Here is a 143,376-nt window from a genome sequence, read left to right on the forward strand (position 1 = left end):
ATATAATGTATAGAAACTTTAAGACCACAGCCTGAAGATGGCGAGTGCGATCTCTCTGAAATGTTGCAAAGACAATCTCAATCCTACACGGGAGAAGACCCGAATACAACAAAACCAGCAATATATATATATATATATATATATATATATATATATATATATATATATATATATATATATATATATATATATATATATATATATATATATATATATATATATATATATATATATATATGTGTATGTATGTATGTATGTATGTATGTATGTATGTATGTATGTATGTATGTATGTATTAGTGTTACAACCCCTGGTATGCCTTATTTATTTATCAGTACAAATACAACACATATATATATATATATATATATATATATATATATATATATATATATATATATATATATATATATATATATATATATATATATATATATATATATATATATATATATATATATATATATATATATATATAATGTTGTAATTGTACTGATAAATAAATAAAGGGAGACTAGGATAGATCTATTTCGAGCTAATTAGCTCTCATCAGCTAGCCATACCCTTACTGGGATTAGAACCCGGGCTGAACCACTAAGCCACGGGTTCTCTTCCTTATCAGTTGAGCCAGGGAATATATATATATATATATAATGTGTGTGTGTGTGTGTGTGTGTGTTTGTGTTACAATCCCTGGTATGCCTAAATATGGGAGGAAGGTCACTTCCTGATAGAAGGTCACTATCAAGGAGATATATATATATCTCTCCTTGATAAAAGAGGAGAACAAACCTTTAGAAGAATCAACAAGCACACACTGAAGGATTACACTGCTCACAATTTATGCTTCTACACTGGAACTAGTAAATGCCTACAATACTACAATCACAATCCAAACAAGCCATGACATCTTTAAAGCAAGGCACTAATAAGGTCATTTTCTGCAGCATAGCCTTCCGAAGCAAGGAAAAAGAAGAAAAAAACAATTGAAAAAGAGTAGAGAAAAATATGTCCTGAATTGATGTTGGAACATGATGGGTTGCTTTTTTTTTATGGCACGTTGCAAAGATTAGTGTTACAACATATGGTGTCAGTGGGGCCAATATGTGAATGGTGAACAGTCTCATCACATTCTTCACTAGGGTCAGTGCATCCTAGTGTAACTATATTTTTCATTCTTCCTTCTGTTAAAAAAGAAAATAGATTAGCATATCCACATTATTGGTTGCACCACAAATCCTCTGGAACATATCCAAGAATAGAACAGCTTTGTCCTTCCTAGTATCCCCCAAGATATTGATATCCGTACCCAAAATTGCATGGGAAATCTCGGAATTGAGACAGTCTGTAAAAAGGGAATGCATTTGATAGCTAAACACTAGAAACTACATACCCCTTTTCTATGTTCTTCTCTATCCAGAGCACAGAAAAACAAGGGTGTCGTAAGCTCTCTACTGTATTTTAATTCGAAGCTGTGTGATGTTCGCAGAGAGAATAGTTTTATCTGAATAATATCAGTTTTGAAGTACCGTAGAAGCATACATACCTAAAAAAGTGTTTATAATTTTACACTTTTGACCTGGTCCAGCAATACACGAAGTTTGAGGTGCATTCCTACAGCCAACTCCCACTTTATATCTGTCACATTTAAAGCAGGTAAGACCTTCAGCTGTTGAAAAGAGAAACAGCAAAATCTATCTCATTCATTTCTATAGCTATAGAGTTAAAGAATATTAATTTCCATAATATTTAAACTGGGTAGTATCAGATTACCACAGTACGTAAAGCCATAATCGCTCTTCAAGAGCAAGATCACTTTATGGAACTGAAATATTGAACTGCTATAATGACAAAAAAAAAATTTGTGGTGATTTCAAAAGGGCTTAAGAACTCTGGACTCACAACTGTGATTCTGAAGCTTTTTTGTTTGTTTGTTTTTCATTTCTGGTTGTACTCATCAGAAGTTGAAGTGAAGTATTGATCTCCATCACTTTTTTCTACTCATTTTTAAGCTGTAGAACTGAGTGGAAACTTCCCATCAATTAAGTCACATTACAACTTTCAGACAATGAAAAATATGGGACCCAACACCCACCCACTTCAGAAAACATATGCTCACTTAGAAGCAGTGAGACACTGGGGTTTATGGCTTAGTCATGGACAAAACAAAGGAAGTGAGTACAGTACCCAAAAATACACTCATTGTGTTCATAGCTCTAATTTTGGCTACTCACCCAAGGCAGAGAACAGAAGGATGGTAATCGAGAACCCCAAAACCTTGTTCATGGTTTCTTTCCTTCCAGCCTTTGTTGCTTTGAAATAAGATTGAAGATTTTGGTGGAACGTTGATAGAATTGATGAAGATGATCCTGACCTGTTATCGAAGTCCGTATTACAACTCACGCAGATATGCTTTCTCAGCAACTCACAGATGGATGTAAGTTCTCTGGAGATTGCAGGTGGGGTTTATAAATAGTCCAACATTATAATAAAAATCTTATGACCAAGAATCAGCAATAGCATGGTGCATCATGTTCTGTGCTTCATGGTAGGCTATACCTGAATGCTTGACTAAGACATTATGAAACCTTTCTTAATCGACTGGAAAATACATTGAAATTAGATTCATTCAAAGATACCAATTCATAATGGTAAAATTGTATCTTATGTTTGCACTTATACCATTTCCAAAGTAATTGAAGACTATCTTGGGCCCAACTTATAGCTTGACATTGCCCAGTGAGCAGTGTTTGAATGATCTGAGGTAAAAAGCGGCACATTTCAGGAGAATTCTCTGCCTTCTGAGGGGTCCTTGGTTCTCTGCAACTGAAGGTTGAAATTGGCGTCCTTGGAGTTTGGTTGTTTTCTTGCAGACATTTCATTACTCAAACTGAGTGCATCCATGCAGATGATGTTACTTAGTTTGGATAAGAAAACATCTGCAGGAAAACAACCAAACTCAGCAACCTTCAAGGACTCCCATTTCAATCTTGACTTACAAATATTCTCCTTTATTGCTTTTTTTTCCCTATTCAAAATGTGGGTCCTCTTCAATTTTAAAATTCAAGCATCCATTTATTCTTGCAGAGTTCCAGTCTTTGAAATATACTTTTATTAGAATTGTAAATACAGAATTAAAACTAACAAGAATCCATTGTAATTGTGAGAAAAGCATTTATTCAACTGGAGTTCTCAATCCTAGGCTAATATTATACTGTAAGTTGTGTGTTTGCTCCTGTAGGTCATATCGATCCTGGGACAACCTGTATTTTGCTATTATTATTTTTTTACTTCTTTCCTAAAGCATATGCATCAAATGCCACAACCTGCTGTTCAAGAAACCACATAGGAATTGCATTCCCTGGGAGAATCCTTGCAACCTATTTTAATACACATCAATAAGCCATTTTGACCAGAGTTCTTGAGATGATTTTTGCACATTCTACCAGTGTCAAGAAATTTGGGTCTCTCCAAGGTAGACCTAAAAATTTCTTTTCCAAGGACATTTATGTTTTCAGACATTCTGGGACTCATTTAATCATTTAAAACATGTTGTGAAGGTTTCATTTTTCATTATTTATGCTGTAGTCCCCTTTATCATAAAAGAGGTTTTGCCAGGACTAAGACTGCTTCATGATTTTTAAGGAAGCCTAGATCAGAACATAGATAATATTCATAAAGGTTCCATAGAACCTATTCTTACCCTATTGTCCTAATTTCTGCTGTGGCTGAAAGTCTAGCCTTTTCCACTCAAAAACATAAAAATGTTTACATTAATCTTTCTCAGAACTCCCCCCCCCCCTCAAAAAAAAAGGTCACAAACCATATTGATGTGAATGTTTTAATTCTTTTACAAGGATATAGTGACATACATATTCATCCCTTTCCAAATCCATCCATCTGTGTCCTTCTGCCAAACCTCTACTGGTTTACACCATTCTTTTTCCTCCACTGCATTGTTTTCATGTTGCAGTTCAGATCTTGCCAACTTATCCTACTGATCAAATTTAGATCACATGGAAGAAGCAAACATAGATACCTATTTTACTTTCTGATGGCTTCTCGTACAGTTCCTGAAGTTGAAAATGGGGCTTGATCATTCCTAAATCATGCACACTCTGCACGTACTGTTTTTATAGTCATTCACTTTGTGTTAGGAGAAAAAAACATCTTCTAATTTCCAGAAATGCAAAGGTTTGAAAGCAAGGTTTCATCCTATGGGTTTTTACTTTAGGGATGAAGTCCCCATATCTAATAAGTGAATGACTCGTGAAAAAACAAAACACTGGAAGAAGCCCCTTCTTCAGAGAACCTTTTAGGATTTGGAAAGGGTCTCTCTCAAATGGGTTCAAGGAAGTTACATCTATTTCACCTTCTGCAGGAATTTAAAGCCGCAGCTCCCCCTTAGCAGTAGGCTTCTTTCCTCGGTTGCTTTTTTTTGTCTGCAGGAAAAAGCCAAGGCAGAGTTACATGAGCATTGAGATGCCACTCACGGACATTTAAAACAGGAGCCCTCAACGTACAACCGATCATTCAAGCAACCATTTGAAGTTACAACGGACTCCACTAAAGCTACTTGCAATCCAGTTTCAAAGTTACAAAAGCCGCCAACACACACAAACACACACACAGAGTCACACAGTTGCATTTTGGGTACTTGAGCGCATTATACTGCAACAATGTTTTAATCAAAATCTGTTAACTTAAAGAATGCATCAAAAAATCCGGGAGCCATTACTCCCGGTGATAAAATATATATTATTTTATATATAAGTCATCATTTTAGCCATTGCATGTATATGGACAGAGATAGAAACGTGGAGATGATGGAGAGGGAGGAGGAGAGGGAGGGAGGAGGAGAGGGAGGGAGGGTGGGAGGAGAGAAAGACTGAGAGAGACAGAGAAAGAGACAGACAGACAAAGAGAAAGAGAGAGACAGAGTCAGAGACAGAGAGGTACATGGGTACATAGGTAGATCGAGATATATAAAATCATCCCTATCATTTTAGCCATTGTTTATCCACTGCAAGGCCTCTTATATGGAAAACAGCGGAATCAACTTATAAGCTGCCTATTTGTGCATTAGAATCAAATTGTTTCTTTCTTGCTTTACCAGAGTTGGTTCCTGAACAGGCGGCTCTTGTCCCTTCTTGGCTGAAGCCACATGTTTGCTGGATGGATGTTTCACAGGTTTTACAGGTGAGTCTTCCGTGGAAGAGCTTTCTGAATCACCACTTTGCTGGGACGATGAAGAAGAAGATTCTCTCTCCTGATCCTCCTCTCCATTCCACTGCAAGCCAACTGCAAGCAAAAACTGAGCTATAGATGTTGCTAATTTTATGAAAACTGCCTAGACTGCAGTCACAGACAATTTTCTTTAAAGGACGCATGAAATGGAACATTAGCTATACTCTAAATGTCTATGGAGATTCTCAGTCATCCAGGTCATGGTTATCCCAAAGGTGCTTTTTTTCAAGAGTTTCTTTCAAAACAACCACTTCATAAATGCATGGCACAATGTAGGAGAACAAACCCACCAGGACTAGATTCAGCCATCCATCTGTATTTAAAAGACACGGGCCACTCTTTTGAAGACAACAAAATCCCTATTTTGGACAGAGAGGATCGCTGGTTTGAAAGAAGGGTTAAAGAGGCCATTATAGAATAGAGTTGGAAGTCTTCTAGTCCAACCCCCTGCTTAGGCATTTCTGGAAACTTATTTATATGTGTTTGTGAAACTTATTTATATGTATCACAAACACATTTGAGCAAATCTGAAGATCTATTTAATAGAACCCAAGATCAACTTCAGATTGTCTCAAGGGCTTTGGATTTTACCTGTTACATGTTGACCAGCAAGGTACACAGGTCCAGATCCTGATTTTAGCCTAAATGTGATTGGAGGAGTTAAATCAAGCCCCGCTAGAGTAGCCTACAAAATATAAAAATGCATAGTTTGAGAAGTTATTCAACATTTCAATTAAGCAAAAATACAAAAATCATTAATACTAACTTAGCAGCCCAAAAAGCCAATGCAATCCTAAATTGCATTAACAGAGGGATACAATCAAGATCAAGGGAGGTGCTAACACCACTTTATAAAGCCTTGGTAGGACCACACCTAGAGTACTGCATCCAGTTTTGGTCACCACACTATAAAACAGATGTTGAGACTCCAGAAAAAGTACAGAGAGGAGAAACTAGGATGATTAGGGGACTGGTGGCTAAAACATACGATGAACGGTTGCAGGAACTGGGCATGGCTAGTCTAGTGAAGAGAAGGACCAGGGGAGATATGATAGCAGTCTTCCAATATTTGAGGGGCTGCCACAGAGAGGAGTGGGTCAAGCTATTTTCCAAAGCACCCGAAGGCCAGACAAGGAATAATGGATGGAAACTGAACAAGGAGAGATTCAACCTGGAAATAAGGACAAATTTTCTGACAGTGAGAACAGTCAACCAATGGAACAGCTTACCTTCAGAAGTTTCGGGAGCTTCATTACTGGAAGCTTTCAAGAAGAGACTGGATTGCCATCTGTCAGAAATGGTGTAGGGTCTGCTTGGGTGGGGGTTGGACTAGATGACCTTCCAACTCTGTTAATCTGTATCTGAATGAACAGTGGCTAGCAAAGTCTACAGCTGCATCTAATGGATGAGGTCAAGAGGGACCATAGCTGAACTACATGAGATAAATGTTTTAAAGAGTACAACTATGGTTGCTAGAAAACTTTAGAGTAAAAGCTAGCTTTAGAAGGTGTTTGGAATGATCTACCAAATGAGAAATTATAAAAGGAAACCGTGGCTATGATATCACTCACCATTGGAAGTATAGAAAGTTTCAAGGTGGCAATGCGAACTGGAGTGGAATTGGTGCTACTCTTTGGTGGCAAGATCTCTACAACATGGAATTCATCTTTGGCCTTTTCCCCAAGGCAGATCTACTTGAAAGAAAGGCAGAGTCACCAAGGCTAACAATATCTTAAGGACCCACATTATTTCTGAACAGAGAGTTCTGGAGACATTCTCTGACCAAGAAATACATTCAGTGAAGCCAAGAAACACATTCGGTGAAGCCACGAAATACATTCAGTGAAGCCCTCATAAATCCTAGATGTACAGCTCCTGAGGATGAGTTGACTGATGTTTTGACTTAATATGCGTAATAAGTTATGCATAAACTTGTTTCATTCTAATGTATAAACCGATGTTTAAGGTTTATATAAATTCAAATAGCAACAGCACTTACACTTTTATACTGCTTCATAGTACTTTATAGAGCCCTCATTTCACTGATCTCAGAAGGATGGAAGGCTGAGTCATCCTTAAACCGATCAGGATCGAACTCCTGACTGTGGGCAGTCAGCCTGCAATACTACATTTTAACCTCTGCGCCACCATGGCTTTATAAATAACTTTAGTGCAGTCATTAACCAGCAGAAAAAGATTTATTAAGCAAACCAATCCACTGTATCATTACTGCATAATGTAACATCTTAGCAAGACTTTTTATACAATTGTACACTTCTGAATTTTGTAAATAAGGCAGAAATATTCCTAATCATACGAATGGGGGAACTGGTTATGATGGGTTATGATTAAGAAAAAAATGTTTATTTTCTGCTTATAGTATTTCTACACTATCCATTTTCCTCAATGTGTGTCTACATGCATCCCACATATATTCCATAAAGACTCTGGATCAAAAGAAAATTGCACGCTAAGCCCTATATCTATGCAAGAGTTAGAAACCTGACTAATATCTGTCATTTTTCTCTGGAGATTCACAAACATAGAAAACCCTCATCCAGAGTCTTTTGAAGGAGCAAACCATAACTCAGTATTCAAAATGCCCCAAATTGGTAACTTTTTTAAAATGGAATGCTATGAAACTAAAGGGACATGGTAGCTCACTGGCTAAGATGCTGAGCTTGTCAATCTGAAAGGTTAGCAGTTCAGTGGTTCAAATCCCTAGCACTGCGTAACGGAGTGAGTGCCCATCACTTGTCCCACCTTCTGCCAACTTAGCAGTTCGAAAGCACATAAAAATACAAGTAGGAAAATAGGAACCACCTTTGGTGGGAAGGTAACAGCGTTCCATGCACCTTCGGCATTTAGTCATGCCAGCCACATGACCACGGAGACGTCTTCGGACAACGCTGGCTCTTCAGCTTTGAAACGGAGATGAGCACTGCCCCCTAGAGTCGGGAATGACTAGCACATATGTACGAGGGGAACCTTTACCCTTACCTATGCAACTAAGCTGTTAAAATATAAGCCCCAACATTATTTCAACTCTTTGCATTCAACCGTAGTTTGATATCAACAGAGGCAAAGAAAACCACTGATGTAGGAGGCAGTTGGAAGAAAATAGATGTGAAGCAGAGGGACTAGTGAAGAACATTTTGACCTCCAACCCCTTGGATTTCACCTCCTTTTTTTAAAAAAAAAAAAGACCAGCTATTCACTTACTGTTCTTAGAGCTAACTGCTGCTCACAGGACCATTCTTCTGGAGTATCAAATGTATAGACTGGATTTTCCCTGTTGAGCTGACATCCTGAGCAGAAAAAGGGGGCGTTAGAAAGTTGGTTGGCCAACTCACTTTCTCCTGTGGATGGCTTAGGTTAGATCAGTGGTAGGCAACCCACGGCTCTGGAGCCGCATGTGGCTCTTTCATCCCTCTGCTGCGGCTCCCTGTCACCGATCGGCTCCACAATTGATAGGGCTTTCGGTTAGGACAGGTAGAGGAAAAAAGGATGCCACACTAGGAGGAGACTCTATGGTGGGGGAACCAGACTTCCAGTCGGCTCCAAAGCTGAACGGGGGGCTTCCGGTTAGGACCTTTGTGGCTCTTTGAGTGTTTAAGGTTGCCGACCCCTGGGTTAGATCAAATCCAGAGAAAACATTTCTTACCCCAGATTACACAAACAGGCTTTTCGGAGCAGAAACTCTCATTGGTAGCGGAACTGGCTTCCAAGGCCATTGCTTCAGGAAAGATCCTCTTCAAAAGACAAAGACAAGAGGCTTTGTAAAATCTGGACACTTAGCAGATGGAGCATTCAACATGTATCGCAAAAGCTTCAGAGCTGTGAGAAATACCACCCCAGCTTGCTTCTTCGGGAATTATTGCACTTTGCAGTTTGAGTTGTGCAAAAGCACAATTTTTTTTCCAGAGGTATTTCACGAGAAGAGTACTCCACTCCTCTGCTCACAATAGAATACCTTTTTGTCACTAGGCTCGAAATGTTGGGCTTGGACAACCTAGAACTACGCCAACTAAGGTCTGACCTAAACGTAGTCGACAAAATTGTTTGCTATGACATCCTACCTGTCAATGACTACTTCAGCTTCAATGCAATAATAATACATGGGCAAACAATAGATACAAACTAAACAAAAACCGCTCCAGGCTCAATTGCAGAAAATATGACTTCAGCAACAGAGTGGTCAGTACCTGGAATGCACTACCCGTCTGTTGTTACATTCTCAAACCCTCGTAACTTTAACCTTTAACTGTCTAGCGTGGGCCTCACTCCTTTTGTAAGAGGTCTGTAGAGGATGTGCATAAGCACACCAGCCTGCCCACCGTCCCTGTCCTATTGTCCCCGTTCATTTGTACCAATTTCCTGTGTTCCTGTCCACGTTTATACTTATCTCATACATGTTTTGACAAACTAAATAAATATAAATAAATAAATAAAAGCAGTGTAGATTTATTTTCAGTGGCTAAATGTCTTAGGCTCGCGTCTATGGAGATTCTCAGTCATTCAGGTCGCAATAATCCCAAAGAGGCAACTGAAGAAGCTTCCTGGATGAGAAGCGAAACAATCTTCAAAGAAAAGCAAGAAAGTCCAGTTGCCGCTTGAAAAAAGCACCTTTGGGTCTTAGGCTCATGTGACTCAGCTGCAAATTAATCCAAATACATAAGAGTGCAACTCCAACTGAGTTCAGGAATAAGATAAAACCATTTCCCCTTCAAAGAGGGAACCTTATAATAAAACATTTCTTGAGAAAGACCGTGCTCTCATTTCTTAATACGTTTTAAAAGTGATGATCTCAAATGAATATTTTGAAAACAACTACTATCAAAGTTCAAATATCCATGTTATGAAGCTCTGGGTAAAAGTCTTAGATCCCTGACACAACCTATTGCAATGGTATCCAACTTATCCTGTTACTAAGTGAAGCTGTAAGTTAACCTTTTATCCAAGTTAACTTCCCCCAAAAAGTTTCTCTCTCACACACGATCTCTTTTTCCTTTCCATTTTAATTTTTAAATGGGAACCCCAAGTTCAATTAAATGTTATTTTAGATACTGTTTTCAGCTGAATAAACAAGAAAAAAAACCCCACAAATTAGATGGCAATTTTTTAAAAAGCCAAGCACTAACAAAAGAATGTATGCGGTTTCCCCCATTTTTTTTAGTTCAGATCAGCACAATATGAGATTTTCATGCAAGTAACTCACCAAAGTTTCAGAAAGAACCACCAAACCTACTTTGAACAGGCATCCTTTATAAAAGGGAAGCAGGTATTTAACCTCTCCTTAGGCCAATCAAGTAAGCCTTGCAGCTAGCATAAGATTTCAGTCTTAAAGAAAACCAGCCCACTCCTACTCAAATATCTCCCAAATTAGGAAATGGTATAAACCAACTTTCTTCAAGCCGGTATTCTCCAGTTTTACTACTCTACATGGCCACTACCTTAATCTGTAGGTTCCAGTAACTTTGGTAGATTGGGTGTTGGGAGTTGTAACCCAACATGCTATATCTGAAGAGCATTCTGTAAAAGAGGGGGGAGGAATTTAGCCATGATTTAACTGAATTAATTACAATTGGCAACAAAACAACCAAAGAGTCTAGCCTAAGCCCGGGGTTCAAAAATGTGCCTCACACAAGGTATGTGTAGCCTTTGTGGATCTTCTCTCCATCAACATTTAGAGAAAGCTCAGTGTGGCCTTCAAGCTGGCAGAAGCTTAACATCTATGTAGTAGCATGCTAGTTTGTTGTGCAAACCTAGTTTATTATTTTAAGAGGGCATTCCAGGCAGATACAAGCTGTATTTATTAGTGTATGGCATAATATTGTATTGATGGTTACAGAACTGCAGAGAAAGATGCAAACAAAGAAAACCTTTTTTAAAAAAAAATTATTTTATTTGTACAATTATTTGGATTCCCATCTTAACTTAAGCCATAGCATTTCTTTGACTCAGAATCAGCTTATGGGAACCCAACCCTTCTGCTTGTAAATTATATTTTATAGCTCAGTGTAATGTGAGAGCGCAGCCAGCTAATCAACAAGCCATGATTAAAAGTATGGTGATTTTAAAATGATGTACCAGCACAGCTGTTTGATTTTTCCTATAACTGCATGAGAAGCAACTGTGGGAGGATTACAAAAGCACAATTTGAGGCCTTATCTGTGTGTTTTGTTTCCCTGTGACTTAATATGAGGTTTGTCTTTCAATTATGACTTGATATTGTCTACAAGCATAGACCCTTAATCTGTTGAACAAGCCCGAACTTTTATAATCTTCAGGTGTTCTTCAGGCAGCATGTTTCATTGATTGGGTTTTTTGAGAGGAGTAGTTTAAAAATGCAATCACGCCAGTGCCCATCAGACTTTTCTTCCAAGGAAGTCAAATTCAGATGAAATATTTCCAAATAAGTGCAACAATTTGAAGTTGTGGTTTGCCTATGGAGTTTACACTAATATACAAGTCAAGCTAGGTCCTTCAGGATTGCTTATTTGCACGTAGTCCTTTCAAAGACCACAACTGAGCCTGGAATTTATGTTGCTAAGTGAGATATTTGTTAAGTGGGTTTTATGACTTCCTTTACCACACTTGTTAAGTGAAGGACTTCAGTTCCGAAGTGGGTTGCTACCGGTTTGCACGTTTCCAACCAATTCTTTTGCCAATTGGGCCTGCAACACTGGCTGATGTCAAGGTGATGTTTAGGATTCTTTCGTGGCCGTTTTTAATCAAGTGGGATCCATTCTATAACTGCCTTGGTTCTCCTGCCATTGGGGGTTCTTGCTATATGACCAGCCCTTTTCCATTTCAATTCTTTTACACTCTTGGTGATATTGTATACTTTCATTTGTTCTCTAATCCACGTGTGGGTCTTTCTATCTTGTCATGTGATGCTGAGCATGTTATCTTTCCATGTTTCTTTGCACCACTCTTAGCTTTTGTATCAATAGTGAGGTTAGTGTCCATGTTTCATAAAATCAAATTTCTGTAATATGATAGAGTGTTCTTGTAAAAAGATCTATGTGATCAATTTAATGAGGATGCAGTTGCAATCTGTTTCAGGAAGAACACCCAGCCAGTATCCTTAGGTTCTCCCCTGAAAATCCCATTATTTTATTAAACTGTAAGGAAGTAGTTTTTCATTTGACTGAGCTTGTCAATTGAAAGCATACTGTATTTGATTTAGAAAAAGGCAGACTATCAGCAGGTGATAAAAAAAAATGTTGGAGTATTCATTGGTCCCATCTCGTGATCATCCAGCTTTTTGCAAGCCAAACATCTGCAAAATGCAAGAGGAGAAGACCACAGGAAACAAACCGTCCATGCAAATATCTCGATGCTGGGCTTCTCTTGCTCGAAACCCATTTGATTTCACTTTCTGATTTAAGGATTGCAATAATCTGTGAAGCAGCAAATAACCTCATGCCAAATCTTACGACTGTAGGTTCTGTAACTATGACATTCTTGCATGCAGCCAGCTTCAGAACTGATCAAAGTTTTTGCTGAAAAGAGAAGTGGGGAGAAGGTCATAATTCAAAGTACCTGATCCCTCTCTATGATATTAGCTGGAAATCTTTTTTATTACCCCCAGAATCTGAAATCAAAATGACCCAATTATGTTGGGCATAAATAGCAAATCTCTGTGTCAGTGTTCCAAATATCATGCAGAATTAAATCAGAGTCCAAGGCAGAGCTATCCTTAAAAGTCCAATTTAATTGGCACATCTGTGGAAATCCCAAATCTAAACCTTCCTGGGATTCCACCCACTTGAAAGTTCATGATCTTATCCCCACACCCATAAATCCATCACATGGTCCAATCTCCTTCAGCCACGCTGGCATTTCCACCCATCTAGTTCGTGTCAGATGCAGAGGTGCGGAGACAAAAGATGACCTTGGGCTTCTAGAAAGGAATGACAACACATTCCAAAATTCTACTCCTTTCTATTCCCCCTCCCAATTACTACACTGAAACAGCATAATGAAATAATAGAGTGTGGCAGGCCAAAGATCCTAAAAAGGAATATAATTGCAGGCCTGACACTCTGGTTCCATGTTTCTTTCCTTTTTTTAAAAAAATGATTTTTTAAGGATTTTTCAATATAATAGATGTATGTAAAGAATGAACAGAAGAATAAGAAAACAAAGTATAGAAAATAAGGAAATGAAATTAAAAAAGAAAACATAGAATTGTGACTTCCACTGTTCTTTCTGCTCAGTAGTAAATATCTCCTTACTGTTTCCCCTTTCTCTTTGATCTTTTTCATCCCCAAATGCATGTATCTTCAATTCAGTCTGTTCTTCTTTTAATAAAAAGTCCAAGGGAAGTTTCTAATCTTTTTTAAAAATTCTTTATTAATTTTTGTCTTGACCCAGAGACACTTTGGATAGTGAGATGGGTAGCACATAAATTTAATAAATAAATATTAAATGTGTTATATATATATATATGTTTGTGTGTGTGTGTGTGTGTGTGTGTATTTATATATTTATATGTATGTATGTATGTATGTATGTATGTATGTATGTATGTATGTATATATATCTGTGTGTGTGTGTGTGTGTGTTGTATTATTGTTGTAATACATATATATATGTATTTGTGTTACAACCCCTGGTATGACTAAATATGGGAGGAAGGTCACTACTCCCTCTTTCTGTCCTTCGGCTTATCACAGAAGACCATGCAGGCAGAAAACCATATTTTTATTTTTAATGTTGCCTTTTTATATTTGTGTTATATTTGTACTGATAAATAAATAAAGGGAGACTAGTATAGATCTATTTCGAGCTAATTAGCTCTCATCAGCTAGCAAATCCCAGTAAGGGTATGGCTAGCTGATGAGAGCTAATTAGCTCGAAATAGATCTATACTAGTCTCCCTTTATTTATTTATCAGTACAAATATAACACACACACACACACACACACACACACACACACACACACACACACACACACACACACACACACACACACACACACACACACACACACACACACATATATATATATATATATATATATATATATATATATATATATATATATATATATATATATATATTTCCTTTAATGACCCCATAATCCCTTGCGGGGGGGATTTAGGCAATTGAATGGAGCTAGCAGAGTGTTTTAATGGCCGGATGCCCTTCTGTTTTGTCCAGCAGATATCTTCTCAATGTGCCCAGAGAAAGAAATATCTGCCTCTACCTAGGATTGAACTCACAGCCTTCTGATTGTGAGGTAAGAGCTCCACCTCTAGGCCACCGCAACACTCTTAATAAATAAATACCTTTAGTGGTAAATAATAAATCATGCTAATTTTATGCTAATTCAGAACACTGAACTCACCATCATCTCTCTGAATAATAAGACCTTCGTAACAATAATCCAGTCTCCTAAATCATGTTGTCTTGCCCCAAAGTAAATTTCTCAGCAAAATGATGCAGAAAATCTCGACTTTGAGTGAGAATGAAGAAAAATCTAACTCACAGATTTAATCTCGCACACTTACAAAGGTGGAGTTTCAGTGTGTAGCAACCTGCTTCGTCTCCTGCCCAGCAGAATTCATTTTGCGGAGAGCAATTCCCCTTTGGAAGTGGCCTGAGACAGTGGAAGCACCAGATAGCATTTGCTGCAGAAGAAACAAAAGGGTACAAAGATAGAGAGGATCGTGAAAAGTATTCCAAGAAATTACAATTACAGATGAAGCTTCACAAAGTTTGAGAATGAGAGTGGATACTTTCTGTGTTTAGATATGTGATGTGAGTCTGGTTGGTAGGTGCTGGGAGTTATAGTCTAAACATGTTGGATAAGGCGCTGAGTTTTGGTAGTGCGTAATCTGGTGGAATAAAGTTCTCACTTGATCTCAGAAGTAGCATCTGAGCATAATTTTATTTAACCCACTGTTCTTAGAGATAACTGCTGCTCCAAACTTATTTAACATCTTCTTTTTCTCTGTGTGGAGTGGGTTCCTTCTCTCATGCAGAAATATTAAAATACGAAATCTTTCCCCCAGCCTAAATTCAGATAGCACATCATCTGCTATCTGTGGAGATTCTCAATTATCCAGAACTGAATATTTTTCGATGAGAAGTGAAACATTTTCAAAAAAGGGAAAAAAAAACACACAAGAAATTCCATTTGCCTTTAGGAAAATAACAACTTTGGGATATCTCCTGCTGTAACATCTGACTTAGAGACATAAATCCCAAGGTACAACATTACAAAAATAAATACCCTTGTGCCATTAAACCTTCAATAGGATATTTGTGCAATCATCCAGAAGTCATTATTGGAGTAATAAAAGCAAAGTGTTGCTTTTGTTACTCTAATGTTAGACTTTTATTAGATAGTTAAATCCTACCTGACTTCTTAGATGAATCAGAGTGGTTACAGTTTTGAGTGGGATGGTTGACATATAAGACGATAAGAGTTGGTTTTGAGACTAAAAATTATATTTCAGGTTTTCCTGGTTTTCCTTACAGACATACCTGAGAATAGATGAAAGACCATCCATGGCCCATAGGTTAGAAATTTATTCATCATCTGTGGTTGCTCTTTCAAAAAACCAGTCGTCCTAGATGGGTCATTTAAAGAACTCTGTAATTGTGTGAGGTGAATAAGAGAAGAGACAAGATCACAAGAAAAGTTTAGCTAATCTTTCTGACTATACTTCCTGAGGCAATCAACTCAAAACTTGGTGAAAGATTGATCTTTGACACTCTCAGTGACAATATAACGCACATTATGAAAGGAAAAAGATTGACACATTGCACATTTCACCTGCATCATCTTACCTTTCTACCTTTCTACAGTATTCAGCTCCTTTCCTCCTGAATCGCTAGTCAAGTTCTAATACTGCAAAAGAAGATTCCAGAAAGTTCCTAATGACTTGATTTGAAAGAAAAACTGAGTGCAAGGGACCACATTCTCCCGTTCCTGGAACATAGTGATAGGCATATGGTGCGGTCTCATCCAAGCAGATCAAGCAAACCACCTACACAAGAATTGATTAGGCTTTTGATAGCATAATTGGTGGGAGAAAGAATGTGAGGGATTGTGGTTCACCCATCGAAACTATTTATCTAGCCATCTTTTTGAAAAATTATACCAGCATCCTTTATCAGTGGCGTGGTGGTTGAGACGCTGGGCCTCTCATTTTGAAAGCAGGCAGGCCAGGTTCAAGACCTGAGAGCCATGTGATGGGGTGAGCTCCCGTTCTTGCCCCAGCTCCTGCCACCTTTGCAGTTCAAAAGCATGCAAACGCAAGCAGATAAAGAGGTACCATGTTGGTGGGCAGGTATCAGCGCTCCGCAACTCATGCTGGTCCCATTACCATGGAAACATCTGACTCAATGGCCTTGAAATGGACCTGAGTGCCACCCCATATAGTTGGCAATGTCTACCAGAGTAAAATCCTCAGGGACTCCTTTACCTTTAACTTATTAAGTAATTCTGATACACAATAGGGTAATCACCATCTACTAAATTCTCTACAATTTGAACCCTCTATGTTGCAATGCAAGAGCTGTGGTGGCACAGTGGTTAGAATGCAGTATTGCAGGCTAACTCTGCTCACTGCCAGCAGTTCAATCCTGACCAGCTCAAGGTTGACTCAGCTTTCCATCCTTCTGAGGTTGGTAAAATGAGCGTACAGAATGTTGGGGGCAATATGCTGATTCTGTAAACCACTTAGAGAGGGCTGTATAGCACTGTGAAGCAGTATATAAGTCTAAGTGCTATTGCTATTGTTATACATATCAATGTGTAGTAATATCTGTGCGGTATCTGCCTTCTTAAAGATGTACTTCCTACTCACAAAAGGAACCCAAATTCACATAGGACGTTTAATCACAATGTGTTGAATAAGCCATAGTAGCTGGAATCATACATGGCTCTCTCATGAAGCATGATATATAGACCATAATGACACGATTTGTTATGCTGACAATAGCAAGCAGCTTGTTCGGACCCAACTCCCCAAACACGACAAAACCTCTGAAGTTAAATCAAAGATTCTTTTATTAGGTGCACCAGCAGCCCCGGTAAAAAGTTTCTCTCTCAATGCAGGCTAACAAGTCTGTCCAGCAGGGAGATGAATAGGTGTCTGCCACATCTATTCATCTCTGCCCCCTGCCTTTTATCCCCAGAGTTAGGATAGGGCTTCCCTAACAGTGGTGGCTCTTCCGTCACGAGGATTGACCATGGATTTCCACTGCTCTCCTCTTCTCTGCCATCTGTGCATCAGGCACTGGACCCAACTGTTCCTCCTCTTCCTTATCAGCCACCTCCAGACTGTTGACTCTCCATCTGAGGGCTGATGGATGGCCCGGGCTCTGCCCCCTCCCTCTCCCCCCCTGTCCCTCTCTCTCTCTGCCAGCTCCACTCCCTCTATTAATCTCTGCCCCCTGCCTTTTATCCCCAGAGTTAGGATGGGGCTTTGCTAGCAGTGGTAGCTCGTCCATCCCAAGGATCAGCCCATAGATTTCCATTGCTCTCCTCTCCTCTGCCTTCTATGCATCAGGCACTGAACCCAGCTGTTCCTCCTCTTCCTCATCAGCCACCTCGAGACCCGGGGGCTGTTGACTCTCTATTGGAGGACTGACAGACAGCCCAGACTCTGCCTCTGTCTCTCTCTCTGCCAGCTCCATTCGCTCTTCCCCCTCAGAGTTCTCAGGTTGCCTTGATGCTGACCCTGACTCCCACATCTCCTCCTCCTCCTCTGATTCGGCTGTTGGAGGGGCCGGAGGCCGATAGGCCACAAGACAGATGCTGTGGTATGAAAACCCATTTTAAGCATGACCACCTATTGTGCTGCATCAAATCAAGGAAATGTTTGAGGACAAACATGAGAATTAGGAGGACAATGAGAACTCTCCTTAATTAAACCAAGTTTGTTGTATACATGGTGTACAATGACAATAAAGGCTATACTATACTAATTTTTGTATATATGATGGGAAATATGTATGCTAGAGGCTGCCAACTTTTCTTAAGTATAGTAGCAGAAATTTTGGCAGTCTAGGTAAAACATGACTTAAGTTGTTTATTGGCAAAAAAACCAGCTTGGAATGGTCTGCATGCATATAGTCAGAGAGGACCTATCCTCCAACATTTTCCATTATTTCATAACAACCAGCAAGTGAAGGAGTTATTCAATCAATTGTGGTTTAAAAGACAGAAGAAGAAGAAGAAGGGGGAAAGTATTTGTTTGAATTTGCTTCTCAGTTAGGATTATTTATTTATCTAATCTTCTTCCTCCGCAGCTCTTCTTTTTCCTCCAGTTGTTCCACACAAAGATGAAACAAAGTGGAATCTAGATCTTGAAAACACCATAAGAAAATTGGTTTGATGTATTGGTTAAGTTTCTCATCTAGAAACCAGGAGTTTTAGATAAATTTACCTACTTAACATACAAATCATGGTTGTAGGGAAAATAGGAGGCAAGTGTAGGAGATGAGCGAGCAGAGCGGGAAGAGTTAAACATGTCATCGGTTTTGGAATCATTGCATAGCTACAAGAGACCTAACTCCAGCCCTTGTGACTTCCATTGACCAACGTCTACCCAATGTAGCTTTGATTGTTAGTTGACCAGATTCTTGTATCCAGGCAATAATTTTAAAAAAAAACCTCTTCAGTGGTTTGAACTCAGTATTATTTTCACCTGACAACAAGGTATTAAATATTTCTGCAACTTTCAACTGATTTTGTGTGTGTGTGTGTATTTGTGTGCATGTATAAATAAAATCAGCTCAAGGTTGCACATACATGTATACACACAGAGATAAATACACAAATATACCACTTGAGTTGAGTGTGTTTGTCTGTTTGTATCAGTCATGTTTGATACTGATGTTTGATACCTGATATTATGATACCTTTCCGGAAAAATATTTGTGCAATCTTTTCTTAAAAAACATAAGTGATGGAGCACCCACAACTTCTGAAGGCAAAGAGTTCCATTGGTTTATTGTTCTCACTGTCAGGAAATGAGCTACTTGGACCTCTTTTCCTTAAGCTTCCCCCATTATGTCTTGTCCTTCAGAAAATTAGTTGGCTCCCTCTTCTCTGTGACAGGTGTTATGTTACCCTTAGTTTTTCTCTTTGTTGGACTAGACATACAGTACTTAATTACTATTATCAAAACACGTACGAGAGAAGAAGAAATTGTTTATTATTCAAAGTACCACTGGCAGATTTTGCTGTTCTGAATATCTTAAAACTACAGCTTCTGTTGTCCAAGGCTGCTTAGCTCTTTCTTCTCTCAGGATTCCAGCCATAAACCTAACTGTTGCAATAATCCAAATGACAGCAAATAACTTCCTCCCAAATATGAACTTTGAATTCATTCGAAGGTTTGCATTGTTGACTGCAACCAGCTTCAGACATGAGAAAAGTTGCTGCTGGAAAAAAAAGAAAAAAAAAGATCAAGAAACTGTTGATCTCGGTTTAGTTAGCACTGGGTTTCATACCTCAAAAGTACTCCCATGCTTTGAATAGCATGATAGTTGCATATAATTGTAAGAAAGATGGAGCAGCTCTATGCAGTCAATAAAAACAAGACCAGGAGCTGACTGTGGCTCCGATCATGAGCTTCTCGTTGCAAAATTTAGGCTTAAATTAAAGAAAGTAGAGGAAAACACTAGGCCACTCAGGTATGAACTAAATCATATCCCTGATGAATATACAGTAGAGGTGACAAATAGATTTAAGGAATTAGACTTGATAGACCAGGGGTGTCCAAACTTGGGAACTTTAAGACTTGTGGACTTCAACTCCCAGAATTCCCCAGCCAGGCTATGGCTTCCATTGACCAACGTCTACCCAATGTAGCTTTGATTGTTAGTTGACCAGATTCTTGTATCCAGGCAATAATTTAAAAAAAAAACCTCTTCAGTGGTTTGAACTCAGTATTATTTTCACCTGACAACAAGGTATTAAATATTTCTGCAACTTTCAACTGATTTTGTGTGTGTGTATGTATTTGTGTGCATGTATAAATAAAATCAGCTCAAGGTTGCACATACATGTATACACACAGAGATAAATACACAAATATACCACTTGAGTTGAGTGTGTTTGTCTGTTTGTATCAGTCATGTTTGATACTGATGTTTGATACCTGATATTATGATACCTTTCCGGAAAAATATTTGTGCAATCTTTTCTTAAAAAACATAAGTGATGGAGCACCCACAACTTCTGAAGGCAAAGAGTTCCATTGGTTTATTGTTCTCACTGTCAGGAAATGAGCTACTTGGACATCTTTTCCTTAAGCTTCCCCCATTATGTCTTGTCCTTCAGAAAATTAGTTGGCTCCCTCTTCTCTGTGACAGGTGTTATGTTACCCTTAGTTTTTCTCTTTGTTGGACTAGACATACAGTACTTAATTACTATTATCAAAACACGTACGAGAGAAGAAGAAATTGTTTATTATTCAAAGTGCCACTGGCAGATTTTGCTGTTCTGAATATCTTAAAACTACAGCTTCTGTTGTCCAAGGCTGCTTAGCTCTTTCTTCTCTCAGGATTCCAGCCATAAACCTAAATGTTGCAATAATCCAAATGACAGCAAAAAACTTTACTCCAATAAGTATCTTTGAATTCATTTGTAGTTACGCATTGTTGACTGCAACCAGATTCAGACACGAGAAAAGTTGCTGCTGGAAAAAAAAAGAAAAAAAATTCAAGAAACTGTTGATCTCGGTTTAGTTAGCACTGGGTTTCATACCTCAAAAGTACTCCCATGCTTTGAATAGCATGATAGTTGCATATAATTGTAAGAAAGATGGAGCAGCTCTATGCAGTCAATAAAAACAAGACCAGGAGCTGACTGTGGCTCCGATCATGAGCTTCTCGTTGCAAAATTTAGGCTTTAATTAAAGAAAGTAGAGGAAAACACTAGGCCACTCAGGTATGAACTAAATCATATCCCTGATGAATATACAGTAGAGGTGACAAATAGATTTAAGGAATTAGACTTGATAGACCAGGGGTGTCCAAACTTGGGAACTTTAAGACTTGTGGACTTCAACTCCCAGAATTCCCCAGGCAGGCTGGCTGGAGAATTCTGGGAGTTGAAGTCCACAAGTCTTAAAGTTCCCAAGTTTGGACACCCCTGTGATAGACAGAGTGCCTGAAGAACTATGGGCAGATGTTCATAACATTTTACAAGAGGTAGCAACAAAAACCATCCCAAAGAAAAAGAAATGCAAGAAATCAAAATGGCTGTCTAAGGAAGCTTTGCAAATAGCTGAGGAAAGAAGGGAAGCGAAAGGCAAAGGCGAAAGAGAAAGATATGATTGGTTCAAAATTGAGAAAGGAGTCTGGCAAGGCTGTATATTGTCATCCTGCCTAATTAACTTATATGCCGAGCACATTGTGAGGATGGCGAGACTAGATGAATCAAAAGTTGGAATTAAGATTGTAGGGAGAAATATCAACAATCTCAATATGCAGATGATACCTCTCTAATGACAGAAAGTGAAGAGGAACTAAAGAGCCTCTTGACGCGGGTGAAGGAGGAGAGTGCAAAAGTTGGCTTGAAACTCAACATTAAGAAAACAAAGAACATGGCATCCAGCCATCTCAATTTGTGGCAAATAGATGGGGAAGAAATGGAGGTAGTGACGGATTTTATTTTCTTGGGCTCCAAGATCACTGCAGATGGGGACTGCAGCCAAGAACTTAAAAGACGTTTACTCCTAGGGAGGAAAGCCATGGCAAATCTAGACAGCACACTAAAAAGCAGAGACATCACCCTGCCAAGAAAAGTGCCTATAGTCAAGCCTATGGTTTTCCCAGTTGCAATGTATGGCTCTGAAAGTTGGACCATAAGAAAGGCTGAGCGGCAAAGAATTGAGGCTTTTGAACTATGGTGCTGGAGAAGACTTCTGCGAGTCCCTTGGACTCTACATCGGAGGCAGTGAGGGAGCTAGACAGCTAGACAGCAGTGAGGCAGAGGAACAGCTGGAGCCTGTTCCCAGTGTGTGCATGCGTAGAGCTGCCGGAAAACAAGAGCAACTAAGAAAACAGGGTTGACTTAGGAGTAAAGCCACACCTTGGAGGTGATTGGCCCCTCCCAGAGGAAACAAAAGAGGAACGAATGGGGAGTGGGCTTTTTCGGGAAACAATTCGTTCATTCGGTGATGTCAAGAATGAAAAGTTCTGGGGGTGATTATAAGAGATTCTATACACTTCTAATTAAAAATATGTACAGTATATCATTGAAAAGATGAAGATGGGCTCAACCTGAAAAGTGTTCTGCAATTAACACAAAATTGTATTCTTACCAAAATAGAGGGTTAGGATATAACATGCTCCTTTTTCACCAGCCCAACAGAAATCATATGGACTAGCACATTTCCCAGTATGCTGTGGTCTGGTGCATTGGAAACACCACAAGGCATTTGCTGCAAAAAGAGATGGGGAGGGGGGGGAAATCATAGGAATTGGGGGTGTAAGAACGTTAAAAGCCGTGAAATCAAAGGACGCGTAAAGGATTATTAACTACAGGTAGGCCTCGACTTGCAACAGTTCATTTAGTGACCGTTTGAAGTTACGACAGCACCGTAAAAAGTGACTTACAACCACTTTTCACACTTATGACTGTTGCAGCATCTCCATGGCCACATCATCAAAATGCAGGTTGCAACCTTTTGCAACCTTCTGACAAGCAAAGTCAATGGGGAAGCCAGATTGACTTAACAACCAGGTTACTAATTTATCAACTGCGGTGATTCACTTAACAGCTGAAGCAAGAAAGGTCATAAAATGGGGCAAAATTCACTTAACAACAGAACAACAGTCTCACTTAGCAACAGAAATTTTGAGCTCGGTTGTGGTCATAAGTCCTATACCTACCTATCCTGATTTGTAAACTGCTCTGATTATATTTCAAGACCTGAAATATTTTCTCCACCTTTTCTACAGGGGTTGAGGTATAAAGACTTACCAGTGGATATGATGAAAAGCATGCAGAGCACATAATTCAGTAGTCTGTTCCTCATCCCTTGGCGTTGCTTGCATTCAAGAGGAATCACAACTGTGACTTCAATGAATTGAAAATAATAATAGCAATAACGTCAGACCACAATGTAATGGGATGGGGGGGGGAGGGAAAGACGCTATCATGATTTGGGGGATCTTCAACTCACCCGAGAAATGATTTGTAGTTGGTGCAAGTAATGACAAGTCATCATAAGTTCTGCAACGGAAAATGCATTCCAACCTCATCTGATTTTTCCCACTTAGCAACTTCCGGATTGTAAAGTGCTAGTACAGCAACTAAGATCTCAGAGAGGTCATAACGATTTGATTGGAACTAGATGAGCCAAAGGTTGCGTATTTACTTCTTTGATGCTCCCACTTTCGGTATGTTGTGGTAGGCACACAGTGTGGTATCTCTAAGTAGGCAGGGCTGACTAAAAATACGTAGGTCTGGGGAGGCATGATAGCATCAACACCCAGATGCAAAAGGTTTGATATTTTTAGTAACCAGAATCACTTTTATTGAAAAACAGCAAGGGTCACCTTTGTGGAAAAATGGGAGGCAAGCAAATTTAATAATAAACAAACAAAACTCAACAGTAATTCATGTAGGGGGACATAATGTGATTTGGGAAGGTGAAGTCGGCAAAAGATGATGACAGCATTTTCCATATGTCTATGGAGATTCTCGGTCATCCAGATCATGGTTGTCCCAAAGATACTTTTTCAAGAAGCAACTGGACAAAGAAAGTCATGTTGCCTCTTGAAGAAGCACCTTTGAGACAGCATTTTCCATAGTTAGCTACTTTTGCTTGTATTGGGTGAGCTACTTGGGATTGGGGGGAGCTTCTTAAATCTGCTTCATTCAAATTAACAATTGAAAACTGCAATAAATGTCCCCTAGGGGCTAAAGCAGATCTGGTTATTTTACAAACCCTGAGCAACATCTGGCCCTTTGGCTGGCCTCGGTGACCTACATGAGGTCAGTTGGAAATAGCATTTATATACTGCTTCATGGTGCTTTTTAGCCATCTCTAAGCAGTTCCAGTGTCAGCATATTGCCTCAACAATCTTGGTCTCATTTTACTGATGATGGAAGGCTGAGTCAACTATGAGCCAATCAGGATCAAACTCCTGGCAGTCGGTGGAGTTAGCCTGCAATACCGCATTCTACCTCCTGGGCCACCATGGCTCTTAGAAGTCACATGTAATTATGTAATTAGAAATCATGTGTAAATAAGATATAACATGTATTCTTACGAGGGTAGTAGCAGCTAATCTAAACCATATAATTTACTGCTTTTTTTATAAAGCAAAAAATAATAATATTGAGCAGTATAAAGTTCAGCCTATTGGTTTAACCCTCCACAACTGTCCCAGTTTCTCATGTGGCTCTTTGTGAAAATCAAGAGTGAAATTCAGCAGGTTCTGACCAGTTCTGGAGAACCAGTAGCGGAAATTTTGAGTAGTTTAGAGGACTGGCAAATGGCACCTCTGGCTGGCCCCAGAGTAGGGTGGGAATGGAGATTTTGTAGTATCCTTGCCCTCCCATGCCCACCAAGCCACGCCCACAGAACTGGTAGTAAAAAAAAATTGAATTTCACCACAGGTGAAAATTAATTGTCCCACCCTAAGGCTAAGAGAACCATATTTAGTTCCCATTCTATGACACTATCAGCCATCCAAAAACCAGGTATACCATTTTCAGTAGGGGAAGCATTAAATGAGTGTGCAAAATGTGTAACCTGTCAGTATCCTTATGTAAAACCCAGAACCCTTCTTAGACAGTGGAACAAAAGCCCTTTGACCCTCCATCATTCTCTGTCTCCCTGTCTCCCTGTCTCTCTCTGTCTCTGTCTCTATTTTGGGGACAAATAAGGCACCCATTGTGTTTTAGAAAACCTTCCAAACGTTTCCTTATTTGGCAAGGAAACAAGATGGTCCTTTTGGGGAAAGGGGAGGGTGGAAGAAATCAGAGAAACAATAAAAGCAGTCTGAATTCCTTAATGAGAAGGCAAAGCAAGATATATTTTTATTATTCATTTTTTATTTTATTCACATTCATTTCCTTCAAAATCCAAGCCATGCTTGCATGTGGGAAGGAGAGAGAATACAAGCTCAAGTTTAGTAGGATGTATTTACGTTGTTTCTCAAGAATGAGAGAATAAGAGCCCAGTTTCCTGGCTTTATTGCTAAGCAGCCTAGAATCTCTGCTGCTATGTATATTTATTTTGCACAATTGTATTGATTTTTATTGTTTTAAAATGTTTTTAGTATTTTTATTGTATTTTTTTTTTTTAAATTGTAAGCCGCCAAGAGTCGTGGATTGAGATGGTGGCTATAGAAATTGGGGGGGGGGGGAATCATCTTATTTCTCAACTTTGCGAGTCTGTAAAGCAGAGGAAAACTGAAGTCAAATTGTAAGCACAGTTACAGTTTCATTTAGCAACCACTTTATTTAACAACCAATTAGCCCATCCCAATTGTGGTCATTAAACAAGGGCTATCTGTAGACCTAAAGCACAAAAGCTTACTGGAGAGATGTACTGTAAAGCTGCACCCTAATGGGTTATTTAGCCCATATAAAGAAATAGGAAGTTTCCCTCTACCCCCAAGTCACATTATCCCATATTTATATATGTGTTTGTATATGTGTTTGGAAGATACATATCAATTGTTGGGAGCGGAATTCTGTCAAGACTGAAGTTAAAGAAACTGCCAAACATTATATTTGTTACAGTAATCTGTCTTGCAGCAAAAGGTATATCTTATATAGGCATTGCTGAACTGAATGGTATCTAGACAGTAAGAGGTGCAACCTTGACTTATTCTCTTAATGTATCCTCCTGTAAATGAAAAGACAGGTGAAGCGTTAGGACTGTCTATATATATTGATTGTCATTACCTAGACTCACATTTTATTCCTAGAATAAGATAGCTTGTTTACTTGACATTTCCTAAGGAGCAACTCCTCCCATTCTTTCTTTGTGAATTTCAAAGTCAGTGTTAGAAGCACAGAGTTATGTTTTAGAGCATGGGTCGGTGTTGTGGCCCAGCAGGATCCGGTTGAGCTGCTGATGGATGGACTCGGATAGCGAGGGATCATTTGAGTCTGCCCTGGACGATGTGGAGGACCCTGTGCAGGGTTCAGATTCAGAGCAGGGACCAGAGGGGCTGGTTGGCCACCAGGAGGCGCCTGAGGCATGGAGCAGTGGGGAGGATCAAAGGCAGTTTGCTAGAGTGAGAAAGGCTGAGAAAAGAAAGCAGCAATTACGTAGGAAGGCTCATAGAAGGTAATTCAGCACAGGTGGTTGTGGATTGGCCCCTCCCAAGAGAGCTTATAGGTGAGGTGTTGGGAGGGGACATTTGCAGGAAACAACCGTTTGAAATTAGCAGTGAAGAAAGTCTATGTATTCTAGCCGTGTCATTGGGACTATCTTGGTGTTTTTCTTGTACGTGAGTTATCTGGGCCCTCAGCCAAAGGCTTTGTTATCTTGCAATTAAACAGTGGCACACAGCCAAGCTTGTGTTCTAGCTTGTTCACAGGCATGGGGGGGGGGGGTCAGAACCTTAAACACTCGAAGAGCCATTTGGACCTGATTCCCACAGAAAATAAAACACTGGAAGCCACAAAGCCCTTCCCGTGCCTGACTGTTTCCTAGGGGGTCACAAAACTAGCATATGTAGTTGAATTAAACATTCTGTTTTCTTCTGAAACGTTTCTTTTCTTGGATTTATCCATGGTTGGCGTACTGGGGGTCGAAAAGCTCAAAGGTTTGTGTGCTGGTGGATGTCATACATTGGTGGTTGTGACACATATTTTGACCAACAGGGAGCCTCAGCAGAGGGATGAAAGAGTCACATACAACTCCAGAGCCGCACGTTGCTGACCAGTTATAGAGAATCCTATTCTAGGCATCTCACCCAAACAGAATGGAACAGGGATCGTATTAAGGAAAGAAGTATTTGTGAGATCCTTGGTGCTGAGCTTTTTTAGTTTTCTTGCAGACGTTTTCATTACCAAACTAAGTAACATCATCAATGCTCCGATGATGTTACCTAGTTTAGTGATGAAATATCTGCAAGAAAACCATCAAGCTGAGAGAGCACCAAGGACCCCACAATTCAATCATGAGCTACAAATATCCTTTTCCATTGGTAAAATTTATTTGTTTAGAAGAATGGTTCTGTCCGGTGTCGATTAATTTAACTTGTTGCTCACCTTTGGAGTTTCTTTGAATGAAGCAAAATTGTTTTGTAGATGCATTGCAGGTGGATGGTTTGCGACATTTATTGTCCTTCTTAATTGAGTAACACTGATGGCATATTAGCCCTTCAGCTATATAATTCAAACAGAAGAAGGAATGAGGTTTAAAAAAATCAATTCTACATACACAGTCTAAGTAAAATAAGGTCTCTTCGGGTTGAGGGCAATTCTTGATGATGTAATGGAAACATTTATGATGGTCTGATAGCTTTGAACCAACGTAGAATTTTTTTTTAATTACAGCCAAAATCATTTGTCAACTTCCTAGTCTAATTTACATCTTTCTTATGGTTTCTATCAAAGTATTAGTCAACTTCAACCCTGCTTAACCATTTCAACTATAGATGATGTTTTGCATTGTCATCTATCTATCTATCCATCCATCCATCCATCCATCCATCTATCTATCTCTATTTATTCTTTATAAGCATACCTGTTAAAAAGGACAGCAATACCAAGAAGACAAGAATCAAGATCTGAGTCAACGGAAGTTTCATTCTGAAAAAGTCATTCACACATCTATTAAACATGTGAAAAATGTTCAAAAACTTACGCATATTTCGTTGTTTGGTTGCTTTTTTTTCATGCAGATACTGAGATAATATATACCGATAGGGTTCAAGGTTGACTTAGCCTTTCATCATTCTGGGATTAGTAAAATGAGGACCTAGATTATTTAGGACAATATGTAAATAATGCTTACATGGTAAATTGACCACAGTACTACAAACCAGAATAGAATAGGAATAGGAATAGAATTGGAATTAGAATAATTATAGTGAATAGAGAACAGAGCAGAGCAGAGTAGAACAGAACAACAGAACAGCTTTATTTGGCCAAGTGTGATTACACACACAAGGAATTTGTCTCCACTGCAAATGCTCTCAATGTACACACAAAGCAATAGAGTAATAATATAATATGGTACCAATAAGTATATACTACATTATGGGGCAGTATATTAGCTTAAATGCTATTGCTATGCTATGCTATTCCTATTCTTCTAAAAAGGCCATTGGGCCTTAGAATTATCAGGTCTTTTTCTTGATTCTCAACTTACCTACTACAAAGGAGAATACAAATAAAGCGGTGACAATCAACCCCTTATGCGTGTGAATTTGTATCCAGAAAAGAAAACCAGAAGGGGCAGAACAGATTGGGATGGCTTGTGAGGAGCAACAAACTCCTTCCCCAAATTATAGAGTAGTATAGCCCAAGAATAAACCATCATTTTTTCAGAAAGTATAGAAGACTTCATTCTTGTAGGTAAGGTGATCTTTCAATGAATTGCAGAATATTTCAGGTACGTTTCACAGCCAGAATGCAAAAAATAGGAATTAAGTATCTCTCAGTAATAGAGGCACTTGAGAAGTGTCTCACATCATGTGCTACATCACATCAGACACCAGTTACCTTTGGAGTTTCATGAAGACCAGGAAGAAATGTTCTGAAATAAACACACTAAAATGTTGCTTAAGTTAGTTCAATGAGCAATGATTAACTCAAATTTGGAAGGAGGTCACTGCGTGGACAAGGTAGGTATTTTCTTGGACCATGGATCATTGTGTAATCAATTGCAATGCAACTAACTATATCCATCTTAACTCCAGAGAGGTTGAAATCTGATGTAACTACACCTATATCTGGCAGCAACAAACAAGCAACTAATGCCAATACTAACTTGCATTTCAGCTTAATCATTGGTCAAGATGGTCCAGAAATTAAGTGTTGGATATTGATCTATAAAATAGTTGATTCCTATCTGAACAGTCTATATTTAGACATGACCGTTTCACCGCCTTTTGTAACAATTGGAATAGAGCCTGTGCAAATGTGAAATAAGAAATTCAGAAGTCTACATCGGATCGATCTGAATTCACAAGATCAATTTTCTGAAAGTTGGCAGTTCAAATTGGAAGATGCTTTGTATGGGATAGATTTTTATAAAGCTACCGTACATCCAAATTGATTTATGTTGTTTATGAGAGCTCAAGATGACACCTCTGATTCTTTTCTCTTCTTCGATATACAAAAATAGTTGTATCACTACCTCTCTTTTTATGACCCTGTAATCGCTTAATTTGCGGTCGAGTAAGGGTGACCGGATGGAACTGAACGTTTACTGGCTGGATGCCCTTCCTGACACCATGTGGAATTTGGAGCAGATGTTTTTCTTTACATCTTAGAGGGGAAATATCAGCCACTACTTAGGACTGAACTCCCAACTTTCCCAATGGCAGGTGTCTTCACCACTAGGCCACCGAGCATATTGAAATTGGACCTATTTATACATTTCCAACCATTGTGTAATTGGAGTACACAGAGGTATCTAGAAAGCCAAGACCAATCTAGTGATGAAGGACATATACAAGTGGCAGTGAAGTCCAAATTCAAAATTATTCTCAACCGCTAGAAACTTATTGGGTTACGTTGGCCAGTAACTCTCTCCCCACCCAGAAAATCTCAAAAGGTGATTCTTTTTGGAGAAAAAATGGCAGTGCTACCTATCTTGAGTTTCAAAGATGTGACATAAATCTAGTGACCCAGTTTCCAAAAATATAGAAGCTACATGAGTTACAAAACATGTGTGCAGCCATAAACTGTTTGTACATGTATTTCTACCAAATTTGCTGAGCCACATGATCTTATCAATGCATCACACATAGTTGTTCAGAAAATCTTCAGTACTATTGAAAAATATTTGACAAGGGATGCGGTGGCTCAGTGGCTAAGACGCTGAGCTTGTCAATCAGAAAAGTCAGCAGTTCAGCAGTTCGAATCCCTAGCGCTGCGTAACGGAGTGAGCTCCCATTACTTGTCCCAGATTTTGCCAACCTAGCAGTTCGAATGCATGTAAAAATGCAAGTAGAAAAACAGGCACCACCTTTGGTGGGAAGGTAACGGTGTTCCATGCACCTTCGGCGTTTAGTCATGCCAGCCACATGACCACGGAGGCATCTTCGGACAGCGCTGGCTCTTCGGCTTTGAAACGGAGATGAGCACCACCCCCTAGAGTCAGGAACAACTAGCACATATGTGCGAGGGGAACATTTGACAAGATCACAAAAGGGAAGCACAAGTCATTTTTGAGGTCCGCTATCTTTTGTGCCAATAAAATTGACAAATATTTTCATTCTATGCTTTATTTTCTTTTTTAAAAAAATCACATTGCTGGAACATGGGTAAGTAAAACTGGTCAGCACTATGGTGAGAACAAAAGTTTGTGTCCTTTGTCTCCATTCTTCTCTGTGTCCCCAATGGTCCAATGAAGCAGCATTCAGACATGCGGTAATAAGAGGCTGAAACGCCTGGAACAAACTAAGAGTAATAGGATGCAGGAAAAACTGCTAATCTTATCCCATTCCTCCAATTTCCACATTTTTAGTGATCAACAGCACAGATGTTTTTTATGGGAAGGGGCATTTGGACATAGAAGAATATTTTAACAAATCACATTTGTAATGTTTTCTTTTCTTTCTTTTGAAAGTGAAAAATTCAAAAATGAAGGACAGTAAATGTGTCACTTTTTTTTTTCCAGCAACACTTGACCCAAAAATAATTTCAAGCTAAACCAAGTATTCTGATATGGAGTTTGTGCTGCATTTTGAAATTTCAACAGCACAGCTCCCAAGTATACAAAGCAAGTTGTTGCTTGGTGCTGGTTTTCATTTAATTTCCTTCTGCTTTTTGCAAAACTTCAGTTTGTATTCACTTTGGAAAAAAAAATCCCATTTAGAAAATGTGGCATGCTAAAACATTTGAATTATCTGTATAAAGTAGAATGCAAGCTAAAAGCCCACGAAATCTAAGACACTGGAAATTTTCATGAGTTACCCTACAAAAAATACATAATTATGTCCGAATTGGTTACTGATCATGTCAGAGCCAAGAAGAATGGACGCTGTGGGTGTGGGAAGTGAGCGCATGCCTTAGCATGAATTGTCCTATGGCTGAAGACACTGCAGCCAAATTCACTTGTTTTTCAACCAGAAGGCGATCATGTCACTGGAAGCCATAACTTCTGTGGGCTGACAAGATCATTTAGTTTCTCTTTGATCTTCAGGAAATGCCTTTTGAATTCCAAACCATCACCCTGTGTGGAAAATGAGGAGAAGAAAAAGCTTAGTTTCAAAAGTATTGTTACAGTACAAAATACTGGATTCTGACGTATTTAGCATCCTGTAAGCAAATAAGAAAAATGTTACCTAAAAAACTTTTTTAGAGATTAGAAATGAAAGCATGATCAGCTCAAATCCTTACTATGCAGGATGGTATAAATGTGCAGCTTTAATCATTTTAATAATTGTGGATTTGTAAGTCACGTTTGATATGTAATACCACAAGGTGTTCAGAGTCCTGGAACTGAAGTAGAATAAAGGTGGTCCTTAAAATATGACCACAATTGAGGCCAGAATTTCTCTGTTGTTGAGCGAGATGATTTTTTAGTGAGTTCTGCCCAATTTTATGACCTTTCTTGCCATCGTTGTTAAGCAAACACTTGTTAAGTGAATCATGCAATCATTAAGTGAATTCAGCTTTTCCTCATTGTCTTTGCTTGTCAAAAGCCATCTGGTAAAGTCGCAATTTGCAATTGTGTAATCCCAGGAAGTTGCAACCATTGTAAATACATGCTGATTGGCCAAGCACCCAAATTTTGATCACATGATCGTGGGAACGCTGCGGTGATTGCAAGTGTGAAGACTGGATGTAAGTTCAGTACTCTTGTAACTTTGAAGGGCCACTAAACAAACGGTTATTAACTTAAGGACTACCTGTAGAAGCATTGCTATGATTATTCTTCCTTGTTTTTTAAAAAAATATCTATTCCGAGGGCAAACGTTCCTTCCTTCAACCTAGGCTTAGACATACTGCTAAAATAAGAGACTTACCTTTGACAATCGGAAATCCACAAGAATTTTCTCATCCATTTCCACCAGGTTTGCTTTGAAAATCAGTTTGTTGTTTCTTCTGTCCATGGTGGATATGGTGACCTTCCAAGAGAAAGAATTATGGATCAGAAGGAAAGAAGTAAAATTAGTCTTCCGGTGGAATTGCTTTCATGCTGTGGTGGGAAAGTCTCACAATGCATAATAATTAATATACTCATGGGTACTCTTTACTGAAGCATACACGGCAAGGATTATCAATGGATTTTCCACCAAACAATATTTTGAGTAAGTAAGGAACTTCCCTGGCTACTAAGTAATCACAAATAAACATCCTAAGAGAAATAAAAAGACACAAAGACATCCAACTGGCTTTTATGCCTAAGGCAGGACTAGAACTTTCAGTCTCCTAGTTTCTATGCCAGAACCTTAGCCACTACAGCCAACTGGCTCTCTAGTTTGTAATTATAATATGTAATAATATAATAATCTTAGCAATAGCTAAGAATTTCAAAAAATAGCATCCACGAGCAGTTCTACCTCAATTACTTATTCCTTCGCTTATCCAATCAACATATCCAAACATCGAGGTGTTAATTTTATACCTGGTTTGTGCAACCTTTCTTCCAGATGTAGCCCATCTTTTCACAAACCTCCTTCAAGATTTGGTAAGACTGGTCAGCATCCAATTTCAAAAAAAAACGGGTCATCCTCTTTACAAGACGTTGCCAGGGGTTCTAAGAGAGACAAGACCGAAAATGTCAGAAGCTAAACTGAGCAATGCAGCTGATTTCTCCGGCACCAATATGATTTCCCAAAGTCAGGTGTTAAGGTTTTCATCAAAACCATGAATTTATCCTTTGGTTTTGTTATGAAAAAAAATTATGATTAATTCCAATTATTATTATTAAATTCCAAAGCAAAGGATGGGGTTTAAAGAGGAAAGGAAAACCCAATGTAGAGGTAGTCCTCGGCTTACAAGGGGTCAGAATTTCCATTGCTAAGCAAGGCAGTTAAGGAATTCGTGCCTGATTTTACTGCCTTTTTTCCCAAATAGGGTCAGAATTTCCGTTGCTAAGCTAGGCAGTAAAGGAAGTCGTGCCTGATGTTTCTCCCCAGAGTTGTGAAATTACAAATGTTAAGTGAACCATGCAGCCATTAAACAAACTGGGCTTCTTCCCATACTGACGTTGCTTGTCAGAAACTGGCTGGGAAGGGTGAAATTTAGCAATCACACGTCCCTGGGATGCCGCAACCACTGTAAATACATGCCAGTTGCCAAGGGCCTGAATTGTGACCATGGAGATGCTGCAGTGGTTATTAAGTGCAAGGACTGGCCGTAAGTCACTGTCATCCAGTGCCTTTGTAAGTTCGAACAGTCTCTAAATGAATGATTGTAAGTTGAGGACTACCTGTAGGGATTTAAGAACAAAAAGAAGCCGAGCGTTCCACCGGGTAGAGTTACCTGCGACGAACTTGGAGTGCCTAACATTTGGCTGTTCAGCAGCATGTGCTCAGGGCGGGCTGGTTGAGAGAAACTAATCCCTTGCACCAATTTCTCGATATTGCCTGGACTGCTGTCCCACAAGGAGAGCCCAGTTCTTGGTTCCGGCTGGGAATTGGAACAGATCTTTTTTTCCTCGCTGCCACAACAACAAAGACAGTTGTCATCACGATGTTAGAGTGAATCCGTTTTTCTAATTATCATACTTTCAGAAAGCACATCGTTGTCTGAGCTGGATGGTATGAGCCATTATTTGGCACATGACTATTAAAGCTAATCCATACATAAGACCTACCGTATTTTTCGGAGTATAAGACACACTTCTGCACACACACACACACCCGCCTAAAAGAGGGTGAAAATTTGGGTGCGCCTTATACAACGAATGCAGCCACACCCACCTTCCCACCGGCCCCCACACTTTGGCCTTTGCCTCCCAGCAATTTATCTCCTTGTAGCAAACGGGGAAAATGGGGATTGAGGCGGCAACAGGCTATGGCAATTCGTGCAGCCTGAAACAGTTGGTCATCGGGACGCCCCTGCTGAATCTGAAATTGGAAGTGAAACAGGCTGTTTGCTAGCAAGGAGGCAAATTGCTGGGAGGCAGAGGCAGATTTTTTCGCCCCTTGTTTTCCTCTCCAAAAGTTAGGTGCGTCTTATACTTTGGAGTGTCTTACACACTGCTTCTAGTGAAGTTAGATTACTACACACTACACATACAGAAGAGTGTCTTCACCTGTGTGCATTTTTTACTGGAGAGAAATCCATATCTGATCTAATGTGTTTAGAAAAACCTCCTGGCGAATCAGAAGCTCCCCCTGAAGACCCTCGGGACCGCTTTATGCCTACAAAGAAAGAAATGTGATGATTAAGACCTAAACAAAACAATCTAAGTAACATTAAGTGTTTCGAAGCCAGGCTAGAGCCTGTAGCTCTCTAGGGCTGTTGACCAGCATATATTCAATCAACCCATCTTTATTATGGTCACAGGCCAGCATGTATTATATTCTTCTCTTGAAGGGTCAGAAAAAAATAAACTAAATGTAAAACTCCCTGAATGAAAATGAAAACAAGTTTCCTGTTGTCTGCATTTTTCTTTTGCCAATTCTCCCTTTCTGCTGCTAAAGGGCAGATTTTTCCTTCATGCCATCACTCTGCTAAACACTTAATCCCTGCAGTTCTGTCTAATGTGTACCCAGTTTCCCTGAAAATAAGACCTCCCCGGATAGGAAGCCAAACCGGGCTTTTGAGCACATGTGCTAAAATAAGCCCTCCCCCCCAAAAAATAAGCCCTCCCTGAAAATAGTGCAACACAGCAGCAGCCACGAGGTGACCATGGTTACCGCCTCCTGCACCTCAAAAATAATAAGACCTCCCCCCAAATAAGGCCAAGTTCTTATTTTAAATAAGACCCTGCCTTATTTTCGGGGAAACACAGTACAGTGTGGCTGTAGCATTCTAATTTATCCTTTTTATTATCTTCTTTACTTCTGCCTTCTATTGGTATTACTACTATTATTATTCTCTCTGTTGCTTTGCAAGTACACTAAGTGCTTCTGCACTGGAGGCAAATTTCTTGGGTACCTAAATCACCCTTGGCTAAATAAAATATTCAATTTCATTTAAAAGAGTAAGACAAAGAGTAAACTGATCAAGACCTACTTTTCATATCTTACTGCCATTCAGATGGTACAAATCAATCATGGGGGAGGGGGAAAGGGATTACAAGTGTTCACCAAGCATCAATGTTAGACCTTCCAGATCAGGGGTCCCCAAACTTGGCAACTTTAAGACTGGTGGACTTCAACTCCCAGAATTCTCCAGCCAGCTGGCTGGAGAATTCTGGGAGTTGAAGTCCACCAGTCTTAAAGTTGCCAAGTTGCCAAATTTGAAGACCTCTGTTCCAGATGGTGCTGAACTACATACATCCAGCAGCCTTAGCTGAGGGAAGAGGGATGCTGGGAAGTGTAGTTTTAAATGAAAGTTTCACATTTCTACTTTATGCCTGTGATCATTCCAAACAAGCCAAAAATGGGTACATACTAAGAATCTAAACCAAGTCGTCTCAGTTACCATCCTGAGAATAAAGTGACAGAGAAAACAGTGAAAGAGAAATCTCATCGATAACTATTACTCCCAATTACTATCCATTGGTGGTTGATTGAACATCAAAAACAAAACCTTTTGAAGCATAACTTGCTCCTTCTGTGGGATCCGTAATATTAAACCCCGAAAACTCCACAAGACTCAAGGTTTAAAAATGGATGTCACTCTGAGAGGCATGTCAAATGCCCTCACAAAGGTGCTTTTTTCAAAAAGCAACCGGACTTCGTTTTTCCTTCCAGATGTTTCGCTTGTCGTTCAAGAAGCTTCCTCAGTTCAGAACCGAAGGAAAAATCAGTCTTCAAGGGAAAACCAAGTCCAGTTGTGCCTTTTGAAAGAGCACCTTGGGGACAACCATGACCTGAATGACTGAGAATCTCCGTAGACAAAAAATACACTCACCTTTCCTTAAAGGTCTTGTATACCATCTGTCTTTTTTAATGTCCGTAAGAGTAAGCCTGGATGAGGGGTTTTCGTTTAAGAGTTTGAGAAGCAAGGCTGCAAGAATTAAAGGATACAAAAGCAACTTCGGTTAAAATACTATACCATTGAGAAATATCTCCAAACAAACAAACAAAAAATTAAATTGGATTTGCAATGTTCTTTGGATGACAAATTTGAATCCGTAAAAAATAAACCCATATTCTTCCCGTGTTTCTTCCAAAGAACATTACAGATCAAGAGAGGAAGAAGTCGTAGATAATCTCCCAGTTTAGAGACAGGATTACTCAATCTGCTGAAATACCGAGGGGCAATGAATCAATCTTCTTCCATGGGGAAAGGTATGTCTTCCTTTCTTTCCAATCACAATATTCTTGACAAGTATCGGCAGGCTGGTCCCACGGCAATTCTGCAGGAAAGGAAACCACATTTTAGAGCTAAATTTAACCAAAACACAAGAGGGATCAACAACACGGAAGGTTCCTAATTAATCCGTATTCCCAATACATAGGCGTCTGCCCTCCATTTGATAAGAATTCCTATTAGGAAAAAAGGGAATTCGACGGTAGGTAGCTCTTACCTCCTGCTAACATCGCAGTCAGCACTATCCCACATGACCAAACATCAACAGGCTCAGCGTGAAATTCTTTCTTTTTCAGGACTTCGGGGGCCAGGTAGGGAAGCGTGCCACATATCCTGTTCAGCAGTCGCTCAGAGCCGTTATATTTAAATACAGTAGCGAGCCCAAAGTCTGAGATCTTGAGGTTGTCTGAGGAAAGCACAAAGGACACCGCATCATCCTTGACATTCGATTAATTCAATGAAATCACCGGAAAAGCACTCAAGTTAACCCAGAAAGCCTGAGCCTACAGATACACCACCAAGTCACCTCAAGGACTCTCTAAACCAGTGTTTCTCAACCTTGGCAACTTTAAGTCCTGTAGACTTCAACTCCCAGAATCCCACAGCCAGCTTCCCTGAAGGCTCCAGAGTGCAAAAACCAGCCCTACGAGCAAACCAGAAGTGACTTACGGTTTGTCCGTAGGTCTGTTTTTCACCCTCCGGAGCCTTCATGGAAGCCTCCTGAAGGCTCCAGAGGTCGAAAATCGGTGCTACGGACAAACCAGACGTCACCATTCCCGAACTTCTGGGTTCCCCATAGATCCATTTTTCACCCTACGGAGCCTTCAGGGAAGCTCCTGAGTCCTCCGGAGGGTGTCCCAGGGGGGCGGGGGAGGCTGTTTTCGCCCTCCCCAGGCTCCTAGAAAGCCTCTGGAGCCTGAAGAGGGCGAAAAAAACACACCAAAAGTGGTGTGTGTGTGTTTGTTGCTGATTGCACGCGGGGGGCGCACGCACGCATAGCATTATGGGTATGGCACACCCACCCATGACCCCCCTGCGCTCCCCACACTTTTGGCACGGGAGCCAAAAACGGTTCACCATCACTGCCCTAGAGTAAGAAGCTTTGGAGTAGGCAGCCTCTGCAATCCACATCCATCTGTGATGAGAGTTGGCAACCTGCCTACTGCCCCATCCTCATTGCAAAAGGAGTTTTGCAGAAACTTAGCCCATCCCTCTGTTTTTCTATACAATCAACTTTTTCTTTGATTCAGACATAAATTGATTGAGTGAGAGATTTGATTTTTTTTTTTAGTGTGATTGACAAAATACAGAGTGCCTCTCTTAATAATCGTGGAATTCCCAAGACTATTCGATGAGTAATAGCTGAAAAACAGAAATTTGGAGTATCTGAAGATTGAAATGAATCCTCTGTTTTCCGGAGACAAGCTTTCCCCCCTCCCCCCGATCCCCTGTAACCCTAAGGTTTTAGGGTACAAAAGAAAAATTACTTACCTCTTGCATCAAGTAGCAGATTCTCTGGCTTAATATCCCGATGTGTCACTCCTATGCTATGGAGGTAGACCTTGTTTAAAAAAAATGTAATTCGATTAATTCTTTTTGCCCACTTCAAAACAGAACGTGGGAGCAATTGGCGAAAAGTCAGCATAAAGAGACTCACCACGCCAGCAATTAGCTGGTGGAAAAATCTCTGTGCTTCTGATTCCGGCATGCCGATATCAGGCTCTGGAAAAAAAACACCATATTATTGTTATGCTAAAATAATCTACATCATCAATAACTTCTTTTCCCCACTAGAATTCTGCATTTTAAGGCAGGATGGCTGGAGAGGCTAATGCCAACAAAGGGATTAAGTTTTAGAAAGGGATATTTCATTCTGCAACTTGATTCATTTTTATTCATTAACTTGCCACTCATATAGTTTCAAAGCAACTCTGGGCAGCTTACAGCACATAGACATTAAAATTAACAACAAATATGCCTAACTCAATAAAATAACAATACCATCAATGTAAAATCATGACCAGAAGACGGAGGAGAAGGGAGGATTAACTCTTTAATTAACAATCTAATTTGGAATCTTTTTAACTGATATTGGTTTATTTTAAGGCTGGCTTGTTATAGATGCATTTAAATAACCCTGAAAGAATAAGACAACCAAACAGAGTTGCATTTAAACCATGTCCTAATTGGAGAGGCAGTTTTATATCGCAAGTCTTTTACATTCTTCTATATTTCCATGTTTAGAAGGTATGCGGTGGCTCAGTGGCTTGTCGATCAGAAAGGTCGGTGGTTCGGATCCCTAGCGCCGCATAACGGGATGAGCTCCCATTACATGTCCCAGCTTCTGCCAACCTAGCAGTTCGATAGCACATAAAAATGCAAGTGGAAAAATAGGAACCACATTTGGTGGGAAGGTATCAGCGTTCCATGCGCCTTCAGCATTTAGTCATGCCGGCCACATGAACATGGAGACATCTTTGGACAGCACTGGCTCTTCAGCTCTGAAACAGAGGTGAGCACCGCCCCCTAGAGTTGGGAACGACTAGCACATATGTGCGAGGGGAACCTTTGCCTTTATATTTCCATTTTAAATTGAACCAAAGCATAAATTGTATTAAAAAAGCAAATTAAAAAAGAGACCATTTAACTCCTCGGCTAGTGGTGATGCCTTTTCTTTAACCGACCTGCCGGCAAAAATGGCTTGATTTCATAATGCTGGCTTGTAGTAGATTCCTATACTGTGCTCAGCTACAATGAAAATTGCTTGGTTTAGTTTTGGTACATTATTGAATTCAAGCAACCATGGTTTATACAGCAAACAAACCACGATGGAGCATATAAACTGGGTCTTATAAATTGTCCTATGGAGACAACTAGACAATTTAGCATGGAGAGCACTTGCCTATAAAAGTCTCCAAGAGTCGGACACGACTGGATGGATAAACCAATAAATTATCCACTGTGAAAAATGGGAAATATTCCAACTGAACTAAAATAATCCAATTAGTTTGAGTTGCCTTTCTTATAGCTACACAGGAATTCCCGCAAGGTTCCTTCTCAGTGAAATAACACTGTTGCCCCCAGATTGTACCGAAGTCATTGTGTGACACCCTACAAATTCTCCCTTACCTATTCGGTCAAAAAGCTCGCCCCCCCTGCAGTATTCAAGGAAGAGGTACTGAATAGTGCCTTCTCGACGATGCCCGAAGAATTTCACAATGTTCTCGTGATTCAACATTTTGTTGATACAGATCTCTTTCCTGATCTGATCTGGACATTCAGCAGCACATTTTATGTCCACCATTTTCACTGCAACTGCTTCCTCGGTGCGCCTATTCACAGCTAGTTGAACTCTGAAGAGGAGATCAAAAACAGGGTTGCAAATAGCAATAGCACTTATATACCGCTTTACAGTGCTTTACAGCCCTCTCTAAGCAGTTTGCAGAGTCAGCCTATTGCCCACAACAATCTGGGTCCTCATTTTACCCACCTCGGAAGGATGGAAGGCTGAGTCAACAGTGAGCCTGGTGAGATTTGATCTGCCAAACTGCAGGCAGCCGGCAGGCAGCAGAAGTAGCCTGCAGTACTGCATTCTAACCACTGCGCCACTGAGGCTCACTCAAATAAGTTTTCTATCCTGGAAATTAAGATCAATATAGCCTTGCCCACCCACTTTTCTTCTACAGAAAACAGGATCCCTCCCCCTTAACTTAAAAGAGCATGACTTTCCCCATTCCGTGATTCTTCAGTATCATGGATTACAATTTGAAGCTCATCCTTTTTTCTACACTTTATTTGAACTCAAGTGTTTTTATGCATTCACGTAAGCAACTTACTCTCCATAAGCCCCTTCACCAAGAGTCTGCACTAAGTCCCAGTCTTCCACAAACGGCACTGCCATTTTCACAACCTGCACATCTGCTACAAGTATTTGAAAAGAAAAAGAAATTTATTTATTCAGCAGACATATATAGCTGCCCATCTCACAAACACAGGACTATGGGCAGCATACAACATAACAACAGTTAAAAACTCCATATAAATAAAATAAACATCTAATGCCAAGAATTACGAAATAGGGCTCCCAGGTACTCATTAAATCATATACATATATTTGGGCATATCAGGGGTTGTAACACACACACACATACATACATACATACATACATACATACATACATACATACATACATATATATATATGTGTTGTATTTGTGCTGATAAAACAAACATATATATATATATATATATATATATATATATATATATATATATATATAGATATATAGATATATAGATATATAGATATATAGATATATAGATATATAGATATATAGATATAGATAGATATAGATAGATATAGATATAGATATAGATATAGATATAGATATAGATATAGATATAGATATAGATATAGATATAGATAGATAGATATATATATAGTGTGTGTGCATATGTATGTATTTCTTTTGTTTCTTCATTTAGATAGATGGATGGATGGATGGATGGATGGATGGATAGATATAGATGATAGATAGATAGATAGATAGATAGATAGATAGATAGATAGATAGATAGATAGATAGATAGATAGATAGAGACAGACAGACAGACAGACAGAATTTTTCGTTTCATTTACTTATTCATTTCATTTACTAATAAACAGGAATTTGGCATAAATCTGATAATCTAAAATCCTCTTTCCTATAACCCCCCCCCCACACACACACACATAGAAACATAGAAATTACACTCCAGAACAGTTGTTCTCAAGCTTAGCAACTCATGTTGTGTCGACTTCAACTCCCAGAATTCTCCAGGCAACACGGCTGGGGAACTCAGGGAGTTGAAAATCCACATCTATCCAAGTTACTTTTAGTAACTGTAAAGTTACTAAACTGTATCAAACTTGTTTGGTAACAAGGACCCAGATGGCCAACCTTGGCTGTATATCCAAAGAGCACCCTCCGGGCACAAAAGTGCAATTAACAGCAGACGTGGGGCGCCCTAAGGATCACTCTTGGGGTGGGGACGTGCTCCCCTAAAGCAGAGGTCTTCAAACTTGGCAACTTTTAAGACTTGTGGACTTCAACTCCCAGAATTCTCCAGCCAGCTCTCCCAGAATTCTCCAGCTCTGCTGGCTGGAGAATTCTGGGAGTTGAAGTCCACAAGTCTTAAAGTTGCCAAGTTTGGGCACCCCCTGCCCTAAAGGGAGACCAACCCAGCGCGTAAATAATGCTAAGCGGGGGGGGGGGGGAGAAGCAGCTGAAAACGGGAGGAGATGGGCGGAGGTGAACCTACAATAACGGAGCTACATTTCCCAAGCGGGCGCCCCCCGCCCCCTTTTTTACTTTGCAATTCCCAACTCAGCTGGGGGGGACGGGGACGCAGCGGCGAGTCCAGACAGGGCGGCGGCAGGAGGGGGGGCAAGTCCGGCCTGTCCGTCCAGAGCCCGGAGCCCCTCCCGGGACAAAGCCCACCCCTCTACCCCCCACCCCACCCCAGCCTCTCCCTCCCGCTGCTGGGCTGTAGGGGCAGCCCGAATCCCGACGGCTCCCGCCTTGGTTGCGCCCGGGCGCGCTCACCCGCCGCCGCCGCCGCCGCCTCCTCCTCCTCCTCCGGCGAGTCCTCTTGCCCCGGGGCTCTTCCGAAAACGCCGCTTCCCGCCAAAGCGCGTCGCAAGCCGGGCGTCCAACAAGAGGCGAGGAGAGGCGGAGGATCCCGGCAACGGCTCCGCCCCTTGCCCTGACTCAAAGCCTCCTAATGCAGCCTTGCCTTCGCCTGCGCCCCGGGGACAATTCGCCACGGACGACTGTGTGGTTTTGTTTTTTTAACTTTTTCCTCTTCATTATGTTCATTTGTTTTGTTTTATTTGTTTGATCGGTGAATCGTTTACAAAAAATAATAAATAATAACAGAGGTCTTCAAACTTGGCAGCTTTGAGACTTGTGGACTTCAACTCCCAGAATTCTCCAGCCAGCACGTAAAAACCTTAAAATTAACAACAAATATGCCGAGCCGAATAAAATGACAATACCGTCCGTGTAAAATCACGATCAGAAGAACGGGGAGGAAGGGAGGGTTAAGTCTTTAATTAACCATCGAATTGGTTAATTAGATTTAATTAAGATGGCTGGAGAATTCTGGGAGTTGAAGTCCACAAGTCTTAAAAGTTGCCAAGTTGGGATCCCGGAGGTGTAAGAATAAACGAGTATGAATGAAATGCGGACGACTAAATGAGGACAGGGACGGTAGTCATGCTGGTGTACTTATGCACGCCCCCTTTACGGACCTCTTAGGAATGGGGTGAGGTCCACGGTAGAGAGTTGAAGGTTGAAGCTCTGGGGGTTTGAGCAGTGGTGAAATTCATTTTTTTTACTACTGGTTCTGTGGGCATGATGTGGATTGATGGGCATGGCAGGGGAAGGATACTGATGGGCATGACAGGGGAAGGATACTGCAAAATGACTTGATGGGCATGGCTTGATGGGCTTGATGGGCAAAATGGCTTGATGGGCATGGCTTGATGGGCTTGATGGGCAAAATGGCTTGATGGGCATGGCAGGGGAAGGATACTGATGGGCATGACAGGGGAAGGATACTGCAAAATGGCTTGATGGGCATGGCTTGATGGGCTTGATGGGCAAGGCTTGATGGGCTTGATGGGCAAAATGGCTTGATGGGCATGGCTTGATGGGCTTGATGGGCAAAATGGCTTGATGGGCATGGCAGGGGAAGGATACTGATGGGCATGACAGGGGAAGGATACTGCAAAATGACTTGATGGGCATGGCTTGATGGGCTTGATGGGCAAAATGGCTTGATGGGCAAAATGGCTTGATGGGCATGGCTTGATGGGCTTGATGGGCAAAATGGCTTGATGGGCATGGCAGGGGAAGGATACTGCAAAATCTTCATTACCTTCCCACTCCGGGGTAAGGATACTGCAAGGATAGTGCACCATCCCAGTCTCCAAATCTCAGGATTGCTCCTTGTTAGGTGGTTGAGGGCATCCTGTTTGGTTTTAAGGTACCTGGGGGAAAATGTTCTGCTTTTGTTTCTAGGTTAATTTCTTTAAAAAGTTGGGGGCAAGGGAATTTCTTCCAGGCTTTCATCATATTTCCCATTATATGGATTGGAAACTCCTGAACAGGACTGGTGGTAAAACAAGTAAAGCAGGCAGAGGTGATCATTCCAAAAGATGTGTTTCGCTTGCCCCACAGATACAAAGTCTGGTACAAATTGTCCTGAAGTGCAAGGAATATTTTATGTGCAAAGCCATGATGTGTGTTGCTTGGGCTTGTCAATACAAGTGCTTAAGAAATTATTTTCACAAGCAATCAGGAAACATTTCGGAAGGCTTATATAACTTGTTCAGACCTCTATAACATGTTCAGACCTCTATTATTAGTGTTTTGTTTAAAAGCAGCCTACAGCTGGGGCAGGAAAGTGGCAGAGTTCATAAAATAATACAAAAGGCCACTCCATGCCAATAACTTGCATTTCCTTTATTGCAGCAGCCTCCTGGGCAATATCAAATGCAATCTCAACCAGGGATTTGAATTCCTGCAGCTATAAGCCCTTATTTCATTTTAATGATCTAAGATTTATCCAATTCAATATGTACTGTAGCCACACTCTTCCAGATTTTCCCCCAATTTTATTTTTAACAAAAATAAAACAGGAGCATCCTTCAATCACACAGCTCCTTCTTTAAAACACACCTGAAATTTCTGAAAAACTAGTTTTCATAATTTATCCAGAAATTCAATTGCTGGCACCCTCTTGAGATACAAATTGTATTGATTTATTCGTTATTTATTTATTTAATTATTTATAAAATGTATAAGCTGACCATCTTAAGGTCACTCTGGGCAGCTATAAATTTTGTTCATTTAAATCAGCTCTCAAATTTGGATCATCTAAATCAGGTCCCCAACCTCAACCCCAGGTCCCTGGAGCGGCACTGGTCCACGGCATGGCATCAACCGGTCTGCGCAAACAAGCGAAGTCCCATCCGCGGGATGCAGGCAACACACAAAACCACGCCCCCTCGGGTCCGCAGAAAAACCTTTTCCATGGAACTGGTCCCCGGTGCCCAAAAGATTGGGGGGCCGCTGATCTAGATCTATTGAACTGGATCTAGCTGCAGTTTAGGGAGCAACTAAATAAGAAAAACTGATTTCAACTACCACTGTGAAAGCTCAAGAGACGAGGTAGAAAGAAATGAACAGGAATCCACATTTTCCACACCCTTTTAATATCCTTTCACAAAGCTACTCCTTCTGATTTGGTAGCGGGCTTGTATTTATAAAAATCATAATACAGGTTCATTACATGAAGATGGGATTCCTTGGGCAATTAAGTCCCAATTCCATGCTGACAAAGAGTATAAAAACCATCTGTTTCACAAAGGCTCGATCAGTGCGTATTATGGTACATCTGAAGGCCAGTTACGTTCTTGACAATCCACGATTATCCAAGTCCTTTACCTGTTAAAACAAAATTTAATTTTTAGGGGGGCTTTTTTGTTTGTTTCTTTCAGTTTTATAAGTCGAAGGGTAATAAAAACCGAATAAAAACAATGAAGCTATTTGCAACCTTCCTCGCCAGCTTCCCACAAGCAAAGTCAACGGGGGAAGGTTTAGTTTCATTACGATTTATTTAACTGCTTGAATTTGCTTAACAACTATAGCAAAAAAAAAAAAAAGTTGTAGAATCAGGCGTGACTCACTTAACGAATTCTGGTCTTAATTGCGGTCAGTAGTTGAGGACTCATCAAGTTGTACACATCAACTCCCAGTTATGATCAATTCCCCCCCAAAGTATATGGTTGAATACGGTCGGCTTACTTTATATATTCGAACTAGCCAATGTTCTGTGGTGTAAGCTTCTTCCAAAACATCAAGCTCAAAATCTTTGTTGCCAATTTCAGCGTTTCTCACTCGGTCATAACCTGGTGGGCGTTCTAAACACAAAGGAAAGCAAACCGTGGCTGAAAAAACATCCTTGTTGACCAACCTTTCCTCAACCTATGAATTCCAGTTATCCCACCTTAAGAAAACCCATTTAAGCTCTTTTAAAAGTGGTATTTAATCAATTACGCCTGTGTCTTGCTCCATGTCAAGCTCAAAAAGAGAACAGGAGCAGAGGATTGAACAATATGGCCACCTCATGATATAAATTCCAAGTTCCCATAAAGCAAATAATATGAAAGACTATTGGCAGAAATCATAGGTGCAGCGGAAGTAAAAATGGAATACAAATCCATGGTCCAAGTTCAAAATACTTCCCAAATATTCAAAACAGCACTTTTAGTGTTCAAGAGGAAGGCAGTGGAATTCACTGGGAGAAAGCAATTATGTTTGGAAGAGTTAATGGTAAAATGAAACCAGGCTGCCAAAGAGCAGAAGTGACTGGACACCATCAAGGTAGACACCAGCCAGAGCATAGAACAACTCAAAAGAAGTAGCATAGGATCGGAAGATGTAGAGACACCTGGCTCGTAGAATTGGACATGACTGAGTGGATAACATCATCATCATTGGTCAAGGTAAAATGAGATAAAATATGTTATATGCTCCGAGATTACTATTATGTACCCCATGCTGGAGAATTTTTAAAAAAACTAATTTTCTAGAGAACAAAATAGAACAAAGCCCCTAAGACATGGAAAGTGCAGAGAACAGCATATAGAAAAAGGAAATGTCCCAAAAATCAACTCCCCACAATACTGCAAAATATAGATAACATCACTTACTTGCTTCTGTGTAGACCTGTCCAAAACGGTAGTAGCACATCTTATACATAAGGCAGTTAAGCAGCACCGGGGAGCCCTCTCGGTCTACCCGGAACTCTCCAGTGGGTGTGTAGTAATCATGTTCCTTTATGTGCTTGCCGGTGTCTGTGCTCCCTCCAATTCTCACCATCCACAAGAATTTGTTGATGTCTATGGAACAAAAAGTAAGGCAATTGGTGAACCTGTTCCAATTCATCTGGGATGCAGGAGGCTTTACCCTCCTCCTAGTATCAGAGATCTCAAAAACCACTCTCTGTTTCTAAATTAACCACATTACACCAGCAAAGGGGGGGGGGGGATCTCTCTCTGGATCAATGTTTCTCAATCTCAGCATGTTTAAGAAGTGTGGACTCCCAGAATTCCCCAACCATGGGATGGTTGAGAAGTTGAAAAATATTGCTCTGGATTAACAAGGCCATCTGGTTTGGATTTTTTTAAACACAGAAAACGTGAAGAATGTAAGAGGCAATTGATCAATTGTACTGAGGTGGATTATGTAGGGCTGTGCAAAATCCAATGCCTCAAGAACCCTGAAAGATCCTTTCAAGGGAAATAATAAAAACATAGCATTACCATCTGAGGAATATCCAGTGAGGCCTCCAAATATCACTAGCACGTAACTGACATCCAGTTCCCTCATGATCTCATAAGCCCGCTCTTCAGTGGATGCCATGGCCTGGAAACACAGATCAGCTCATAAATTCAACCTTCATCAATTTGCTGAGGTATAAAAATATGCTGTTACTATTTTATGCAATCTATCCTCCACCACTGCTGTCATAATGTGTGCTAGCAATTTACTGGTAAACTAGGAATAAGGATCTAACACCTGTGTTCAGAATTCCTGGAAGGTATGAAGGTAATCATTTAAAAAAAAAACCTATGCCTTCACTATTCAGAATACAATGAAAATTATGGAAATAATTCATAAGGAATCAGCACCTACCTGTCCAACTCGGGAAATATGTGTATTATTCCAAGTATTATTATCCACAAGAATGGTTCGATTTGCCATAGCTGTGATCTGATAACCATAATCCCACCAGGACATAACTTTTGCATCCTGAGCTCAAACAAAAAGACAATCTGTAACATTTCATTGAACATGCAAGTAACAGAATGAACGTTTATGAGGTATAGGGTGAAAAAAAGTCTGGTTACAAAACAAGTATTTTATATACTGGTTTATAGCCCAAGTTTTTCAATTGGATGAGAATGCTAGCTCTCTAATTGTTCATTAAGATGATTCGATGGTTTTGTCCACAGGCAGTGAAAAGATAAAAGCAAAATAATGAGGGTATTATACTTGCAGAGAATGTATTTGTCCTGTAGCTGTCTCAGAAATCTTTGTGATACGTAAATGCTTTAAATATTAGCTGACATACAGACTTTAGACAAAATTTTGGTGGCTAACAAAACAGACCTTTATTTTTTAGCATTAAGAGAATCTAAAGTCTGTTCTAGTTTTCTTATCAATGTGCTTGCACAGAGACAAATTGTGCAGGTATTATTACCTCCGGTGTATTGTGACGAAGCCAATAATATGCTTCTCTGAAGTCATCGAAAATAATCCTGCTCCCATCACCACCACGAGCCGACAGAACTATTGAGGGAGAAGAGTAGGCTTCACTGGTTACCCAAGTTGAATGAAAGGTGTAAGTGATCAAGAAGAAAGCCATGACAAGGATCATTCCACTGGCAACCTAAGGAGCAACCAGAATCATTAAAACATGCCTAAGCTATTTGGAAAAAGAAAACCCACACCATTTTATTAAAGAAACCTTTTAATAAGCATTCAGAAGCATCTATTCTCTGGCAGATAATCTAGAGACAGTTCCAATGATACCTCTTTCCACCACTAGTAAAATAAAACATTCTATGCCCAATGTTGTAAGTTGCATTTTTAATATGGGGCGGAAAACCTTGATATGCTTGCTTACACCACCACTCACTTCATTTTTGATGGGGTAAGTAGAATCCTGTTGCTTTTTAGTTTTCTTATCGGGTCGGCTGATGTCTAGATTTTTCATGTAGGTCGACAGCACTTGAGAAACTCCAATACCAGACAGAATACACATAACTGGGGCCAGGACCAGCATGAGACGAACCTATTAAAACGCCAAAACACTAAGTACATTCAGCCATATGTATATACATCACTTTTGGGGAGGTGAAATTGCAAAGGGGATCAGATATGATGCCTGTCGTCTACTCCCCTCCGGACAAAAAAAACCTCAGTCTCTAACTTGCCCAGTGTATCTTGTGTGCCTATTAGCAGTAAAATAAAACAATCTCTTTTATTCATACTAATACATTCTCCCCCCCCCCCCAAAAAAAAAAAAAACAACAAATACAATGGTAAGCCAACATTCAGGACTCACCATCACAGCAGAGAAATACATGCTTGTGACACCATACATGATGATGAAAATTCGGGCATCAGACAGATGGCTGAAACAGTAATACAGGCCAACTGTAAGCGAGAAAGAAAACAGGTCAACTCTCAAGGAAACGCAGAATATGATATGGAAAAACTTTATCAAACAAAGCTTAAAGGTCTAATTTATTCAAATTATTCAAATTTATTAATGAATTAGAAATTTGAGTAGAAAGTTTGAAGGCACCAAATAAGATATTCCGATCACCTTTCCCCCCCAATATTTGTGTGAGCCACTTCCCCAAGATGTTCCTTTAATTCTCTATTTTTCCAAATAAGAATCTGGTCCTTTTTTAAATAAAAAAAGCCAAATTTCAGAGGAACATTGTTTGCATGAAAGCATTTAACATTTTACTAGTCAGTCAAGTCAAGCTTTATTAGGGTAAAAGATCAGCATAGAATGAAGCAATTAGCAAATTAGTCTGGAAGTAACAGAAGAGGACCAAACGTATGACACAAGCTAAAAGAATAATACACAATATTATTGTCACACATTTCTATACTATACAGTAGAATTATACCTGGAAACATGAAAACAAGAAGCTGAAGATCAAAATAGTAGGATGACCATGTGGTGGGCTGATGCTCAGAAACTGAAGCAATGATTGGAATATTATTCTTTGCATAAGAAGGATCAAGCAAAGAATAGAAACGTCCAGTCCATGGAGAAATTTTTCCTGACAAAATTGAGAAATAAAAAAATATTTATGCAGTAGTGTTATAATATCTTCAAGCAATAGTATGCCTGCATAATGCCTGAATTACACCCACACCCACACATTCTATAACAAATTTAGAAATTTGGTGTCGCTAAGATAGAATCAAAATATTTTCTCAATCATTCTCAGAAAATTTAATCAGGATTATTGCTGCTGCTTCTTCTTCTTCTTCTTCTTCTTCTTCTTCTTCTTCTTCTTATTATTATTATTATTATTATTATTATTATTATTATTATTATTATTATTATTATTCTTTCTCCTCCTTCTTCTTCTGTCTTACGAACCATTTTGACTAAATATAAAACTCTACTCCTGCAAACTCGATTGTACTTATTTATCCAGAACTCTTCAAAGCTTCAATCACATAACTAATTAAGCCGGACTATTCATTTGGTTTTAAATAGCATCCAAAAGCTGCAGAGTTTTAATCTACAACATAAATTGCTTTCAAATAAGTAAACATAAACATTCTTCTTAATGTCCCAAGAAGCATGCTGACACAGTGAAATTATCTCATGTGTTGAAAGATTATGAAGCCTCAAAAGAGAGAGAGAGAGAGAGAGAGAGAGAGAGAGAGAGAGAGAGAGAGAGAGAGAGAGAGAGAACATCCAATCAAAAGCTGAGACACTCTCCACTAAAATAGTATTTTTCTGGATCCACTGAATTAATGTCCCAATGAAACTGTACAGAAATATATCAGTATACATTGTTAAGACCTGCAACTTCTCCTTACCTGTTAACATCAACACGGCTCCTATGGACAGAAGGACAAACCCGACCAAGGAGATGACGCTTCTGAAGAGAATCTCAAATTGCTGAGGATTCAGCTTGCTGCGTAGATAATCCACGAAGGCATGAATCTGGCAGAGACCAAATACCCCCAGGGCAGCCATGTGTTCAGATGAAAGAACGGGCTACAGGAAGGAAAGAATAAGCTCGATTAAGCTTACTTTTTATGGCAACTAAGCACTTTTCTTCGGCCAGCAGGCTACCCCAATTAGCTATTTGGCTCAACTACTGTCACTGTCAGACAGCCAAATCAATAGACAATTAGTTCAAGAGCAGAAAAAGCTTTACACCATCCCCTTTCCTCAATCTTTTAGATTTCTTTACCTGGAAACCGACAAAAGAGATCTGCATTGAGAGGATAGTTCCTAAGCAGTAGACCGTACAATAAGCCACGTAGATCCGGTGGGAGAAGCGCCCAGTCAACATCAGCACCAGGACATGAAGTGGAATTAAGTTGATCAAAAACACGTAGCCACCCCAAGAAGAAACCTGAGGGGGGGAAAAAACAAATGGAACACAGAAATTATACATTTCTAAAATGCCACAAGTGTACGATGGCTTAGGACGCTGTTTATAGCATGCGTGACACAAAAGCTTTTCTTCCATCAAAAATCTCATTGTTCTTAACAAATAAGATTGAGAGTTCCTTAACATGCACATCTTCGTAACACAAGCAAGAGCAGCTCTTGGTCTAAGAGGGCTAATATAATGGTTTACGTCATGCTAGGAATAGGGAGGCATTCTCCCCTTTTTGCCTTCATGAGGGTGAGTGACTGACTCCAGACCAGAGACGAATTCTCAGCTTAACTATCTAACATAATTTTTGTGAAAATAAACATTGGGGAAAGAAAGAGACGCATTCTCTGCCTTGGGCCCCAAGAGATAAGGTGTGATTTAAAATTAACAAATGACTAAACTGCAAAAGAAAGGGAACAGTCTGGTCTTTATTTAGCAATTTATACAAATATAAAAATAGCTTGGCTTTGACAAGTAACACAGATGGAGGCTAAGAGGGTTGCTGTGGTCTGAAGTAAGGGAACAGTGGTACTAATTTCCCCTTTCCTTCTCCAAGGAGAGAGGCACTTCCTTCAAAAAGGATGCAACATAGTCTTACTAATAAAAAAGCCCGTGGCTTCAGAAATTTATAACGCTACAACGATGCTTACAAATGTACAAAATATAAAGAAGTTGGGAAATGATTCCGGGCAGAATTTTGTCTGTTTGGATGGGATGACTCAAGGTATCTAGTGAAAATTTATCACTCACCATGTAGAAATAGGCAAGCGCGCAAATGGCGGCCCAGTAGATCGAACCTGTCTTCACAGCTTTGATCCACATATAGTAAGTCAGAAGCATACAGAATATAGCAATACCTGGAAATAAATCAGATCTAAGTCAAACTTCGGCCTTTCCATCCAAAGGTGAAGGAGGATAGACCTGCGCTACCGCATCACAGAGTAAAAGATACTACAAAGCGGTGTTTTCCAATTCTGGCAAATTTAAGATGTGTGAACTCCCAGTATTCTCCAGCTACCATATTTAAGTCCACAAAATTTACAGTTACCATTTGCCATAGTTGGTATAAACACTGTTGTATAAACTGTTGAGTTGTCAAAAAGAAAAGAGGACTAGTTATCATATATTTTCTTCACACAATTCACTTATCCGTGTTTCCAATTTATACTCAACCCAAAGGGCATGCAATACATTCATTAACATTAATTCTATCCTTTTAAAAACATCATGAAATAAGGACACTATTGGTATCAACAGAGAACTAATCTTATAATGCATTTTAAAGGGTTCTTACCCTTTTGCACTATTTCTTTATAATAGATTTTTAATAAAGCTCAGAAGCAACTTTTATGTGAAAAAACATTTAGCAGTAAAACTAGAAATAGGACTTGAACTAAAAAGCCATTTTACTGCCAATAAAATTATTAAAGCCAAAGCTTCCTTATTTCACACCAGGAACAAATGTTTTTATATCTGACTTAGCGTCGGATGGTTCCAATTTTAATTTTTAGAGTCTGATTTGAGAGATGAATGAGGATCATTAAATCAATAACATAAGTCTGGAGAATATTATCAACAAAGAGACCAAGACTGAACGAACTGGTTTCTTCAATTGGCATTTTTCCCCATAGTGCCATACAACACAATATTCTATATTTGTTTCTATTTGTAAAGTATATTTAGTTTGCCTATATATTGCTTGTGTGACTGAAGAGCATCTTCCTTTTTCCTTCCTTCCCTAAATGTATTCCATGCTGAAATTATGAAAGACATTTTAAAAAACTGACCTCACCTTCATTATCATAAGAGCCCGCAACAGAACGGGAGATGTAACCAGGCACCACAGCAATCATTGCAGCTGCCAAAAGACCAGCTCCTGCATCCTAGGCAGAAAAAAGAAGAAGAAAGTCACGATTGTGGACATTATTTCTAAAATGTTAAAAAGTGCAGGGAGGGAGCTCCATGCATTTCATAGACAGGGCCATTTTTCTTGCATTTATTATTGTCTTGTCAAAAGGATACAAATAAAGAAGTGATGAATAATCTTTTCTGTTAACCGAAATCGAAGTAAATTTCTAATTTGTAACCAGCAAAAAAAATTCCCGTTTAAGCATCTCAAATATATTTTATTTCAGTATTCAACATGTGACCTTCCATCTTAAATCAACATTCATGAACGTTAAAACAACACAAATTAATGCATCTAAAAGCTTAGAGTCTTTCAGTGCAACATACCTAAGAATATTGTGCTTATGACATGTTTATCCCACTTTTCAATGCAGAGAACATAAATACTCCTCCCTCCTCCTATTTTTGCACAACCATCCTGTGAGGTGGGATGGGCTGAGAGATGACTGGCGCAAAGTCATGCAGCTGGCTTTCGTGCCTAAGACAGGATTAGATCTCACCGTGTCCTGTTTCTAGCCAGCACTTTAACCACTACTATACAATAGTATTACACTTTTCTTTACTGCTTCCAAATATGCTAACATTACACCAACACAGATTTCCACTACCTCCTGTTTCCCCAAATATAATGATTGGATTAACTTTGGAACAACATGAAATCTTGCTTAAGTTGGCCAATCAATAGCTGAAATGAGGAGAAACTTTCAAAATAAACTTGCCAGTCGCAACTCTTCTACAGCGATGCACAGAACGTACAGCTACCATTCCCAGAAACTGGCTCTATCTTTGTGATTACCTTCAGTTCTTTGGTGAGGTGATATGTTACGATGGTGGTGAAGGAAGAAAACAGGGGGGCCAGAAAGACGCACACATTTCGGATGTCGATTGTGATGTGGAAGAAGTGCAGAACGTGGTAGATGGCAGCCGATGTGATCATTAAACCTGAAATAAAGTGAAGCAGGAATGTCATTTGCAAAGAATTATTGGCCTGCTGGAGGGTTATGTTTTGGCAGACTTAAAGCAAAATCTGGACTGCAGAGAGAACTAGCTCTCAAAATCACTGGCTGACTATAGGCTCTCTTACAGATCAGTTAGCATGCTTTTCCCTATCAAAAGAAGCCAATAGCACACTGGATTAATTACGTTTGGCTGCATTACTGCTGAAAGATGAATGACACTTGCTTATCCATTTTGGGGGGAACCAATTTCATCTCTGATCCACAGAACATCAGAAAAGAACTATTCTAAAATGTGATGCCATTACAATACATTGTGCACTGGTCTTTGAGAAATGCCTGGCTCTTACCTGGATAGATGGTTCCACCTATGATCCTTCCCAGAGGATACCATGCTCTATCATCAAACCAGTTGTGAAATTTATAAAAACCCTCTTCTGCCAAGAAGCGAGTGGTGCGGTAGTTAAAATACCTGTGGGAGTAACAGAAATCTCAGTCCTTTGCAAGTAAGATTTTATTGTTTGCTGTTCCTCATTTTGCGGGCTTGGCCTTCTGCTATAGTTCTTATGTAGAAAAACTCCCCATTCTTAAATTAACACCAACTTGACTAAAGCAGTTTTTCACTTGGAATCAAGATTCGTATAGACTCCAAACAGAAATATCCCGAATGGATAAAGGATTAATCTCCCTTGCAGGCAACCAAGAAAACGTAGCCTTGCCTTACGTTTCCAAACATTGTTATGTGCTCTTTAGCTTACTGTAAAAATGCAAATATTCCCCTTATATAAACTGCTTTTCATTATACTAGACAGTAAGCATCTAATACAATCCATAACTATTCAACTGCAGTCCATTATTCTGAGTCAATCTCACAGTTGTAAACATTCCTTTAGAACAGTGTTTCTAAATTCTGGCAACATGGCAAGAGTTGTGGACTTCAATTCCCATGGCCAGTTGAGTAATTCTGGGATTGAACATCTTAAACTTGCTAAGGCTGGGAAAGAGTTTTAGAAGAAACAATTCTATTGTATTTCATAGTCAAGATTCATAGTAAATCGAGGCAGAACTGGCTAGAATATTAATTTCATTGCAAAATTATCTGAATCTAATCCTAGTTCTTTGTCTTTCAGAAAAACACTCTCCCCGATATATTCTGAAGCCCTATTGCGGAAGCAGAACATTATTATTTGTCATTATTTGGAAGCCTAATATTCTAAACTACAGCAACAAAACCTGCACATGAATACACCCAGGCAAAGGATCTCTCCAATCAGATCAGAGTCAAGAGGGATACTTACGGATCAAATTCATGAATGACACTCTCAAATCGTAACACAGAGAAAAGTCTAGTAGAAAAAGCTGCAACACAAAGAAAGAAATATGCAGAGACGATTGCTTGCTTGCTTACTATTTATTTATTTATCATTCATTCATTCATTCATTCATTCATTCATTCATTTATTATGGTTATCATGATGTTTCAATTATATTAATGTTAGTTTTTTGCCAATTGGAAATATAGAGGCTAGAAATGTTGAAACATACCAAGTCAAAGTCGGTTGGTTATATGACTGGGGGGACAACATTCCATTCAAAATGGAATTCACATTAAAAAACAACAGGTAACGGTTGCAGCCATACATTTACCCATGCCAGCTAGAGTTTTTAAAGCTCAAACTTACAAAGAATAGCTGCCATTGACAGAATCAGGAGCTTGAGAAGGGTGTCCTGTTTTTCATATGACAAGCGGAGGAAACCTAACTTGGTCATTCTGGCAAAGGTAATCAAAGGCAACACTTAAAAACCTGAAAGGAAAATAAAAAAAATTAAGTACAAATACATTCTTCAAGTCATCCTTATTAACACACCATAAGCAAACACCCTACATGGGGTGAGACAGCGACACAAATTTCATTTTATTAGGATCAAACAAGTTTTCCTCAAAACATATTCCATCCATCCATCCATGAGAGTGTAATTCCATGTATACTTCCCAGAGTTCAACAGGAAACACACACAAAATGTTCACTGCTGTTTAATCACAACCAGGGTAGTGGCTTAAGGACCTAAACAATCAATGCCAACTAAAACAAAGAACAGCTACCTGAAGGCTTTCTTTCTACATTTTCATGAAATCACAATGGATTCCACTGTTTAACCATTTTTAAAACTTCAAAAAGCAAAAGTTATGAAACACTACCCAATAGGTTGCCAAAAACATTCAAAGCAAACATTTCAGTATTATTTAAATTACCCCTTTTCCACCTAGTAGCCTATGAGGGCACCCAATTAGCATAAACTTTATCTTCTGGATGTGGGTTTCACACAAAAGTTCAGGTTTACAGAAGTTTGAAAAGGTTACGCTGACATGAGTTTTATCTCATGCAACCTTTAAACACTGCTCAAAGTAAATATTTGTTTGCTGGCCAAGTGGGAGGGAGGGGGGATCTACAGGAACGTGTACTTTGTGAAAATGAAACCAAGACGAAAATTAATTAAATGTTTAAAAAGCCAGTTGCAAGTTCATTTTGCTAATAGCTGCTCTAGAAGAAAAAAAGAAACATAATTTCTGCTTCAATTTCCTATCTGAAATCCACTTCTTCAAATCAAGTTTCATTTGGGATTCAATAACAATCACAATTTCCTTTTACCTTAAACTACTTAGCAATGAATGAGAATGAAGTTTCCAATAAAAATCCAATAAAACCAGAATTATAAAGGCTACTATTCAAGTGCTGCAAATGCAATTACCCAATAAAAATTATCCCCAATAAAAATCAGAAACAGGGCTAGGAATGATCAGTTAAGAGCAACAGAAGGAGCAAATTATTAACATCCCAGGTCAAGACCATCAGGTATAGGAGGTACTTTTCAAGCAGCTGTCCTATTATTAAGCACACAATTAAATTTTGAGGTTAGAATACAGCAGCATTCAAGACCACAAATACCCGCAGCAAAGTTATTCTAAATATATACTCCACTGTGCATATTAAAATCCAACTGTGGTCTATATAGGATCACTCCTATATAGTACAGTACTCAGATTTAAATTCAGTGGAAAGTTGTCAAACTGATACGAGCCCACTTAAGCAACTATCAACCACTGACTTGAACAGGTTTCCTTTCCAATTCTCTAATTCAGTGCTGGAGAGTTGAGGGATTTGGCTCTTATTAACTTGACAACAAGTATAGGTGAAACCTCAGACTTACAGAAATACGGATTTGCACTAAACATTAAGAGTGCAATACAGTGAAACAAAGGCTGGATCAACTTCTGCCAATATGCTTCAGGACTACATAATCTCCCAGATTCCTTCCACATTTTAATTTTTAATAATTATAGATCTAGGGACATGCTTTCATGAATTTAAAGGCTATTTGTGCATGCAAATGTTACATGAAGCAAGGACCTGGATGCATGCTCAGCTGTCTTGAAAAGTGGGAAATATCCAATAGGATGCATAAAGAACTACTGAATAGAACCAAAGCAACAAAAAAAAAAATCAAACTTGATTTTACAGTTAGCAAGATCAGTTACGTGCAATATCCGAAAGGGCTAGTCTGAGTATTCTTAGCATCTAGACAAGAGATTTTTAAGCACTACTAACAGTAACTTTTTGATCGAAAACCCATCGTCCTGGGCCCTTCTGGATGCCAACCATACACAACTGCGATCCTCCCAAACAAAAAGGCTGTCAAACACAGAGGAGGATGAGATCTACCTCACAGGCAGAAATACCGAAGTGAAAAATGTTCCTAGGGGCCCCGAGGCAAAAAGAAAACGGGATGACAGAATTGCAGTTTTTAACGGGTGGAGAAATCACACCTTCCAGCTCTACAAAGCTTTAAAAGAGGCAGAAATCCGATTCAAGGCTGCGCCCTTTCCTAGAAGCCCTTCTGACTTCCCACTCGCAAAGGGGAGTTTCGCACGTTGCCCAAGACCACCCCGAGCTCGCCTTCTTGCTTAAAGGGTCGTGGGGCTAATGGGGCGGTAAAGTCAGTATACCTGGGTTAAACAGACCCTGGTTTAATGCTAACGTGTGAAGCCATCCTGCCTGCGTGTCCCGATTTCATTCATTCTCCTGGCGGAAGGGGCGGAAGGAAGGAGAGCTGTCGGGGAAAGCCCACCTCACAACCCCCCTCCCCGTTGCCTGGGAACGATGGGCACCGATTCCCCCAGGAGCTACTTTTCTAGCTGCAAGGCTTTCGGGGATGGGAGATGCGGCGGCAGAATGAAGCCGCGCAGCACGATCGGCGGCCTGAGGGGACCAGCCACCCGCTTCTTTCCAGAGGCCGCCTTGGGCCGATCGCGCGTGGGGCGGTCGGGGGAGACTCCACGGCTCCCCCCTCAGCCGTGATCCCACCGCTCAGCCGCCGCCGCCGCCGCCGCCGCCGCCGCCTCCCTCCTCTGCTCCCTCAGGCTGCAGCAGCCAGGCCGCCTTCCCGGCCTGATGAGACGCCCTCCGGGCTCCGGTTCCTCACCGGGGACTCAGAATTCGCTCTCCGCCCGGCTCTCTCAGCCATCCGCTCCACGCGCGCCCACTCCCAGCTCCGCAGCACGCCCGCCTTCCCCCGAGCCGGACGGCGGACGACGACAGGCCGAGGGGCGCGTCGATCACGATGACAGGCCCGCCCCACGGGAAAGATGACCGGACCGAAGCCACGTCCGTCAACAAAGCGGAAGTTCGAGGGACGGAGCGCCGCGAGTTCCGTCCCCGATTTAGAGGAGACTCGTGCCCGACGCGGTTGGTTGTCTTGGAGGAGGAGGGAAGCTTGGTTGAGGCGCGAGTAGTGACGTGTCGCTCTGGGCAACGGGGATGAGGCTGGCGGGGGGCGTGGCCAGAGACTTCCACGTGGCAGGAAGCGCAGGGCGAGTTCGCGATCGGGACAACCTCCCCCCTCCCCCCCCAAGCGGCTGGAGTTCTTGCAGCTTTTTCCCAGTCTGTTGGCCTTCAAGTGGGACGCAGCTGAAGTTAAGACATGGGTCCGTCTAGTTTAACGAAACGAAGGACTAGGGTGACATGATAGCAGTCTTCTCAGGGGTTGCCACAAAGAAGAGGAAGTCAAGATATTCTCCAAAGCACCAGAAGGCCGGACGAGGAACAATGGATGGAAACTAACCAAAGGAGAGCACCAACCTGGAATTAAGGAGAAATTACTTAAAAGGGAGAACAATTGACCAGAAGTTGTGGGTGCTCCATCAATGGAGGTTTTTAAGAAGAGACTGGCACAGCCACCTGTCTGTAGCGGTATAGGGTCCCCCTGCCTGAGTAGGGGGGGTTGGACTAGAAGACCTCCAAGGCCCCTTCCTATTCTGTTATTCAGATCTACGGTGCCAGCCACCATCAAAGCAGACACCATCCAGAGCACAGAACTAAAAAAAATAGTAGTGCAAGATCGGAAGACGTGGAGAAACCTAATCCACAGAATCATCAACTGTGCCAGCCCTTCTGGAAGGCATCAGGCTGACAAGGGCTTAAGATTCTTGAAAGGCCGTTTTGCAGGGGATTGATCACTCATCACTTATTGTATTATTAGAGGAAATCGATATGCCACTGATTTCAATTGATATATTCCCCCCGACAAGCATACCTTGTTGATAGCTTGGGGTATCGTTTGCCCAACGCTAAGACCAGCTCCTCCGTCCAAAGACTTTTTCTTTCCATTTCCTTTTCAAAAACGAGACAGAGTAGCCATCGGGTACAAGTGACGAGTCTGCATTTTAAAGATCAAAGTCTTGAAGATAAGATGGTAATAAGCAAGGTCCCAAGGGGGAAGCTGTGGTTGCACTACGCACTAGGTAGGCTGATAGGCTGTTGAAAGTTGATAATTCTACATGTTATAAGACCACCACCACCCCCAATGCATGGGATTTGTTTGGATAATAAATAATATGTGCAAATACATTAATTGTATTTACCCCGTTTAGTTTACCACCCAGCCCCAACGGTTATCAAACGTTATCAAAATTAAAATTTGGCCTTTCCCCCATCCAGTTCTCACCCTGCTTTTACCAGGCTTGAAGGGCAGCCTCGGACATCTCTTTCAAAGGTATTTTTTACAGTATAATATGCATAATTTCCAAATGCTCTACATCAACCCAGAGCACTCCGACTTTCTCTTGCTCCTTCTACCTCAGTTCTTCCCTTAATGGCAGCTGTTAGTTTTTTGAAAGCAAGTTATAAACAACTGTAATAAATAACATGATTTTAGGCACTATATCAACAGCAGTAGCATTCCCTTCCTCACTTGTTTCTGCCTCCCCCCCCCCTCTTTTTTTTGGAAAATGATTTTCTTGCATTGCTCTGGTGATGTCTATTGGGCAGCATCTGAAAATGCTGCAGTTAAAGGCAAAGCTGATAATTCTATGCCATTTTTTTTAAAAAAAATCTTTATACACAGTTATTTTTCAGCATTTATACAATTCTCCCTCATTCCCTGGAAACCATCATTTTAACCCACTCTGCTCCTATCTTCTGCTTTTGGCCACAAATACCATTTTGGGTCATTTCCCAAGTCGAAAAGTTTGAATCAGGAACAGAAATACTTTGAAGCAGTTTGCAGAAAGTTTTAAGTTTTTATTCTGCCCGTCTCCTATCCCCCCATCAAAATGAGTTTCATGATTCAGTCACACAATTACTCTCTTTTTTTTTTTTTTTGAATTATCCCGTTTTCCTTTAATGGTTCAGTGTGAAAATACAAGAGAAAACATTTATCTGTAGACTGACTGCAGTTCTACAAAAACCCGAGGGCTTGTTTCTTTATTTTAAAAAAATCTCATAATGTTTAGCCATACACAAACTGACATGCATAAGGAATACTGCCTGACCACATTATAGTTCTTTGTGCATACACAATTACATATGTACACACACAGACAGATGAATACATATGAAGTTCACATATCCTGAGCTGATGAGTCCTTAATTTCAATTGCAGCTACAATCACACAGGAGCACTTTGGTGTGCATCATTCTCCCTCATCTGGGACAATAATTCCAGGTCAGGCTTCCTATCAGTATTTGAGTTGGAGGCCTTTGGAACTGACATTAGCAAATTCTCTCTTCTGCATATTGGGCTTAGCACCAGTGGCCCCTGTGTAGACTTGTGCAAGAGCCCTGTTGAAACCATTACTACCATCACCTGTTTCTCCATAGATAGGTTTCGGAATCTCCCTTGTGTACAAGTCCTCCCCTCTCCCCCCCCCCCCCGCCACCCCAGTAAGCCATCCCCAGGATCCATAAATATGTTCCTTAGAAGCATTGTTTCTTGCAAGATTTTAACAGTATATCGTCAACCTTACAACCCCAGACACAAGAATTAACAAGTTTTCATTTCAGTGCCTGACTTTACCCGTACACTTTTCAAATTTCCCTTTCAATGTTCAGAAGGTGCTTTTCAAAAGCTCCAAGGATATAAGTAAAAAACAAAACAATACATTCTGTCCTTAAGATTAGGAATTTGTTGCATCCATCAACAGCAGATTCCTTCAAAATAAAAAACCAACTAAAGTTAAGATGCCTCTTCCTGCCATCAGATGCCACGAAGAGGCAGAGCCCTCTCACCCCTCACCCCCCCCCCCCGAAATCGTAACCTTGCCCAAATGTTACATGATCCACTTTTCATTTCAGCACACAACGGGGATTACAAAATCCTGACCTGAGGTAACCATATAAAGAACTGCGACCGTTGAGAAAAATCCAACACTTGTGGTAAAGACCCCATCAGCATCAGAAAGCTACGACAATATGCGTTACAAAAACCATTCATCCTGGGAAATGGGGGGGGGGAGGTAAGGAAATGTACAAAAAAGTGCACAGAAACAGGCCCATTACACACTATAAAAACCAGCAAAGAACCTGGCTTCCAAAATAAACTCACACAAGTGTTAAAAACCCAGGTTCCTCCCACCCACCCACTCGCCCGCCCGCCCACCCAAAGTATTCCAATCTACCACTCAGTGAGATGCAAACCAATGTCCAATTGGGGCTTAAAGGAGAGAGATCACAAGGGAAAATGCACAAGGCCCTCACCCCCACCCCCGGCAGACTGTTTCCTGCCCTCCTCAGAATCACGGAAACAACGATTCTCATCCTCCCTCCCTGCTCTGGGGTTTTCAGTGTGCCAGTCGAGCAGGTGAGGAGCGTGGCGAGGGCAGTCGATCGGTGGACGAAGAGCTGCTCTGGCTGGACTGAAAATAAACCGTCTTATGAAATAGCTTGTTGCTCAGGAAGACGACCAAGGAAAAGAGGCGTAGCTGGAAGTGGCTGGAAGAGAAGACAACCTCTATTAGTTTCTTAAACTCTAGTAAGAGCCCTTTCATTCGTGGACGTAAGAGGAGTCCTCGACTTACGACCAGATGTTTAGTGACCATTCGAGAAGCTATAACAGCACAGGAAAAAAAAATGACTTTTGGCAGTTTTTCACATGGCCATTGTGGTCATGTGATCAAAAGCCAGACATTTGGCAACTGGAATGTATTTCTGACAATGGCAGTGTCCCGTGATTATCTTTTGTGACCTTCTGTATTGCTTTACAACTGTGTTACTAACTTAACAACTGCCGTGACTCACTTAACAACTGTGGCAAGAAAGATCATAAAATCAGGCAAAATGTACACAACAACTATCTTGCGTAGCAAGGGAAATATGGGGCACAATTGTGGTCCTAAGTCGAAAACTCCCTGTATTCTGCATTAGGACTTTTCAACATATCAGATTCTCTTCTTAACTCACAAAAATATCTGTTGAAAAAGGTAATGGGGTACTTACTATGCTCTTCCTGGTGTCCTGGATTCATTGGCGCTGATAATAAATAGAGGGAAAAGAATGGAGAACAAGCAGCCGCTGTGGGGAAAGGAGGCGGGGAGAGAAAATAGAAGATGTGATACAAATCTCTCTGCAGACTTTTTTAAAAAGGGGAGAATGGATAAACTACAGAATATGATGTGGATGAAAAAATCTTAATGCAGAGCACAGAGGTGAACATAAACTTTCCTTTCTATTTTGGTGCAGGGTTGTTGTTGTTTTTTACATCCTTAAACTGAATCAAGTGGAGCATGTCATTATGAGCATTTATGCTACCAAGAAATCGCACTATGGTTTTTAAATTATGGCAATCAGCTTGGGGCTATACTTGAAACAAATGTTGTTGTTTTGATAAACTCTAAGTAGAATAAACCATTATCTTAACAAGATCTGAGAATCCAACCACACATACAGGCACACGCACATACTGTATGTGTATGGGAAAATGAAGATGACAGTATAGTAAATGAATCTGTTTTTCCAAATGTTGTGCCTTAAATGTACGAGATTTCAGACCGTATTTATTAACCTGCATGCTTCTTCAATCACTGAAAAAAATTGCTCATGCGTTATGAAGTTTTGAAAGCAACCTTGGTCTTAGTTTTTAGGTACCTCTTCTTAATTTTTAGGTACACCCTTCTTAATTTTAATTGTTTTCATATTTATCTTTTACTGTTTTATAAGCTGCCCAAAGTCGCCTTATTGATGAGATGGGCAACATATAAATTTAATAATGGGCAACGTATAAATTGAATAAATACAAAATAACAAAGAACAATCCAAATATCCAGCATCCAAATGCTGTATCCACATCTTTTGTCATGCAGCTTGCCACTTAATATAACATAGCTTCCCCTACATCAGGGGTGTCAAAACTTGCATCGTCACGTTATCATCACGTGACATATCATGGTTTCCCCCTCCCCACTTCGCTAAACCGGGGGTGGGCATGGCCAGGGCATGACACATCCAACCTACGGGCTGCAAGTTTGACACTCTTGTCCTATATCATAATAATTTATTCAATGTATGTACCACCTAAGTTTTTATATAGTAGCCTCCCTCTTGTCCCCTATAGCTGACACATGGAATGGCTCAACAAATCAGAAGCAGAAAAGCCAGCATCCACGTTCTGCCCAGATTAATATTCTGGCATAACTGGAAATGGAAAATAGTACTGTACTTATAAGAAAATGTCTTGGTTTTCCTGCACTTTATCATGAAATATGCGTTCATTCACTCATGATTTAGAGCTTGTCCGACTACCCTGTTTCCCTGAAAATAAGATCTCCCCGGATAATAAGCCCAATCCGGCTTTTGAGTGCATGCGCTGAAATAAGCCCTCCCCGAAAATATTGCAACATAGAGGTGACACGTTTGCTGCCTCCTGCACCTCAAAAATAATAAGACCTCCCCGAAAATAAGGCCAAGCGCTTATTTCGGGGGGATCAAAAGAAAATAAGACCCTGTCAAATTTTCGGGAAAACACAGTATGGATGACTGTGGTTGCTTACACTTTTAAAAGGTGGACCCAATAAAATAGAACGACATTTCATGGATGTCCGGAAGAAGAAAAAGCCATACATTTCAATTAAATCTTCAGGGGCTCACAACAATACTCCAAGACCAGCTTTTCAAAAGCTTTGCTTCTAGCACTGCTCTGAGGGATTTCTTGTTCTCCTACCCCATTATCATTTACACCAGGTCTCTTTCCAGTAATTCCCTACCTACGTTTCCTCCTATCCTTCTCACAGATAAGAAAAAGGATGGCATGTCTCCAGTTTCTCAGTAGGTCACCTGATAATGTAAGAAGACTGCATTGCGGTGAGAAAGGCCAATGGTAAACCAAATCCAAAGTAATAAGGCCAGTTCCTTTCAATGTTGGATAAGCGTTGATGCATTTCAATTCCTGGCAAGAGAAAAGCCAAAAACACATGGTTCAAAGAATTAATGCTGTGATATAATACTGGATTTCATATTTCAGGAATTACGATCCCAATATTTCCTACTTCACATTCTAGGAAGTATTATGTGAATACACCTCCAACCCATGTATCAGTATTTTACTGATCACTATTGATAACGGAGACCTCCAGCCGCCGCCACCACCAGCAGGCAGAGAATAAAAAGTACTCTGTAATTTTTCAGTTCTGCTTCTGCCACTAGAGAATCTCCCAATATTCTACTGGAAAAGGGTTTGATGGGATTTGTATACATTTGCACAAAATAACCCCAATGCTTAAGAACAAAATGAGAAGATTTTTAAAAAATTAATTACCCAGTGGAAAACCAACAGGACTCACCTTTATTAAACCAACGGTATTCAAAGCAATACAGTGAGTAAAGCAGCGACATATGAAGGAGACTAATTAACTGCCCAACGATATCAATAGGAAAAAGGCTCACAATCATCCCCTGGGAAAAGCAAGAAATCAACTTTAAAAACTGTTCCCTTCCACAGAAAACTCAAGTCTGCACTTTGTTAAAAAGCGCAATTCTTTAGTCATTATGAGAAGCCCGAGACAGTAGAGGTAGTCCTCGACTTACAACCGATCGCTTAACAACCATTTGCAGTTACAATGGGCTCAAATTACTCACAACCCATCCCCCAAGTTATGACTGCCACACGACTCCCAATTGTATTTCTGCCCTTTGGCAACTGGCTCACATGTGCGACCAGTGGCAGCATCGTATGACTGCTCTTCGTGACATTTTTTGCAGTTTTCTGGCAAGAGCGATCCATTGGATAAAATGGCTCTGCGCCTACGACCACACGATTTGCTTAGTGACCGCACTTGCTTAACCACCTCTGCAAAAACAATCATATTATTGAGTCTGGTTACATGGGGCCTCAATTTACGACTGAAATTCCGGTCCAATTGTGGTCATAAATCAAGGGTTAACTCTATACTCGATTCTCTTCTCCCTTGGTACCCTCTGCTCCACTCCCAATATTAGAGCATTGGATCCCAGGTCCAAGGTCCAACACAGTCCATGACCATCATTCTTGGCTAGAAGTCCAGCTATGCACATTTGAGCAACAAACCTGGCCTGAAGCTCTCTCTTGCATGGCAGGACATGATTCCAAGAACTCTCCATTATAAACAGCTTTGAAGAAGTAGCCGTGTTAACCACTGTGACTGGGAGAGAACTACCACGTAAGTCAAACTGGCTAGCAACCTATTTATAAAAATATGGCATAATTCATTCCTTTTTTCTTTCCCAGCCCTTTCTGCTTTTCTCTACCTTGTGGTTTATTTCTTGTAAGGTCTGCCAAATGTATGGTTCTGCATTTGGATTTCCTTCAAATACCAAACGTCTGCTACTCTTAATGTCTGGGTAATCTGGATTGAGTGTTTTATGCCCATTCTTACCTGGATGAGAAAGAGAGCTTGCAGTAAGAGGTTAAACAACATGTCGGCAATGATTTTACTGACACTGGGGAAAGGCTGCGGCTTCCTTCCTGACACTTCAAATGCCAGATCAGCAATGTCCTGAAACAGAATAATCACTTACTTCGGAACAAAATGGAAGAAAATCGTTGTCCTGAATATCACTCAAAAAAACCACAGTACAATACAGGTAGTCCTTGACTTATGACCACAATTAGGAGCAGAATTTCCATTGGTAAGCATATTGATTGTTACATGAGTCACGCCAATTTTAAGAGCTTTTCGGCCATAGATGTTAAGCGAATCACTGCAATTTGTTAAGCGAACTATGCAGTCATTAAGTGAAGGTGGCTTTCCCCCTTTGACTTTACTTGTTGGAAGCTGGCTGGGAAGGTTGCAAACGGCAGGCACCTAACCCCAGGACATGGCAACCATCATAAATATTTGGGCACATGTTATCATCATATGTGGTGGACGTGTCTCAAAGCAAGAAAAAAAATGGACAAAGATACACAGTTGGTTAGAAAAGATGATAGGGAAACATAGATTATAAAACTGAATTGTGTTTATTAGGTATAATATCAGAAAAACTTGATAAGAAAAGTATGTATTTAATATTATATGTCTTAACAGCAGCAAGGATTATTTTCGCACAATACTGGGAAAATGAAGATATACCACGAGATGAAGAAATACTCAAGAAGAGACTAGATTGTGTAGAAATGGATACATTGGAACTACAAATTTAAGCAGAAAGAGGACGTAGAATATTATCAAACATGGAATTTATTTTACCAATGGCTGGAAAAATGGCCATGGATGTTAAGCAAATCACTGCAACTGTTAAGTGAACTATGCAGTCATTAAGTGAATCTGGCTCCCCCCCCCCCCTTTTGATTTTACTTGTCGGAAGCTGGCTGGGAATGTTGCAAATGGCAGGCACCTAACTCCAAGACATGGCAACCATCATAAATATATGCCGGTTGCCAATCACCCAAATTTTGATCACATGACTGTGGGAATGCTGTGACAGTCCTAAGGGAGAGGAACAATTGTAAGTCACTTTTTTCAGTGCTTCGAATGGTCACTACAAATGGTTGTAAGACAAGGACGATCTGTATGTCAAGGACTGGTTTATGTAGATAACCAAGAAGAGCTAGGCTAAGTTATCAATTTCCTCAAAAAAAAAACTACTTACCTGAAACCAAATGGCATTGACCACTTTACTGAGCACAAAGAGGGGGAGGACCCAAAGGGCACTGAAGATGGAGGTGAGAATAAATTCCAGCCAAGACCAGACATCGCCGTGTAGTGATGGGTCACCTTTCAAAACAGAAACAGCGTTTTCAACGGTAGTAAGAAAAAAGATTCATTACAATTTAGGGGCTTCACGTGAACTGCTATACCAGAAAAAGAAAATATATCTTCCTTCTATAAATCTCATCTACTGGTCACAAGTAGAAAACAGATCGGTAAATGTAGACAGGACCATAATTTTATCTTCCTTTAATTCAAGAGCGTTATTTCATCTCTACAAAGATAGTACTTTGTTCCAAGTTTGAAAATTTGAGGGCAAGGGAAGAGAAGAGTAGGATATATTCGATACAGCCAATTGTACCCTTGTCTATTATAATTGGCTAGGCACGGCACAAAGAATTATTTACTTGGCAAATGCCTTAAACAGTAATATACTTACCAATTACATGTGCTGTTGCTGACTGAAGCAGAGGGATGAATACCCGGTAGAACAAGAGGAGGCTAAGCTAAAAAATAAATAAATAAATGAATAAATAATTCAATTTTAACCACTATTTTTTAAATGTGCATGCTGCTATGGGGACAGAATGTCTTCCAAGACCCAGAAGATGCAATTCTGTGTTCTACAACTGATCTTCAATCCTGGATACCTTAGCACATACTTCATGGTTTTCCCCAAGTACATACACAAGTAAATATATGAATAACTTATCTTTACAAATATGACAACTCCAGCGCACACATACGTAGTTCTAGGGGAAATCATAACAGGGGAAAACACAGCAAAAAGAAACACTAAAATGCTATAAATACAAAGCTACAAACTTTCCCTAAACTTAAATTAAGGATATAATGTTCTTTGGATCCAAAATCAAAAAAGGTGCTTTAGAAAAATGTAAGACTACATCCCATATCCATAAGCACCCCCTTAAACAAGCTGTAGCTTTTCTAGGATTTGCACAGTGCTACGGTTCCACAATCCCAGTAAAAGATGTATCTAAGATAACAAAAATTGATGAGGGGCTGCCAACATTTCTTAACTCAAACATGTATTTCCTGGGATTGCGTGGCTATTTTCATTTGTATTAAAAACTGATTGGGTAACACTGCCTCTACCAAGGCTAAATAAAAGTTAACTATGCCTCATCTGGGAAATAGTAACGATTTCAATCACTATTCAATTTGCTTTTCAGGTTACAGCATTATCCAATTAGAAAGTTCAAGCAAGTAAGCATATTTGCAAAAAGAAGAAAGCAATTGATTCAATTATGTTGCTGTTGTTAAAAAAAGAAGTGAAAATATTCCTACCCAAAATACACCTCCATTCCATGCACAACATTGAAGTATTCGGCTTACTATCCGGGGTTCACTAAAGAAAAATAAAAGGAAGTGCAAAAATCAAATCTACATGTATTTTCAAAAAAGACATCTGTTTAAACACAGAAACAGATGGGAATGCTTGATACGGAAGCAGACTCTTTCAGCTTGGTAGTTTCAATCTATTTGCAACCATAAAAATGCAAAAGTATATATTTCCATTATTCTCATTAAATTTCAAATTGTTGGGAGCTCCATTTGTTAAAAAATATTTGGTAAAAGTTTCCAGTTTTCCTTGTTTTTCTCGGTTGTTAGGTAACCCTATCTAGACATTCATCATTTCAACTATTCAATATCATACAGATATATGTAGACATACACATACATCATACAGATATATGTAGAACTGTATGTTCCTTAGCACCCAAGAATAATTTGCAGCCTTATTAATTTTCTTTTTCATAAAATCAACTTTTTAAAAAACATGAATTACAACTATAGAAGCCACTGGGCTGGAGACTAAAATTAGTATCTTAAAATTTTCATTCCAAGTCTCTTCTTACAAAGAATCCAGTGGCTTCCGTGATGAAATTAAACAGCTATATAGAACATAGTCAGTCCCTCAAATGACACTGGCCGAGAGCTCCACATAATAGAATATTTCAAAAACCTCATTTAATTTGGTCAATATAAAATAAAGATCCCTACCAAAGTTTGCAGGATCCAGTTTGTACACAGACTACGCTACCAGAAGTGATTTCTAGGGATTCAGTGTCATCTTGGTGGTGGTACAGTGGTTAGAATGCAGTATTTGCAGGCTACTTCTGCTGACTGCCAGCTGCCAGCAGTTCGATTCTCACCGACTCAAGGTTGACTCAGCCTTCCATCTTTCCAAGGTGGATAAAATGAGGACCCAGATTGTTGGGGGCAAAATGCTGACTATGTAAAAGCTCTTAGAGGGGACTGTAAAAAGCACTGTGAAGCCGTATATAAGTGCTAAGTGTAACTGATGATAAAACACTGATAGATGATTACTGATGGCACGACACAATTCCCAAGTTTGGAACTTACTTCTCTTGCTTCCTCTCTTCGCTTTGTGCTCTTCGCTGGGCAAGCACACTAGTTGCTCTTCTTTTCCGCTGCTCTTCCCTTTTCTGCTGGATCCGAGCATCCAGCTTGGAGATTGTGCAGATCCCCCATATGGAATCTTTAATTCCCTAGAGAACATAAACATCTAAATTCAGCATACAGTATACAATTCAACAGAGTGTATGCAGGTAGTTCTTCACCAACAGCTGTTTGTTTAGTGACCATTCAAAATTCCAACAGCACTAAAAAAAGCGATTTACAGCCAGTCCTTCTACTTATGACTGTTGTAGCAACTCCACAGTCACATGATCAGAATTTGGTAATCAGCAGCTATTTACTATAGCTGCAGAGTCTCAGAATCATGGATTTACCATTTGTAACCTTGCCAGCTGGCTTCTGACAAGCAAAACTCAAATTCTGCAAATAGTTCCAAATCCCTAACATGTATGAAAAATCCAGATTTTGAAAATGTATTTCAAAATTATTAAATGCAAATGATAAACAGTTAGATGCTTCAGTATTGGGACTACAGATCGTGCTGGCTTGCCAACCACTCATTCAGTGGCTGACGTTATGGCAGCACTGAAAAAGATTTACAGCTGTTCCTTGAAGTTGCAGTTGTCACAATCCCTCCCTTCCCCCCGCAGACACACGATCACCATTTGCAACTTTTTCAGCAGGCTTCCAACAGTCAAATGGGGAAGCCATCAGGAAGTCACCAGTCACAGTCACCTTACATTAAACTTAACGGCCTACAGTGATCTACTTATTGGCCACAGTCAGAACTGATGTTGCAAGTTGGCACAGCCATGTAATGTTTCACTTAATATCCGCACTACTTAATGACAGACCCACCAGTCCCATTGTGGTTGGTAAGTGAGGACTATCTGTATGTCAGAGCAGCAAGATCTGAAAGCCTTCAGAAAGCCCGTTCGTGACTAGTGCGCTAATAAAAGCTTGTAATAGTAATCATATTTCATTAATTTAATCAGTAAGTGAAAACCAGAAACTAAATGAAGTATATGTTTACCCTGGCATTTGACTCAAAAACAAAATGTGGTCCCTAATTCAAGACAGATTGTGCACCCCTGCTGCAAATCCAAATTTAAACATCTGTTGACTGCATATTTTCTTCTGAATGTCGAAATGCACTCCAGTTAGATACTTCAAATGTCTGAGATAAGTTGGTTACTTGCTCTAGATTTTCTTGTTTCTGCTGACCAGTTGTCATGACTCAACTTTCAAACAATTCTACCTGGGTGACTGAGAATCTTCATTGACATCTTGTTTCTCCTGATTTTTTTCTAAATCAGATATCTAAGCAACTGCCCAGTGATTTTCTAGTTAAATCTAATCCTTTAAAACAAGACTGGACAACCACTTGTCCGAAATGGCATAGGGTATCCTCCTTGAACAAGGGGTTGGACTAGAAGACATACAAGGTCCCTTCCAATTCTGTTATTCTGTTCTGTTATTCTAATATTCATTATTTGATCACGAATATAATGGCATCACAGTTCAGAAACTCTCCAATTACTAAGAATCACAGAGTTAGACACAAGGATATTACACTTGAGCTTAACCTAAATGCTGAGAAACTACCACAGTTAGAGTTGGTCCTGATATGGATTTATTTGATAATTACACATGGTTTGTGAATGAAGTCCTGGAGGTTCCTAAAACTTCCCTTCTTCATACTGCCAAAGACAGATTTATGGGAACTAAATAAATGTTAGTGTCTGAAACAATCTAAAATCCAATCTTATCTTACATACACTGTCATGTATAACAACAAGAATAAAAGGACGTACTTACCCTGATAAGATCATTAAGGAAGATCTTGACGCTATCTGCCATATCTACGCCAGCATTGTCTCGACATCTAAAGCTATCAACTACAAGGTGTAGGGAAGAAATGATCCCAGGCCTGTCTCATTGTGAAAACATGAGAAATTGGTAATCTGACAAAAGAACAAAAAAGATAGCTGTAAGTGAAGCAATGAAATTGATGTTATGATTATAAATGGTGTGTATTTGTCCTTAATCATTCTTTAATTCATATGGATCATGAAAAAGGTTTACTTTCCAAGACCATATTAAATCATTTTAAACATGCTTCTTCCAGACCACAATAAACATCAGTGCTTAAGATATTCCAAGAAGAAGCAACAACAAATAATACAATGCTCCAAATATTCAAGTTTCATGTTTGGGGTGTGGATGATATATAAAATCATGGCAAAAAATGTTTAAGATGTCACAGCAGCTTAGCAGAGATGGTTTCCATTAAACACAAGTGAGACCAACATCCACCCACAAACATGCCAAGCCCATTCTCAGCCCCAATGAGATGTCAGCCCAAACTATTCTGGTTCTCTACTTGCTGTCATTTTCTGACCTATTTTATATTATTCATTTCTGTTTCTATAAATTAATAAATATGCATGTGTATCTTATTTATCATTCAAACATTTTTAGTTTAAAAAAAATCACAAAATACAAAGTATTCACAACTAGAATTTTATCTTTCAAACATCTGTCTTTTCTTATATTTTTCAAAGTTCTTTCAACTCGAACAATGCTTCAGAGTGACCAAAATACCACTGACCAAAGTAAACCAAAGAAAAAATTAATTTAGAATGCAAGCGATGGCAAAACAAATGGTGATATACTGTGAGAAAAATTCTCCAAAGAAATCAGGCTGGATGCCAATGAAATAAGAATAGTGATCTTTTATTAACAAACAATTAACTGGACAATTTCTCATTTTTATCTGTGAAGTTAAAATACAACTCTAACAAAACTGCTTCTAGAAACTAAAATAATTATAACCTGAAGCAAGATGGAAGGGTTAGTGAAGGGGTTGATACCAGGATAAAAATTAATTTAATTACTAAATTCAATTAAAGGTAGTATGATTACTCATAATATTCTCTCAAAGGATATGGATGCCAAGGGAAAGTAATATAGGTCTCTAGAACATCAGACTGTGACCTCTCCTATAAATACCAAGATCACTTGGCATAAAATTTAACAATATTTATTATTTATTTATTTATTTATTTTATTGAACTTATTAGTCGCCCCCTCTCCCCACAGGGACTCGGGGCGACGTACAGAGCAATAATCAAGATAGCACCATAAAATCGTGCAGAGGAGGTAAAAATAAGTCCATAAATAAGCATACTTACAAAGTTTAAAACCCCAAAAATATTAAAAACAAAATGAAGAAACCTATTTTGTCATAAATCAATTCAGATCTCCACAATAATTATATATACATTACAGAAAATATAAATCAATACATGTACTGAATTTGAATCTAAACCTCTTCCAAATTAACTCTCAAATGGTTCGTATTTCAAACCAAAATTATTTTATCTGCAGCTGCAGTAGTAAGACTTAGATGAAAAGGATGAAGTACAAACTTTCAAAGGTCTGAGGTTATTTGTAAGGAAAACTTTCAGTCTCGAAGAACTGATCAACTCCAGCATTACAATATGTAGAAACCACACTAAATCATGTCATTTGAGAACTATTACTATTCCCTATTACTATTACTGCATGCTGTACAGTACTCATTCATCCTCTTGCCAAGACAGAATTGCTCCGAGTACTGTGTTTAAAATAATGTTTGAAATGCAACTGAAATCATGTTTCAGTTTAGAGGTACTATGCCACTTTCTAAAACGTGTTTATTTTAACTTTATTGAAGCCCTGTCATAAATGCCTGTGTTATTGCCCCAATTCCCAGAATAGAAATATCTGGCTCTGAGAAAAATCATATATTAACTAAATTTACTGAACAACCTTGTAGGTGCAGCTAAGCCTGAAAAAATAACTACATGACTGATAAGTTTCTAGTAGGCTTCGAAACATTGCACCAGACTCCTTTTGATAAGATTAACTCGGATTATTCTTTGATGTGCTGCAACAGACCATCTGAACTACTTGCTAACAGTGTCTATTTGCTTGCTGAACGAGAAGGAAACTTCTTCAAATGGAGTGCCTTACAATGTTATAAACAAACATTTCCCTACAGGAGAAAGCTTCAAAGTAATGAACGAAACAGAAAAAAGAGAAGGGAAAAGCTTCAACTCCAAAAAGATTGCAAAGCAGTCCAGTTCAAATTTAAGGATTTGGGTGTAATATGAAGAAGGGAGGAAAAGGGCATGGGTAGAAGAAACAGAGACTCCAATGCAGGTAATCCTTGACTTACGACCCACAATGGAGCCAAAGTGAGACATTTGTTAAGTAAGTTTTGCCCCAACCTTTCTTCCCACACTTCTTAAGTGAATCACTGCAGTTGTTAAGTTTGGGTCACAGCTGTTAAGTGAATCTGGCTTCCCCATTGACTTTGCTTGTTAGAAAGCTGCAAAGGGAGATCACAGGACCCCATGACACCGCAACGGTCATAAATATGAATCAGTTGCCAGGCGTCAGAATTTTGATCTGCAATGGTTGTGAGAAAAATGGTCATAACCCATTTTTTTTTTCAGTGCCATTCTAACTGCCACTAAGCAAACTGTTGCAAGTCGAGGACTACCTGCAGCAGAGAGAGTCTCAATAACTAAGGGCTGAAACTGCAGGCAATGTGGTTGTTGCCTAGTTGAGCAATGAAATACCTTCAAGTAAACAACCAAGCTGAGAGCTTGAGAGGGCACCAAGGAAATAGAAAGACTGCGGGTGATGTTGTTATTATTAATCAGAACCTGGAAGTCCGTGAGGCCGCTGCTTTCTTTTAGCCCAACCTACCTCACAGGGTTGTTGTTGTGGGGAAAACAGGAAGCAGGAGCGCTAAATAACACTGCCTTGAATTGCACAAAATAAAAAAAAACCGAGATATTGTCGTTATTGTTCCCTCCAAACACAGCCTTAGACCTAAGTGTTTAGGGCGGGGTGGAGGGTCCCCGTCCAGGTGTCTCGAAAGGACTACAATCCCCATCATCCCCATGCACTACACCTTGCTGGCCAAGGATCGAGAAAGATGCGGCCCGGTTTCCCCGGGCAAGAACCCGCCTCAGACACGGCAATGGCAGAAAGGGAAAGATAAACTCGGCCGGAGGGGCCACGGCAGCAACGGGGAACGACTGGAAAGGCGGGCGAGCAGTGGGCGATGGGCTTTGTAGTCAGGCCCGCCGGGGACGACGCGAAGTGACCAAGAAAAAAAAAGGGGGGGCAGCGAAGCGGGAAAATCCGCAATCCGGGGAAGCCCGAGACAGATCCCAGAGGAGAAAAGCGGGAAGCCGCCTCCCTCCTCCAGCCAGCCAGCCCAGACGGCCGTCGATACTTGCCAGTCCAGGCCTCCCGGGGTCCGCGACGGACAGGCCGCCGCGGCCGTCAGCCTTTCACTCCTCAGGCAGCACCGGGCTGGACGCCACTGCGCACGCGCGACTCGCCTCACATCATTCTTCCCCCACCCCTCTCCTTCCTCCTCAAGCCTCGCCAGGGAGCATCCCAGGCTTCGACGGCGGCGATGCGCATGCGCTCCCCCGCCAGGAAAGACATGCGCAGTTCAGAAGCCTCGAGGGGGCCGCGTGGGCCGAGCGCTTATTCTCCTCACCGCAGTCATTTGCGCGTGAGGGAGTTTCGTGTATTTATTTATTTATTTTCATCTATCCCAGTTCCCGTTTACGGACAGTCCTCAACTTACCACCGCGCTTGAGCCTAAAATGTATGTTGCTAAGTGAGTTTGCCCCGTTTTACGACTTTTCTTGGCCACGTTTGTTAAGTGAATCACGGCGTTTGTTAAATTAATACCACGGTTATTAAGCGAATCTGGCTTCCCCGTTGACTTTGCTTGTCAGAAGGTTGTGTTGGAAGTTATCACCCAGTCCTCTCCCAGAAAAATGAAATATCCTAGGAAATATTGATAAGGCAGAATATTATATTTTCCTGGATGTGAAAAAGGGAGAAACACATTTTAAACACAAAGTAAATTCCTGCAGCTTCCGGCCCATCCCCACTTTGTCAATGGGCCATTAAGAAGGCCAAACTAGTCCACTTTACATAATAAAGAGTTCTCCTCTTCAACTCCAGAGTGATGGGATTAAGGCAGGATAATAAGCCTTTACTCAACTGACCACATGGCATCTGAACTCAATCAAACCTGGATTCAAACTCAGCCTAGAGGGTTGCCCTTGCACGGGCCCATGGGAGTCTGGCAACCAATCAGAATACATTTCTTACACAGGAACAGGAAACAGAGAGGTGGGGCAGAACAGATTATAAAAAGCCCTGCAAGGCTCTTCTCTTCCCTTCTCTTCTTCTCCACCAACATTGAAGCATGTGATCACCTTTTCTGTTCAGGACTCAAGCCATGCGGTCCTGTCCACCATTAAAACCATCTTTCCAAGCAGCCTCCATGTCTCCAGTGTCTTTTTCCCCACTTGGAGCCGAACCCAGAAGGACATTTCTTCCAACAGTTGTAAAATGTAACCGTGTGGCCCAAGGGCACTGGAACAGTCGTAAACGTGAGTCAGTGGTCAAGCATCCAAATGTAAATCACAGTGACCATGAGGCTGCTGCATTGGGCGTAAGTCTGAAAAATGGTCCTAAATCACTTTTTTCAGTGCCCTTGTAATTTTGGTTACTAAGTGAACTGTTGTAAGTCGAGGGCTACTTGTACATTGCTCTGCATCGGTTCCTCTTTGCAGATGTACAAAAAAACAGTGGCTGTAGGTTTTAGGAAGAATATATTCATAGGAAAGCTTATACCCGAAATTGCATGAAATCAAAGCGGAGATTGCGCACAAATGACATGAAAAAGCCACTGGACACGAAAGAGAGAAGTCAACCCGACCTGAAACCACCCAGCCAACAGGGACCCACAGTAACACAGCGGGCCCTGAAACCAGCCCCAAATTGTCCAAATTGAGGGATCTCTCTGAGACATGGATGTGGACACAGGGTCATATAAAACCATGGTGTCTTGTCCGACTATTAAGAAGGCCGTTCCAGGGCTACAAAGGAGCAGCTGAAACCACAGAAGCTTCTCCTAAAAAACTATCAGCATTACAACTCAAGTTTAAAAAATTTGTCGCACCCAGGATCCCCCCTATTGCCCCTATTATTCATCTTAACATTAGAGGTACTACTATTGGAAATTAGACAGAAACAACAAAATAGAAGGTCTAAAAATTAAAAAAGAATATAAAGTCCAAGCATTTGAGTATTAGCAGAGTGTCCTGCCTCTTCACTCGACCCACATCTAATATTATTCCTTGTTGATGTATAAAAAAAGAACAGTTGTACGTTTTAGGAAGAACATTCATAGGAACCCTTATAAAAGAAAATGCAACAAAAATTCTACTCAGATTTAGTTTAACCTTTTAAAACTTTGTCAAAATGGCCATTTCCCCAAAATTTGAATAATGCTGACATCCCACAATGGTTGCCCCACAAGGACTGACCAAAATGCTGCAGAAAAGGGACTTTTATTTTTTTTTGTTTCGGATGATCCAGTCCAAAAACTGATTTCCTAAAGTAAATCCCATATATTAGGGATCCCTCCAATATCAACTCTTGTTAATGTGATCGTATCTTGGAAGAGAAAGGAGCATTTTCAAACAGATTGCACAAAGGTATGAAGGGAAAAGAAATGTTTTATTTACCTACCTAGAGAACAGGCATCCTGAAAGCAGAAAATGAGCAGTCCAAAAGTCAGGAGCATGCAGTTCGAATGTATCATAGTGGTGAAAGCAAATATCTGATGCAGAGTAGAGCCATTTTATAAATTATCCAACAGTGAAGTACACCTAGTCATATGATTGGAACACCAAGGTGCACTTCCCCAAAATCTAAATTGTTCAGATACGAAAATGGTTACTCCAAGGACTGACTGGGAATACTACAGAACAGTGATTTTATTGGGAGTCGATAAATGTCTTTAGAATGAGGGATCGAATTTTTAGAAGTTTATTGACTGTTCATGTAGCTGGAAAAAAGAGGTCATACGTAGCGATCCTGAGTACAGTTCCACCTGTCATCCATAAACAGGTCTACATAGAGCATGGCAAATAAGTAAGCAATTGTACCCTAATTAAATGAAAACATGAGGAATGGGATGCAAAGGAAAGAGATATCTTTCTGTCCTTGCAAACCGCTTTTGTTTTTATCAACTCTATATTTGCTGAATCTCCCATTTACCATTACATAACTCTTTCCCCAAATTCTAAGGGGAAACAGGCTGTAGGCTGCAAACATAAAATTTTATTATTTTTTTCAATGTATTTGCTTAATATCTATAGCGATCCATCTCTAATTGATTCTGGATTGCGAATTCTTCTAAAATGTATGTGCGTTGTTGCTCTTCCCACCCCCACCCCACTCCCATAAATTCTCTAGATAACTAGTCCTTCCCATTATAATAGTGTCAGGTGGGAAGGAAGGAATGGTTTATCCATAGATTTGGTTTAGACTTTTTCTTTCAGAAACACCAGCTCATCCCAAAAATATGCCTGTCCTCATGTACCTTTTATGAAAATGGAACAGGCCTCCAAGCATTGTTCATATGGTTATCCCAAAATTAAGGGGTGACAGGGAATAATGAAGTCAATCTAAAATGGGGAGAGCTTTCCACCACCCATTTAAAGTCATTGTTTAGTGTGGAGGTAGGCCATCTTGTATGTGGATATACAAAATTCTGCCTTTGGTTGAACCTAAAAACCTAAATTTGGGTTAGAGGCAACCTAAAACTAAAAAGTGAACCAGTCTGAATAATCACGAAGTGAAATACAAATGTTCAAACAAATATCTGGTGCTCTCTCAAGCCACTTTTTGTATGCACAATATGAAATGCAACTGAACTTTCATGCAGTTGGAATCATGAGTTGATATGTAAGGATCTGAAGTACAATTCTGCTCTAACTTCCTACCTCCAAACTGGTTAAGTGCTAAACAAATTGTGGTGTCCTGTTTGCAATGTTGTTGATGATCTGACGGAGTAAAGGGAGCAATGGAAACAGTACTTTAGAGGCAGAATGTTAGGGTTCAAATCATTTGTATGTTTATTTAACAGAATGCTTAGAATTCCATGCATGCAAAGTGTTTCAGTGGGATAGTCCATGGAAGTTTGGATTCCTTCTCCAGCTGCTGAATCCACCCCATCTATCAACCCAATCAGGAATTGGAGTCAGCCTTGCCCTGGAAAGGAAATAATGAAAAGAAGCTATCAACAGTAGATTTTTCAGTTGTGTGTGTAATTGCTATGTGATCCTCTTTGACAATTGAGTGTGGCAACGCTCACATAACCATTTTCAAGGAAAATTGTAAAAACAAAAAGCTACTTTTAGGGCACTTCTTTATGAAAGTTCTTTTCATGTTTTTAACTTTCTAAATGTTTACTGATTGATCCCAATAATGAGCTCCAGTTTCGCCTATTACTAGTACAGAACCTAGATTGCAAAACTTCCCTACCTTGCTTTTACAATCTTTTAGGCATTCTTCTTCAGTTAAATAGTTGTTTTCATTCCCTCCACATCTACTAAAAACAAAATTCATGCATGTCCCAGTTTGATTGATTGATTGATCCCAATAATGAGCTCCAATTTCTCCTATTGCTAGTACAGAACCTAGATTGCAAAGTACTTACCAGTAATTTTACATTCTTTTATGCATTCTTCTTCGGATAAGAAGTTGTTTTCATTCCCACCACATCCACTATAAACAAACATCGTACAGTCCCCAGTTACTGTGTCGAAAAAAAAGTGAAGAGTAGGAGTTTTGCATGGTCCTATTATTGGTCGAAGTGTACATTTCTCAGGAAATGGAACTGAAATTGAAGAGAGGAAAATAAGACCTCCATTGATGAATCACCCACTACATCTGAAAGCAAGCTGTTCCATTGGTTAATTGTCCTCACTGTTAAGATGTTTTTCCTTAATTCCAAGTAGTTTCTCTCCTTCATTAGTTTCCAACCATTATTTTTTGCCCTGCCCGCTGGTGCTTTGGAGAATAATTTGATTCCATCTTCTTTGTGGCAGCCGCTCAAATATTAAAATACTGCTACCATGTAACCGTTAATTATTCTTTTCTTTAGTCTAGCCCGACAGTTCTTCATATGTTTTAATCTCCAGGCATTTAATCATCTTACTTGCTTGTCTCTGAACTTTTTCCAAAGTCTCAACATCTTTTTTGTAGTATGGTGACCAAAATAGGTTGCAGTATTCAAGGTGTGGTCTTACTAGGGTTTGTAAAGCAACAATAATACTTTACACGATCTTGATTCTATGCCTCTCTTTATACAACTCAGGGTTATATTAGCTTTTCTGGCTGCTGCTGCACATTGCTGGCTCATATTCAAATGGTCATCCACTAGGACCCCAAGGTCTCTCTGTTTTTGAGTCACATCTCACTTAATCTATACTTACACCTTTGATTTTTCCTGCCTAAATGTAAAGCTTTGCTTTTCTCCACATTAAAATTGATTTTGCTGCATGGGGGCCCTTGTTCCAGTGTGTCAATATCTTTTTGAAACCTGAGTTTATTTTCTGGGGTGTTGGCTATGCCCACCAGTTTAGTATCATCTGAAAATTTGATGAGTTCCCCTTCTATTCCCTCATCTTGGTCATTTATAAAGATATTGAAGAGTTTTCAGATCAATGATTGTAGACAAGAGTAATATGTTATTTGTTTTAATGGTTATGACAAGGCAAAGATTTCTACCTTACCAGAATTTTGACATGTAGCTCTGCATTGAGACCAATATGCAAAGTTGTTTTTATTTCCTCCACATCCACCAAAAATGAATTCCTCACAGTTCCCAGTTGCTGTATTAAAATAAAAACGATGAAACGAAGCTTTGCACCGTCCTACTTTTGCAGGAAGATTACACATCTCTGGAGTTCCACCTGAAAATGTAAAGAGGAAAATAAGACGGACTCTCCCCCTTAAGAAAACCCAGAAGATCATTGCATGAATATATATTGTGTTCTGACTTTTGCTCTCCCCAGCCTCCAGAGGCTTTCCTGAAGCCTGGGGAGGGTGAAAAACGAACCCATCCGGAAGTTGGGAAACGAAGTTCGGGAGCCTTGGGAGGTCATGTGGGTATGTGCGGGGGGAGTCACGTGTGCATGCACGGGGGGGGGTGTCACGCATGCATGCACAGGTGGGCAGGGAGGATGAAGTGGGCACACGTCATGCTGTCGCACTTGCACACAATTTTGGCACACCATAAGAAAAAGGTTTGACGTGACTGGTATAGGGCAGCGATGGTGAACCTTTTTTGGCTCGTGTGCCATAAGTGGGGGGGATCGCAGGGGGGTAGTGTGTGGGCGTGCGGCACCCATAATGCAATGTGCAACCACTACCCCAGTGTGCATGCGCGCACTACAGGCGTTTCCCCCCCCCCATTTTTTGCATGCTTCTTTTGCCCTCCCCAGGCTCCAGAGGCTTTATAGGAGCCTGGGGAGGGCGAAAAGAGCCTCCCCCCCCCAGATGCCCTCTAGAGGCTTCATGAGCTTCCCTGAAGCCTCCGGAGTGCAAAAAAACGGCCCTACGGGCAAACCGGAAATTTGGAAACGGACTACGGGTTTGCTCAGAGGGTCGTTTTGAGCGCTCCGAAGGCATGAGGGACCTTCAGGATGCTTCCCTGAAGCCTCCAAAGCAGTCAAAACGAACCTCCGAGCAAACCGGAAGTCCGTTCCCGAACTCCCAGTATGCCCCTTGGGGCCTTTTTTTTTGTGCTCCGGAGGCTTCAGGGAAGCTCATGAAGCCTCTGGAGGACCTCCGGGGGGGGCGAGGCTCTTTTCGCCCTCCCCAGGTTCCTATAAAGGCTCTGGAGCTTGGGTGAAGGTGAAGGTGAAAAATGGCTTTAAAAAAGGGTGGACTCAGCTGGCCAGTACTCACATGCGCGCTGGCCAGCTGACAGGGCAGCGCCTCACGTGCCCTGACAAATGGCTCCGCGTGCCACCTGTGCCATCACTGGTATAGGGTATCCTGCTTCAGGAAGGGGCTGGACTAGAAGACCTCCTAGGTCCCTTACAGGTCTATTCTGATTCTGATTCATCTGTTGCTTATTGTACAAAAAACAGTAGCTGAAGGTTTTAGGAAGACTGTATTATTAATAGGAAAGCTTTTTTTTTTTTTTTTTGTTATATTAGCGCACCATTGGAAAGACTTCACTTTCTTCCTTACCATGACGTTGACATTCTCTTATGCATTTGTTCAAAGTTTCGAAGTTATTGTCATTGCCTCCACATCCACTATAAAGGAACATCATACATGTCTTAGTTGCTGTGTTGAAAAAGTAGCGAGATATATGCCCTTCACATAGTCCTATTGTAGGGGTATGTGTACATTTCGTGGGATATACAACTGAAAGTGAAAACAAGAAAATAAAACAGACTGTCCCTTTTAAGGAAATCCAGAATATCACCTCATGAAAATATACTGTATTCTGACTCCAGAGTCCAGGGCAACGTGAATATTTGAGCATCTACTGGAAAAGTAAATCCTGAGCAATCCGCTCCAAACATCAGAATGAGTGAAAACACGTTGTCTGCCCTAACATAGTGAGAATACTCAGTCATTCCCAATTGCCATTAGAAGCCCTGCAAGGAACTGAAGTTCAGCCTGGCAGACGCAAGCTCATCTACCCATAAGCAGAGTCACTACTACCCCACCATTCCTGAGACTTCTGGGAAGGATTGAGAAAGTCATTAGAAAAAGCTTTCATCCCATTTGCTTGAAGGTTATGACTTGTATTCCGGCAGATAGAGGAGAAGCCCTTTCTGGATTTAAGTATTTATGGTGCCTGCTTAAGAGTAGAAAAAAATAATATGTTGTTTATCTACCAGCTCCCAAATACATTGTTGCTTGTTGATGTATAAAAAAAACAGTAGTTGTAGGTTTTAGGAAGAATGTATTATTCATAGGAAAGCTAATGAAAGGAAATAGAACAAAAAATTATTTTAACCTTTTAAAACTTTGTCAGAATGTTCATTTCCCCCAAATGTGAATAATGGTGACATCCCACAATAGTTACCCCTCAATTAAGGACCAACTGAAATACTGCAGAAAAGGAACTTTTATTCTGTTTGTTTCAGATGATCCAGTCCAGAAACTGGCTTCGTAAAATAAATACCATTTGTTAAGAGTCCTTCCAACATCCAACTCTGTTGTTAATGTTGGGAGAGAACGGGACATTTTCAAGCAGATTGTATGTAGGGAAAAGAAACATCTTATTTACCTACCTTCAGAACAGGCATCCTGAAAGCAGAAAATGAGCAGTCCAAAAGTCAGGAACATGCAGTTCGAATGAACCATGGTGATGAAAGCAAGTGTTTGATGCGAAGTTGAGCCATTTTATTAATTATGCAACAGTGAAGTACACCTGGGCATTCATGTGGTTGGAACACCAAGGTCCATTCCCCAAAATCTGAATAATATTTTACAGTCCAACGACCGACTCGGAATACTACAGAACAGTAAGTTTTATTAGGAGTCGATAAGCTTCTTTAGAACGAGGGATCGACTTTTTAGAAGTTTATTGACTGTAATAAACTGGAACAAAGAGGTCATAAGTAGCGATCCTGATTACAGGTCCACCTGTCATCCATAAACAGGTTCTACATAGACCATGGCAAATAAGCAAGCAATTGTACCCTAATTAAATGAAGGCATGAGGAAAGGGATGCAAAGGAAGGAGATACAACTACCAGCACCACCTCCTCCCAGTCGTTTTATCTTTCTGTCCTTGCAAACCACATTTGTTTTTATCAGCTCTCTACTCTTCTGTACATTTGCACAATGAAAGTTCTCATCTTTTTCTTTCCAGGGTTTTGTCTAATCCAGTGGTTCTCAACCTTCCCAATGCCGCGACCTTTTAATACAGGTCCTCGTTGTGGTGACCCCCAACCATAGAGGAGCAGTGTCTCGGTTCCTAAGACCATTGAAAATATGTGTATTCCGATGGTCTTAGGCGATCCCTCTGAAAGGGCCATTCAACCCCCAAAGGGGTCCCGACCCACATGACTCTTAACTCTATGCCTTTCTCGTGAACCATTTGCTTTTTTATCCTTTACTTCTTTTGCAATTTATTTCCTCTACTTCACTGAATCACCTTAATTTACTTCTTTATTCATTCCACAATATAAACTCTTGACCTTATCCCTTGTTGTTCTATCACACAGTTTACGCACGCCTTTCCCATCTGTTTATCTTCCTGGGGTGTCCCAGCCAGGTGTCCCAACTTTCAGTTCCATAGAGCAAAGTTGGCAAAATCCTACTCTTATTACACTCACTTTCTCTTTTTTCATGACATATCAGGGAGCCCAAACTTCTTTTCTAACTTTCTACCAGCATTTGAATAGGTTAAAATGTGTCATCCCGTCTTTCGTACATTTTACCAGGTGCCATGGCCAGCTCGGCCTTTGATAGGGAGACCAAGAATGAGCATTCCAGAAAACCTGGGTGAACTGCTCCCTGAGTTGCTGAAGAATGAGGATGTTGTGATGCCCAGAAAACAAGAGATCCAGTTGGTCCTGGTGCTGGTTCTGCTCTCTGAAGATAAGGAGTCTGAGCAAGGACTCAACACTGGTAGAGCAGAGCAAGAACATTCTGCAAGGCTCTTCGCAAGAAAGGAGCCTCATTCTTCCAAATAAGCACCACTGGGGCTGCTTCTGCTTAAGAAGAACAGAGGTCACGCCTCTTTATTGGCAACAACTGATTGTTCACCCAGACCAGAGGTGGGTTGTTCCTTTCGAGACCAGTTTGGGAGAACAGGTAGTGGTAATTGGGCATGGGTTGCGCTGGCTGGCCACGCCCCTGAACCAGCCCACTCCAATGCTCACCCTCCCTCACCTTCACTACGTGCATCCACAAAACTGCCTCCTCCTGCCTACACACAGGTAAGCATTCATGCTAGCCTAGCACACACACACACCCCAGCCAGCATCCCCCGAAGCCTCCGGCATTTCAGGCGCCCCCCTCCCCTTGCAGCTCCAAGCCGCGGGGAGGGCAGTGGGGGTGAGATCTCAGCACTTTTTCCACTGGCAGGAAAAATGCTGAGGGGGATTCTCGCTCACCTTTCGCCAGCTATCTGGAGCTCCAAGTGGGGGAGGGGGCGGTGAGTTCCAAGGGCGGGTTTGCAAACAAGGTGCAAAGCAGCTCTCAAAGAGAATGAAGTGGGCGTGGCACACCCTGAGCTGCCGCTTCTTCGCAACAGCCGAAGATGGAAGTAGTGGCTCTGGGTGCACCACACCCGCTTCGTTCTCTGGCCCCTCTCCTTCCCTTGCTTGGCTGCTACTACTGGGTTGCCACCAGTGTGTGTGTAGGGGGGACATGTACTGTTCAGCACTCAGGTAGAAGCAGGGGTCCTACTGCAGGTGGGGGGGGGTCATTTCTAAGGATAAGCGCCCGGGGATTCTCTGCTTGGCACATACTGGACTGACCGACCACATCACCTTCTCACCCCGGGAACCTTTGGTGCTTCTTGGAGCCGGCAGAGGCACCCACCCAAGTAAGGGGGAGAGAGAGCTCTCCTGTCACTCAGTGGGCTCCTCGTAACTCAACGGACTGATGTCACAGGAGGGCAGGAAAGAAGCCGGTCTTGGGAGAGACCTTCCCTCCCTCTCCAGGGAGGATGGGCAGGGAGAGATGAGGCGAACTGGTTTGAACACAGATGGGCAGATTGTGGCTGCCGCCTCCTTCACTTGTTGGGGCGGGCACAGCAAGATGCATGTTGTAGCAGGCCTGTGCTGCGTGTCTGGATGAAGACAGTGTGCAGGAGGGCAAGTTCCTTCTCTCTCTCTCTCTTCGCCCACCCGCCTCCTGCTACTTTTCCTCCCGCTCCTCCCCTGCGTTGCCTGGTCACAAGGGCTGAAGAAACGATGGCAGCAAGTTAAGCAGAGACAAGAGGATGCTCGGAGGAGCACTCCCATTCGCCCTTAGTGGCGGGGGCTGCTTTATCGTGTGTACCTCCTTTCCCCTGCCCCTCTCCTTCCCCCTTGCTTGCCCTGGGGGCACCCCGGCAGTAGCAGCCGAGCGAGGGAAGGAGGTGTGTGCAAGAAAAAGAGAGAGAGGTTGCACGTGTGTGTTATTATCAAGCCTTGAGCACTTTGCTCCTTGGAACGATAAGCCTTCAACCAACCAAGACTGTCAGTCTGAGTGGAGGGTTTAGAAATTTTGGGATGGATAATTAGATTTTATATCGTTACTGCTGCAGCCATCGAAGGACCAGGCAGATTAATTTTTTCCCCTCACCCTCCTTCTCATTAATATTCATTAGAGGCTCAGGGAGACGTGAGGGCGGAGCAGGAATGAAATGGGGCAGACGGCAAGAGGGAAACAGCCCAGGACCTTACTCGGATCCTCCTCTTCCTCCCCTCTGGCTCAGCGCCCACTTGCACCTGTAGAAGGGCTTGCCCTGCAGGCAGGAGAGCCTCATCTACGATGGGTGGAGCTACACATGAACCCCGGGGAAGCAGCCCCGCTCTCCGCCCCAGTGTGGATGGAAACTAATCCAGGAGAGAAGCAATCCAGAACTGAGGAGAAATTTTCTGACAGTGAGAACAATTAATCAGTGGAACAACTTGCCTTCAGAAGTTGTGAATGCTCCAACACCGGAGGTTTTAAAGAAAATGTTGGATAATCATTTGTCTGAAGTGGTGTAGGGTTTCCTGCCTAAACAGGAGGGTGGACTAGAAGACCTCCAAGGTCCCTTCCAACTCTGTTATTCTATTCTATCTAAGTCGTCATTGTTCGATGTGGAGGGAAGTCATCTTGTACGTGGATATACAAAACTACAAAACCTTACACCAATCGTTCTCCTATCCTTCAACCATAGGATAGAGTTCCTGAGTGACATATATCAAAAGGGCTGACTGAGAGGGGAAGGCCAACCTAATATTCCTACCGGATCAGACGGTCAACATTCTCTGTTACTGCAAAATGTATTTTAATATTCCCGGTATCTGATAAGTTCACTGAATATTCTGTTTTTGGGTGTCCTGATTGCAATGTTGTCAATGGCCTAAAAGAATGAAAGGAACCATGGAAACAGTACTTTAGAGACAGACTATTGTGGGGGTCAAAGCATTTGTATGTTTAGCAGAATGCTTAGAATTCCATGCATGCAAAGTGTTTCAGTGGGGAGAGTCCATGGAAGTTTGGATTCCTTCTCCAGCTGCTGAATCCACCCCATCTATCAACCCAATCAGGAATTGGAGTCAGCCTTGCCCTGGAAAGGAAATAATGAAAAGAAGTTATCAACAGTAGATTTTTCAGTCGTGTGTGTAATCGCTATGTGATCCTCTTTGACAATTGAGTGTGGCAATGCTCACATAACCATTTTCAGGGACAACCGTAAAAACCAAAAGCTATTCTAGGGCACTTCTCTATGAAAGTTCTTTTCATGTTTTTAACTTTCTAAATGTTTACTGATTGATCCCAATAATGAGCTCCAGTTTCGCCTATTACTAGTACAGAACCTAGATTGCAAAACTTCCCTACCTTGCTTTTACAATCTTTTAGGCATTCTTCTTCAGTTAAATAGTTGTTTTCATTCCCTCCACATCTACTAAAAACAAAATTCATGCATGTCCCAGTTTGATTGATTGATTGATCCCAATAATGAGCTCCAATTTCTCCTATTGCTAGTACAGAACCTAGATTGCAAAGTACTTACCAGTAATTTTACATTCTTTTATGCATTCTTCTTCGGATAAGAAGTTGTTTTCATTCCCTCCACATCCACTATAAACAAACATCGAACAGTCCCCAGTTACTGTGTCGAAAAAAAAGCGAACAGTAGGCTTCCTGCATGGTCCTATTGTTGGGCGAAATGTACATTTCTCGGGAAATAGTACTGAAATTGAAGAGAGGTAAATAAGACAGACTGTCCTCCTTAAGGAAGCCTAGAAGATCATCGCATAAAAATATATTTGTGTTCAGACTCCAGAGTACAGGGTAACGTGTCTATCTGACCATCTGCAGAGGTGTCAAATGGGCGGCCCACGGGCCAGATACATCACATGAATCACAGCTCTGCAAAGGGAAGACGTCACAATACAACACGTAATGGCAATGTGATGCAGCGAGTTTGACACCCGTGATCTACTGGGAAACTAGATCCTGAGAAATCTGCTCCAAATGTCAGAAAAAGCGAAAACAATTTGCCTGCCTTAACATAGTGAGACCACCCAGATTTGTGTCAATGGCCATTAGAAGCCATGGCCATTAGAAGCCATGTAATGCCAATGGCCATTAGGAGCCATGTAATGCCAATGGCCATTAGAAGCCATGTAAGTGCAGCCATGCAGATAGCCCTCAAATAACTGAAGACCACCTTGGCAGACACAAGCTGCTGTACCCCTAAGATGAGGCAGCAGGCCCCCCCATTCCTGAGATCAGCCTGCTGGGACGGACTGAGAATATCATCAGGGAGAGGTTTCCTCCCATTGGTTTGAAGGTTAGTGCTTGTATTCCAACAGACAGAAGGAGAAACCCCTTCTGGAGCTGGGCATTCAACACTTGGAGGGGGGCACCTGGAAGGGGGGGAGTGTCCATTCCCTTTCCCCCCTCTTCCAACCACTTCACATGGATCTTCTCTTCGCCCAGATTTAAGTATTTGTAGAGTCCACGTCATACTTTTTTGTAGTATGGTGACCAAAATTGGTTGTAGTATTCAAGGTGAGGCCTTACTAGGATTTGTAAAGCAACACTAATAGTTTACATGATCTTGATTCTATGCCTCTGTTTATATAACTCAGGATTATATTAGGTTTTTTGGCGGCGGCGGCGGCAGCTGCACATAGCTGGCTCATATTCAAATGGTCATCCACTAGGATTCCAAGGTGTCTCTGTTTTAGAGTCACGTCTCACTTAATCTATATACTTATAACTCTGATTTTTCCTGCCTAAATGTAAAGCTTTGCTTTTCTTCACATTAAAATTCATTTTGTTGCATGAGGCCCATTGTTCCAGTCTGTTAATATCTTTTTGGAACCTGATTTTATCTTCTGGGGTGTTGGCTATTCCCACCAGTTTAGTGTCATCTGAAAATTTGATGAGTTCCCCTTCTTTTTTCCTCATCATTTATAAAGATATTGAAGAGTTTTCAGATCAATGATTGTAGACAAGAGTAATATGTTATTTGTTTTAATGGTTATGACAAGGCAAAGATTAACGTTTCTACCTTACCAGAATTTTGACATGTAGCTCTGCATTGAGACAAATATACAAAGTTGTTTTCATTTCCTCTACATCCGCCATAAGTGAATGCCTCACAGTTCCCAGTTGCTGTATTAAAATAAAAACGAGGAAATGAAGCTCTGCACCGTCCTACTTCTGCGGGAAGATTACATATCTCTGCAGATTTACCTGAAAATGCAAAACGGAAAATAAGATGGACTGTCCCCCTTAAGAAAACCCGGAAGATCATTGCATGAATATATATTGTATTCTGACTCCAGACTACAGGGCAAAATGAATATTTGAGCATATACTGGAAAGGTACGGTAGATCCTGAGCAATCAGCTCCAAAGGTCAGAAAAAGTGAAACAAAAGATAGTGAGAATACTCAAATTTGAGTCATTGCCAATTGCCATTGGAATCCCTCAAATACCTGAAGACCAGCTTGTACTGAAGCTGCTGTACCCCTAAGGAGGAACCAGGTCCCAAATCCTGAAATTCTAGACTTCTAGGATGGACTGAGGAGGTCATCAGAGAGAGGTTTCCTCCCATTTGCTTGAAGATTAGGGCTTGTATTCCAACAGACAGAAGGACAAACCCCTTCCGGAACTGGCATTCAACACTTGAAGGAGGGGCATCTGGAATTGGTGGGGTAGGTGTCCATTCCCTTTCCTCATCTTGCAAAGATATCACATGGACATTCTCTTCAACTAGGTTTATGTATTTGTGGCGTCTGCTTAGTGTTGGAAAATTTATATATTGTCTACTTTTCAGTTCCCAAATACATTGCTCTGCATGTTGGTATGGCGCAAAAACCATGGGGCTTACCTTGAGATGCACTCGAAGACTACAGTTGGTCCAGAATGCGGCCGCGCGGGTGATTATGGGGAGTACTAGATACTCCCATATAAAACCTCTCCTGCGCGAGCTGCATTGGCTTCCTGTGGCCTATCGGGTGCGTTTCAAGGTTTTGATTACCATCTTCAAAGCGCTCCATGGCACAGGACCTAGCTACCTGCGGGATCGCATCCTGCCCCATACATCCCTACGACCAATCCGCTCTCACAGAGAGGGACTTCTCCGGGTGCCGTCCACTAAACAATGCCAGAGGGCGACACCCAGGAGTAGGGCCTTTTCTGTGATGGGCCCAGCCCTTTGGAATGACCTCGCCCTCGACATTAGGATTACCACCGACCTCCGCTCCTTCCGTTCAAAACTCAAGACCCACCTTTTTCAACTATCTGGCCTGGCTCAACCATAATTCCATCTTATTCCTCCTGACAGTCGTTTTAAATCAGTAATTTTAAACTGGGGAATTTTAATTCCTAATCTCATTATTATTATTTTATGTATTGTAATGGTTGTTACCTCCTCCGTGTAATATATATATGTGCTTTTATTTATTGTACGCCGCCCCGAGTCCCTTGTGGAGAGGGAGCGGCTAACAAATCAAATCAAATCAAATCAAATCAAATAAATAAATAAATAAATAAATAAATAAATAAATAAATAAATAAATAAATAAATAAATAAATAAATAAATAAATAAATAAATAAATAAATAGGGACTCAATCATAGTGAGAGAAATCTTTGGTCACCACATTACAAAAAAGATACTGAGACTTTGGAAAAGATACAAAGAAAGGTTGCAAGATTTGGGTTTGGATAGTCTAGAGAAAAGAAGGAATAAGGGTGGCAGTATTTCAGTATTTCAGAGGCTGCCAAAAAGAGGAGTGGGGCAATTCATTTTCCAAAGCACCAGAGGGCAGGACAAGAAACAATGGAAACCACTCAAGGAGAGAAGCAACCTGGAGTTAAGGAGAAACTTCCTAGCAGTGATGTCAATTAACCAGTGGAACAACTTGACTTCAGAAGTCCTGGGTGCTTCATCAGGTTGTTAAGAAGAGACTGGACAGTCACTTGTTTGAAATGGTATAGGGCAGGGGTGTCCAAACTTGGGAACTTTAAGACTTGTGGACTTCAACTCCCAGAATTCCCCAGCTGGCTGGGGAATTCTGGGAGTTGAAGTCCACAAGTCTTAAAGTTCCCAAGTTTGGACACCCCTGGTATAGGGTATCCTGCTTGAGCAAGGGGCTGGACTAGAAGACCTCCTAGGTCCCTTACAGGTCTATTCTGATTCTGATTCATCTGTTGTTTATTGATGTATAAAAAAGAGTAGCTGAAGGTTTTAGGAAGACTGTATTATTAATAGCAAAGCTTATAATTTTTTATATTAGTGCACCATTGAAAAGATTTCACTTTCTTCCTTACCACGACTTTGACATTCTCTTATGCATTTGTTCAAAGATTCGAAGTTATTGTCATTGCCTCCACATCCACTATAAATGAACATCATACACCTCTTAGTTGCTGTGTTGTAAAAGTAGCGAGATAAATGGTGTTCACATAATCCTATTGTAGGGGTATGTGTACATTTCGTGGGATATACATCTGAAAGTGAAAACAAGAAAATAAAACAGACTGTCCCTTTTAAGGAAATCCAGAATATCACCTCATGAAAATATACTGTATTCTGACTCCAGAGTCCAGGGCAACGTGAATATTTGAGCATCTACTGAAAAAGTAAATCCTGAGCAATCCGCTCCAAACATCAGAAAGAGTGAAAACACTTTGTCTGCCCTAACATAGTGAGAATACTCAAAGATGAGTCATTCCCAATTGCCATTAGCAGCCCTGCAAGGAACTGAAGTTCAGCCTGGCAGACGCAAGCTCATCTACCCATAAGCCGATCACCAGACATCACCACCCTGCCATTCCTGAGACCCCAGGCGAAGGATCGAGAAAGTCATTAAGGAGCGCTTTCATCCCATTTGCTTGAAGGTTATGGCTTGTATTCCGGCAGATAGAGGAGAAGCCCTTTCTGGATTTAAGTATTTATGGTGCCTGCTTAGAGTTGAAAAAATAACTGTTGTTTATATACCACCTCCCAAATACATTGTTGCTTGTTGATGTATAAAAAAACAGTAGTTGTAGGTTTTAGGAAGAATGTATTATTCATAGGAAAGCTAATGAAAGGAAATAGAACAAAAAAAATATTTTAACCTTTTAAAACTTTGTCAGAATGTTCATTTCCCCCAAATTTGAATAATGGTGACATTCCACAATAGTTACCCCTCAATTAAGGACCAACTGAAATACTGCAGAAAAGGAACTTTTATTCTGTTTGTTTCAGATGATCCAGTCCAGAAACTGGCTTCCTTGAACACACATCAATCATTCCCACTATCCTTCAACAATAGCTATCTCAAAAGAGTTGAATGTGAGGGAGGAAGGTCAAGCAAATATTCCTGTCATGTTTGGAGAGAACAGACAGGTCTTATCTACCTACCTTCAGAAGAGACATCCTGAAAGTAGAAAATGAGCAATCCAAAAGTGAGGAGCATGCTTTTCGAATTCTTGTCCTGAAAGGAAAAATCCAATTTTGAGTTGAGCCATTTTATAGTGTTCAGTAGGGAAGTAGACCTGGGCATTCATGTAGTTGGAACAAGGAGGTCATACCTAGGGACCCTGAGTACAGTTTCCCCAATCATCCATATAGAGTGTAGCAAATGAGTAACAAATCGTACCCGAATTAAATTGAAGGAATGAGGAAAGATATGAAAGGAGAGAGCTAGACTGATTTTGCACCACCTGCCGCTCTTATACGACCATTTTTTCTTACTCCGTGCCATACAGTCAAGGACAAACTACCACCCATCTTTCTACCAGCATTTCAATATGGTTAATTTTTAAACATGCATCATCCCATATTTAATACGTGTTTTACCAAGTCTCATAGCCAGCCCAACCTCTTATGAGGAGAACTAACAATGTGCCCCGTTCCAGAGTAGCTGGATGAACAGCTACATGAGCTGCTGCAGGAAGAGTAGGTTGTGCTGCGCAACAACCAGGAGACTCGGCTGGTGCTAGCGCTGATCTCTGAGGATGAGGAGTGGGAGCAAGGGCTCATCAGTGGCAGAGCAGGGCAGGGCGGAGCAGAGCAAGATCATTTGGCAAGGCTCCTTGCAAAAAAAAGGAACCTCATTCTTCCAAATAAGCAAAACTAGGGCTGCTTCTATTTAAGAAGAGCAGAGAGCTCAAGCCTTTCTTGGCAACAACTGATAGTTTCCCCAGATTCTATGTGGCTTGCCTCCTGCCTTGAAATCTTGTGACTTTGATTCTGGGCTGATACCCCCAAGTAAATCAGATAAGAGAGCTTATTCTACTTTTTTTTTTCTAAAGCTACATTAAGAGAATCTTGCGAATCTAAAAGTACAAATCTTCCACCATCTCATTTTAACCAACTGATAATTTATGGCAAAATCTCTTGTAAGTTTCTTGTCTGTTATTCAGCTACGGGCTTCCCCTTGCTTTTATTTGATCCTAAGCTAGGAAACTCTTCTGATTTCCCAATGTCATTTCCCATATACTGCTATATCAGCTTCATCCGCCCCTCCCAAATTCCCAGGAATAACAGGTTGTAGGCTTTGAGAATAAAGCTTTGCTTCGCTTTTATAGCAGTACATCTCAACCACATGACTCTGGGCTGTGGACACTTCTAAAATGTAGATCTGTAGATGCCCTCTTCCCCTGGTAGCTCCTCAAGATCACAAGTCGCATCCATAAATCACCTTCTCCAATGTATGTGACAGCTGCCCATCCCTTGGGAATCTGTTGATATCTTGTATGCCTGGTGTGGAAGGAGCAGATTCGTTTCCCAATTGGCAACTCGAGAGCAGTTCAGGATTCTCCTTACACAATGGTTTGAGGCTCCTGGTCTTATTAGGGCATTGGTTGGAACCCTGACACCATTACTCAGTCTCTTGTTCTTCCCGAGGCTCCCTCCATCCCAGAGATGAAGTCTTCTTGCTCATCTTTATTAATGCCTAACTCCTGCAAGGCCAGTAGTAGCCAAGGACAGGTGTGTCCATATATCGGTCATGGGAACCTTATGCCAATTATAATAATAAATAATAATAATAATATATTTATTTCTTAGCCGCACCCTCTCCCGAAGGACTCGGGGCGGCGTACAACAAAACATACGAAATAAATATGTAAACAAAACAAACATATAGCAAAGACATACACTGAAACATACACAAGGAGGAGGTCGATTGATGAAAACAATTAAAATACAGAATATAAAACCCCTAGAAATTAAATATAATTAAAATACCCAGTTAAAAAACCCGTCAGGAGCGATATGGTTAGATCAAAGTTGAGCCAGGCCAGCTGCTTGGAATAGGTGGGTCTTAAGCTTAATACGGAAGGAGCGGAGGTCAGAGGTATTCCTAATATCCGGAGGGAGGTCATTCCACAGGGCTGGGCCCGCCACAGAGAAGGCTCTACTCCTAGGCGCCGCCCCACGACACTGTCTAGCGGACGGCACCTGGAGGAGGCCCTCTCTGTGCGAGCGAATTGGTCGCAGGGATGTATGGGGCAGAATACGATCCCGCAAGTAACTAGGTCCTAAGCCATGGAGCGCTTTAAAGATAGTTATCAAAACCTTGAAACGCACCCGATAGACCACAGGAAGCCAGTGCAGCTCGCGCAGGAGCGGTGTCACATGGGAGTACCTAGTACTCCCCATAATTACCCACGCGGCTGCATTCTGGACCAACTGCAGCCTCCGGGTGCATTTCAAGGGAAGCCCCATGTAGAGAGCGTTACAGTAGTCCAAGCGAGACGTCACCAGCGCATGAGTGACTGTGCGCAAGGCATCCCGGTCCAGTAGGGGGCGCAATTGGCGCACCAGGCGAACCTTTTTGGAGTGTTCACATCTATTCCCGCTTCCCAGAGCATCACATGTCCCAAATTTGTTGAAAAGATCTGCAAGGACCTTCCCAAAGGTGTTTTCTGTATGTTCTTGTGTCTTTTATGCACTTATCCCACCTTCTACCATTATCTTGTTGGCATGTAATTTTAGTCCTTTGAAAATTTCAGTGTTTACATTGTTCTTAAATGTATAGTTTTTGAATTTTAGAACATCTTTACATACTTATATATATATAGATCAGTTCCAAATAATAAACAACACAATCAATAAAGCAGGATCTGAAGGTTCAGTGTTACTATTCCCGCCTTCCATTATAATAATGACAAGTGGGAAGGGAGGGAGGGAGAAAGAGAGGGGTTGTCCATGGATTTGGTTTAGCATGTTTCTATCAGAATCACCAGATCCCCCAAATTTGAATCATGCCCTCATCCCCAAAAGGAGTCCTCCTTCATCTACCTAAATGCCTTTCATGAAAATGGAGCAGTCCCCCAATCATTGCTGATACTGTCCTGAATGCTAACCCTAGACCTAAGAGGTGACTCAGAATAATTCTTTTTTGTATTATTCTGAGTGTTATTTTATGTATCTCTGGTCAAGACATTTCAATATTCCATGTGTCTGATATATTCACTGAATGCTCTGGTGTGGGGTGTCCGGTTTGCAATGTGGTCAGTGGCCTGACAGAATAAATGGAGAATTGCAAATAAGAGTTAGGAGACAGAATATTCCAAGTACTTGTAGGTTTATTTATGAGTATGCTTAGAATCGGATGCATGCAAGGTGTTTCTGTGGGAGGATCTATGAAAGTTCCGATTCCTTCCTCAGCTGCTTAATCCATGCCATCTCTCAAAGGATGTTATCAATGAGAGCAGAGTTAGAATCAGTTTTATCCTGGAAAGGAGACAGAATGAAAATCTTGTCAACAATAGAAAAGGACACTATTTCTTTGATTCCTTAGAGGGGTCAAATGAATCATCAGTCTCGAATCCCTTTGTGCTCACAAGAGATTCAGGCCACCTTGAATTCTGTTGACTTTTATCTATCAACAGTTTGCTTTGACTGTTAGTGGTTCAGGTTGTTGTAGAGATAATCTATACATTCATTTGAACTGCATGGACTCTTGATTTTCTGTGCTTGACACCAATTCTATTATATATAGAGAGAGGCAGACAGGTCCTCAAAGGTTCATAACTGAACAAGAAGTCATGTGTAAGGCCAGGTCCACAGAGGTGGAAGTCTCACTCCAAATACTGCAAGAAAATTCATTGGCATCTTGCAAGAAAACCTTTTCATGGTAATATAATGCTAAAATGTTTATCATACATTTTTAAATGAAGCACTGCAGGGCAATTTGGACAAAGATATTGCTTGCATGCTCCATGCTTGCAATACAATAAGAATAGCACTTAGATTTATATACTGCTTTATAGTGGTTTACAGCACTCTCTGAGCAGTTTGCAATGTCAGCATATTGCCCCCAATAATCTGGGTCCTCATTTAACTGACCTAGGAATGATGGAAGGTTGAGTCAACCTTGAGACCCCTAGGATGAAACTCCAAACTGTGGGCAGAGTTAGTCTGCAATATTGCATTCTAACTGCTGTGCTATCAGGGCTTCTGACTGACTGATGTGACTTTTTCTGTGGGGAATATATAATTTCCTTTGATTTTTCAGCATTTTGTTTAATCTGAAGGTGTTCCCCTTTATCAATTGAGTGCAGAAATGTTCCCATAACCAATTGCAACGAAAACAAGAAAAACAAGAAATCTTTATGGCACTTATTTATGAAATTTCTTAAGCCCCAGTTTCTCCTCTCACTAGTCCAGGGCTTGGATTACAAAACTGAGATAAAGGTAACTTCAAGTCACTAAAGAGTTTGCAGATCAATGGTGGAGGTCATTTGTTACAATTCTGTGCAAAGGCAAAGATTTCAGTTTCTTCCTTACCAGAATTTTGACATTTCCTATTGCATTCAGCCAAAGTTAAGAATTTTTTTTTAATTCCCTTTACATCCACCATAAATGAAATATTCACACCTCCCAGCTTTTACACTGAAATACACACGAAGATTAAAAGTTTTGCACGGTCCTTTTTTATGCCAACGTTTACATATAGCTGCATGTGGATTTGAAGGTGTCGGAGAAGAGAAGGAGACAGACTGTTTGTCAGGCCTGCAGTTTTCTTTTGGATCTTTGGCCTGCCACACTTTCTATTATTCTACTATACCTTTTTCTATTTTGGGAAAATGGGAGGGGGGATTGCATGGAGTTATCTACTGTGTAGCCAAAGCAAAATTCTTTCTAGAAAGCCAAGGTCATCCTTTGTCTTTGCACCTCTGCACCCGACTGGAACTGGATGGGTGGAACTGCCAGCATAGCAATGGGAGATTGGACCATGTGATGGGATTGTGGGTGTGGGGGCAAGATCTTGAACTTTCATGTAAGTGAGGAAAACCTGGAAGCTTTCAGATTCTGGTTTTCCCAGATGTGCCAACATGGCTCTGTTAATAAATTGGAACTTTGAGCAATATTTTGCTTTGGATTCTGATTTCCTTTTGAATGCTATATGGAACCCTGACACTGTTATTCTTAAGACAACCAAGAAGAAGAAGCATTAAAATATAGTGTCTTCTGGCTCCAAACTGCAAAGCAAGAGGAATATTTGAGCATTTATTGAAAAAAGTAGATCCTGAGAAATCCTCCCCCAGTATCAGAGAAAATGAAAACACTTTCCCTGCTCTGCCATGATGAGAGTGCTCCACTGGAAGCCCTCCAAGGAACAAGTTCAGTCTGGCCAATGCAAGCTGTTCCACTAATAACAAGACCCCAGGTCTACCAGACCCCCCTCCCCATTCCTGAGATCCCAGACGTCGGGGGTTCTGGATGAGAAAGTCATCAGGGAGAGCTTTCCTCCCATTTGCTTGAGGGTTAGGGATTGTATTCCATAGACTGAAGGAGAAACCCCTTCTGGAGCTGGGCATTCAAAACTGGCAGGAGGGACGCCTGGTAGTGTCCCTTTCTTATTCCCTTCCTTTCTCTTCCAAAGACTTTACACATACCTTTTCTTCATCCATGTTTAAATATTTGTGGCATCTGTTTGGTTGGGAAATTCGTATGTTATTTATATCCCAGTTCCGAAATGCATTGCTTTGCCTCTGTTGTCCTTATTGATTGAAAAAAGCTGTACGGAAGAATATCTACTTTGTAAGAAAATTTACAGAACATAATGCAAGAAAACTTCTACTGAGATTTAGTTTAACCTTTCTATAGTATGATAGGATCTCTAGTTCCCCAATATTTGAAAAATTCTCGCATCCCAAAATGGTTTCCTCAGAACTAAGGACTGGGAATACTGGGGGTAGGTGGGTAGGTTATTAATCTGTGTGTCTTGGATGATCCATTCCAGAAGGAACTTCCTAAAATCAACATCATATTCTGGGGGCTCTTCTGCCATCAAGCATGTTGTTAATGTGATCATATCTTGGAATGGGAGGGAACATTTGCAAGCGGATTGCATGTAGGGCTGGAGGGAAAAGAAAGGTCTTATCTACCTGCATCTGGAAAGCAGAAAATGAGCAATCCAAAAGTGAGTAGCATGTAGCTTGAATACATCATGGTTGTGAAAATATCCGTTGCTGAGTTGAGCTATTTTATAGATTGCTCAATAGGGAAGTAGACCTGGGCATTCATGTAGTTGGAAACAAGGAGGTCATGTCTAGGGACCCTGAGTACAGCTCCACTAATCATCCATAAACAGTGCTATATAGCGTGTAGCAAATGAGTAACGAATTGTACCCAAATTAAATTGAAGGAATGAGGAAAGTGATAAAAAGGAAAAAGCTACAATGACTTTGCACCTCTCTCTCTCTTTCTATCATTGCAAACCACTTTTTGTTTTTACCACCTCCATACTTTGCTGTTTATTTCCACAAGAAAGTTCTCATCTCTTTCTTTCCAGGCTTGCATCAAATCCAGCCATGGTACTCTCAATCTTTGCTTTCCTCATGAACCATTCACTTTTTCTTTGTTTACTTGTTTTGCAATTCTATTCCCATTAATTTTCTTGACTGAATCATTTTCATTCACTATTGTATTTATTACAGTCAACAAACTCTTGACCCCGTTGCTTCTTGCTCTACCACACAAATAGTTTATCCATCTCTTTCCCATGCAATAGCGGTGATTATCTGTAGCTCGAGGATGCAGTACAAGGGTGAAGGGTTCATCCTCTGAGCTTCTGCATTGGTTTCAGAATGTTTCTTTACCGGGCTAGGTAACATCTTCAACGGAATTTAGGGTCAATTTTCGTCTATGTCATCATACTTGGGTGTGGAAAGAGAGAGACAAGGTTGTATGTGGATACACACCGCTTGAGGGTTGGTTGGGGAAAGGTCCCTAAATTTGGGCAAGAAGCATCCTGAAACCAGAAAGTGAAGAAGTCTGAATGAGCATGTAGTGAAATATATCCTAGTGTCAAGGCACTTTTATATTGCACTATAGCAGTGATGGCTAACCTTTTTCCCATTGCGTGCCAAAAGCGAGGGGAACGCAGGGGGGCGTGGTGTGCAATGGAAAGCCAGAGGCTTTCTAGGACCCTGGGAGGGCAAAAATGGCCTCTCTACACCTCCCCCCCTGAGGCTCTCCGGAGGCTTCAGGAGGCTGCCCTGAAAGCTCTGGAGGGCGAAAAACAACCCAATGTGCAAACCGAAAGTTCAGACTTCCGGTTTGCATGTCGGGCCGTTTTTCTCCCTCCAGAGGCTTCAGGGAAGCTTCCTAAAGGTTCCAGAAGGTGAAAAACGGCCGTACTGGCAACCCAGAAGTCTGTTCCCGAACTTCCGGTTTGTGCGTTCCCCTCCAGGGAAGCCTCTGGAGGGAGAAAAACAGCCAAAAATGAAAGTCGAAGTCAGGCGCTGTAGCTGACAAACAAATGGCTCCATGTGCCACCTGTGACACGCATGCCATAGGTTTGCCATCACGGCACTTTAGGGAAATATAGCTGAAATATAACTGAAAATATAGCTGGACATTCATGTACTTGGAAGCATGAGTTCATAAATAGGGTCCTTGAGCAGAGTTGTGCTATAACTACAAACTGTTCACACCAGAGGTGGGTTGCTCCCCGTTTGCCCGGATCGGCTGAACCGGTAGTAGTGGCGGCGGAAGGCTCCACCCATCTACGAGGACACTTTTGCACATGCACAGAAGCGCTGCATGGGAGCTCACACGGGAGCGTGTCCAAACTGGTAGTAAAAAAATGGGCAACCCACTGCTAGTTCACACTGGTTAAATACTGCTACATAGAACATAGCAAAGAGTAAGAAATAGTGTAATTGATATATGGAACGCACGTGGAAAAAGTTGGAAAAGAACCTATATTACAAGTTTTACAATCTTTTGCCTACACTTATGATTTTCATTATCCTTGAACCCTGAGTGCACTTCCTGACTGATATATCTCAAATTGATTGTCTGGTGGGGAGGAAGGCCAAGCCAATATTCCTGGCAGATCAGATGCTTCGTATTCTCTACTACAATTAAGCACTTTTGAATATTTCTTGAATCTGATACATTCATGGAATACTGTGGATTGGGGTGTCCTATTTGCAGTGTGGTTGATAGCATGACGGAATAAAAAGAGCAGTACAAATTCTACTTCAGAAACCGGATATTAGCGTGTCAAAGCAGTAATATGTTTATTTAAGGGCATGCTTAGAATCGGACGCATGCAAGGTGTTTTAGTGGCAAGCACTGTAGAAGTTTGGATTTCTTCCTCAGCTGCTGAATCCACTCCGTCCCTCAAAGGATCGCATCAGTGAGATCAGGAATTGGAGTCAACATTATCCTGGAAAGGAAACAGAATCAAAATCAAATTGCCAGCAATAGGAGAGGCAAGTATGTCATTGGTTCCTTAGTCTGCTCTCGCTTGTAGGGCAGCCCCCTCCTCAGCAGGAAAAATGAACGTAGTCAGAATGAGATACGGACCTTAGTGTGTTTTCTCTCTAAATATAGATCCCTCCACTGTTTCTCTTATTTCCTCTTTTAACAATTGAGTGTAGAAGTCCTCACAGATCTCTTTGCAGAAAAACAAGCTTGCTTTATGGCAATTCTTTATTAAATGGTTTTTTTTTTTTTTTGAATTTTTACCATTTTAAAAGATTTCCTGATTTTGCGGAATGCGCCCATTGATAAACTCCTCACTAGTCCAGGGCAGAACCGAGATTAAATTAACTTTAAGACTAAAGAGTTTTCAGATCACTGATTGAAGGAAAGACTAAAATGCCAATAATTTAATGGTGTGCCAAGGCAAAGATTAACATTTTTCCTTACCAGAAAATTTACATTTAGCTTTGCATTGTTTCATAGTTGCGAAGTTGTTGCTATTCCCTCCATATCCACCATAAGTGAATTCCTCACATCTCCCAGTTGCTGCATTGAAATAAAAACGAGGATTCAAACCTTCGCCCCATCCTTCCTCTCTGGGAAATTGACATATCACTGGAGATACATGTGGAAGTAAAAACAACAAATTAAATGCAAGGACCTTGGAGTACTCATATCAAACAATTTAAACACTAGAGCTCACTGTCACAGCATTGCCAAAAAGGCATGAAGAGTTGTTAACCTAATCTTACAAAGCTTCTCCTCTGGTAATATTGTATTGCTAACTAGGGCATACAAAACCTTTCCTTTCCAATTGTGGCAGCCCATCTGTCTGGAATCTGCACTGTTTATTGGACATTAATACAATTGAGTGAGACCAGAGGTATTTCACGAGAAGAGTACTACACGTCTCTACTCGCAACAGAATACACCACCAGGCTTGAAATTTTGGGCTTGAACAACCTAGAACTATGCCGCCTAAAGTTGGACTTAAGCGTAGTACAAAAAATTATCCGCTACAACGTCCTACCAGTCAATGACTACTTCAGCTTCAACTGCAATAATACAAGAGCACACAACAGATACAAATTCAATATAAACTGCTCCAAACTTGATTGCAGAAAATGCGACTTCGGCAACAGAGGAGTTAATGCCTGGAATGCACTATCTGACTCTGTTGTTACATTTTTAAATCCCCATAACTTTAACCTTAAACTATCTACTATTGACCTCACCCCATTTCTGAGAGGTCATGCCTACCATTCTTGTCCCACTGTCCCCATATATTTGTACCTATTTCATTCATACTCATGTTTATTCTTATGTCTATTATTTTGTAAACGATTGACAAAATAAATAAATAAAGTGTTTTCAAATCATTCATTGACGGACAAGACTAAAATGCCATTTGTTATAATAATGTGCCAAAGCAAAGATTTAAATTTCTTCCTTACCAGAACTTTTACATGTAGTTTTGCATTGATTCTTAGTTGCAAAATTGTTGTCATTCCCTGAACATCCACCATAAATGAATTTCTCACATCGTCCACGTATTGCATTGAAAAAATACCGATGAAACAAAGCTTTGCAATATCCTTTTTTTGCAGGAAGTTGGCATATATCTGGAGATACATGTGAAAGTGAAAAGAAGAAATTAAAACAGACTGTCCCTCTTAAGGAACCCCAGAAGATCATCACATGAGAATATACTGGATTCTGACTCCAGAGTGCAGGGCACAAGGAACAAAGGAGCATTTATTGGAAAATTAGATCCTGAGAAAACCTCCCTAAACCTCAGAGAAAGTGAAACGCTTTGCCTGCCTTCCCACGATGAGATGCTCCACTTTGTGTCATTGCCATTTGAAGCCCTCCAAGCAACTGAAGTGCCATCTGGACAACACAAGCTCCTCCATCCCTAAGAAGAGGCACAGGGCTTCCGGACCTCCATTGGTGGGATCCCAGTCTTATGGGATGGATCAGGGAGAGCTGTCCTTCCATTTGCTTGAAGGTTGGGGCTTGTATTCCATCAGATTGAAGGAGAAACTCAATCAACATTGGTGAGAGGGACACCTGGAAGTGGGGTGTGTGGGTGGGCTGTTCCTTTTCCTCTCCTTTGAAGACATCATAGAATCACAGAATAAGAGGGTTGGAAGGGACCAGTGGTGGGATTCAATTTTTTTACTTCCAGTTCTGTGGGCATGGCTTGGTGGGCATGATGTGGCTTTGGGGGTGTGGCAGGGGAAGGATACTGCAAAATCCCCATTCCCTACCCATCCCACTAGCCTGCTTTCCACCTTTTGTCCAATGGCGTGAAAGGCAGCTATCAGATGATGATTGGAGTATCTTCACAGCAGTGGGCAGCCGGACCATAGAGTTGCAGCATGAAATGTTTGGGCAGTGGGCTTCCGAGAGCCAGGACGGGCAGTGGTTGGAGAGACATTGCGACGGGACTCACTGGACATCCCAGATAACTGGCCCAGAAGTTGTATGGTGCACAAGGGACCCCAAGAGTAGGAGACCAACAGCCCAGACTAGGGATATCCCAGGCTACCTGGGACCCATTCAGGAAGCGAGCAGAGGGGGAAAGCTATGGACCCAACACCCTCCTCATGCAGAGGGGAGTCTCCAGCTGGTTATGGACCTGAAGTGACAGGATGCTAGGATCCAATGGCAGTGCGGGTGACATTTGATGGGAGCCTGGGAAGAGTGACCCTCTTCTTAGGCCAGGTGTTAAATCACATGGACCGTTAGGGCCATCTGTACACGTCACAGTGGGACATGGTGATTGCCGTGACAGCAGTGATGGATGGAGAGGCTGCAGATTGGGTGACTGACCTGTACGGGAATCATGCTGTGGAACTCAGGGATATTGGCATGTGCCTGGTTGCACTACATGAGAGGTTCAAAGATACCACCAGGACCCAGCAGGCAGAAGGGGATTGTTGACTGTAAGACAATGAAGGAGGCCAGTAGCTGGATACATTAGAGAGTTCCTGCATCTGGCTGGCAAAGTGCAGGATTGGCCTGAAAGGTTAGTGGTTCACCACTTCAAGGCCGGTCTTGACTGAATGGATAAGCCAGAAAGGGAGTGGGGCACACGAGGACAAAGACTGCCACAGATGCATCTTACTAGCTTTGCCCCAAAACCCTCACCACCCACAGCAACCTCCATGGTGAAACCTCCTTCCCCAACCCCAGTTGGACAGACAACATCCGTCCAGGCCCCCATGATGTGTTTCTGATGCGGGAGTTGGGACATCAAGTGGCAAAGTGCCCTGATACCAGCCCCAGAGCATCCATCCGTATGCCAAGCATGAAAAAGGGGATGGACAGAAGAGTGTGAAGGTCAGCCAGGAGAAATCAAGTAAGGCGAGCCAACCAAATCCTACATCTGTTGGCTCCAGCCCACCAGGGGATACTGAACAACAGTGGCAGTGACAGAGAGGAAGATTCCGACCTGATGGTAAGTAAGCCGATCAAACCTTTCATGATTCTGGTAGTTGTAGAGGCAGCCAAGCAGTGACAATGTACAGCCCTGATCAATTCAGGATGCACTCACTGCTTAATGAACGCAACCATGACTGTAAGCCTAGGGGTAGGACTCAGGAGGTTGCCCAAGACGATCCATTTTGAACAGATGGGTGGGTTGTTATTGGTTGTCCAACCAGCCACACATGTGACTGATCAGGTGGTATTGCAGATAGGCTGCCATCGGGAGGTCCTGCATTTTGTAGTGGTTCCAAAAATCACAGAAGAAATTGTGCTAGGTCTGTTGTGGTTGGACAAGTGGGGTGTTGGACATGTTATGGTGGGGTGGTGGTAGTAGGCATCCCAGGATAGGGCTCGGGCCTGCCCCCCCTCCTCATGAAGTGCAAACCCTGGCCCGAAGGCCAGTAGGACTGCGGGCTACTGTGCAATCAGCACAGGTAGCTGGGGAGGAGCAGCTCCCTCAGATATATGTGGACTTAAAAGATGTATTTAGTGAACGGGAGTGTGATACCTTGCCCCCTCACCGTCCCGTGGATTGAGCTGTGGAACTTCTCCCTGGGGCTAAACTGCCAAAGCCCCGAATGTATTCCATGATCCCACAAGAGCTAGAAGAGATGAGGGCATACATAGAAAAGAACTGGAAGAGGGGCTTTATTCAGCCAGTTAGATCAAGGGTAGCCACCCCCTTTCTTTTCCAAGATAAAAAGGATGGAGGTTTACGCTTGTGTCGACTTCCGGGGGATCAATGCTATTTGTGTGGAACACCTATACCCTCTCCGTTTAATGAAAGGCCCGGTTAGCAGAAGGACGCATATTCATAAAATTACATCTCAGGGAGGGATACTATAGGGTACACATTCAGGCTGGTGATGAATGGAAGAAGGCCTTCAACTGTTCCCTAGGCAGTTACCAGTTCTAGGTTATGTCCTTTGTGCAGCAAGGAGCTCGTCAATGAGGTGCTGCATCAGCATTTGTACCAAGGGGTACTTGTCTATTTAGACGATATCCTTATACCAAAACCATGGAGGAGCATGTAACTCTGGTGTATCAGGTTCTTAAAAAGCTGCCAGCAGCGCATTTATACGTTAAGTATAATTTATACATTAATTTTTTCTCTTCATTTCCCAATTTCATTCACATTTGCTTTATGGCACTTCTTTATGAAATTTCTTTTTGCATTTTTACCATTTAAAAAGATTTCCTGATTTCGCAGATTGCGCCCATTGATAAACTCCTCACTAGTCCAGGACATGGATTGCAGAAATGAGATTAAATTAACTTTAGGACTAAAGAGTTTTCCGATCATTGATTGTCGGTGAAGACTAAAATGCCATTTGTAACCTGCCGAGGCAAAGATTAAAATTTCTTCCTTACCAGAAGGTTTACATGTGCCACTGCATTGAGCGATAGTTGCAAAGTTGTTTACATTCCCTCCACATCCACTATAAGAGAATAGTTCACATGTCCCAGTTTCTGGGTTGAAATAATAACTATTCAACTTAACGTTGCATGATCCTTCATCTTTGGGAAGTTGACATATCTCTTCAGATTCACGTGCAGGGAAAAAGGCCATGTCAGATATAACTGAAGCTAAAAAGAAGAAATTAAAGCAGACTGTCCCTCTTAGGGAACTCCAGATCATCACATGAGAATATACCACATTCTGACTCCAAGGTGCAGGGCACAAACAGGGCACAAATGAACTCTGGAGCATTTATTAGAAAATTAGATCCTGAAAAAACCTCCCTAAACCTCAGAGAAAGTGAAACGCTTTGCCAGCCCTCCCACGATGGGACGCTCCACTTTGTGTCATTGCCATTTGAAGCCCTCCAAGGAACTGAAGTGTCATCTGGACAATGCAAGCTCCTCCATCCCTAAGAAGAGGCACAGGGCTTGTAGACCTCCATTGGTGGGATCCCAGACTTATGGGATGGACTGGGAAAATGGTCAGGGAGAGCTGTCCTTCAATTTGCTTGAAGGTTAGGGCTTGTATTCCAGCAGATTGAAGCAGAAACTGAATCAACAGTGGGGGGGGGACACCTAGAAGTGGGGTGTGTGGGTGGGCTGTTCTTTTTCCTCTCCTTTGAAGACATCATAGAATCACAGAATAAGAGGGTTGGAAAGGACCTTGGAGGTCTTCTAGTCTCACCGCCTGCTCAGGCAGGAATCCCTGTACCATTACAGAAAATGTCTTCTGAAACACTTTCAGTTTTGAAGCATTTCTGGAGAAAAATTATTCCACTGATTAATTGCTGTAACTGACAGGAAGTTTGAGGTTGCTTCTCTCCTTGATTAGTCTCCATCCGTTGTTTCTTGTCTTGCCTTCAGGTGCTTTGGAAAATAGCTTGACCCCCTTTTCTTTGTGGCAACCTCTTACATATTGGATCACTGCTATCATATCACCCCTAGTCCTTCTTTTCATTAAACCAGACATACCCATCTACTTATCTACGTATCTTGAGAAGAGGCATTCTGAAAGCCAAATATGAGCAGTCCAAAAGTGAGGAGCATGTAGTTGAGATGCATCATGGTGATGACAATGAGTACCCAATGCTGAGTTGAGCCATTTTATACCTTATCCAACTGGGAAATAGACCTGGGCATCCAAGTACTTGGAACACCAAGGTCCCGTTCCTCAAAATTTGAATAATGCTCACATCGCCAAATGGTTACTCCAGAGACCATCTGGGAATAGTGAGAAATGTGAATGTTATTAAAAACCAGTAAAAGTCCATTTATTGACTTGTAAAGTCAATTGCTCATTCATGTGGTTGGAACAAAGAGGTCAAACATAGGGATCCTGGATACAACTCCTCCTGTCATCCATGGGTAGGGCTGTATAGAGCGTGACAAATGAATAACAAAATGTACCCTAATTAAATTGAAGCCACGAGGAAAGAGATAAAAAGGAAAAAACTAGAATGACCATCTCCCCTCACTCTGTTTCTTTCTATCCTTGCAAACCATCTTTGTTTTTGCAATCTCTGTACTCGGCTGTGTATTTACACAATAAAAGTGTCTAATCTTTTTCAAGACTTTCCCTAATCCAGCCATGACTCTAAATCTTTGCCTTCCTCATTAACTATTTGGTTTTTCTCCTTTTACATTCTTTGATAATGTGACAAAATTAGTGGACCAGAGGAATGCCGTTGATATAGTTTACTTGGACTTCAGTAAGGCTTTTGATAAGGTAGACCATAACCTACTACTAGATAAAGTAGAAGAATGTGGGTTAGACAGCATCACCACCAGATGGATTCGTAACTGGCTGACCAACTGCACTCAACGTGTAGTTCTCAATGGAACTGCATCTACATGGAGGGAAGTATGCAGTGGAGTACCCCAAGGCTCTGTTTTAGGCCCAGTACTCTTCAAGATCTTCATCAATGATTTGGATGAGGGAATAAATGGGGAACTCATCAAATTTGCAGATGATACCAAGCTGGCAGGAATAGCCAACACTCCAGAAGATAGGCTTAAGATACAGAAGGATCTTGACAAACTTGAACATTGGGCACTATCTAATAAAATGAAATTCAATGGTGAAAAGAGTAAGGTTCTACATTTAGGCAACAAAAACGAAATGCACAGGTACAGTATAGGTGGTACCTTGCTAAACAGTAATAACTGTGAAAGGGATCTTGGAGTCCTAGTGGACAACCATTTAAATACGAGCCAGCAGTGTGCAGCAGCTGCCAAAAAAGCCAACACAGTTCTAGGCTGCATCAATAGAGGGATAGAATCAAGATCACGTGAAGTGTTAATACCACTTTATAATGCCTTGGTAAGGCCACACTTGGAATACTGCATTCAGTTTTGGTCGCCACGATGTAGAAAATATGTGGAGACTCTAGAAAGAGTGCAGAGAAGAGCAACAAAGATGATTAGGGGACTGGAGACTAAAACATATGAAGAACGGTTGCAGGAACTGGGTATGTCTAGCTTAAGAGAAAGAAGGACTAGGGGAGACATGATAGCATTGTTCCAATATCTCAGAGGTTGCCACAAAGAAGAGGGAGTCAAACTATTCTCCAAAGCATCTGAGGGTAGAACAAGAAGCAATGGGTGGAAACTAATCAAGGAGAGAAGCAACTTAGAACTGAGGAGAAATTTCCTGACAGTGAGAACAATGAATCAGTGGAACAGAAGTTGCCTCCAGAAGTTGTGAATGCCCCAACACTGGAAGTCTTTAAGAAGATGTTGGATAGCTATTTCTCTGAAACGGTATAGGGTTTCCTGCCTAGGCAGGGGGTTGGACTAGAAGACCTCCAAGGTCCCTTCCAACTCTAATATTGTATTGTATTGTATTACTTGTTTTGCAATTTGATTCACATTTATTTACTCTTCTTCACTGAATCACTTTCATTCACTTTTGTATTTATTTCACCCCACAAATGCTTGATCGTTCCATCTTGCTCTACAAAAAAAAAATAGTTTACACACCTCTTTTCCATGTGTTTTTCTTCCTGGAGTCTTTCTGCTGAGCTTCCTGACTTTCAGTTCCATATAACAAAGTAGGCAAAAGCTTACTCTTCTTACAGTCATTTTCCCTTCCTTCGTCGAGCCCAAACCACCGTCCATCTTTCTTCCAGCATTTCAACATGCTAACATGTCAATGTGCATCATTCCATCTTTACTCCACATTTTACTAAGTATCATTGCCAGCTCAGCCTCTGATGTGGAGACTGAGCTGCTGCAGGATGAGGAATTTATGATGTCCAGCAACTAGGAGATCCTCATCCTTCCAAATAAGCAACCGGAAGGCTGCTTCTATTAAAGGAAAGCAGTGAGCTCAGCCTCAGGCCTCTCCATTGGCAACAATCGATGGTTTCCCCAGACTCCGTTTGCCTTGCCTCCTGACATAAAGCCTTGCGACTTTGACTCTGGCCTGATGTAAGTCCCCAAGGCAAACCAAACAGGAAAAACAGTGAGTTTTCAGACTCATGGGATTCTATTATTGCAGCCTCACAAATAGACAGAATGACGGTCTATTTGGGAGGCTGCATTAACAGAATCGTGTGAATCTGAAAGTACAAAACTCCCACTATCTCATTTTAACTGCCTGATAAGTTAGGGTGAATCCTTGCTAAGTTTCTTTTGTTGTCTGTTATTCAGTTATGGACAACAACTTGCGTTTATCTGATCCTTAGCTAGGGAGCACTTCTTCTCCTCATTTCCCAATTTTTTTCACATTCGTTTTATGGCACTTCTTTATGAAATGTCTTTTTTCATTTTTACCATTTTAAAAGATTTCCTGATTTTGTGGATTGGGCTCCTTGATAAACTCCTCAGTCCTCCTCAGTTGCAGAACTGAGATTAAATTAACTTTGGGACTAAAGAGTTTTCAGATCATTGATTGATGGACAAGCCTAAATTGCCGTATGTTTTAATAATGTGCCTGTGCAAAGATTTAAATTTCTTCCTTACCAGAACTTTCACATGTAGCTTTGCATTGATGAATAGTTGGGAAGTTGTTCATATTCCCTTTACATCCACCATAATAGAATTCTTCACATCTCTCAGTTGTTGTGTTGAAATAATAGTTACGAAACCTAGCTTTGCACACTCCTTTATCTTTGGGAAGTCGACATATTATGTGAGATAAAGCTGAAAGTAAAAACAACAAATCAAAACAGACAGTCCCTCTTAAGAAACCCCAGAAGATCATCCCATGAGAATATATTGGATTCTGACTCCAGAGTGCAGAGCAGAATGAACAATGGAGCATTTATTGGAAAGTTAAATCCTGAGATATCCTGCTTTAACCTCAGAGTAAGGGGAACACTTTGCCTGCCCTCCCACAATTAGACACTCCAATTTAAGGTATTGCCATTTGAAGCCCTCCAAGGAACTGAAGTGTAGTCAGGACCAGAGGTGGCTTGCTACCGGTTCGGACCAGTTCGGCTGAACTGATAGTTACTTGGCAGCCTGGGCAGCTGAAACTGACAGCGACCCAAGCCTGCCACAGCCCCCAAACCAGTTTTCTCAGTGGCACTTTACGTGCCACCATCTTGTTTTCACCTTCTGCAGATGTGCAGAGTAACTTTTTTGCACTGTGTGAGCAGGCACATGACACATCCCTGAGCAAACCAGCAGTAGTGGCAGCCGGAACCCACCCCTGGCTCAATCCCACTTAGGAGCCTCAGTTTACTCGTGAGCACCATTGGCCTTTCTCCCTACCTCTCCCGGCCAATGGTGCTCATGAGTAAACTGCAGCTAGGATCTCCCACATTTTGTATGCCTGAAAATGGCATGGAGGCGCAGGCGAAGGCTGGGAGGGAGGTGCAACATGCTGGACAGGACCAGACCAACCCTGCGGCATGGCTCAGTGTGCCAGCAGGAGCAAGAGCAAAAGAAGTGAAAGAACAAAGAAAGTTAAGAGCAACTAGATCAACTAAACCTACAAACAGGTAAGAAGAAATAAAATGGAATGGAAGAAGAAATAAAAATGGTTTCAGTAAACATAAATGGACTAAATTCTAGCATAAAAGGGGGAAGGACATTTAACAAATGAGAGAAATTGAAATTAGATATAATATGCCTGCAAGAAGTGTATATAAAAAAACAACACAAAAAAATTTTGGACTATCCAAAATTGGAGAACTTATACATGACACTTGCTGATCAAAGTAAAATAGGAGTAGCACTATATATCAAAAAGACAATACAATCAAAGCAAATATTTGAAGATGAGGGGAGAATATTGATAGTGGAAATAATGATGAATTGTAAAAAAAAACATTGATGGTGGCAATATATGCACCAAATGAGAACCAAGAAGAATTTTACAGGAAATTACATAAAAAAGATAATAGAGTATGAGCAATGTATATTAGGAGACTTTAATGAGATGGTAAATAACGAGTTGGATTATAAAAGTACAAAGCTGAATAAAAAGCTAAGGAGAACTCTTCCTAAAACATTTTTTACAATGATGGGTGAATTAAGTTTACAAGATGTGTGGAGAAGAAGGCATTTGAAAGAAAAACAATGTGCATTTTATTCAAATAGACATATGTCGTGGTCAAGAATACACATGATTTAGATGACAATAGGCCTAATTGCCAAAACATATAAGATTGATATAGAAATGAATACATGGGCAGATCACAATCCAGTAACAATAATGTGGAAAAGTCAGAGAAAGAGAATGAGATGGACATTAAATCAAAATTTACTAAATGAAAAGAAATTCCAGCAATATATGGAGAAATAACTAAACCTTTTCTTTAAAGAAAACAGAAGGAACACACTGGAGAATGTGTGGGATACCAGCAAAGCATATATTAGAGGACTGGTAATGACATGTTCAGGAAAAAGGAACAAACAGAATAGACAAACACGAAAGAAGATAAAGGAGATTATGATTGGAGATAGAATTAAGAAAAATCCACAAAACACAAAAGTTAAAAATCTGATGAACCTACAAAAACATAAACTGAATTTAATGGAAAATGAAGAAGTGGCAAATAAAATAAGAACAACAAGACAAATCTTTTTTGAAAATGCAAATAAACTAGGACGATGGTATAAGATGAAAAAGGGGAAAGAAAGAAAAATTATGAATCAACTAACAGATCAAGAAGGAAATACTTGTTACCAAAATGAAGAAAAGAAAAAAATAGTAGAAAATTATTAAAAGAAACTATCAGTGGGAGACAGTGGCAGAAGAAAAGGTAAAACAATACTTAGAAAAAGTGATCCCAGAAAATTTTTTAAAGGCACTGGAAGAGAGAATAACAATGATGAAAGGAATAAATAGACAACAAAAAGGGAAAACACCAGGCCCAGACGGATTGCCCGTGGAATGTTATAAAACACTGCAAGATGTGCTAAGCAACATAATGCTGGAAGTATTTAATGAGTGGAAGCAAAAATACCGGACTCTTGGTCAGAGGCATATGTAATGCTTATCCCAAAAGAAGAATCAGATTTGCAGCAAATATAGACCAATTTCTTTACTAAATATGGATTACAAAATGTTTGTATCAATAATGGCGGAAAGACTCAAAAGACTGTTAAATGAATTTATACATCCAGATCAAAATGGTTTTCTACCCAAGAGACAGATCAGAGATAATATGAAGATTATATTGAACACGTCAGAATATTATGAAGCACATTCGGAGAAGTAAATGGCATCATTGTCTTTGGATGCGCAGAAAGCCTTCAATAATGTAAATTGGCAATTTATGATAATGCAATTGCAAATGATGGTGTCAGCTCTGGCCATCTCAGAGGCCTGGAGCTGCCATTCAGGGGAGAAGATTGGGCCAGCTGCCAAGACTCACCGTTCCACCTACACAAACTGAAGAAACTCCTGCTAACAATCCATGATTAATTGCCAGGTGGTTTTGCTCTGGGTCATAAGGTGATGGGTGTGTGCACACATAGGGTGTGGCTTATCTTAATTACCAATGTAGCTATAAAAAGTGGTGGGAAGCACAGGGTTGCAGCTCTAACCATTTATTCATTGCCTTAGTGCTTTGTTGGTCAGTTTGTGCCGAAGGAAGAATACAAACTGCATTTACAACAAGCAAAAGTGATGGCAAATGGTACATCAACATATAGCGCTCAGACAAGAGGTATTTTTATTGGGTATTCTACCAGAGAAATATAGCAAAGAAAATAAACATTTGATTGTACACATAACAACAGCAGCTAGAATTGTATTTGCACAAAATTGGAAAACAGATAAAAACCCATCAGAAGAAGAGATAACAAAAAATATATTGGATTGTGCAGAAATGAATAGGTTGACATTGAAAATAAAGGACAAAGAGGAATCAGTGTACCACAGGACATGGGGGTGATTTTACAATTGATTAGAAAAGAGATACAAATGAGAAAGAGAAAGGAAAAGAGCATAGAATAAAGAACTCAGGTGACATATTACCAAATTGGGGAATTTGAGGGAAAAATAGAAAAGCATTAAAATACAAGTATACAAGCCAAAAACAGTACAAGTGGATTTATTATTGGGAAGTAAAATGTTGTAGAGAAAATTATTTTTATGTAAATAGAAAGTTGGGGTCGCTGGAATGCCACCCTAAGAATCCATCCGAGAAAGGAAATAAGCGAGGGCAACAACGGAAAGGAGGGAGGATGAGGAAGGAAAGGTAGAAAGGGTAAAGGAGAGGAAGTAAGGGCGGGGAACAGTAGGAGAGAAGGGAAGGAGGAGGAGAAGAGAGGAGGAGTGGGGGAAAGAGAGGGGAAGGAGAAAAAGGAAGGAGAGGAGGAAAGAAGAAGGCAGAGAAGGGAGATTGAGAAGACGGAAGGAGTAGGGTTGTTGCAAAAAGGAGATGGAGATACAGGGCAAGAAATTGCCCCCAGCTGTTTTTTTATATTTGTAAGAAGATAGTGATAAATGTTGATAAATAATAGATAAATGTTAATAGTATCTGTAAGAATGTATCTTTGTGGATGTATTTGAAAGGAAAAAATAAAAAACTTTTATGAGGAAAGAAAACCAAGGAGTGAGGTGCTGCGGCTGCAACTTCAGGGCAGGCCTATCACAGGCGAGAAGGAGCGCTGCTCCCATGGCTGTCACAGCTGCCGCCCTGGCAAGCCGCTCCCCACCTTCCTAAACCAGGCCACCAGCTCGCGCCAGACCGTGGACGCAGTCACCGCCTGCTCCCTTTGCCCACCCAGCTGGCAAGAGCCGCAGCGGCACCGGTCACAGCTGAGAGCTTTCTTTGCCAGCCGGCTGCAAAGTTCTGCCTTTTAAAAGCCTCCAGTGATGGAGCATTAGGATCCAACCCGCACTTTAACCAACCAACCAACCAACCAACCAACCAGGGCTTAGTTTGGAAACAGAAAAAGAAAGAGCCAGCGAGTGTCTGAGCCCAGCCGGTGGGGTCACAATGGGAAGGAGGATGGGATAGGTGGGTAAGGGGGTCACTGAGCAAGCTGGCAGGTGGGCAATCTCGCTTTCCGGCAGATGGTGAGCGACTGCGCCCAGGCGGGGGGATATTGGGGGGGCTGGGTGTGTAGGAAGTCTCTGAGTGAGCGTTGGGCAAACAGGTGTTGGACGACTTCGCTTTCCAGTCGCCGGTGACTAGCTGCATCCAGGGGGCGGCTGAGCGAGCGCTGGGCAAGCAGGCAGGTGGGCGACCTCGGAGGCTTGTTGTCACCCCAGCTTTGCGCCCAGTCGGCTCCGGTTGCATACCATCAGTTGGCTTAAGGGTCGGGTGCAGGGGGGGGCGCTGCCGGGCAGAAGCGGTTTGGCTCAGTTGTTCCCTGGGCAGCAAAGTGGACTGACTCAAAAAGGATGAATGGGATCTTAGGTAGAGCTGATCGAAGGAGCAATCCCTGGCTTATTCAGTCTAACCGTGGTTGATGGGCTTTGCAGAAACTCAGTCAACATTGGGGGAAGAGACACCTGGAATTGGGATGTATTTGTGGGCTGTTCCTTTTCCTCTCCTGTGAAGACATCACAGAATCACAGAATATGAAGGTTGGAAGGGATCTTTTCCCAACTTCCCAATTTCATTCACTTAATGGCACTTCTTTACGGAGTATCTTTTTGCATTTTTACCATTTTAAAAGATTTCCGGATTTTGCAGATTGCGCCCATTGATAAACTCCTCACTAGTCCAGGGATTAAATTAACTTTAGGGCTAAAGAGTTTTCAGGTAATTGATTGTCGGACAAGCCTAAAATGTCATTTGTTTTAATAATGTGCTGAGACAAAGATGAAAATTTCTTCCTTACCTAAACGTCGACATGTAGCTTTGCATTGATTCATAGTTACGAAGTTGTTTGAATTCCCTTCACATCCACCATAAATGAACATCTCACATCTCCCACTTACTGCATTGAAAAAAAACCGAGGATATGAAGCTTTGCATTTTCCTACTTCTGGGGGAAGTTGACATATCTCTGGAGACACATGTGAAAGTGAAAAGAAGAAATTAAAACAGACTGTCCCTCTTAAGGAACCCCAGAAGATCATCACATGAGAATATACTGGATTCTGACTCCAGAGTGCAGGGCACAAGGAACAAAGGAGCATTTATTGGAAAATTAGATCCTGAGAAAACCTCCCTAAACCTCAGAGAAAGTGAAACGCTTTGCCTGCCCTCCCACGATGAGATGCTCCACTTTGTGTCATTGCCATTTGAAGCCCTACAAGCAACTGAAGTGCCATCTGGACAACACAAGCTCCTCCATCCCTAAGAAGAGGCACAGGGCTTCCGGACCTCCATTGGTGGGATCCCAGACTTATGGGATAGATCAGGGAGAGCTGTCCTTCCATTTGCTTGAAGGTTGGGGCTTGTATTCCAGCAGATTGAAGGAGAAACTCAATCAACATTGGGGGAAGGAACAATGGAAGTGGGGTCTGTTTGTGGGCTATTCCTTTTCCTCTCCTCTGAAGACATCACAGAATCACAGAATAAGAGAGTTGGAAGGGACCTTGGAGGTCTTCTAGTCCCACCGCCTGCTCAGGCAGGAAACACTATATCATTTCAGACAATGTCTTCTGAAAAACATTCAGTGTTGAGTCAATCAAAATTCTGGAGAAAAACTGTTCTACTGATTAATTGCTGTGACTGATAGGAAATTTCTCCTTAATTCTAGGTTGCTTCTTTCCTTGTTTACTTTCCATCCATTGTTTCTCGTACTGTCTTCAGGTGCTTAGGAGAATAGTTTGACCCCCTCTTCTTTGTGACAGCCACTTAGATATTGAAACATGGCTATCAAATCTCCCCTTATCCTTCTTTTCCTTAAACCAGACATACCCAATTCCAGCAACCATTCTTTATATGTTTCAGCCTCCAGTCCCTAATCATCTCTGATACTTTTCTCTGCACTCTTTCTAGTCCCAACATCGTTTTTATACCCTGGCGACCAAAACTGGATGCCATATTCAAAGTGCGGGATTACTAAGACATTTATTTACTTTTCACCCAGGTTTAAATCTTTGCAGTGTCCATTTAGTGTGGGAAGATTCATATTTTGTTTAAATCCCCATGCACAAATACATTGCACTGCATTTGTTGCTCTTTGTTGATGTACAAAAAACAATAGCAGAAGGTTTTAGGAAAAATATATTGTTGATAGGAAGGTTTATAGAAGGAAATGCAATAAAAATACTACTCAGATTTCATTTAGCCTTTTTATACTGTGTCAGGATCTCCGCTTCCCCAAAATTTGAATAATGCTCCTATCCCAAAATAATTGCCCCAGAACTATGGACCGACAGAGAATATTGCAGAAAAGGGACTTTTATTCCCTTTAGAGCTTCCTAAAACCAATATAATATTCTGGGGGCTCCTCCATCATCAACTATGTTCTTACTTTGATCATGTCTTGGAAGAGAAAGGGGTGGTTGCAACCAGATTGCGTGTAGTTGTGCAGAGAAAGGAAGGTCTCCTATCTACCTACCTTGAGAAGAGGCATCCTGAAAGCCAAATATGAGCAGTCCAAAAATGAGGAGCATGTAGTTGAGATGCATCATGGTGATGACAATGAGTACCCAATGCTGAGTTGAGCCATTTTATATTTTGTCATACAGGGAAAGAGACCTGGGCATCCAAGTACTTGGAACACCAAGGTCCCGTTTCCCAAAATTTGAATAATGCTCACATCGCCAAATGGTTACTCCAAAGACCATCTGGGAATAGTGAGAAAATCACTAAAAGTCCATTTATTGACTTGTAAAGTCAATTGCTCATTCATGTAGTTGGAACAAGGAAGTCACACATAGCGACCCTGGGTACAGTTCCACCTGTCATCCATGGGTAGGGCTTTATAGAACGTAACAAATGAATAACAAAATGTACCCTAATAAATTGAAGCCATGAGGAAAGAGATAAAAAGGGAAAAAACTAGAATGACCACCTCTCCGTATTCCGCTGTGTATTCATGCAGCAAAAGCGTCTAATCTCTTTGCAGACTCTCCTCTAATCCAGCCACAACTCTAAATCTTTGCTTTCCTCAGTAACTATTCGGTTTTTCTCCTTTTACTTGTTTTGCAATTTGATTCCCATTTATTTACTCTTCTTGACGGAATCACTTCCATTCACTTTTGAATTTATTTCACCCCACAAACACTTGACCCTGTTGCTTCTTGTTCCACCACAAAAATAACTTACACATCCAATTTCCATGAGTTTTCCTTTCTGAGGTCTTCCCGCCAAGCTTCCCGACTTTCAGTTCCATATAACAAACTGGGCAAAAGCTTACTCTTATTACAGTCATTTTCCCTTCCTTCATCGAGCCCAAACCACCATCCATCTTTCTTCCAGCATGTCAACATGCTAACATGTCAATGTGCACCATCCCATCTTTACTCCACATTTTACTAAGTATCGTTGCCAGCTCAGCCTCTGATGTGGAGACTGAGCTGCTGCAGGATGATGAGTTTGTGCTGCCCAGCAATTAGGAGATCCTCATCCTTCCAAATAAGCAACCCTGGAGCTGCTTCTATTTAAGGAGAGCAGTGAGCTCAGGCCTCTCCATTGGCAACAACCGATGGTTTCCACAGACTCCATGTGCCTTATCTCCTGACCTGAAGCCTTGCGACTTTGACTCTGGCCTGATGGAAGCCCCCCAAGGAAACCAGACAGGAAAAACAATCAGGACAGTTGTGTTTGGATATTGGTCATGAAAGCAATATACCAGTTATGGAGTTGCATGTTTCTTCCTTCCAGAGCACTCCCTATCCCAAATTTGTAGAAAAGAAACCTGCAAGGCCAGATGTATTCCCTCTGTTTTTCTGTCTTTTATGCACTTACCCCACTTTCCTGCATTTCTGAATGTAGTTTTAGTCCTTTGAAAAATTCCGTTTTTATGTTGTTCTCATCCCAAATGGGGTCCTTATTGCTCCTCTACCTAAATGGCTTTCATGAAAATGGAAGTGTCTTCCGAGCTATATTATGTATCCCTGGTCATCTATTGCAGGGAACAGTTTCCTACATTCAAGCTTATGATGGGTGGAGGGGGAGCTTTCCACTGTCTGTTCAATTTAAGACCATCATTCTTGGGTGTGGAGGGAGTCTACGTTGTATGTGGGTGGAGATGGAAAATGTACTTGGGGGAGAGGCATTTGAAACCACAAACTGAACAGGTCCGATTGATCAGGCAGTGAAATAGGTCCTGCATTTGAAAACAAGGGTCTCGTACTCAGCCAAGACGCTTTTGATGTTGCACTATAAGGAAAACCATCCAGAGATTCCTGCAGTTGGAACCATGAGTTGATACGAAGGGACCTCAAGTACAGTGTGTAGCCTATAACTACAGTATGTAGCCTTCATTATGTGTAGGTAGTACTGCGTAGAACAAAGAGTTTAAACTGCATACTTAATGAATTGAAGTCATGTTGAAAGAGAAAAAGAATTTTTTACAACTTTTATAACCTTAGACATACGTCAGTCATTCCCACTATTCTTCAAAGGGCTAATTGAGGGGATGAGGCTCAGGAAATATCCCTGCTGGGCCTGATGCTCAGGGTTCTTTTGTACAACAAAAGACATTTCAATATTCCATGTGTCATATATATTCACTAAATGCACTGATGTGGGGTGTCCGGTTTGCAATGTGGTCAGTGGTGTGACTGAATCAATGGAGAATTGCAAATAAGAGTTACGAGACAGAATATTACAAGTATTTGTAGCTTTATTTACGAGTATGCTTAGAATCGGATGCATGCAAAGTGTTTCAGTGGGAGACTCTGTGGAAGTCTGGATTCCTTCCTCAGCTGCTGAATCCACTCCATCTCTCATCAGTGAGATCAGGAATCTGAGTCAACATTATCCTGGAAAGGAGACAGAATCAAAATTTGCCAGCAGTCAGAGAGGCAAGTATGTCATTGGTTCCTTAGTCTGCTCTCGCTTGTAGGGCAGCTCCCTCCTCAGCGGGAAAATTGAACATAGGCAGAATGAGATATGGACTTTAGTGAGTTTTCTCTCTAAATATAAGTTCCTCCATTGTTTTTCTTATTTCCTTATTTTATTAACAATTAGATGCCCTGATGCACTATATGATGCCCTGCTTCACAGCAGGAAAGAAGTGGGGTCAAAACTGAGTTTTTCTTGTCTTTCTAGGAAGGTTTAATAGCAATAATTCTGGACCCTTCACAAATGAAGAGGGACAGCAGAGGTGGAGGAAATAAGATGAGTAAGGAGAGTTGCCAGGATAGCGAAAAGTTGCCAGGTCTATTATAGAGAGTGAGCCAGACAAAGTCTCAAAAGTTTGCTTCATGGCACTTCTTTATGCAATTTCTTTTTGCATTTTTACCATTTTAAAAGATTTCCTGATTTTGCGGATTGCGCCCATTGATAAACTCACTTGTCCAGGGCCTTGATTGCGGAACTGAGATTAAATTAACTTTAGGACTAAAGAGTTTTCACATCATTGTTGGAAGGAAAGACTAAATTGCCAATAATTTAATGGTGTGCCGAGGCAGAAAATTAACATTTTATTCTTACCAGAATGTTGACATGTAGCTCTGCATGCATCCATAGTTTCGAAGTTGTTCCTATTTGCATCACATCCACCATAATTGAATGGCTCACATCTCCTTGTTGCTGCGTTAAAATAAAACCGAGGCTTTGAAGCTTTGCATCTTCCTACTACTAGTGGAAGTTGACATATGTCTGGAGATACACATGAAAGTGAAAAGAAGAAATTAAAACAGACTGTCCCTCTTAAGGAACCCAGGAAGATCATCACATGAGAATATACTGCATTCTGGCTCCAGAGTGCAGGGCACAATGAACAAAGGAGCATTTATTGAAAAATTAGATCCTGAAAAAACCTCCCTAAACCTCAGAGAAAGTGAAACGCTATGCCTGCCCTCCCACAATGAGATGCTCCACTTTGTGTCATTCCCATTTGAAGCCCTCCAAGGAACTGAAGTGCCATCTCGAGAATGCGAGCTCCTCCATCCCTAAGAAGAGGCACAAGGCTTCTAGACCTCAATTGATGGGATCCCAGTCTTATGGGATGGATCAGGGAGAGCTGTCCTTCCATTTGCTTGAAGTTTAGGGCTTGTATTCCAGCAGATTGAAGGAGAAACTAAATCAACATTTGGGGAAGGAACAATGGAAGTGGGGTCTGTTTGTGGGCTATTCCTTTTCTTCTCCTTTGAAGGTTTAACAGAATCACAGAATAAGAGACTTGGAAAGGACCTTGGAGGTCTTCTAGGCCAACCCCCTGCTCAGGATGGAAACCCTATACCATTTCAGAGAAATGGTTATCCAATGTCTTCTGAAAAACATTCAGTGTTGGATCATTCAAATTCTAGATAAAATATGTTCCATTGATTGATTGTTCTAACTGACAGGAAGTTTATCCCTAGTTCTAGGTTGCTGCTCTCCTTCTTGAATTTCCATCCATTGTTTCCTGGCCTGCCTTCAGGTGCTTGGAGAATAGCTTGACCCCCTCTTCTATGTTGCAGCCCCTTAGATATTGGAACATTGCTATCATAGCACCCCTTGTTCCTTCTTTGCCTTAAACAAGACATACCTAATTCCAGCAACCATTTGTTACATGTACTACCTTTTCACCCATGTTTAAACCTTTGCAATGTCCATTTAATGTGGGAATATTCATATGTTGTTTATATCCCAGTATCCAAATACATTACACTGCATTTGTTGCTCTTTGTTGATGTACAGAAAAGCACAGCAGAAGGTTTTAGGAAGAATATATTGTTGATAGGAAGGATTATAGAAGGAAATGCAATAAAAATACTAAGATTTCATTTAGCCTTTTTATACTGGTTCAGGATCTCCACTTCCCCAAAATTTGAATAATGCTGCCATCCCAAAATAATTGCCCCAGAACTATGGACCGCAGAGAATACTGCAGAAATGGGACGTTTATTCTGTTTCAGGCTTCCTAAAACCAATATAATATTCTGGGGGCTCCTCTGTCATCAACCCTGTTCTTTCTGTGATCTTATCTTGGAAGAGAAAGGGGCTGTTGAAAGCAGATTCCATGCTCTTGGGTAGAGAAAAGAAGGTCTTATCTAGAAGGTCTTATCTACCCACCTTGAGAAGAGGCATCCTGAAAGCCAAATATGAGCAGTCCAAAAGTGAGGAGCATGTAGTTGAAATGCATCATGGCAATGACAATGAGTACCCAATGCTTAGTTGAGCCATTTTATATTTTGTCATACAGGGAAATAGACCTGGGCATCCAAGTACTTGGAACACCAAGGTCCCGTTTCCCAAAATTTGAATAATGCTCACATCGCCAAATGGTTACTCCAGAGACCATCTAGGAATAGTGAGAAATGTGAATGTTATTAAAAACCAGTAAAAGTCCATTTATTGACTTGTAAAGTCAATTGCTCATTCATGTGGTTGGAACAAGGAGGTCAAACATAGGGACCCTAGGTACAACTCCTCCTGTCATCCATGGGTAGGGCTGTATAGAGCGTGACAAATGAATAACAAAATGTACCCTAATTAAATTGAAGCCATGAGGAAAGAGATAAAAAGGAAAAAGCTACAATGACCATCTCCCCTCACTCTGTTTCTTTCTATCCTTGCAAACCACCTTTGTTTTTACAATCTCCGTACTCAGATCTGTATTTACACAACAAAAGTGTCTAATCTTTTTCAAGACTCTGCTCTTATTTAGCCATGACTCTGAATCTTTGCCTTCCTCATTAACTATTTGGTTTTCTCTTTTTACTTGTTTTGCAATTTGATTCCCATTTATAGTATTTACTCTTCTTGACTGAATCACTTTCATTCACTTTTGAAGTTATTTCACCACACAAACACTTGACCCTGTTCCTTCCTGCTCTACCACAAAAATAGTTTAAACCACCCATTTCCATGAGTTTTCCTTTCTGAGGTCTTCCCGCCAAGCTTCCCGACTTTCAGTTCCATGTAACAAACTGGGCAAAAGCTTACTCTTCTTACAGTCATTTTCCCTTCCTTCATCGAGCCCAAACCACCATCCATCTTTCTTCCAGCATGTCAACATGCTAACATGTCAATGTGCACCATCCCATCTTTACTCCACATTTTACTAAGTTTCATTGCCAGCTCAGCTTCTCATGTGGAGACTGAGCTGCTGCAGGATGATGAGTTTGTGCTGCCCAGCAATTAGGAGATCCTCATCCTTCCAAATAAGCAACCCTGGAGCTGCTTCTATTTAAGGAGAGCAGTGAGCTCAGGCCTCTCCATTGGCAACAACCGATGGTTTCCACAGACTCCTTGTGCCTTGTCTCCTGACCTGAAGCCTTGCGACTTTGACTCTGGCCTGATGGAAGCCCCCCAAGGAAACCAGACAGGAAAAACAATCAGGACAGTTGTGTTTGGATATTGGTCATGAAAGCAATATACCAGTTATGGAGTTGCATGTTTCTTTCTGCTTTCTAGAGCACTCCCTACCCCAAATTTGTAGAAATTTTTTTGCAAGGCCAGATGTATTCCCTCTGTTTTTCTGTCTTTTATGCACTTACCCCACTTTCCTGCATTTCTGAATGTAGTTTTAGTCCTTTGAAAAAATCAGTTTTTATGTTGTTCTCATCCCAAATGGGGTCCTTATTGCTCCTCTACCTAAATGGCTTTCATGAAAATGGAAGTGTCTTCCGAGCTATATTATGTATCCCTGGTCATCTATTGCAGGGAACAGTTTCCTACATTCAAGCTTATGATGGGTGGAGGGGGAGCTTTCCACTGTCTGTTCAATTTAAGACCATCATTCTTGGGTTTGGAGGGAGTCTACGTTGTATGTGGGTGGAGATGGAAAATGTACTTGGGGGAGAGGCATTTGAAACCACAAACTGAACAGCTCCGATTGATCAGGCAGTGAAATAGGTCCTGCATTTGAAAACAAGGGTCTCGTACTCAGCCAAGACGCTTTTGATGTTGCACTATAAGGAAAACCATCCAGAGATTCCTGCAGTTGGAACCATGAGTTGATACGAAGGGACCTCAAGTACAGTGTGTAGCCTATAACTACAGTATGTAGCCTTCATTATGTGTAGGTAGTACTGCGTAGAACAAAGTAAAGAGTTTAAACAGCATACTCAATGAATTGAAGTCATGTTGAAAGAGAAACAGAATTTTTTACAACTTTTATAACCTTAGACATACGTCAGTCATTCCCACTATTCTTCAAAGGGCTAATTGAGGGGATGAGGCTAAGGAAATATCCCTGCTGGGCCTGATGCTCAGGGTTCTTTTGTACAACAAAAGACATTTCAATATTCCATGTGTCATATATATTCACTAAATGCACTGATGTGGGGTGTCCGGTTTGCAATGTGGTCAGTGGTGTGACTGAATCAATGGAGAATTGCAAATAAGAGTTACGAGACAGAGTATTTCAAGTATTTGTAGCTTTATTTACGAGTATGCTTAGAATCGGATGCATGCAAAGTGTTTCAGTGGGAGACTCTGTGGAAGTCTGGATTCCTTCCTCAGCTGCTGAATCCACTCCATCTCTCATCAGTGAGATCAGGAATCTGAGTCAACATTATCCTGGAAAGGAGACAGAATCAAAATTTGCCAGCAGTAGGAGAGGCAAGTATGTCATTGGTTCCTTAGTCTGCTCTCGCTTGTAGGGCAGCTCCCTCCTCAGCGGGAAAATTGAACATAGGCAGAATGAGATATGGACTTTAGTGAGTTTTCTCTCTAAATATAGGTTCCTCCATTGTTTTTCTTATTTCCTTATTTTATTAACAATTAGATGCCCTGATGCAGTATATGATGCCCTGCTTCACAGCAGGAAAGAAGTGGGGTCAAAACTGAGTTTTTCTTGTCTTTCTAGGAAGGTTTAATAGCAATAATTCTGGACCCTTCACAAATGAAGAGGGACAGCAGAGGTGGAGGAAATAAGATGAGTAAGGAGAGTTGCCAGGATAGCGAAAAGTTGCCAGGTCTATTATAGAGAGTGAGCCAGACAAAGTCTCAAAAGTTTGCTTCATGGCACTTCTTTATGCAATTTTTTTTGCATTTTTACCATTTTAAAAGATTTCCTGATTTTGCGGATTGCGCCCATTGATAAACTCACTTGTCCAGGGCCTTGATTGCGGAACTGAGATTAAATTAACTTTAGGACTAAAGAGTTTTCACATCATTGTTGGAAGGAAAGACTAAATTGCCAATAATTTAATGGTGTGCCGAGGCAGAAAATTAACATTTTATTCTTACCAGAATGTTGACATGTAGCTCTGCATGCATCCATAGTTTCGAAGTTGTTCCTATTTGCATCACATCCACCATAATTGAATGGCTCACATCTCCTTGTTGCTGCGTTAAAATAAAACCGAGGCTTTGAAGCTTTGCATCTTCCTACTACTAGTGGAAGTTGACATATGTCTGGAGATACACATGAAAGTGAAAAGAAGAAATTAAAACAGACTGTCCCTCTTAAACAACCCAGGAAGATCATCACATGAGAATATACTGCATTCTGGCTCCAGAGTGCAGGGCACAATGAACAAAGGAGCATTTATTGAAAAATTAGATCCTGAAAAAACCTCCCTAAACCTCAGAGAAAGTGAAACGCTATGCCTGCCCTCCCACAATGAGATGCTCCACTTTGTGTCATTCCCATTTGAAGCCCTCCAAGGAACTGAAGTGCCATCTCGAGAATGCGAGCTCCTCCATCCCTAAGAAGAGGCACAAGGCTTCTAGACCTCAATTGATGGGATCCCAGTCTTATGGGATGGATCAGGGAGAGCTGTCCTTCCATTTGCTTGAAGTTTAGGGCTTGTATTCCAGCAGATTGAAGGAGAAACTAAATCAACATTTGGGGAAGGAACAATGGAAGTGGGGTCTGTTTGTGGGCTATTCCTTTTCTTCTCCTTTGAAGGTTTAACAGAATCACAGAATAAGAGACTTGGAAAGGACCTTGGAGGTCTTCTAGGCCAACCCCCTGCTCAGGATGGAAACCCTATACCATTTCAGAGAAATGGTTATCCAATGTCTTCTGAAAAACATTCAGTGTTGGATCATTCAAATTCTAGATAAAATATGTTCCATTGATTGATTGTTCTAACTGACAGGAAGTTTATCCCTAGTTCTAGGTTGCTGCTCTCCTTCTTGAATTTCAATCCATTGTTTCCTGTCCTGCCTTCAGGTGCTTGGAGAATAGCTTGAGCCCCTCTTCTATGTTGCAGCCCCTTAGATATTGGAACATTGCTATCATAGCACCCCTTGTTCCTTCTTTGCCTTAAACAAGACATACCTAATTCCAGCAACCATTTGTTACATGTACTACCTTTTCACCCATGTTTAAACCTTTGCAATGTCCATTTAATGTGGGAATATTCATATGTTGTTTATATCCCAGTATCCAAATACATTACACTGCATTTGTTGCTCTTTGTCGATGTACAGAAAAGCACAGCAGAAGGTTTTAGGAAGAATATATTGTTGATAGGAAGGATTATAGAAGGAAATGCAATAAAAATACTAAGATTTCATTTAGCCTTTTTATACTGGTTCAGGATCTCCACTTCCCCAAAATTTGAATAATGCTGCCATCCCAAAATAATTGCCCCAGAACTATGGACCGCAGAGAATACTGCAGAAATGGGACGTTTATTCTGTTTCAGGCTTCCTAAAACCAATATAATATTCTGGGGGCTCCTCTGTCATCAACCCTGTTCTTTCTGTGATCTTATCTTGGAAGAGAAAGGGGCTGTTGAAAGCAGATTCCATGCTCTTGGGTAGAGAAAAGAAGGTCTTATCTAGAAGGTCTCCTATCTACCCACCTTGAGAAGAGGCATCCTGAAAGCCAAATATGAGCAGTCCAAAAGTGAGGAGCATGTAGTTGAGATGCATCATGGTGATGACAATGAGTACCCAATGCTTAGTTGAGCCATTTTATATTTTGTCATACAGGGAAATAGACCTGGGCATTCAAGTACTTGGAACACCAAGGTCCCGTTTCCCAAAATTTGAATAATGCTCACATCGCCAAATGGTTACTCCAGAGACCATCTAGGAATAGTGAGAAATGTGAATGTTATTAAAAACCAGTAAAAGTCCATTTATTGACTTGTAAAGTCAATTGCTCATTCATGTGGTTGGAACAAGGAGGTCAAACATAGGGACCCTAGGTACAACTCCTCCTGTCATCCATGGGTAGGGCTGTATAGAGCGTGACAAATGAATAACAAAATGTACCCTAATTAAATTGAAGCCATGAGGAAAGAGATAAAAAGGAAAAAGCTACAATGACCATCTCCCCTCACTCTGTTTCTTTCTATCCTTGCAAACCACCTTTGTTTTTACAATCTCCGTACTCAGATCTGTATTTACACAACAAAAGTGTCTAATCTTTTTCAAGACTCTGCTCTTATTTAGCCATGACTCTGAATCTTTGCCTTCCTCATTAACTATTTGGTTTTCTCTTTTTACTTGTTTTGCAATTTGATTCCCATTTATAGTATTTACTCTTCTTGACTGAATCACTTTCATTCACTTTTGAAGTTATTTCACCACACAAACACTTGGCCCTGTTCCTTTCTGCTCTACCACAAAAATAGTTTAAACCACCCATTTCCATGAGTTTTCCTTTCTGAGGTCTTCCCGCCAAGCTTCCCGACTTTCAGTTCCATGTAACAAACTGGGCAAAAGCTTACTCTTCTTACAGTCATTTTCCCTTCCTTCATCGAGCCCAAACCACCATCCATCTTTCTTCCAGCATGTCAACATGCTAACATGTCAATGTGCACCATCCCATCTTTACTCCACATTTTACTAAGTTTCATTGCCAGCTCAGCTTCTCATGTGGAGACTGAGCTGCTGCAGGATGATGAGTTTGTGCTGCCCAGCAATTAGGAGATCCTCATCCTTCCAAATAAGCAACCCTGGAGCTGCTTCTATTTAAGGAGAGCAGTGAGCTCAGGCCTCTCCATTGGCAACAACCGATGGTTTCCACAGACTCCTTGTGCCTTGTCTCCTGACCTGAAGCCTTGCGACTTTGACTCTGGCCTGATGGAAGCCCCCCAAGGAAACCAGACAGGAAAAACAATCAGGACAGTTGTGTTTGGATATTGGTCATGAAAGCAATATACCAGTTATGGAGTTGCATGTTTCTTTCTGCTTTCTAGAGCACTCCCTACCCCAAATTTGTAGAAATTTTTTTGCAAGGCCAGATGTATTCCCTCTGTTTTTCTGTCTTTTATGCACTTACCCCACTTTCCTGCATTTCTGAATGTAGTTTTAGTCCTTTGAAAAAATCAGTTTTTATGTTGTTCTCATCCCAAATGGGGTCCTTATTGCTTCTCTACCTAAATGACTTTCATGAAAATGGAAGTGTCTTCCGAGCTATATTGTGTATCCCTGGTCATCTATTGCAGGGAACAGTTTCCTACATTCAAGCTTATGGTGGGTGGAGGGGGAGCTTTCCACTGTCTGTTCAATTTAAGACCATCATTCTTGGGTGTGGAGGGAGTCTACGTTGTATGTGGGTGGAGATGGAAAATGTACTTGGGGGAGAGGCATTTGAAACCACAAACTGAACAGCTCCGATTGATCAGGCAGTGAAATAGATCCTGCATTTGAAAACAAGGGTCTCGTACTCAGCCAAGACGCTTTTGATGTTGCACTATAAGGAAAACCATCCAGAGATTCCTGCAGTTGGAACCATGAGTTGATACGTAGGGACCTCAAGTACAGTGTGTAGCCTATAACTACAGTATGTAGCCTTCATTCTGTGCTGGTAGTGCTACGTAGAACAAAGCAAATAATTTAAACAGCATACTTAATGAATTGAAGACTCCTCCACCATTGTCTATTCTTATTATGATCATGTCTTGGAAGAGAAAGGGACAGTTGCAAGCAGATTGTATGTAGTTGTGCAGAGAAAGGAAGGTCTTATCTACCTATCTTGACAAGAGGCATCCTGAAATTATAAAAATTTCTTTTGTCCTGAAGCGTCCATTTTTGATTCAAAAATACCTCTAACATGAGAATTTTCCTGTCTTCATCATTGAAAATTTGTTTGGCATTTATTGTCTCTTTAATGTATAGTACCACTCCTCTTTATTCTGCTGTGATAGTGAATAGAATAGTTTCCCCAATTTAGAGTGTCCCAATAATTTATTATATTGTTTCTTAATGTGCACTTCCTGAAATGCTATTATATCCAATTTTAGTTTTTGTAATTTGGAAAATATTTTCCTCCTTTTTATAGGGGAGACCAGCCCATTAACATTGACTGACAGCATCTTTACTTCTCGCAATTTTTTTTACTTATATCTAGGTCTTATAGTCCTTGTTGTTCTTACTTCTCTGGGTGCTTTTGCTATTGCTCCTTCTCATTCTGAACATTCTTTTTTCTCCTTTTCACTCTGGTCTTGTTGTGAGTATCTCCCTTCTATTGTTAATACTTCTTGGTCCTTATATACTAATTCATCTTGTGCTTCCTGTTCCTCTTCTGAAATAAAGTAGCTTTCATAAAAATCTGTTGCTTTGTCAAGTGAGTCTAATCAATATCTTTTTTCCTGCCAGGTAACTAAGATTCCTTCGGGAGTCAGCCACCTAAAGTTTACATTGTGTCAAAAAGTGATATTGTTTTCTTAATTCCCTTACTCTCCCAGGGATTTGTTTCAAGACCACCAGCTGTTTTCCTTTGTAATCTAATTACCTCTTGCCTTATTAAATATCTCATCTCCTTCTGATTTTTTACAAATCCAACATGTACTTCTCTGGGAAGGTGATATCTTCTCGCATAGTTTGTATTAATCCAAAATGTTTCATCTACCTCTATATCCATTTCCGGTTTATCTATCCCCAATGTTTTCGCCAATAGTTCTTTCATTATCTCTGGTAAGTCTACTCCCTTCTCCTCCTCTATATTTTGAAATCTTAAATAGTGAGAGGCTTTCTCTGTTTTTAAAATTATAATGGTATTTTCTAACTCTTTATTTGCTTGTATACATTTATTGTTTATATCCTCCATTTTTTTCTCTACTTGTTCCTTTTTTTTCTTCTATTTTCTGGATTGTGTGTACATGTGCAGTGCAATTAAAATTGTTCTGCGTATGCGCAGAACTGAAAAACAAGATGGCGCCGCCACTGGCACTGCCCGGGAAACTGGGTTGGGAGCGTGAGTGGTCTGGGTCACTCTCAGTTCCAGCGACCCAGTCCTCTAAACCACTATCAGTTCTGCCGAACCGGGCCAAATTGCTAGAACCCACCACTGTCAAGACCATGAGCAAACCTAGAATTAACCACCTAAAATATTCCAATACAATCAATATCCCCCAAATTCAATGCAGTACAATAGAAATAGCAAATAAGCCATATATGCCAATACCAAAGAGAGGAAATAATATAACAGCTTCCACTTTTCTTCAGTCTAGTTTCAATCAATCTTTCTTTTCTTAATGTCTTAATAGTTAAAACATTCCAAAAGATCCAAGCTAAATCAGATGATTTAAATAGTCCAAGAAATCCACAATAACTCAGTAATTAATTTTTCCTTGTGCACAATCTACTTTTTATGTCATTTGTGTTTTCTTCATTGGTATGTGTAATCCACAGGGCTTGCTGTTTTCCCAAATATCAACAAATAACTATTTACCTTTCCACTTTATGTCAATTAATCCGAGCTATTTATAATCCAGCAAGGTTCAAAAAAATAAATAAAACAAAGAAAAAAATTCATTTCCATTGCAAATCCAATCTTGTCTTTCCTACAAAGGTTTTCAAAACAGGAGGAAGTCTTTAATTTATTCTTTATTACCAGTTATTATATTTTCCAAAACAGTATATTCTCCATATCATTTTGTTAAACCTTGTCAATTCAAAGTGTTCCTTTCTGGCATGACTTTAGCCAGTAGATGGCAATCTTGCTTTTTTTCCTTTCCACTTTAAAATGGGAGTCTGCAAAAAAGAATAACAACAAAGGCAAAAATAGAAGAAACAATAGAAAAGGCCTTCACTAACTAAAGCCAAAATCAATTTAAACAGAAATAGATATCTTCAAAGATATTTTAAGTCCGGTCTTTTTCTTCGATTTAGAGATAATTAGTTCCTTGCTTCACTTTCACTTCAGTGGCTGTGTGATCCACTCCATACTTTCCCTCGCCGCTACCAGAGGGAGAAAGAGTAGTAATTCCCTTCTTCCTCTTTCTGGAGTCTTCTTTCTTAGCAAAAGTAGCATGTAAAGGAAAGTGTATTTGGGTGAGAAGCATTCTGAAACCACAAACTGAACAGGTCCGATTGATCAGGCAGTGAAATACGTTCTGCTGTTGAAAAGGACTGGAAAACCATTCAGACATTCCTGCAGTTGGAACCATGAGTTGATACGTAGGGACCTCAAGTATAGTATGTAGCCTATAACTACAGTATGTAGCCTTCATTATGTGTAGGTAGTACTACGTAGAATATTTTATTAGGAAGCAGAAAACAGCTTCCTAAAATCAATATCATATTCTGATGGTTCCTCCACCATCAAATCTGTTCTTAATGTGATCTCATCTTGTAAGAGAAAGGGGCGGTTGCAAGCAGATTGCGTGTAGTTGTGCAGAGAAAAGAAGGTCTTATCCACCTACCTTGAGAAGAGGCATTCTGAAAGCCGAAAATGAGCAGTCCAAAAGTGAAATGCATCATGTGATGAAAGTAAGTATCTGGTGCTGGGTTGAGTCCTTTTACAGATTATTCAATAGGGAAGTACACCTGGGCATTCATGTGGTTGGTACACCAAGGTCCAGTTCTCCAAAATCTGAATTATGCTCACATCCCAAAACGGTTACTCCAAGGACCGATGGGGAATATTACAGAACAGTGAGTGTTGTTACTGGGAAATAATTTTTTAGAAGTTTATTGACTTCTAAAGTCAATCAATCGTTTGCGTCATTGGAACATTGAGGTCATATCTAATGACTGTGAGTACAGTTCCACCTGTCATCCATAAGTAGGACCATACAGAGCGTAGCAAATGGTTAAAGTCTATGGAGGTTCCCAGTCATCCAGTTCATTGTTGTCCATCTTTTTTTCAAGAGGCAACTGGACTTTATGGTTTTTCTTTGAAGACTTTTCGCTTCTCATCCAAGAAGCGTCTTCAGATGAGTAAAGTATTGTAGCTTAATTAAATTGAAGCCATGAGGAAAGAGATAAAATGGAAACAATGATTTTGCACCACCTCCCTTCACTCTCTGTATCTTTCTATCCTTACAAGCCAATTTTGTTTTTACCACCTCCATAGTCTGCTGTGTATTTAAGAGAGCCTCTTTAGACTCTCATCTAATCCAGCCTTGACTCCCAACTCTTTGCATTCCTTATGAACCACACACTTTTTCTTCATATATTGCACTTTGATTCCCCTTTATTTACTCTGTCAGACTGAACCACTTTCATTCAATTTTGTATTCATTGTGCCCCACAAACTCTTGATCCTGTCCCTTCTTTTGTCTACCACAAAAGTACCTTAGGACAATGATGGCGAAGATTTTTACACTCGGGTGCCAAAAACACACATTTACACGCTATTGCGAGCACTCGCATACCCACCCCCATAACTTAATGCACCCCCCTGTGCCATGCCCCCTGTGCATGTGGGTGTGACCCACCCACCCTGCAGCCCTGTGCGTGCGTGCATGGCTTTTTTGGAGCCTTGGGAGGATGAAAATGGCCTCCCTTCCCTCCCAGTAGGTCCATTTTTTGCCCTCCCCAGGCTCCAGAGGCTTTCTAGAAGCCTGTGGAGGGTGAAAACAACTTCCCCCAGAGGCCGGAAAACAACCCATTTTCTAACTTCTGGTGGGTGCAATAGGTCTGTTTTTCACCTTCCCCAGACTCCAGAGGCTTTCTAGGAGCCTGGAGAGGGCGAATAACAGCCCAAACCAGAAGTTAGGGAATGGACTTCCAGGTTGCCCATTGGGCCATTTTGTTCCCTCCGGAGGCTTCAGGAGGCTCCCTGAAACCTCCAGAGGGGTAAAACAGTCCAACGCCCAAACCAGAAGTCCATTCCCGAACTTCCGGTTTGCACGTTGGGCAGTTTTTCACTGGAAGTTTGGGAATGGATTTCCAGGTTCCTGTTGGGCCATTTTGCTCCCTCCGGAGGCTTCAGGGAAGCCTCCAGAGGGCAAAAAACAGCCCAATGCCCTAACCGGAAGTCTCTTCCCAAAACTTCCTGTTTGGATGTTGGGCGGGGTTTTCACCCTTCAGAGGCTTTAGGGAAGCTTACAGAGGGTGAAAAATGGCAGAAAATCAGCTGGCCAGCATGCTCATGCACACTGGAGCTGACAGGGCAACACCTCGCGTGCCCTCAGAAATGGCTCCTCGTGCCACAGGTTTTCCGTCACAGCCTTAGGCAGTTCTTTCGCTTTCTTGGGTGTTCCTGCCAAACTTCCCAAGTTTTAGTTCTTATAACACAGTGTATGATTCTGGATAGCCTTTCCAGTGTACACCGTATTTGACCAATTTGTCTTTTGTAACACAACTTCCAGCTCCTATTCTTCCTCCTTGTTTGATAGAATGGGGAAGGGGAGTGGTCTGTGAGTGCAATCCCTTTCAAAATAAAATCCTGATGGAACACAGGATGAACTTTCATTGAAGGTGACAAAAAGCTACTGGGTTTGTTTCACTTCATTACTCATACACGATCAATAACTTTTAAGGCCTGTTTCTTGGAAATTCTCATGGATGTTGTACATTTGTAGATAGCCACACCAAATCCCCTTCTGCAATTCTAGGTCTCTCGACTATGAGCATGTGCTGCTTTCTTGTGGGTAGCTTTTGCTGGCTTGAGCCGTTCCTTTCAGAGGCTTTGGGCTGCTTTTCTCTCATGCACAAAATCTGTGTTGCAAGGGACTGTCCTTTCTTGTCCGGCTTCTGGTAAGATGTGTGTGTGGAATCCATATGTTGCCTGCAATAGGGATATATTGACAGAGAAGTCTGCAGAATTCTTGTAAGCAAATTTGGCAAGATGTAAGAGATCCAGCTAGTTGCCTTGCTTCTAAGAAATATCACATATTATATAAAGCTGTTAAACTTGCGGCTTGCCCATTGCATGCTGGACGATGCATGGATGACAAATGAATGTTAATATTCAATAGGTGCAATAGGGCCTTCCAAAATTTGGAAGTCAAATGACTTCCTCAGTCTGTTATTGCAGGATTGACCAATCCTCTATATCAGGGGTGTCAAACTCAATTTCATTGAGGGCCGCATCAGGGTTGTGTTTGACCTTGGGGAGGGGGGCGCTGGGTGTGTGTGGCCAGGGTGGGCATGGCCAGCTCAACATCACTTGTGTTAGGAGCGCCTGTGGTGGCCTGAGCTCTCTGCCAGCAAAAATGGGCTGCCAAGATCTGTTTTCAGCTACAACAGCCTCCTGCAACCCTCTGCCAACGAAAACGGAGCTCAGGAGGAGCTGCATGCCCCACAGGCCATATCTAAGCCCTCTGTGGGTCAGATCTGGCCCCTGGGCCTTGAGTTTGACACCCCTGCTCTATATCTAAAGACGGGATCTTAAAGATTTGGAGCCTCTTCTTGGACTTTGGGGGTTCTTTTGCAAAGAATGAAATAGGCCAATTCAGAATTTGTTCTTGTGATTATACACATCATGTGACTTAGTGACGTACATATTCTAATAGGCAAACCGGATACTGAAAAGATCCAGTAGAAATCGAAGGCTTAGAAGCTTAGCAGCATTTAGTAGGACATTGGGGTAGAAAATATAAGTGCTGATTCTGCTAGAGCAGGGGTGTCAAACTTGATTTCATAAAGGGACGGATCAGCATTGTGGTTGTCCTTTAGGGGCTGCGGGGGGGGGAGGAGAGAAGGGGTGTGGGTGTGATGGTCGCAGCCAACTGGGTGTGGCTTGGGGCACGGCCATCTTGATGTAGCTCATGTGGGCGGTGCCTATGGCGGCTGGGCGGGGTTGGGGAAGGAACCCAGGGGTCTATGGTGGGTGGGGTGGGGTGTGGGAGGCTCATCCCAGGGGATGAGGTGAGGCAAGGCAGCAGTGGGGCAGCTATAGCCAATGTGGCTTCAGCTGCTTTCGGTGCCGCTTGGTTTCTCACCACACTCCTGCCAGGCTGGTCTGGTGGGAGGGATTGCCTTCCACCTTCTCCGCAGTGCCATGAACGGGGATTGACCACCCCCAATCCCTGCCGCTTTCGAAGTAAATCCTAGACACTGTGCTGCAATGGACAGACGAAAAGGGCAGCTTTTGTCTGAAGGAGGAGGAGCAGGAAGAAGAAAGAGGGAAAGTGGCCAAGTGAGAAGTGCCCTGGGATGGTGTGGTTCAGGACGAAGTGATGTGGCCTTACAATTTCCAGGATGGCCGTGTTGGCTGGATCTGATCTCATCGTGGGCCGGATTCGGCCCGCGGGCCTTGAATTTGACACCCCTTTGCTAGAGCATGCTAGGAAGTGGGAAAATTGTGCAAAAAGAAAGATTTTCCAGAACCCATGGAAGAGAGAAGTTGTATGGCAATGGGACACAATTTAGAAGTTGTGGTGGTGACAGGAATAGAGGACACGTTCCACATGTAAAGGGTAAAGATGCCACAAAAACATCTATTATATTGTCAGAAAGGTCTTACCATCCAAATTCTTACATTTGTGTGAAGGGCAAGTTAAGTGCCTTTTGCTGGGCAACAGGATTCTACTAGAGCACAGGTAGTCCTCAACTTACAAGAGTTCATTTAGTGACTATTCAGAGTTACAACAGCACTAAAAAAAAAAGGTGACCGATCACTTTTTTTTCCACACTTACAACTGTTGCAGCATCCTCACGGTCACAGGATCAAAATTCAGATAGAGGGCAGCTGGTTCATATTTATGACGATTGCCATGTCCTGCCATCATGTGATCAGCTTTTGTGTCCTTCTGACAAGCAAAAGTCAACAAGGTAGCCAGGTTCACTTAACAACTCTGGCAAGAAAGGTGGTAAAATGGGGCGAAACTCACTTCACAAATGTTTCACTTAGCAACACAACTGTTGGTCTCAAATCAGGACATAACGCGAGGACTACCTATAATCATACAAGGATGGAGGCCAAAGCGCACTCGATGTGTTACTTTTCTTTTGCAGACTGGGAAAACAGTAGGAACCTGTTGGGCAATTGGCCTTTGAAAAATGGATTCCCATTAGAAGCATCACAATGCAATTACTTATCCAAGGGTCAGAGTTCTGAAGCTAGCTGAAATTGCAGGGGATTCTTCAAAACCTCTTTGCGCTTACCTGGACCTATACCGGTTTACACTCCTGAAGACAATCCTCCTGATTGTAAAAGTTATTTCTGTTGCCGTTGCAGCCGCCAAACTTGAATGGTTTACAGGTCTTGGTCTTGCTATCGTAGTAAAAGCGAGGGAAGTTTTCTTTGCATGGGCCAACATCCAATGGTTGGTCACACGTCCCTAGCATGGATTCTGGGAGATTCAGGAAGATGCAAACAAGAGAGAAGTGTGTGTGTGTGAAAGTGTGCTTTTATGTAAAAGCTTGGATGTTTTCTTCCATGTACAACAAGCGAAACTGCAGGCTCGACTCTTAACTGTATTGGCCAAGCTATAAAAATAACTACGCATAAATCTGTTCTCTACATTTCCAAGTTTTCTATCTCATTTTCAGGGTGCTTAGTTTGGTGTTTCTGAGCAGACACCGTTACTGCAAAGTAGTGGGTGGTGTTGAAGTTCTCCTCTTTGAACGTATTTCCTGTATTCTGAAGTTGTCCTACCTTCCACTTGTCCCCATCTCAAAAAGCCCAAAGGAAGCAGTTGTGCCTCCTGAGATCTTCCTTTGGAATTTAATGGAAACATGGGTTGTGTCCAGTGGTGGGATTCAAATAATTTAACCACCGGTTCTCTGCCCTAATGACCAGATGAGTAGGCGTGGCTCGGTGGTCATGTGACCATGTGGGCATGGCCAACTTAATGTCACTCAGGTTGATGGGCGCTTCACCTTACCTGTTACAATGTACCCTGTTTCCCTGAAACTAAGACTTATTATCCCCCTAATAAGACCAATCGGGCTTTTGAGCGCATGCGCTAAAATAAGCCCTCCCCTGAAAATAAGCCCTCCCCTAAAATATTTATATGCATGCATAGCTGGTCCCTGCCATTTCCTGGGGGGAAAGGGGGGCAACATGCCTCACGAGCCTCACATGCACCTGCTATCCACGAGGAATGGCCTCGCAGAGGCTGCTCCTGCAAACCCCAGCTACCGCGCCCCTTCTCTTAGTGGTGGCCGCAAAAAGAACAGCAAGTCTAGCGATACTAGGGCTGGCAAGAGTGTGCCAGAAATAGAGACAGAACTTCTGGTCCTCTTTGGATCAGCTGATCCATGGGCCGCGGGCCAAAGTTAAGAGGCCTCCTGCCCCTCAGAAATAATAAGACCTCCCCGAAAATGAAGCCAAGCACTTATTTTTTTGGGGGGGGGAGGTCAAAAGAAAATAAGACCCTATCTTATTTTGGGGGAAACACGGGTAATAAGGGTTAACCAGAGAGGCAGTTTCTGTAAGCAAGAAAATAAAGATGAGGCTAGAAACAACTCCAGAATGTTTCCTTCCTGCCTTCCTTACAGGATTAGCCCTGTAAAGTGGAAAAAAACAAAAGGAGATTTCTTCCAACAACCGGTTCTCCGAACTGCTTAGAAAGTTAACAACCAGTTCTCCCAAATAGGTGAGAACTGGCCTAATCCCACCCATGGTGGTGTGTTAATTCAAGTGATACAATTATGGACAAATCCAAACTTCTTGGAGCCAATGTAAAATATACCAAGGTGAAGCAAATGCATACAAAAATTACAAGCAAGCAATAGATGGTCCGAAGCCATCATCTATCTTAATGGTCAAATGGGGTCCACAATGGAGCTCTTACCTGGATAGAAAGGTTTCACGGTATTTCCTACAGTAAGGACAAAAAAAAGTATGTTATTTAAGGACACCTCCAGGTGTCTTTCCTTGCCATCTTCCAATTCTTCACAATTTTTTTTTAAAGTTCAAATTAACCACATCTCTTCTGTTTGAAGACATTGGGATGATAGTAAGCATGAAGATGTTTACATTTTGCAAATCTAAAGAGGTTGAACAGAACTAGTAATCAATCAGCATTTGCCTGTCCCAAATCTGAGCAGTTATTACTACCGCTACCTTCATTTAGCCCCTCAACTGCATATTAAAATATATATTCTTTGCCACAATGGCCCGCATCAAATGCTTTCCAAGTTTTGCCTTAAATCACTCTCTGCTTAGGCCCTCATTGCAGGCAGATTGTTCTATCATCATAAGAAGATCTCTAGGGCTAGGAAAGAAACTAGACAATTGTCCTTTCCTGTCAAAGAATAAAAGATCCTTTAAAGCAGGGGTGTCAAATTCCCGTTGTCATCGTGGCATCACGTGACTTTTTTCCCTTGCGCTAAACCAGGTGTTTCTCTTTCTCTCCGTCTGATAAATAAAAAGATATCCAGAAACATATCCAGAAATAGTCGCAAAGTGGCTTCTGTCCTAGGAAAAATGATCTCAAAATGCAATGTATAGTATCTATTGTAAATTTCATAAAATAAAATATTTTTTAAAATGTTTCAAAATTTAGTTCATAAACAAAACAGCTCAAGGAAATGATATCCAATTTCTCAGTGGTTGTTTTCCTTGCTGCTTTGTTATTAAAGGGATAATTTAAAATCCAGGAAGAGCATGGCAAGTCCAAACCATATATTTAATATTTCAATTCCCGAATTACATTTCTCACCACAAGGAAATAATTCACTGTTATGAAATGTATCTTGTAGCATTTAATAAATACAGAACTTTTACCTTGCAGGTATATTACGTCCATGCATAATAAAGAGAAATGCAGTTTGTGTCTGAATAACAGAACAATAGAGTCTTCTACCCAACCTCATGATCAGGCAGAAAATCATATAACATTTCAGTCAAATGGTTATCCAATCTTCTCTAAAACCTGCAGTGTTGGAGCAATTTCTGAAGGCAAGTCGTTCCACTGATTAATTGTTCTAAGTGTCAGGAAATTTCTCCTTACTTCTAGGTGGCTTCTCTCCTTGATTAGTTTCCACCCATTGCTTCTTGTCCTGCCCTCAAGTGCTTTGGAGAATAGCCTGACTCCCTCTTCTTTGTGGCAGCCCATCAAATATTGGAACGCTGCTATCATGTCACCCCTAGTCCTTCTTTTCATTAAACTAGACATACCCAGTTCCTGCAACAGTTCTCCATATACTTTCGTCTCCAGTCCCCTAATCATCTTAGTTGCTCTTCTCTGCACTCTTTCTAGAGTCTCAACACCTTTTTTTATATCGTGACAACCAATTAATTAATTAATTAATGGGGGGGGATATAAAATTGTTTCAACGTACCAAACGGGTCACAGGCCTTGTTGCATTGGTTGAAGGTCTCAAAATTGTTTGCATTTCCTCCGCAACCACTGTAAGTAAACAATAGGCATCTCTTGTTGTAGGCATCATAATAATAGCGAGGGATTTCACCCTTGCACTTTCCTTTCTTGGCCCGTAATTTGCAGTTCCGAGGTGTTTCTAAAAGGAAAACAGGGGTGTTGGAAACTAAAGCTCTGTTACATCTCTTTTTTGAAATGCAGAAATAAAAAGACCAAGCAACAATATCTGCCTAGCCCAGCTCCCTGAGAAGGACCTGATAGGTGGATAAAGTGTAATAATAATAATAATAATAATAATAATAATAATAATAATAATAATAATAATAATAATAATATAAGTTATCAAATAATAATAATAAGTTATCAAATAATAATAATAATGTTATCAAAAATGAGAAGGTGAAGATCTTGTGGGACTTTCGAATACAAACGGATTGTCATTTGGAGCACAAGACGCCAGATATCACGGTTGTAGAGGGACGAAGTGTACAGTTTATTGATATTGCTGTTCCTGGAGATGCTAGAGTCGAAGAAAAAGAACTAGAAAAAATAATGAAATATTGCAACCTGGCCATTGAAGCTACACGGCTATGGATGAAGCATGTAACAGTGATACCCATGGTCATCGGGGCACTTGGCACCATGTCCAAGAATTTTCCAAGATACATCAACAAATTGCAGCTTCCTGCAATAACACCAGCGGAACTGGAAAAAACTGCACTACTTTGAACATCTTATATTTTAAGAAGGTACTTGGTTGATCCCTAGGACGCTGGCAGCAAACCGTATCAACCATTAGCACCAGTCACTGGTATTTGTGATGCATTTTTGAATGTTCAATTGATTGAGTTTCATGTTTAATGAATAAAATAAATGATGATGATGATGAAGAAGAGGAGGAGGAGGAGGAGGAAGAGGAAGAGGAAAAGGAAGAAGAAATACAAAACGGAGTACAGTTCCCTCCTCAGCCAGTACTGATCCTGCTTTAGCCATCTTCGGTGTCATGAAGCAGGGAGAACTTCCTCCCCAGCCTGAGAATCTCACATCCTATTAAGTAGGGACCTCACAAGCAAGATGCTGACTCTGCAAACAAGCCTGGAGCCTCATAATTGGTAAGGAAAGGTTTGGCTGTACATCCCGGCAGGGAGAAGATTTAAACCATGCCAGGAGTACCTTCTGTTGCTTGAAACCAACTTTGACATCTGGCTTCGCGCTTTGTTTATTTTTGCTCTTGACTCCTGCTATGTTTTCAACCTCAGGCTGTTCCTGACTAAGTCTTTAACTCTTCCCTTAGTAATTTTGAAGACATGTGTTTTCTGATTATGGACTATCTAGCTTGGATTATATCTAGTCCTCACCCAATAATAAACTGTAATGAACATATGTGATCTTTCTCTTGCTTCCCACTTCCTCTTCTGTCACCTCTCCTGCCCATTAGCTGCCGTTTCACCAGGAAAGCTTCCTGATGTCTTCACAAATCTTGCTGCAAATGCTCTACTCCAGGGGTGTCAAACTCAAGGCCAGATCCAGCCCACTGGGTGCTTAGATCTGGTCCATGGAGCAGCCATGGAAACAGTGAAGGACCAGCCCACAGTGTCTCTGACAGTAAAAATGGAGCTCAGGTGCCCTCGCGAGCTCCATTTTCACTGGCAGAGGGCTGCAGGTTGTCACAGCTGAAAATGGAGCTCGGGAGCCTGTTTTCTCTGGCAGAGTGCTCAGGCCACCACAGGTGCCCCCAACATGAGTGACATTGAGCTGGACACACCCACCCTGACCACGTCCCCTGCCCCCCCCAAGGTCAAACACAACCTGATGCGGCCCTCAATCAAATCGAGTTTGACACCCCTGCTCTACTCCAACCACTCCTTCCACAGCACATGTTCTTCTGCCCAGCATCTCTGCAAGCCATGTCCCCAAGTGTCTGTATCACACTGTATTTTGCCGACCAATTGAATGGGGGTTTACTGAAGAAGCCATGGTAGCGCAGTGCTTAGAATGCAGTATTGCAGGCTAACTCTGCCCAAAACCAGGAGTTCAATTCTGAGGGTCTGAAGTCTGACTCAGCCTTCCATCCTTCTGTGGTCAGTAAAATGAAAACCCAGATTGTTGGGGGCAATATGCTGACATTGTAAGCTGCTCAGAGAGTGCTGTAAAGCACTACGAAGCGGCATATAAGTCTAAGTGCTAGTGCTACTGTATTCCTTTCACTGAAACTAGGACAGAAAGAAATGTAGTCTCACAATTCAGAAAAGGAAAAGGAAAGTAAGCTATAGATTTGCCAATTTCATATCTATACTGAGCAAGGAACGAGGACGTTTTGGTAAACAACATGTGTATGAGTAATTAGTGAATGTACTATAACTAAAAGTCAGCATGGGTCTGTCAAGAGCATATTATATCACAGGGCTGTCAAACTCCCCTCCTTCATGCCAGATGCATCACTTGCTGGCCACGCCCCGGTTTAGCACAGGGGGAAAACGTCCCAATACATCACATGACACCACCATGATTCAGCAGCTATGGTGACTGTTCTGACTCAGGCTTCCTTAGAAAGCAAGAAGCAGAGTCTTGGTCCCGACAAATCTCTTTTATTTACACGACTATGAATTCCTTTCATTCACAGTCAGCAAGGCTTAGCAGACAGTCTTTCAGAAGAATGTTTATCTACGCGCACCTTATCTCATTTGGAGCGCTGCCAGATAACTAGTTTCCAAACACAGGGCAAAGCAAAACTTGACACAGAGTCTCTTATAATCATAAACAGAACTTTCCACTCTGGACCCGACCAAATGAATGAATTGTTTCCTGCAAAAGCCCACGCCCTGTTCATTTCTCTTTTGTTTTCTATGGGAGGGCCAGTCACCTCCAAGGTGTGGCTTTACCCTTGTCGATCATGCTTTCTTAGTTGTTCTTGTCTTCTGGCAGCTCTGCGCATGTGCACACTGGGAACAGGCTCCAGCTGTTCTTCTGCCTCACTGCTGTCTAACTCCTTCTCTGCCACCGACGCAGAGCCCTCGTGTGAGATTTCCTCAACCCCCAAGACTGGCGCATGTTCCTCTCCAACCTCCTCACTGTCCGGCTATGCTTCCAGATCCACTGGCCGCCGGCAGGCCATAACAGTGACATCATCTGGCCATATCTAATCAGCTCATGTCTTGAAGGCCTGACTCTGAAACCATGGCTATATTAGTTCTTCTCCAATCCTCTGGCATCTCATACAATAATACTCTGATATTTTCCAAAAATGATTGTTATTGGTTCTAAAGCCATGCATGCCTACCCTTTCTCTGCCATCAGATTGACTGACTCTCAACCCTTGTGCCTGTGAAACGGGTGCTCTATGACTAAGCTAGTGTCCATCCCATCATCAGGCTAACAAGGACCACAGTATTATAAAGGAAAAGTGTCCTGCACATTTTATGCCATGGAAGGAAGATCCCAACTGCTCTTCAGATGTAAACAGCATACAACCTGCTTCACGCCAGCAGGAAATATAAACAGAGAATGGAGGTTATCAGAAAAGGAAGAGGTGGTGTCAGAAAGAAAAGCTGTCCCACCCACTTTCCCCAAAAGCTGTTCACTGTTTGGGCTCAGTTCAAACATCGCCGCATGCACCCCAACACACTAAGGTAAGTTTCCATATGTTTCCTTTATGTCATTGTGGAAATGTGACTCTAGTAATGAGATTATCTTGTTTACTTAAAGGCACCCAAACCAACACATAATGATCAATCCCCCAAAATTCGTTGTGCAGACAAGAATGGAAGTCTTACTTTTCCTCCATTGTATATCTCCCACGATATTTTCCCAGGAAGAATAGAAACCTACAAATAAAAATAGAGACAGTGATGTTAGATAGATAACAACGTGGAAGGAGGGGTCAAGAGAGGGCCTAGCTTAGAGTTGCTCCACAACCACAAGAGGTTGACCTCCCCCATGAAGCTTTATCTGGTCATTCCCAGGAGAAGGCAAGCAGTGTGGTGAGATTCTCGTTACATAGGCGATAGACAATGAAGTTACTGACTTTAGCTACTCATGAAGGGCTCTGGTGGCTTGTGCCTGACAACCGTGAGCCTAAAATGACACCATTTATTTATTTGATCATTTAGACAGCAGAGAGGTCGAGGAAGAGATGAGAAAAGCAAGAGACATCCAATTTTCATCAATTAAACAAGACAATAGTGATAACGCTAAAGTTATGCAATAACTTATTAAATTACTATGCTTGGACCTAGTATGTGAAAAATACTAAATTGAAAGCCTTAAAAGGGTAAAGGTTCCCCTCGCAGATATGTACTAGTCGTTCCCGACTCTAGGGAGCCGTGCTCATCTCCGTTTCAAAGCCGAAGAGCCAGCACTATCTGAAGACATTTACGTGGTCATGTGGCCGGCATGACTAAACACTTAAGGCGCATGGGACGCTGTTACCTTCCCACCAAAGGTGGTCCCTATTTCTCTTTTTGCATTTTTACATGTTTTAGAACTGCTACGTTGGCAGAAGCTGGGGCAAGTAAGAGGAGCTTACTCCCTTACGCAGCGCTAGGGATTCGAACCGCCGAACTGCCGACCTTTCTAATCGACAAGCTGAGCGTCTTAGCCACTGAGCCACCGTGTCCCTGAAAGCCTTATTTATGGGTTAATTAAATTTAACAATACTAAGACATAACTTCTAACTTTTTATGCTAGTGATGACCAAAAACACAGTCAAGAGGAATTCAAATGACAGAGCATAAATAAATTCAACAAGCATTTTAAAAAGTTTAAGATGGAAGAGGGTCATTGGCCTTACCAAATCTTTTACACGTATAATAACATTCCAACAGATTTACAAAGTTATTTTTATTGCCACCACAGCCTCCAAAGATGAAGGTCTTACACGTATTGCTCTGGTAATCGTAGTAAAAATTCTCATAGTCTGCCTTACATTTTCCCTTTTTGGGTGGTAGTTTACATAATCTGGGCATAAATTCTGGGAGGAAAGAAAGGGGGGAAAAGGGGGAAAAAAGTTGAGTCAGACACAT

General features: G+C 41.1%; 7 protein-coding genes and 1 long non-coding RNA gene across 11 annotated transcripts; all 8 read right to left on the reverse strand.

Moving 5' to 3' along the window:
• Positions 1-3,827: 3,827 nt before the first annotated feature.
• Positions 3,828-10,617, reverse strand: NPM2 (nucleophosmin/nucleoplasmin 2). The gene is made up of 7 exons (XM_081961094.1): positions 10,466-10,617; positions 8,912-8,999; positions 8,470-8,555; positions 6,819-6,938; positions 5,839-5,932; positions 5,114-5,301; positions 3,828-4,442 (listed from the first exon to the last, which is right to left on the reverse strand). The coding sequence occupies exons 2-7, from the start codon at positions 8,979-8,981 to the stop codon at positions 4,386-4,388; spliced, it is 615 nt and encodes a 204-aa protein (XP_081817220.1). The 5' UTR covers positions 8,982-8,999; positions 10,466-10,617; the 3' UTR covers positions 3,828-4,385.
• Positions 10,618-30,630: 20,013 nt separating this feature from the next.
• Positions 30,631-40,758, reverse strand: CHEK1 (checkpoint kinase 1). The gene is made up of 12 exons (XM_081960654.1): positions 40,647-40,758; positions 39,940-40,163; positions 38,468-38,532; positions 38,302-38,371; positions 37,028-37,216; positions 36,752-36,856; positions 36,409-36,504; positions 34,640-34,748; positions 33,865-34,042; positions 33,005-33,136; positions 32,403-32,504; positions 30,631-31,606 (listed from the first exon to the last, which is right to left on the reverse strand). Exons 1-12 carry the CDS (start codon positions 40,709-40,711, stop codon positions 31,511-31,513), a joined length of 1,431 nt encoding a protein of 476 aa, XP_081816780.1. The 5' UTR covers positions 40,712-40,758; the 3' UTR covers positions 30,631-31,510.
• Positions 40,759-45,049: 4,291 nt separating this feature from the next.
• On the reverse strand, positions 45,050-58,571 carry STT3A (STT3 oligosaccharyltransferase complex catalytic subunit A). The gene is made up of 18 exons (XM_081960523.1): positions 58,417-58,571; positions 55,617-55,739; positions 55,233-55,293; positions 54,285-54,406; positions 53,775-53,920; positions 52,863-52,953; positions 51,821-51,927; positions 50,879-51,043; positions 50,499-50,679; positions 49,568-49,723; positions 48,991-49,082; positions 48,562-48,717; positions 48,124-48,312; positions 47,556-47,672; positions 47,183-47,285; positions 46,571-46,759; positions 45,663-45,778; positions 45,050-45,302 (listed from the first exon to the last, which is right to left on the reverse strand). The coding sequence occupies exons 2-18, from the start codon at positions 55,702-55,704 to the stop codon at positions 45,264-45,266; spliced, it is 2,118 nt and encodes a 705-aa protein (XP_081816649.1). The 5' UTR covers positions 55,705-55,739; positions 58,417-58,571; the 3' UTR covers positions 45,050-45,263.
• A 1,927-nt stretch (positions 58,572-60,498) lies between these two features.
• On the reverse strand, positions 60,499-75,239 carry EI24 (EI24 autophagy associated transmembrane protein). 3 transcript variants are annotated; one of them, XM_081961164.1, is made up of 12 exons: positions 75,087-75,239; positions 74,552-74,603; positions 71,612-71,757; positions 69,779-69,924; positions 68,699-68,759; positions 67,830-67,896; positions 67,332-67,456; positions 66,116-66,235; positions 65,045-65,156; positions 64,539-64,650; positions 62,706-62,780; positions 60,499-62,201 (listed from the first exon to the last, which is right to left on the reverse strand). In XM_081961164.1, exons 3-12 carry the CDS (start codon positions 71,651-71,653, stop codon positions 62,051-62,053), a joined length of 1,011 nt encoding a protein of 336 aa, XP_081817290.1. In that variant the 5' UTR covers positions 71,654-71,757; positions 74,552-74,603; positions 75,087-75,239; the 3' UTR covers positions 60,499-62,050. The 3 variants fall into 3 exon arrangements, with proteins under 3 accessions (XP_081817290.1, XP_081817291.1, XP_081817292.1); XM_081961165.1 differs by lacking the exon at positions 75,087-75,239 and adding an exon at positions 74,760-75,030 and having other exon boundaries at positions 74,552-74,607; XM_081961166.1 differs by lacking the exon at positions 74,552-74,603 and having other exon boundaries at positions 75,091-75,223.
• Positions 75,240-78,832: 3,593 nt separating this feature from the next.
• Positions 78,833-84,899, reverse strand: LOC309396120 (kunitz-type serine protease inhibitor bitisilin-3-like). The gene is made up of 5 exons (XM_081960921.1): positions 84,823-84,899; positions 81,932-81,999; positions 80,467-80,646; positions 79,389-79,568; positions 78,833-78,940 (listed from the first exon to the last, which is right to left on the reverse strand). The coding sequence occupies exons 3-5, from the start codon at positions 80,630-80,632 to the stop codon at positions 78,930-78,932; spliced, it is 357 nt and encodes a 118-aa protein (XP_081817047.1). The 5' UTR covers positions 80,633-80,646; positions 81,932-81,999; positions 84,823-84,899; the 3' UTR covers positions 78,833-78,929.
• Positions 84,900-86,512: 1,613 nt separating this feature from the next.
• LOC309396121 lies at positions 86,513-91,317 on the reverse strand. The gene is made up of 4 exons (XR_014176051.1): positions 91,200-91,317; positions 88,937-89,116; positions 87,423-87,602; positions 86,513-86,975 (listed from the first exon to the last, which is right to left on the reverse strand). It is a non-coding gene; the product is annotated as an uncharacterized lncRNA (long non-coding RNA).
• An 8,779-nt stretch (positions 91,318-100,096) lies between these two features.
• On the reverse strand, positions 100,097-116,530 carry LOC309395874 (carboxypeptidase inhibitor SmCI-like). 2 transcript variants are annotated; one of them, XM_081960501.1, is made up of 7 exons: positions 116,464-116,530; positions 114,790-114,957; positions 109,504-109,683; positions 105,451-105,660; positions 102,042-102,209; positions 101,035-101,202; positions 100,097-100,549 (listed from the first exon to the last, which is right to left on the reverse strand). In XM_081960501.1, exons 1-7 carry the CDS (start codon positions 116,516-116,518, stop codon positions 100,545-100,547), a joined length of 954 nt encoding a protein of 317 aa, XP_081816627.1. In that variant the 5' UTR covers positions 116,519-116,530; the 3' UTR covers positions 100,097-100,544. The 2 variants fall into 2 exon arrangements, with proteins under 2 accessions (XP_081816627.1, XP_081816626.1); XM_081960500.1 differs by having other exon boundaries at positions 105,451-105,666.
• Positions 116,531-133,655: 17,125 nt separating this feature from the next.
• On the reverse strand, positions 133,656-141,250 carry LOC309395985 (boophilin-H2-like; the record flags this gene model as incomplete). Its single annotated transcript, XM_081960697.1, has 5 exons — positions 133,656-133,763; positions 135,204-135,379; positions 136,826-136,852; positions 138,318-138,494; positions 141,238-141,250. 5 exons carry the CDS (start codon positions 141,248-141,250, stop codon positions 133,656-133,658), a joined length of 501 nt encoding a protein of 166 aa, XP_081816823.1.
• Between the last annotated feature and the right edge of the window lie 2,126 nt (positions 141,251-143,376).

The sequence above is a fragment of the Natrix helvetica genome (assembly GCF_964273705.1).
Source record: "Natrix helvetica genome assembly, chromosome: 8".
Classification (NCBI taxonomy): Eukaryota; Metazoa; Chordata; class Lepidosauria; order Squamata; family Natricidae; genus Natrix; species Natrix helvetica.

What these genes read in the sequence shown, in the direction of transcription:
- EI24 (XM_081961164.1), bottom strand. Translation starts at nt 71,653, where the DNA reads ATGGCAGATAGCGTCAAGATCTTCCTTAATGATCTTATCAGG. An exon ending in AAGCTCTCTTTCTCATCCAG is followed by an intron (nt 65,157 to 66,115) that starts GTAAGAATGGGC and finishes TGCTTTTCCCAG; the next exon opens with GGGATGATTGTGAGCCTTTT. An exon ending in CAGTCTTCTTACATTATCAG is followed by an intron (nt 62,781 to 64,538) that starts GTGACCTACTGA and finishes CTTTCCCCACAG; the next exon opens with CGGCTGCTTGTTCTCCATTC.
- LOC309395874 (XM_081960500.1), bottom strand. Translation starts at nt 116,518, where the DNA reads ATGCTCCTCATTTTTGGACTGCTCATATTTGGCTTTCAGGATGCCTCT. An exon ending in TCAGGATGCCTCTTCTCAAG is followed by an intron (nt 114,958 to 116,463) that starts GTAGGTAGATAG and finishes ATGTGTCTCCAG; the next exon opens with AGATATGTCAACTTCCCCCA. An exon ending in AGCTACATGTCGACGTTTAG is followed by an intron (nt 109,684 to 114,789) that starts GTAAGGAAGAAA and finishes TTTTACTTTCAG; the next exon opens with CTTTATCTCACATAATATGT.
- NPM2 (XM_081961094.1), bottom strand. Translation starts at nt 8,981, where the DNA reads ATGGCCTTGGAAGCCAGTTCCGCTACCAATGAGAGTTTCTGCTCCGAA. An exon ending in GCCTGTTTGTGTAATCTGGG is followed by an intron (nt 8,556 to 8,911) that starts GTAAGAAATGTT and finishes TTTTCTGCTCAG; the next exon opens with GATGTCAGCTCAACAGGGAA. An exon ending in TGCTGGTCAACATGTAACAG is followed by an intron (nt 5,302 to 5,838) that starts GTAAAATCCAAA and finishes TTTTGCTTGCAG; the next exon opens with TTGGCTTGCAGTGGAATGGA.
- LOC309396120 (XM_081960921.1), bottom strand. Translation starts at nt 80,632, where the DNA reads ATGTGTAATCTTCCTGCAAAAGTAGGACGGTGCAAAGCTTCGTTTCAT. An exon ending in AGCTACATGTCAAAATTCTG is followed by an intron (nt 79,569 to 80,466) that starts GTAAGGTAGAAA and finishes CTTCAATTTCAG; the next exon opens with TTCCATTTCCTGAGAAATGT.
- CHEK1 (XM_081960654.1), bottom strand. Translation starts at nt 40,711, where the DNA reads ATGGCAGTGCCGTTTGTGGAAGACTGGGACTTAGTGCAGACTCTTGGT. An exon ending in GACTGCGATGTTAGCAGGAG is followed by an intron (nt 36,857 to 37,027) that starts GTAAGAGCTACC and finishes CCTTTCCTGCAG; the next exon opens with AATTGCCGTGGGACCAGCCT. An exon ending in GCACTCCAAGTTCGTCGCAG is followed by an intron (nt 33,137 to 33,864) that starts GTAACTCTACCC and finishes TGTCTCTCTTAG; the next exon opens with AACCCCTGGCAACGTCTTGT.
- STT3A (XM_081960523.1), bottom strand. Translation starts at nt 55,704, where the DNA reads ATGACCAAGTTAGGTTTCCTCCGCTTGTCATATGAAAAACAGGACACC. An exon ending in CTTACCCCATCAAAAATGAA is followed by an intron (nt 48,313 to 48,561) that starts GTGAGTGGTGGT and finishes GTTGCTCCTTAG; the next exon opens with GTTGCCAGTGGAATGATCCT. An exon ending in TTCGTCACAATACACCGGAG is followed by an intron (nt 47,673 to 48,123) that starts GTAATAATACCT and finishes GTTTGAGCTCAG; the next exon opens with GATGCAAAAGTTATGTCCTG.